Source organism: Ovis aries, chromosome 26 (assembly GCF_016772045.2).
Source record: "Ovis aries strain OAR_USU_Benz2616 breed Rambouillet chromosome 26, ARS-UI_Ramb_v3.0, whole genome shotgun sequence".
Taxonomy (NCBI): Eukaryota; Metazoa; Chordata; class Mammalia; order Artiodactyla; family Bovidae; genus Ovis; species Ovis aries.
Window position 1 is genome coordinate 5,242,171 of NC_056079.1, and position 144,179 is coordinate 5,386,349.

Genomic DNA, 144,179 nt, shown 5'->3' on the forward strand with positions numbered 1-144,179 from the left:
CAATGCCAACATCCATTGCATCATAAAAAAAAAAAGCAAGAGAATTCCATAAAAACTTCTGCTTTGTTGACTATGCTAAAGCCTTTGACTGTGTGGATCACGGCAAACTGTAGAAAATTCTTAGAGAGATGGGAGTACCAGACCATTGTACCTGCCTCTTGAGAAATCTGTATGCCAGTCAAGGAGCAACAGTTAGAACCAGACATGAAACAACAGACTGGTTCAAAATTGGGAAAGGAGTATGTCAAGGCTGGATACTGTCAGTTCTGTTCACTTAACTTATATGCCAGTTCAGTTCAGTTCAGTCACTCAGCCGTGTCTGACTCTTTGCGATCCCATGGACTGCAGTACGCCAGGCCTCCCTGTCCATTACCAACTCCCAGAGATTACTCAAAATCATGTACATTGAGTCAGTGATGCCATCCAGCCATCTCATCCTGTCATCCCCTTCTCTTCCCACCTTCAATCTTTCCCAGAATCAGGGTCTTTTCAAATGAGTCGGCTCTTCACATCAGGTGGCCAAACTGGGAGTTTCAGCTTCAGCACCAGTCCTTCCAATGAACATTCAGGACTAATTACCTTTAGGATGGACTGGTTGGATCTCCTTGCAGTCCAAGGGACTCTCAAGAGTCTCCTCCAACACCACAGTTCAAAGCATCAATTCTTCAGCTCTCAGCTTTCTTTATAGTCCAACTCTCACGTCCATACATGACCACTGGAAAAACCATAGCCTTGACTAGATGGACCTTTGTTAGCAAAGTAATGTCTCTGCTTTTTAATATGCTGTCTAGGTTGGTCATAATTTTTCTTCCAACAAGCAAGTGTCTTTTAACTTCATGGCCACAGTCACCACCTGCAGTGATTTTGGAGCCCCCCAAAATAGTCTGTCACTATTTCTATTGTTTCCCCATCTATCTGCCATGAAGTGATGGGACTGGACACCATAATCTTAGTTTTCTGAATGTTGAGTTTTAAACCAACTTTTTCACTCTCCTCTTTCACTTTCACCAAGAGGCTCTTTAGTTCTTCTTCACTTTCTGCCATAAGGGTGGTATCATCATTATATCTGAGGTTATTGATATGTCTCCTGACAATCTCCATTCCAGCTTGTGCTTCTTCCAGCCCAGCATATCTCATCATGTACTCTGCATATAAGTTAAATAGGCAGGGTGATAATATACAGCCTTGATGTACTCCTTTCCATACTCCTTCCTGATTTGGAACCAGTCTGTTGTTCCATACCCAGTTCTAACTGTTGCTTCCTGACTTGCATACAGATTTCTCAGGAGGCAGGTCAGGTGGTCTGGTATTCCTATCTCTTTAAGATTTATCCAGAGTACATCATTGAACGGCTGGGCTGAATGAAGCACAAGCTGGAATCAAGTTTGCTAGGAGAAATATCAATAACCTCAGAGATGCAGATAATACCACCCTTATGGCAGAAAATGAGAGGAACTAAAGAAACTCTTGATGAAGGTAAAAGGTGAGAGTGAAAAAGCTGACTTAAAACTCAACATTCAGAAAACTAAGATTTGGGCATTCAGTCCCATTACTTCATGTCAAATAGATGGGGAAACAATGAAAACAATGACAGACTTTATTTTCTCCAAAATCACTGCAAAATGGTAACTGTAGCCGTGAAATTAAAAGACACTTGCTTCTTAGAAGGAAAGCTACAACAAACATAGACAGCATATTAAAAAGTAGAGACATTACTTAGCCAACAAAGGTACATAGAATCAAACCTGTGGTTTTTCCAGTAGTCATGTATGGATGTGAGAGTTGAACCATAAAGAAGGCTGAGTGCCAAAGAATTGATGTTTTTGAGCTGTGGTTTTGGAGAAGACTCTTGAGAGTCCCTTGGGCTGCAAGGAGATCAAACCAGTTAGTCTTAAAGGAAATCAATCCTGAATATTAATTTGAAGGACTGATGCTGAAGCTGAAACTCCAATTTTTTGGCCACCTCAATGCAAAGAACCAACTAATTGGAAAAGACCCTGATAGTAGGAAAGATTAAAGGAGGAGGAAGAGAAGGGGGTGATAGAGGATGAGATGGTTGGATGGCATCACCAACTCAATGGACATGAGTTTCAGCAAGCTCCAGGAGATGGTGAAGGACAGGGAAGCCTGGCATGCTGCAGTCCATGGGTTGCAAAGAGTCAAACACAGCTGAACTACTGAACAATAGTCCATGTTGACATTGAAGAATCAGCACTCAGGTACTTATCTGGAAAGGTACCACCCACTCATTTTCACTAACCATAAATTTTCTCTTGCTTCCTCATGTTGACATCAGTTTCAGTTTTGTGAATCACACCTCCAGTCTTGCTGCCTCAGAGGTGGAATATAGCTCTCCAGCTTTTGGCATGCAATTTGTTAAAGGAAAATGTTTTCTTCCTGCTAGAAGCTAAGTTACTCATTGAGGGATCTCCATCTCAACAGCACTGTGATTTAACCAACTGGGCTGACTGCCTTGACCTTATATACCTAGACTGCATACAAAAAGGAAAGAAATTGCTGGAATTCTTTTGCTGTCCTAAATTGCTTTCCATCTGGATTTACTTAAACCACTCAAAAGTCTGGTTTCATCCAATATTTAAACCACTCAGAAAAGAGACAATCAGATGTTAAAGGTGTCAGAGAGCTTCCAAATACACAGGACCAAAGGGACCCAAAGTCCAGGGAAGGAAGAAATATTAGAAAGTCAGGCGAACACCTGCAGATGCCTTTCCCTGGGGGCATTTGCCAAGCCACTGAGAAATAAGGTTTGGTTTAAGCAGAAGCCACAGCTGGGGGCAGAAAAAATGGTAGAGAGTTTGGTGTCCATAAGGAGCTGGAATATAAAAACTGGAGGCTTGTGTGTATCAATACAGCTAGTCTCAAGATGTTTGCCAGTTTCTGAAGCAATGCAAAGCAGGAGGCTAAGGAATTAGCTTTAAAAAAAAAAATCTGTGAAGTAGTAGAAGAAAAGTATCCAAAGTCTCTGCCTTAAGGAGACAAAGACCCACCAGGTTCTCAATAAAGATGTCGTCAAATGAGGTTATGAGCCAAGAAAAAGGATTCAGGAAACGAGAGCAAGAATACACCCTACAGGGAGAGAAGTGATGGGAAGCTTGAGCCTAGGGTGAGGGTGGTGTGATGTGCTAGAGCGTACCTGGCCCAGGAGAAACAGGAAATCTCTAGAAAGAGGTTTCCTGGAGGAAAATGGTTAAACATTTGGCACACTGGAATAGTTGGAAAATATCTGGACAGACATTTGGCAGATATGTTGAACCATTCCAAGATATGTGTGTGTGTTTGTGTGTGTATATAATTGATGGGAACATAAAAATCCTGTCCAAAAATTGAGGCAAATATTTCCTTGAGGAAAAATTAATAGTGAGCATGAGCTCACTACTTCATTTGACCAGGAACATTAATAAAAGTCTGTCTATTGCTTCCAAAAATGCAATGCAGGCATTAAAAGCATGTAAAGAGAAAAACTGTGATGGAGGGGGCTGTGTAAATGAGCTAAATCTTCACCCGTCAGAAAAGGAAACCAATAAATAATATCTAAAATGGAAATCTGTGAAAGCAATAAAGCACAGTACTTAGCGATAAAGACCTAACAAACACAACAACAAAAATAATTGAAATATATTGTCTAGTTGGGGCTGAGGGAAGAAAAGTGAATGACTGCTGGTTTTACTATAAGGCTTTTAACATTCTTGACTTTTAAACTAAATGTACAAGCTAAACTTTAAAAATAAGAATTATCATAGTTTATATGTCATGAAATAATTGTATAAATATTTCCATTGAAAATTAACAAAATAAATTTTCATTCCCAAGAAGTCAACTTTTTTTATGTAAAACTTTGAGCTGCATAGAAGAGCTAAAAGGGATTTTTAATATATGTTGTACAGAATATGTGCATTAATACAGCATCTGAGAATTGAGAAAGTTCTATATCTTGGCTCTCAGTTGTAACAATTGTACACCTTGGGATTTCTGGAAAATAATTGCTTGCAAAACCAATAAACCACCCAAGACACAAATTATGCTTAACAAAGCTCAGCTTTCTAAATTGCACCATATAATCATCACGTTTGAAGTTTTCAATGTAATGATACAATTATCTTTCTGTGAATTTTTGTACATTTTTCCTACAAATATATATTGACACTCCACTAATTGCCATGCACTCGCTAACTAGAGTACAAAGATAGAGCTGAAAAATAAGCCTGCTGTCAGAAAGTCCATAGGAACTCACATGATCTCTCATCATTGCCATTGTATCAAAGAACAAAGATTCTAAATCTCCATTTTCTGGATTATCTCACAATTTAACCCCGAACCAAGTCAATATTGAGATAGATGTTCTTAACAGAAAACCTCTTCAGGGATTTTTGTGCGGTGGTTCTAATAGTGTCAATCTAATTCCCAAATAATTCTAACCGCCATTTAGAAATCCAAAAGAGACTAGCGAATTCACCTGCCAGTGCAGGAGACTCGGGTTCACTCCCTGGGTCAGGAAGATCCCCTGCAGGAGGTAACAGCAACCCACTCCTGTATTCCTGCCTGAGAAATCGCGTGGACAGGGGCGCCTGGCACACTACAGTCGATGGAGTCATGAAGAGTTGGACACAAGTGAGCTTCGAGCACAGGGAGCCTAGGACTTTAGGAACAGGGAGTAAATACCCACTTCAGTAATTTCTTGCTTATTGTATTTACCACAACAATTCATGTACATGCAATGATGAAGAAATAAGTATTTTCTTTATGCCACATGTGAAAGTCAGTGGAATATCTCATAGTTACGCATGTATTTAAGATCGTGTCTTATTTTAAAGGGCTTCCCTGGTGGCTCAGATGGTAAAGAATCCACCTGCAATGCAGGAGATGTAGGTTTGATCCCTGGGTCAGGAAGATCCCCTGGAGAAGCTAATGCCTACCCACTCCAATATTCTTGCCTGGGAAATGCCCTTTTTTTCATTTTGACACAGGAAGAAAAAACTGTAAACTCATTTCATCTAATTTAATATAGTTCTGACTTTCTGTGCTTTTCTGTATAAAGATGAAACACTAGTCACCATTCACTTCGATACATGGATTACTAAGGAAAGGAAAAAAAAGGGTCAATAATATTTCATTTGAGGCAATCTCTCTCTCTTTCTCCTTTGGGAAAACAAACCTCAATCTCATATTCAATATTACCTTGCACTTTTAACTTAGACAGAGAAACAACCAATTAAATCTTCCCCTAATACTAACAAGAGTTTATAGAAACAACACAGAGTGATGCCCCCAAGGAAATCTGTAATGAACACAAATCAATCTGTATCAGGACCTATTGACTTGGTTTTCAGGCACTTAGGATCACAGAATGGTGAATCTCTTCAGTAAAAGGAGTCAGTTTGACCAGAAAAAGCGCCATTTTTTCCTTATCAGTTAACCATTTATTTCTTTTAAAAGACACTATTGCAAAGTGGTACTGGAATTTGACAGCCTGAGTTTGATTCGTGATTTTGCTATATTGTCAATGACAGTAGGTCACTTAACCTCTCTAAGACTTAATTTTAAAGGGATAATAATAACCAGTCTTAGATCTATGCTGATAATCATATGTAATATATATATAGCAAATAATAATTATAAATGACCAGTAATTATGTAATTAGCATAATATGAAAAAACACAATATATTGTCATAAAATGTTCCTATAACGTTTTAAATCCCCAAATCTGCAGTTACATTTTCTTTACATTTGTAACATTGTGTTTTCTCTTTTTGGAACAGACTTGGAAAAAAGATATTTATTTTGTTGTTCTTTTCCAGATAATAAATAAAAATCATAAAAATAAAAGTAAGCATACAGAGGTAAATATCAATTAATGTCTAATATATTCTTCTTGAACCCTAATGAATTACTTTGAGCATTCCCTCTTTAGTAATTATTAGATGAATAGATAAAGTTGTAATATTTCTCTGGGTTCTTCATTTAAACCAAAAGAGCCCAAAAGGCTGAAAATATTTACAATCACTTGTATTGTAAGCTATTGTACACATTTACAACTGCACCTCAAAAAAAAAAAAAAAAACAGCTTGCCAGTCTTTGTTATGTCTTAATAATAGCAGTTCACAACTTCAAAATATATGGATGATTCCGCTAATAAACTGATGAGCAAAAACATCAGGCACACACTGAGCTGTCGGTTTATGTAAGTTCTAATATCTACAAAGCTCATCTACGTTGTTGGAATTTGGGGTGAAAATCACCTGAGTGGCCGGGCAGTGACCAGAAGATGGGGTCAGATAGTGCACTGGCGATCTTCCAATTCTTGATCTGAACTCTGGTCAAATGACACATTTATTACTTGTTCACTTACATGTCTACATTTTTGTCAATAAAAAGTATTTATTTTATATATTAAAATAATTATAATAATTCATTTATATATTTTAAAAATTTACGAAGTATGGTCATGTGGTACAGTATTGTTACCATGAGATAAAGTGGTATCATTATAAGCAAAATAGGAACATAACCCTGGGACGTAAAAGCTGGACTGTAACAAAGCATCAGACAAGTCGGACATGACTTAGCGATTGAATAAGGTCAACAACATAAACACATTGATTTCCAATCTTTTTTTCCTTAAGCTAAAGAAAATAAAGCCAACAGAAGGCATTCGATTTGGTCAAATTAATACACTTTGTCGTTGTGTTGCAGTCCCTCAGTCATGTCCCGCCCTCTGTGACCCCAGGGACTGCAGCCCACCCGGCTACTCTGTCCATGAGATTTTCTAGGCAAGAATCCCGCAGTAGGTTGCCATTTCCTCTTCCAGGGGATCTTCTCAACCCAGGGATCAAACCCACATTTCCTTCATTGGCAGGAGGATTTTTTCACCTCTGAACCACCTGGAAAGCCCTACTTACTTTGTATAAGAGGACAAACAAGATCCAGTTTTCTGGCTTAAAAATCCAGTACTTTTCTGACCACACAACATGCTTTAATACTCTTCTCCTCATCAAAACAAAAGAAAGTAAAATAGCCAAAAAATGTAAGTCTTATAACTTAATACCAGTGATCATCTTCATGAAATTACTCTATCATAATTTACTATTTAAAGTAGCAAATATTTCAATCATTTGTATAGTTTAATATATCTTTTCAAAGAGAAGAAAGAAACAAATATAAAAATGTGATGATTAAAAAGTTTGTCCACAAGAAGTTTGAAAACAGAATTTATGGCCTCTCCAAGCCCTGTGATCATTCCTCTCACCACACTATGATAAACACAAAAATTCTTTTTTTAAATTTTTAAACATTTTATAAGATATATCAACCGTCCAGAAAATATGCAAAATAATAGACACCATCTTAGAGTCTTAGAATCTTAGATCTAGTTATTAACATTTTGATCTATATGATTGATATCTTTATTAGGTTTTAACTTAAAGTGTAGCTAGAGCCAGTCACTGCCATATACCTAGCTCCCTGCATTTTCTCGCTCCCAAGAAGCAACCCCTAACCTCAATTTGGTATTTTTGCATGCTTTCAAGTATTATTTTACTTAAAGATACAAATTCTTTACGTACTTATATTACTATAAAATACTGTTTTGTATATTTTAAATTATGTAAATAAATGTTCTGAATATATCCTTATTTTAGATGGAAAGTTCTTAAGGGTTTGCTCCCAAATAATTTTTCAAACCCTCCTCGGACAGAAATCACTTGACTTTCATCCTCAAAGTGCTTTGAAAGGTAGATTATAATTGCAGTGTCCTATTCTGCCTGTCATATTTTATTTCTTAAGCTGCCTACATGTGAGTTCAATCTGGTATCTATGTTTATAATTAATTAGATCCCAAAATAGAAATGGCAGCAGAGAATAGAATTTTGTTGTTGAAAGTATCAGAATTGACTGCAGTGTCTTGATATTTCCTTATAGTCTGTGCAACCTTTTTCCACTTACATGAAATCTCAATAAGAAAAAGAATTGCTTTCTATTTCCCAACTTCAACAAGAAGGTCATTACTCTTTTACTGGGCAACTTTGCAGTAAATAGCATTCATTCGTAAAGCTTTGATTTTTAGCTTCATTTTAACTCTGCTTCACTGTCAAGCATTTCTTCTCTGAGTCACCCTCTCCCACCTCCCCTCCCAGATCTGTCCATTAATACCTGTCTATCTTCTCTATGGTCATTGCCACCTTCTGGAGTCATGTCACATCCAACCCCTTCATGCGACTTCAGTTTAACCAAACCTGCCACTGTGTCCCCTAATCTGATCTCATTACAGCTGCTCTAAAGGAGAAACAGGAATCTCAGGTTTCTAACATTCTCTAAATCTCTGCATCTTAAAATTCTTATTACATCTCTTACCTCACTGGGCACCAGTTCCCACGCAGTCTCTACCCTAAAACTATGGTGGGCTCTCTCAGTTTCTAGAATGTTCCATGCTCCTCATCCCTCCTGACAGCCCTGGTGGAACCCACACCCTTTGCTCAGGGCTCTGTCCTCCACTCCAGACACAGTCGTTTTCCTAAGAAGGTCACCTCTGCCCCCACCGCTTCATCTACTGTACCTTGCTGTTTTCCTTCACAACCTTATCAGTGTATCTGTGTGTGTGTGTGTGTGTGTGTGTGTGTGTGTGTGTGTGACTGGTTCCCTCCCTCATTAAACTTTAAGCTCCATCAGAGCAGAGACCATATCTACACTGCTTAACATTCAACACTGAATCCCAGCACTTTGCATAACTTGGCTTATAGTAGGTACTTCCTGAATAGTTGTTCAATTATTTTAAAATGTACATTTGTATCAACTAATGAATATGTAAGCAAGTGGAGGGTGGCGTACCCAGTATCCAGCAGTGTTTGCTTACAGAAAGTGAGGTGAGATATATCAAAGCAGCACAACCTTACCAACTAGAGAATCAGCCGCAGCCTCCACCGCTCACAAAAACTGCCCTGTAGGCTCGCCTGTGTGTGGAACCTCCCTCACTTTCGGTGGTCAATCTGTCCGCCTGTCTTCATGGCTTCAATTGCCAGCGAGCTAAACAAAGTTCTAAAGGCAGGACCCTTTGGGAGGTGACGGAGCACGTGGATTGTAACCAGGCAGGAAAGCGCAACCTGCGGAAGCTTAAGGAAGTGAGAAGCTTAGGATGCAGTCAAAGGGAGAGTTAAAAACATACGTGTGGTGTGGGAACTCAGTCCTTATTCTTCACTTTAGCTCCTGACGCTTCTGGTGGGAATGCAAGGAGAGAGAACACCAGATGGGGAAAGATGTGGGCAGCGCAGGACATTCAGCCCTCTGTAGCCGCCTACCAGTCACCTTCCTTCTTTTCCACGCCCATGAGCCATTATCCCATCAAAACAGAAAGTCTCAAGGCTTCCCTGATGGTCCAGTGGTTAAGACTTTGCCTTCCAGTGCTGGGGTTATGGGTTTGATCCCCGGTGGGCAAACTAAGATCTCACATGCCATGGGGTATGGCCAGAAAGTGGGGAGAAAAAAACAAACAGTAAAACAAAAGTTTGGAAACACCATCCCATCTTCTCCTGATGCTGAGAACATCTGCTCTTTTCCACATTCAGTGTATCTTAAACCACTTGTAAACAAAAAACTCTTCTTTAGGAGAGTGTTTTCCTTATCTATTCTCACATGCAAAGGAAATAAATTAGGAAAGATTAAGATTTTTGTATTTAAATGCCTTACTGCAAATCCCTGTGAATGTATCTGTAATCATGTCTATTTCAAGACATGGCATAATCTTTGTTTTGCCCTTGCTGTTAATCTACTTATTATTAAGGAGTCTAAGAAGCCGGGGCCTCTGAACTGTCTAAAAGTGATGCCTTCCTAGGGTTTTAAGATGTTCCATTTACTTGTAAAGATAATAACAAAGCGTTACTAGAGGTGACTTTGACACCTTTTGAAACTGAACAAATAGTAGTCTAGTTGTTGGCTATCAGATTCAGAGGAAATTCATCCTACAGGTGAAACACTTCCAGCCTGGGGGAGACTCTGAAACAACTGTCAAAGACGTGTGAAACAGATGGTGCAAAAAAAAAAACAAAATGTACACAGATCATGCAAAGACTCAAAAAAAAACAACCCACAAAGACAAGTATATTATTACCACTTTGGAATTCACATTTTTGTAATTCTCTAGGTATGCAACACATGCACTCTGAATAAAAGTAAACTGAGAGTTATTCTTTTAGCTGTCAAAACTAATCATAAACTTTTATTAATAAAAACAGACTTCCCCGGTGGCTCAGACGGTAAAGCGTCTGTCTACAATGCGGGAGACCAGGGTTCGAACCCTGGGTTGGGAAGATCCCCTGGAGAAGGAAAATGGCAATCCACTCCAGGACTATTGCCTGGAAAATCCCATGGACAGAAGAGCCTGGTAGGCTACAGCCCATTGGGTAGCAAAGTGTCGGACATGACTAAGTGACTTCACTTCAAAGTTTAAGAACAGGCAAACAGATAAATGAACCAAAAGTCAAAAAGTAACCCCACATACAGATAGGAATGTCATATATAATAGAGGTGCTATTATAATTAAGTGAGGTTATTTTAAAAAGTGGTGGTACACGTGCCTATCATTGCAGGGGGGAGGGATTTCTCTTCTTCATGGGCACATGGCTATGACCTTGTACCTGAGCTCTGGCTGATGGAAGGTGGACAGGATCAACACACCCCGAGGCCTGATCCACAGAAGATTTCTGGGCTATCACTGTGGCTTCCCCACTCCTCTGGCAGCCTTGAAGCCCACTGTCAAATAGCAGAGCCACTGTATTCTTGCCTGGAGAATTCCATGGACAGAGGAGCCTGGCAGGCTACAGTTTTCATGGGGTCTCAAAGAGCTGGACACAAATGAGTGACTTTCACTCACTTCACAGTGTGGAAGAAGCCCAGGTTTCTGAGGCAAGTTTTAGAGGAGGGACTCCTGACAATCAGAAACACCCATTTTGGACTCAGCTGAAAGAGAGTTAGTCGCACAATCATGTCTGGCTCTTTGTGACCCCATGGATTGTAGCCCTCCAGGCTCTATGGAATTTTCAAGGCAAGAATACTTGAGTGGGTAGCCATTCCCTCCTCCATATCTTCCCAACCGAGGGATTGAACCCAGGCCTCCAATATTGCACGTGGATTCTTTACCACTGAGCCACCAGCAAAGCCCTAGCTGAAAGAAGTAAACTTTTATTGGGTTAGACCACTGAGATTTGGGAGTTTATTTGTTAAAGTAGCTACCACTGTATTTTCTAATACAGATTTTCTTTTATACCATACACATGACACCTATATTATTAAGACCTAAATACCTATGACACCCTCCAAAACAGAATATAAGAAAATATATATTTATGACATTTAGGTAGAACTGGAACACTTAAACAAGACACAAATGCAAAACAGCAAATCATAAAGGAAGAATCTACCTACATTAAAAGGAAAAAGGAATCTGTTATAAAATATACGTAAACATATCAACGTCATAGTCAAAACAATGTAAAGCAGAGAGAAGAGATTTATAATGCACATGGCTGACAAAAAAGATTAGTATGGAGAACATTAAAATTCCTGTAAGTATTTTTAAATAAAGAACACAATTTAAAAAATGAACAAAGGATGAAATCTAAATAGTCAATAGAAACATGGTCAAATTACTATCAAATTATGAGTAACTAAGGAAACGCACAGTAAACCACAGTGAAACGTTTGACACACATTTCAAAACTGAGTAAATTTAAGGGAGTGTAAACACACGGCCTGCCCGCAGGGCTGGGAGTTGCTGCAGGCATTTTAACGCGGAGGTGGAAATAGCTAGTTCATGTGCACATGTAATCCCACTACAGCCCAGCTAATTCCACTGCAAGGCACATAATCCAAAGAAGCTAGCTCACATACATACATACAAGAGAAATTCCTATAGATACATTAAGAGTTACAGAAACTTACAAAGAAACCTTACAAAGTCCATCAATTACTAATAGATAAATTCTGGAATGTTCATAATATTAAATGATATGTGATAGTAAATACTAGCAAACTAGATGCAAATGTTTTAACAAGTCCAACATTGGTAAAGAAAAAGCAAATTGGAGAATGGTAAACACAGCATGAGGACTTCCCAGATGGAGCTAGTGGTAAAGAACCCACCTGCCAGTGCAGGACATGAGAGATGCAGGGTCGATCCCTGTGTTGGGAAGATCCCCTGGAGAAGGGCACGGCAACCCACTCCAATATCTTTTTTTTAGGTAATGTATTTATTTCAATTGGAGGCTAATTACTTTACGGTATTGTGGTGGTTTTTGCAATACATAGACATGAATCAGCCAGCAGTGCACATGTGTCCCTCCCATCCTGAACACCCCTTCCCACCCCATCCCTCTGGGTTGTCCCAGAGCACCAGCTTTGAGTGTCCTGCTTCATGAGTTGAACTTGTACCGGTCATCTATTTTACATCTGGTAATATACAGGTTTCAATGCTATTCTCCCAAATCATCCTACCCTCACCTTCTCCCATATAGTCCAAAAGTCTGCTCTTTATATCTGTGTCTCTTTTGCTGTCTTGCATATAGCATCATTATTACTTTCTTTCTAAATTCTATATATATGTATTAATATACTGTATTGGTGTTTCTCTTTCTGACTTACTTCACTCTGTATCATAGGCTCCAGTTTCATCCACCTCATTAGAACTGACTCAAATGTGTTATTTTTTATTGCTGAGTAATACTCTATTGTTTAGAAGGAAAGTTACGACCAACCTAGATAGCATATTCAAAAGCAGAGACAGTACTTTGCCAACAAAGGTCCATCTAGTCAAAGCTATGGTTTTTCCAGTGGTCATGTATGGATGTGAGAATTGGACTGAAGAAAGCTGAGCACCGAAGAATTGATGCTTTTGAACTGTGGTGTTGGAGAAGACTCTTGAGAGTCCCTTGGATTGCAAGGAGATCCAACCAGTCCATTCTAAAGGAGATCAGTCCTGGGTGTTCTTTGGAAGGAATGATGCTAAAGCTGAAACTCCAGTACTTTGGCCACCTCATGCGAAGAGTTGACTCACTGGAAAAGACTCTGATGCTGGGAGGGATTGGGGGCAGGAGGAGAAGGGGACAACAGAGGATGAGATGGCTGGATGGCATCACTGACTCGATGGACGTGAGTTTGAGTGAACTCCAGGAGATGGTGATGGACAGGGAGGCCTGGCGTGCTGTGCTTCATGGGGTTGCACTGAACTGAATACTCCATTGTGTATATGTACCCCAGCTTTCTTATCCATTCATCTGCCGATGGACATCTAGGTTGCTTCCATGACCTGGCTATTGTAAACAGTGCTGCGATGAACATTGGGGTACACGTGTCTCTTTAAATTCTGGTCTCCTCCATGTGTAAGCCCAGAAGTGGGTTTTCTGGGTCCTATGGCAGTTCTATTTCCAGTTTTTTAAGGAATCTCCACACTGTTCTCCATAGTGGCTGTACTAGTTTGCATTCCCACCAACAGCGTAAGAGGGTTTCCTTTTCTCCACACCCTCTCCAGCATTCACTGTTTGCACACTTTTTGATAGCAGCCCTGGGTCAGAAAAATCCCCTGGAGAAGGAAATGGCAATCCACTCCAGTATTCTTGCCTGGAGAACCCCATGGACAGAGGAGCCTGGCAGGCTACAGTCTATGGGGTCACAAAGAGTCGGAGCAACTGAGCAAATTCACTTTCACTTTCATTCTGATTGGTATGAGATGGTACCTCACTGTGGTTTTGATTTGCATTTCTCTGATAATGAGTGATGTTGAGCATCTTTCCATGTGTTTATTAGCCATCTGTATGTCTTCTTAGGAGAAATGTCTGTTTAATTCTTTGGCCCACTTTTTGATTGGGTCATTTATTTTTCTGGTATTGAACTGCATGAACTGCTTGTATATTCTGGAGATTAATTATTTGTCAGTTGTTTCATTTGCTATTATTTTCTTCCATTCTGAAGGTTGCCTTTTCACCTTGCTTATAGTTTTCTTCATTGTGCAAAGCTTTTAAGTTTAATTAGGTCTCATTTGTGTATTTTTGTTTTCATTCCTATTACTCTGGGAGGTGGATCATAGAGGATCTTGCTGTGATTCATATCACAGAGTGTTCTGCCTATGCTTTCCTCTAAGAGGTCTATAGTTTCTGGTCTTATATTTAGATCTTTAATCGATTTTGAGTTTATTTTTGTGTATGGTGTTAGAAAGTGTTCCCCACTTGTTAAAGAGCTTGTCTTTCTTCCATTGTATATTTTTGCCTCCTTTGTCAAAGACAAGGTGTCCATAGCTATATGGATTTATCTCTGTGCTTTCTATTTTCTTCCATTAATCTACATTTCTGTCTTTGAGCCAGTACCACACTGTCTTGATGACTATAGCTTTGTAGTATAGTCTGAAGTCAGGAAGGTTGATTCCTTCAGTTCCATTCTTTTTTCTCAAGAGTGCTTTGGCTATTCAAGGCTTTTTTGTTTTTCCAAACAAATTGTGAAATTATTTATTCTAGTTCTGTGAAAAATACTGTTGGTAGCTTGATAGTGATTGTGTTGAATCCATAGATTGCTTTGGGTAGTATCAGTGAATATAGTAAAGTTGCAGGATATAAAATTAATACACAGAAATCCCTTGCATTCCTATACACTAACATGAAAAAGAGAAAGAGATGTTTGGGAAACAATCCCATTCATAACTGCATCGAAAAGAATAAAATACTTAGGAATAAATTTACCTAAAGAAACAAAAGATCTATATATAGAAAACTATAAAACACTGTTGAAAGAAATCAAAGATGACACAAATAGATAGAGAAATATACCATGTTCGTGGATTGGAAGAATCAATATAGTGAAAATGAGTATATTCCAGTATTCTTGCCTGGAGAATTCTACGGATAGAGGAGCCTGGCAGGCTACAGTCCATTGTGTCAAGAGTTGGACATGACTGAAGCGACTTAGCACACAAACACAGAGTGAATGAATGTGTATGCTGCTGCTGCTGCTGCTGCTGAGTCGCTTCGGTCGTGTCCGACCCTGTGTGACCCCATAGACGGCAGCCCACCAGGCTCCCTGAGATTCTCCAGGCAAGAACACTATTTCAAAATAGAGAAAAATAGTTTATTTTGGATACAGAGACATTCCTTTGTTACTAAAGTCCAGAACCTTGCATAGAAAGAATGCAGAATCCCTTTAACAGAGAAGGTCCACAGGAAAAACAGGAAGAGATGTGGGTCTGTGATGTCGACTATCTCTCGAATATTTTACATCTTTCAATAAAGGCAGCTAAAGCAAACATACTCCAAAAAGTGTGTTAAAAATATAGATCAGACATTTGTTGTACTATTGTCCATATAATTTAAAATATGTTAATATTAAAAATTAAGTGAAATGAAATGAAGTCATAAATAAGATAATCAAAATGTAAGAATAATTTATCCCATATCCTTTAGAATTAATGTCTTCTTATGAGGACAGAAATGGTTTCACATACACTGCTCACCAAAAAAAAATTAAAAAGAGAAAGAAGGAAGGAGCATTAAAAGAAAGAGGAGAAAGGAAGACAATATTTAGTTTTACAAGATGTGCTTTTTAATCCAAATGAAAAGATGACAATCTACCAAGTAGGAAAGGAAAATTTTCATACATTAATACGTTAAGAAACTAGAACTTCGCTGTAAATGTTCTTGCCTTTGGCTTTCTCAGCTCTTGATGCCTTGAACATTTAAGACACTCCAATCTTCTTAATCATCTAATTTAATCTTTGCAACAAGCCTATGGGTAGTAAAAATGATCCAAAGGACTAAGTTGCTCCTAGTTAAACAGCTGAACACAAAAGCCCAGGTCTTCTGACTCCTGACACACCTCCTGTGCCCTTAGATTACCAGTGCATAGAAAACAGTCAAGCTCCAGGAACTCAAAGCCACCAACTCCATCCGATAAGTGGAGGTCTGTCGTTTTGTGACCCAATGACTCATTTTTAAAATGATAATTCCAAATAGAACACACATCAGTCTCATTTGTTATTCTGAGCAGTTCAGGAACCCATACCCATTTTCTCCACACGGCCGCACTAAACGTTGAAAAGGTAGCTCTCACAAACCCCTGAAACCTGTTCTTTGATTCATCTGAAAGAAAAAAAAAATCTACACTTGAGAAGCTTTCAAGTATTCCCACAGAACCCACAGTGATCCTTGACCAGCACCCTGCCAACACCCCCACCACATGCATAAGAAATCGCCTTTCCGAGTAGGACCTGTCAGCTTCTGCATTCCACTTCTGTGTCGATCCATATACGATGCTTCTGACACTGGCTGGGATCCAGGCCTGGAGAACCGCCTGGCGAGAAGAGCTCCTGAGCAGGCACACGGCTATATACAGCGCATCTGTCATGCCAATGGATGCAAAATGAATTGCTGTTGAGGACCATTTCTTCAATCAAAAAAAAAAAGTAAAAGCCTATTTTTAAGGTACAGGGAAGAAAACTGTAAACTCAAAGAAGAGACTGGTGGGAAGGAGTCATGTGTGGGATCATCAGTTCAAACTGTGAGAAGAGTCTTCTCCTTTTCTGCACATCAAACCTCAAAAGGAGGACAAGTCAGAGTCAGTGACCTGAGTCCCCATAAAGTGAATCAGCAGCTCTATAATTCTCGTTAATCCAGTAGTCTCCCACTGGAAATGGAAGGTGACTTCATTGCCTTAAAACTTAAAACTTAAGAAGCCTTAGCTTCTGTTTCTGTTCATGTCAGGGGAAGGGAATTTTAGGAAAAGCTGAAGACAGTATAATTAGGAACTGAAATATGATTTGCTAAAAAGGCAGCCTGATATTGCCTTTCAGTTTTGTGACCCACAGAAAGGAAACTCTACCTCTAACTCTTTCCTTTTATATAAAAACTGTTCTTTACTGTGTCTCACAGGAGAACCCAATTATCCCTAATTTCTGGCCACTTAAAACTGTTCAGGAGAAACACATGTTATTTCTAAAATAACATACAAATATATAGGACACAAGGAAAAGAAGCTGATTCATTTAAAAAATATATATTAGGAGTTGACAAATTTTCAGTTTTCATTTTTCCTTTGAATAATTATAACTCATAGTTATTTGTTTTGCAGAAATCATTAATCCCACGATCAACTTTAGGCCAAGCCCCCAAAATAACATTTATATTCTCAAGAATATAAATTCCTCTAAAAAATACAACAGTGAATGTAACAAAAAAGCTGCAGACTCACAGACATAGAGAACAAACCAGGGGTTTCCAGTGGGAAGAGGGAAGGAGGGGTGATGGGGAAGATGAGGTAGGGGAGTTAGAGGTACAAATGATTAGGCATAAAATAAGCTACAAGGATATATTTACAACACAGGAAATACAGCCAATACTTTATAATAACTATAAATGGAGTACACCTTTAAAAATTGTGAATCACTATACTGAATATCTGTTGCATATATATTATAGAGCAACTATACTTCAATAAAAATAAAAATTTTTTAAATTATAAAGAACATAAATTTCCTCTTTGATTATTATTTCTCTATATGTATATATTGTTGCTGTTGTTAATCACTAAGTCATGTCTGACTCTTTCATAAGCCCTATGGACTGTAGCCCTCCAGGCTCCTCTGTCCATGGGATTTCCCAGGCAAGAATACTGGAGTGAGTTGCCATTTCCTTCTCCAGAGGAATCTTCCTGACCCACGGATCAAACCTGCGTCTCCTGCATTGGCAGGTGGGTTCACCGAGGAAACCCTATATGTATATATTACCAAAGATTTATTTGATATTCAGCAAAATGCAATACTTTTCATTTAAAAATTATAATATTTCCAAGCCTAAGGCTCACTGCATTTTTAAAATTTATATCTCACGTAAAGCTCATTCACTGCATCTTCACCAAATGAAAAAGTGAAGCTGTGTCTGGAAATTCTGCAAGTATTGCAATCGCCATGAATCTCAGAACTCAGCTATCACTCCTAGATAGTTCATCACTCGAAGCTGTGAGGCTCTCTTGCAGATAAGATAACAGGCAGTTCATCCTGATGTCCTAAAAGTCCTGCGGTGGGCAAGAAAACTGAACTTCAGCTGTGACCCTTCAATCCTTAAAGGTCACCAGGAGTTTGGAGTCTGTACTTGCTGTGTGACAGGGTCCTTGGCATCAGTACCATAGCAAGAGAGAACTGCAGAGAGCAGATTGTGTTTTGTGGATCAGGACCAATCTTGCAACAAGATGGCTTTGAAGGACAGAACAGTTCTAGACAGGTGGGCGTATCCAGAGGACAAAGGGGATGCAGCCAACAGCATGATTTGCACAGGAAAGAGAGCTCAGACCCAGCACAGAGAGGGGCGGACGTGGGGGCACAACGTTTGCAACAGGGGTTGCCATGGTGAATGAGAATAAATCTGAGGAATGCTAAGGATTACATTAGATGGATGGGGTGGAACTGGATTGTGGAGCATAAAAATGTGTTGCTGTTGTTGCTTAGTTGCTCAGTCGTATCTGACTCTTCTGCGACCCCATGGATTATAGCCCCCCAGTCTCCTCTGTCCATGGGATTTCCCAGGCAAGAATACTGGAATAGGTTGCTATTTCCTACTCCAGGGGATCTTCCCAACCCAGGGATCAAACCCTTGTCTCCTGAGTTGGCAAGTGGGTTCTTCACGCTGAGCCACCAGGGAAGCCCATAAAAACGTGGAGAAACAATTAATTACTGGATAAGACAGAACCAAAAATGGGGAGCAATAGAAGATTCCAGAGGAAGAATGTGACATAAGCAATGCTGGAAAACAGTAGCCCAGCAAAACTGGTATAAGAGTAAATGTTTTATGTTCTCCCCAAATTTGCATGTCAAACCTAATCCCCTATGTGATGCTACTGGGGAGGCCATGGTGGGAAGATGATTAGGTCATAAGAATGGAGCTCTCCTCCTTCAGCTCCCTTCTGTTCTGTGAGAAAACACTGTCTGTGAAGCTGGTGGGGGGTGGGGGGGGTGGGGGAGTGGGTGCTTGCTAGACACCACATACACCTGCACCTTGACCTTGGACTTTCAGCCTCCAGAAATGGGGAAAATGAACAGTTATTGATTATAAGACAGCAGTCTATAGTATTTTTGTTACAGAAGTTTGAACTAGGTCAAGAATTTCCTAGAACACACTGGAAATGGAAGAACTTGGAGGAGGCTACTAAAACCAAGCTTTTAAAGCAATGGTGAAACTTTCACCATTGCAGCACAGCTTAAATAGTGAAAATAAGTATGGAGAGAAAAGGATACATTCAAGAGGAATTTTGAAAGAACATTTCCAACTAATATCTTAATGAAATAAATATGAGATAGAAAATACTATCAACCATTTAAATTTGGGGGAAATTGCAAAGAACAGTTTTGAGTTCATACTACCATTAATAGGAGAAAGTACTATATTTTTTTCTGTCAAGTTTTTACAGTAAAATTTTCTTTTACTGGCCAGATGTGAGAACAAGACAGTTCTTAAAATTCTTAATATGTCCACCATTTTAACATTCTGGGCATTATAATATTGCATCAGAAATTTTCCAAGTTACATGTTACCTAGAAAAACAAGCTTATTTTTCTTTAATTTATCCACTGACAATGAGACTATTATGTTTCGATCTTCACTTCTGCTTCATTTTCAAGAGGTTGCACCTGAACATTCAGGACTATTCAATCAACAAAGGCTGTTGGGTGGGAAAGTTAATGTCATCTCATGACACATTCGAGAATTGTACTTTCTCCCTTAAAATATGAGTAAACAGCCTACAAGGACATCTAGCACTGATTTTACATTCAAATTATAAACCTGCTATAATGTGGATATTATAAAATAATGCATCCTACTCTTCAACTAATTCTTTTTCTTCTTTTCACACCATTCTTCCAACTCACATAGCGACAATAACCTTCGTATGACAACTTAGTACAGAATCTTCAATTCCAAGGTCAATGAAAATGATTGAATAAAATATCTCTGGCTGTAAAACTGCTCTAAAATAATCTTACATTTACACTTGGCCATACACTCACTTGAGGACTGGAATATCAGGGTATTCCACTACTAAAACACTTAATATCTGATCTAGCTCTCCATGGTTGATTATTAAGAAACATTTATTTTGTAATTCTGAGGTTCAAACCATGTGGTAACAAATGGATTTGATTCCATCCTTGATCTTGTCATGGAACACAGAGGTGATATAAAAATAATGGAAGAATTATGGATTTATCTTCCAGTTTTCTTGAGATATAATTGACATATAACACATGTGCATTTAAGAGATACAAAGTGATGAATTGATACTTGTCTATATTTTGAAGTGATTATCACATCAGTGTGAGTCAGCACCTCCATCTCCTCACATAATTACCATTTCTTTTTTGTGGTGGGAACACTTAAGATCTACCCTCTTAGCAACTTTCAAGTGTATAATACAGTGTTGTTAACTGTAGTCGCCATGCTGCCCGTTAGATCTCTAAAACTTATGCAATCTCATACCTGGAAGCTTATACTCTTGGACCAAGCATCTCTCCATGGCCCCTGCTCAGCCCATGGCAGCCACTATTCTGCTCCCTGTTTCTATCACTTTGACTCTTCAGCGTCTGTGTGTAAGTGATGCCACGTGGTATTTGCCTTTCTCTGTCTGAACCACTTCAGTGAGCATAACGCCCTCAAGGTCTATACGTACAGGGACAAACGGCAGGATGTCCTTCTTTCTTGTGATTGCACAGTATGCCGCTGTGTGTGTAGACCACATGTTCCTCATCTGTCCATCCACAGTCAGGCTCTCAGGTGGTCAGATGCTGCTGCTGCTGTGAATTCGCTTCCGTCGTGTCTGACTCTGTGTGACCCCATAGACGGCAGCCCACCAGGCTCCTGCACCCATGGGATTCACCAGGCAAGAACACCAGAGTGGGTTGCCATTTCCTTCTCCAATGCATGAACGTGAAAAGTGAAAGTGAAGTTGCTCAGTCATGTCCGACTTAGCGACCCCATGGACTGCAGCCTACCAGGCTCCTTCCATGGGATTTTCCAGGCAAGAGTACTGGAGTGGGGTGCCATTGCCTTCAGCAGTCTTCACTATTGAGAATAATGCTGCTGTGAACATCGGAGTGTAGATGACAGTGACTCCATTTCCTTTGAATGCATACCTAGAAGTGGAATTGGATCATATGATAGTTCTATTTTTAGCTTCTGGAGCGCTCTCCGTACTCTTTTTCCATGGCAGCTGCATCAATTTACATTCCCACCAACAGTGCCCAACAGTTTCCTTTTCTCTGTTTCCTTGCCAACACTTGTGATTTGTGGTCTTTTTGATGACAGCCATTCCGACAGGTGTGAGGCCATGTCTCACGGTTTTGACTTGCACTTCCCTAATGCTGAGTGACACTGAGCATCTTACCATGTACCTGAAGGCCATCTGTGTGTCTTAGAACAACTAAGGCTATTTCTGCCCCACGCAGTTCGCGCTCTCTTTCGGCAGAATTCTGTGCTCTCCCAGGATTCTGCCATTTGTTCCCTCAAGGGTGGAGGTGAAGCTGAAGTCTGTGGCCTCTCCCTGGCCTGCTGGCTTTCTGTACATACTCAGCAGTCACCTGTCAGAGCTCATGGTTTCTGTCACTATCAAGAGCACACACAGAGAGCTGGCCACAGGATCAGGAGTGGGCCAGGTCCATGTAGTGTTGGGGGTGTACGTGGACCAGTTGGGGAAAATCCATGGGCAAGGCATCCCAGAGGCATCTCAGGGCTTCCTGTTGGAGTTTGAAACAGAATAACAGTATCCAAGTCCCTTTAACATCCTCTGAGAGTCCCATCTGCTGCTCTCTCAGACTCTTCCCTCCCACCCCTGAGTCAGGGCTCTGCACGGGGTGAGAGAAACAGGGCATCTCAATCAGCACCCCGCCCACCTGCGCAAGCTGGCCATCCACTCCCATGCTCTCCCTTTCCCTTGAGGGAGAAACCACAGGTGAGAAGCTACGACTCTCTGAGCAGTGATGCTGGGGTTAGAAGTGATGTGGGTAAAGTCAAACTGTCCCTCTGACTGTCTTCATATGTCCAAACTCAGATATTTGGGTTTTAGTGGAGTGGTGGAGCCTCTGCATCAGAAACCTGGACTTTCACAAAGGTTTGTGCAATCTAGGTACCTATTTGAACATGCCCAATGTTCCTGCCTCCATCATTCAACCCAGCTCCTTTCTCCCAGAATGTCATCAGGAGGTTTGCCTGCATAAACCCACCATTGCTCAAAGCCCTGTGCAGATTCGTCCTCCTCTATAAACTCTGCTCTTAAGATAATCCCTTTTCCAAAGGGATTTTTGTCCTTGTCTTCATGATGAACCTTGCATTTTGAGTTGCACTCCTGGTGGTACAAGTGGTAAAGAACTTGCCTGCCAATGCAGGAGACATAAGAGATGCATGTTCCAACTCTGGGTTGGGAAGATCCCCTGGAGGAAGGCATGGCAACCCATTTCAGTATTCTTTCCTGGAGAGCCCCATCAACAGAGGAGCCTGGTGGTCTACAGCCCATGGGGTCACAAAGAGTCACATGTGACTGAAGCAGTTTAGCACACACACATGCATAGTTACTTGCACATATGTCTGTAAAACATTAAGAGCTTGAAAACATACCACACACCATGCCTAACCCTCAGCATGCACTCAGGTAACATTTGTAGAATTTAATTTTTTCCAGTGGTTGAACTTCAAACTTTTATTTTGGATAGCCTCGGGCATTTGTTGACCAACTGCGCTTCTCTAGTAAATGAAGAAGGCAATGGCAACCCACTCCAGTACTCTTGCCTGGCAAATCCCATGGATGGAGGAGCCTGGTGGGCTGCAGTCCATGGGGTTGCTAGGAGTCGGAGATGACTGAGCGACTTCACTTTCACTTTTCACTTTCATGCATTGGAGAAGGAAATGGCAACCCACTCCAGTGTTCTTGCCTGGAGAATCCCAGGGACGGGGGAGCCTGGTGGGCTGCCGTCTATGGGGTCACACAGAGTCGGACACGACTGAAGTGACTTAGCAGCAGCAGCAGCAGTAAATGAAAATAGAGCCATGGGGGCAGAGCGCATCTACAGCCACTCTCTGTATCCACAAGGTCTGCATCTATGGATTCAGCCAACCAGGGATTGAAGATACTCCAAAACAACAACAAAAAAAAAAAAATGCTAGAAATTTCCAAAAAGCAAAACTTGAATTTGATGTGCACCAGCAATTATTTATGTAGCATTTACAACCATCTGCATAGAATTTACATTGCATTAGATAGTGTAAGTAATCTAGAGATGATTTAAAGTCTACTGGAGGATGTGAATAGGTTACATGCAAACACCACATACACCACTGTATATAAGGGACTTGAGCTTTCAGGGATTTTGGTATTCACAGGGGTCCTGGAACCAATCCCCTGTGGATACCAAGACCAACTGCATTGTCTTGTTGGCAGGCTACATATCCAGCCCATCTGTGCCCAATGCCATGGGCAGCTTGAGGAACATCTGTTAGCCACATACATTAATGAGACTCTATACTCATCTATCCATCAAATCAGCAAGGCAATGAAACTAATTTACACTACATTCTCTGTCCAAAGGCCCACTCACATGAAACCCAAAGATATATTATGCCCTCAGTTAATTCCTTTCAGTTATTTTGAAACTTTCAAGCAACCCACTCAAATTGTCTCATAAAACTAAGCAATCCAAGCTTCATCTGGAGAACACTCATTCAATCTTATCAGTGAACAGTCTTCCAAATCTAAATACTTTGGCTGTCATCTGTTCCTCCTCTTCTAGGAACCTGTCATCTCTGCCTCTGGGAAGAGTAATTTAGTCCAAGAATCTGAGATTATTTTACCCTACAGTTCTCAGGAGGATGATTTCATCTCAATTATACTTTAGAAGACTTTAATTTTTTATCTTCATCTATATTTTGAACTACCACTTAGGTCATCTTCATTGATATGTTTACTTGGTTTTTTTTTTTAGTACCACTCTCGAGAGAAGAATGCTGCTGGAGAAAACAATTTTATAATATAGTTTGATTAACTAACAAATAATTTCTCACCACTAGCAGTATTCTCATTATAGATGGAATAATACTGCAGCAAGCGGCATAGTGCGTCTATCAATATATGAAATGGACATCTAAACACTGGTCTATTATCTGAGACTGGAGATCATTCGATGAGTTCATACATATATGTATCACTTCAGAATGAGGAATTAGTAGGTAGATTCTTCTTGTATTACATAATCTCATAAAGCAACTCAAGCAGAAATATGAGTAGTGATTTCATGAACTTTAATCAGTTTTTAACGTCATTCATTGTTATATAACTGTTCTGCTGTCTATTTTGCAGATATATGTAATTTGATGAAGATATAGTACAGTAAGCAAAATTTAGCTGGAGTGTAATAGAGTATAAAATAACCCAAATTCAGGATAGAAGTTTAGCTTCAGTTTAATGAACGAACCATGTATAAAGGCCATCCAAAGTCATTTAATATTTAAGCATCAATTAATTGAATGACTGGAAATTATAAATATTTAGAAAGGTCTAGAGGTTGATTCATGCTGAAGAATTAGAAAGTCGAGACTAATATATGCTAGCTTATTAAGCTCTGAGAAATTGACCATTTCCACAAATTCAAAACAAATTCACTGAGATAGTATCAAAGTCAAAACTAAATATGATAGTCTACCAAAAGTGAAATTTAAATAATTTTTAATACAACTACATTCAGTTATTCCATTGGGATATGATGGTAGGATATAATTTTTCCCCACGTGGTCAGTGATGAGTCACTTATAAGAAAGAAATGTGAACTGCAGGTATGGCTACCGATGTACATTTTTCCAATGTGGCTTCACTTGGTTCGCTTGTTAATAAAAGCATTATGTTATCATCCGTGAACACTCATCATCCCAAATGTTCTCAATGGGGCCTTTAAAATCTTCTAGGAGCAAATATGAAATCATTATTAAAAGGCAATATCATACTTATTTTTGTAAGACCTAAAAATACATCCCCAATAAAACAGCAATCAGGCTGGGTACACTGAAACTATGTAATACGTACACAACTCAATCCACAAGTCAAGAATACTTGTAAGAAACTGACACTTAGCCAACTTTAAATTGTATCTTGTGTAACATACAAGTTCCATAAGGACTATTTCCATATTGTTTATTGCTAATATATATGTTCTGTACCTGTCCACCTAGAGATCTCCAAGTGGCTCCTGGGGGCCCCTTCTACCCCCATCAGCATTAATAAAACCCCTCAAAAAATCTACCTACATTTTTGAAAATTGTTATCACTTCTTTTATTGTCAACCATAGAGTTATAAAAATATAATGATTCTGTCTTATTGGAATAGAAGTTGATTTTATAGCCTTTCTAGAAGTTTTATGTCAGACAGTAGTGGGGAATCATGGTAGAATTTAAAGTTCTAAAAGATTTGCTATGACAATCCAGCTCTTTCATTGTGTACTATACTTCATCTTAAGTAAGAAACACAAGTTCCTTGAGGGTATTTATTCCTGTATGTCCTACTTCTTTTTTTTTTTTTCAGTTTTTAGCATTTTCCATATTTTTCTTTCCTACCTTTGCAAGAAATCAAAATTGCTTTTGGACACTAAAACTCATATTGCAATTTTAGGCTATGAGAAAGGTGGGCGTCATCATGCATGTAGAGGGTACATCTCTAAAATCAGTGTCGACAAAACCCCAAAAGCATATTTGTCCTATGCCTTCGTAAGAATCATCAGAGCAATCCCCTGGAGTAATTTAATTCTAATGGTCATATTTCCAGCTTCCTGTGGATTGTACAGTCTTTCACAGAGCTAAAATACTGTGTACAGGAATATGGAACCAGCAAGTGAGCATGATGTCAGAAAAATAATATAACATTTTTAAAGCTGAAATGTACTCAGGGGAACATTTAGTAATAGAACAAATGCCCTCTTTTGCCCAGAAAAAAAAAAATCTGACTATAACAAAGGTAAGGAAATTTCTTTAGCTTTTCTGAATCTGAACTTTCTCACCTGAAAAATAGATTAGAGATAGAAAATGAGCTCGGCATTAATAGCAGAGCTGAAAATGAAGCCCAAATTCTATCATATGAACTTGCAACAGTTTCAAGATTTCAGATACTAAACCGGTTGCATAGGATCCTAGCTGTGATCCTTTCCTGTAGCAGCTGTCACAAGCTCCCACAAATGAAGTGACACAGAACAACAGAAATGTATTCTCTCAGAGTTCTGGAGGTCAGAAGTCCTAAATCAGGGCCACTGAGCCACAGGCAAGGTGTCAGAAGAGCTGAACTCTGCAGGGGCTCGAGGGCAGAATTCATCTCTTGCTCTGCAGCCGCCTGCCCCGCCCCAGTTTCCCCTGCTGCCTAGTGCAGCCACACCCTTCCAGGGCCCAGGGTCATGGTGCCTTATTCTCTCTTCCACCCTCGCATCACCTTCCCCTCTGTACCTTTAAATCTCTGCTTCTCTCTTATGGGATCTCGTAATTGCATTCAGGGACCATCTGGTTAATCTCCAGACCAGATCTGGTTAATCTCTCTGGTTAATCAAGGACCATCTAGCCTAGTCTCATCTCAAAGTTACTAATTTAATCACACCTGAAGAAATGCTTTTTCCAAATAATATAATACTTACAGCTTGAAGGAATTAGGATTTGATATCTTTTTTTTTTTTTTTTGCAAGGGGTAGGGGGGTGGGTTGCTGGAAGGGGTATTATTCTGCTGCCATGCTAATTAAGTAAATCAGATATTTAGCCATCTGTCAAAACAGTCAGTTCAGTTCAGCCACTCAGTTGTATTGACTCTTTACGACCCCATCAACCTCAGCACGCCAGTCTTCCTGTCCATCACCAAATCCCGTAGTTTACCCAAACTCTTTTCCATCAAGTCGGTGACGCCATCCAACCATCTCATCCTCCTGCCTTCACTCTTTCCCAGCATCAGGGTCTTTTCAAATGAGTCAGCTCTTCGCATCAGTCCTTCCAGTGAACACCCAGGACTGATCTCCTTTAGAATGGACTGGTTGGATCTCCTTGCAGTAAAACAAGTCAAAACGAGTCAACTGGATATTGACTTGTCAACTTTTTACCCTGGCATCATAGAACAAGTCTAAAATAACACAAAATGTATGAGACAAACATAGCAAATAGCTTTGTCTTTGCCTGCCTGACATCTACTCACCTTTTATTGTGTGATGCCAAAAGGTAGTTACCCGAAAGCAGAGTCTCAGCCTGACTTGTCCTACACAGCAAAACTGATATAGTCTCTACAGCCTTCATGGGGCTGCTATCCTAGCAGTGAGGGACTCTGCATCTATCGAAGAGCCTTCTCAAGGCATATAAATAACATAATATAGTCCCAGTCCTCTGCTTTGAAGGTTGTGCTCTTGTGCTATAAGTAAGTTTAAAAAGTAAAAGCAAATCCACACTTGTTGATTTCTCCTATAATTGCACTTTCCAAAAGTCTAAATATGTGTGATACCCCCACTCTCATCAGCATGGTGAACTTGGCAGTGTATTTTTGTCTAAATATCTCAGACAGAAAATCAATAAGGTTGCTTTAAGGGTTATCAATTTTATGATGCTTCCCAATCCTGGAAAAAAAAAAAGTATTCCAAAGTGCTTTTACATGAGATTAAAAGATGAAGGAATATTCTTTTATCAGTAGCTACATGAAATATTGAAGGTTATTACTCTATCAGTTCTAAAAGAACATAGGTTTGATTCCTTGGACATTTATTCCATCTGTGTCTCTTCTACTTTAAGAAGTTATTTGTTTGCAAATGGTTTGATACCTGCTAGAAAATTTATATCCAATGAACTTCAGCCCAAATTAAATAATATCAGAGCCTCTATTTCTCCATCACCATTTGCCAAGTAAAGTTGTAAATAGCAAGTCATAAAAACACAGTGTCTTTCCAACAGCATGTATTCAACCAACAATTGTTAGTAATTGTTAATAAGTTACTTAGAATACAGATAAAAATCAGAAGCACAAGGTAAGTTCAGCCTCCTAAAGCTGGTGGAAATCACCTCACATCAGACTAGACCAGGTATCTTCAGAAATCACAGAAGGCGCTGTGACTCCAAGGTCAAAAGCAGAAAGGACGGTCTCGCTCGCACGCTTGGTGTTGAACATGAATGCTTAGTACCTGTTGAATCACAGTGTCCTTTTTAGGTTTTTTTAATTTTTTTGAGGAAACACAACACTCATTATTAGGCCATAGTTAACATGGAGTCTAGAAAAAGAATCAACCATGAGAAGAATAACTCCTCAGTTTGTTTCCCACCCTGTTAAAGGGAAGAGGGACCCACTGATCTGTCTAATTACCGTGAACCCTGCAGCTCCAGTGGCCACGGTGGGCCCTTCCTGGAGACACATACTCTAAACTGTGCAGTCCTGTTTTCTGGTACTTTCTCAAGATCCATGCGGGGTCCTAGTGTTCCTCTATGCTGACTGATGCCTAACAAGGACATGCATTGAGTGGGCTGACCTATGCCTTCTGACAACCTTCTCCCCTATGAGGCTGGGTGAGTCCATAAATCACCAAAGGCTGACAGACAAACTCCTCAGGCTCAGGGACCTACAACACTGAGAATCAGACCTTAGGGTACGATGACCCCCACAATGCCCCACCATCTGTGTGTGATTCCACCAGCTCAGCTAGTCCCCAGGTCTCTGTTCCTGTCTAGATATTGATGCTCCCATTCATTCATTCACTCAAGAGTGTGTATTGTACCTACTGTGTGCCAGGCGCTGAGGTGGAAGTTACAGGACCTAAAGTGATTCAAGTAATCCCTGCCCTCCTGGAGCTTACGGTCTAGTGAGGAAAGCAACCCTTTCAAAAGCATATTAACTTTATTTATAAGTGCTTCAGGGTTAAAGAGTAGGGTTCTCACCATCTCTAGACCTGCAGAGCCATAAAACTGTCACCTGAGGAAGTTACCTGGAAGCTGAAACCTAGAAGATGTACAAGAATTAGCCAGGAATGTAAGTACAGGCATTTACCAGGTGGAGGAAAGAATGTAAACACACACTCCGCTGTGCAAAAAAAAAAAAAAAAAAAACCAACAGTGGCTCTTAGGGAGAAAAAGTAAATCTAAAACTTAGCAAAAGACAAGAATGATCATCCTGAGTAAGCCAGAAAGTGAAAGTGAAAGTGAAGTCGCTCAGTCGTGTCCGACTCTTTGCGACCCTGTGGACTATAGCCTACGAGGCTCCTCTGTCCATGGGATTCTCCAGGCAATAGTGCTGGAGTAGATTGCCATTCCCTTCTCCAGGGGATCTTCCCAACCCAGGGATTGAACCCGGGTCTCCTGCATTGTAGACAGATGCTTTACTGTCTGAGCCACCAGGGAAGTCCAGAGATGTAGGTATAGACCAGCTAAGAGGTCACATTAAGAGTTCTCTCCTCCCATTCAGAAGGCTGTCTTTTCACCTTACTTATAGTTTCCTTTGTTGTGCAGAAGCTTTGAATTTTAATTAGATCCCATTTGGTTTTTTTTTGCTTTTATTTCCAGTATTCTGGGAGGTGGATCATAGAGGATCCTGCTGTGATTTATGTCGGAGAGTGTTTTGCCTACGTTCTCTTCAAGGAGTTTTATAGTTTCTGGTCTTACATTTAGATCTTTAATCCATTTTGAGTTTATTTTTGTGTGTGGTGTTAGAAAGTGATCTAGTTTCATTCTTTTACAAGTGGTTGACCAGTTTTCCCAGCACCACTTGTTAAAGAGATTGTCTTTACTCCATTGTATATTCTTGCCTCCTTTGTCGAAGATAAGGTGTCCATAGGTGTGTGGATTTATCTCTGGGCTTTCTATTTTGTTCCATTGATCTATATTTCTGTCTTTGTGCCAGTGCCATACTGTCTTGATGACTGTGGCTTTGTAGTAGAGCCTGAAGTCAGGCAAGTTGATTCCTCCAGTTTCATTCTTCTTTCTCAAGATTGCTTTGGCTATTCGAGGTTTTTTGTATTTCCATACAAATCTTGAAATTATTTGTTCTAGTTCTGTGAAAAATACCGCTGGTAGCTTGATAGGGATTGCATTGAATCTGTAGATTGCTTTGGGTAGTATACTCATTTTCACTATATTGATTCTTCCAATCCATGAACATGGAATCAGTTCTAATGAGATGGATGAAACTCGAGCCAATTATACAGAGTGAAGTAAGCCAGAAAGAAAAACACCAATACAGTATACTGACACATATATACAGAATTTAGAAAGATGGTAATGATGACTCTGTATGCGAGACAGCAAAAGAGACACAGATGTATAGAACGGACTTCTGGACTCTGAGGGAGAGGGAGAGGGTGGGATGATTTGGGAGAATAGCATGGAAACATGTATACTATCATGTAAGAAATGAAGTACCAGTCTATGTTCGATACAAGATACAGGATGCTGGGGCTGGTGCATGGGGATGATCCAGAGAAATGATATGGGGTGGGAAATGAGGAGGGGGATTCAGGATTGGGAGCTTGTATACACCCGTGGTGGATTCATGTCAATGTATGGCAAAACAAATACAGTATTGTAAAGTAAAATAAAGTAAAAATTAAAAAAAAAAGAGTTCTCTCCTGCATTCTAGATTTAATGATACACTTTGAGGGGATTTAATCCTTGTTGGTTATGTCAAGACAGGCTTCCCAGGTGGCTCAGTGGGTAAAGAATTTGCCTGTGACACAGGAGACATGGGTTTGATTCTTGGGTCAGGAAGATCCCCTGGAGAAGAAAATGGCAACTCTCTGCAGTATTCTTGCCTGGAGAATCCCATGGACAGAGGAGCCTGGAGGGCTAGTCCACAGGGTGGCAAAGAGGCAGACACAAGTGAAGCAACTAAGCACACATGCACAAGCCATGTCGAGACAGCATTTGATGGGATCTGCCATCACCAAATCCTCGCCAGCCCACCTGCCCTGGCACCCTATTCCTACCAGATAAACAAAAACATGGATGAAAAAAGGCAACCTTCCTCTCTTGCCCTCAATAAGCAGAAGGGTTCACCACGGCAACACAGGGGGCTGAGTTGTATTTACTGAACAGAATGTAAGGTTTTAACCTGAATTAGGGAGTGGGAGAATTGGCCACCTGTCTCCAAACTGACCACAGACCTCACCACTCCCTACTGCCTTGTGCATCACTGACCACGGCCTCTTACTTTACCCACCTGGCCGCTGCAGCATTTTGCGTTGACAACCCATCCTCAAGTTACTAGGCTGTATGAAGCATTAGTCTAAACTCACTGGCAGGAACCAGTTCGACAGGTTTAAGAAGAGGTCATGATTACCTTCCTTAGTTCTGAGAATCCTCAAGGATGATGAAACATGATGAAAACTTTTGAGCCTCTCCCCCAGAAAGCTGTGTGCATGTACACATACAGACACACACGAATTTTTGTCCTGCAATTTCAGACAAGCACACAAGCCTCTAAACACTGTTTAAAAGACCCAGCCAGGAAATTCCAGGGACCTCCCTGGTGACCTGGTGGCTAAGGCTCTGCACTCCCAACGCAAGGGGGACTGGGTTCAATCTGTGATCAGGGAACCAGATGCCACATGACATAACTAAAGATCCCAAGAGCCACAACTCAGACCCAGCCAGCGAAATGAATTAATAAGTATTTTAAAAACAGAAACTCCAGAAATTGCAAGTGAAGCTAGCTGCAGATGGAGCAAGAAGAAAGGAATCAGGATTTCCCCTGGGAAGAGAGGAGGGTGGGAAGTTGTGGCCATGATGGATACCAGTGCCCTCCCTCAAGGCCACTCCTCCTTTTACACATGGCCTGATGGTTCCCAGAAGCCATTCTGAAAACTCTGTTAAGAAAAGAGAATAGTTATGCAATTTGTATCCATCCTCATAGAAAGGCTATGTATCCTGGGTAAGAAAGAAAGGCTTATCCCTCAGGAAAGGCTGTGTATGCTGGATATATTTACATGGCTCTGCAGTCTCAGACGATCAGAGTTTATAAGCTACTGATGATGATGGAAAGGTTTCCAGATGGAAGAAAAAAGCAGCAGCAAATCTGAGAATAAGAATATTGCTCTCTTTTGCACACTGGCTTCTGTCCACTTTCGGCCATGCTGCCGTGATTGAGGGTTTGACCTTCTCAAGATAAGTACATTTATTTCTTTCCCTACTCCTTCTCACCATCTCCAGCCTTTGTTTCTTTCAGAAACAAAATGTAAAGAATGTTTTCAGTTTATCAACAGATTGGGCAAATGAATTTGTAGCTGTCCTATTACTGCCAAAATACTGATGAAAATCAAGTGTTAGCTACTCTCAACAGGGCAGAACTGTAAGTAAGAGGATTCTCTCCTGAAAACCACCCTTCTGAAATTTCCAACACAATTTGGGCCAAAGTTTAAAGAAAATATGTGTGCATGAATGCATGCTCACTCAATCGCTTCAGTCAGTCCAACTCTTTGCGACCTTATGGACTGTAGCCCGCCAGGGCTCCTCTATCCATGGGATTCTCCAAGCAAGAATACTGGAGTGGGTTGCCATTTCCTTCTCCAAAGGATCTTCCCAACCCAGGGATCGAACCCACGTCTCCTGCAATGCAGGCAGATTCTTTACCCACTGAGCCACATGGGAAGCCCAAAGAAGGAAGTATGTGTAATTCTATCTAAATCACAAAATTCATCCTAAGTTAAAAGGTCACTCATCTTAGAACATTGAAAGTCACACACATACAACACACACACACACACACACACACACACACAAGTACTTAAATTAGACAGCTAAGCACACATGACTGACTCCGCACTAAGTTATCTGGAACTTTAAATACCTTTACTTCATGATCACATTTTAGCTCATACCTGCTGACAGTGGATGAAACACTGAGCAAACCCAGCTCTACAGGACACAGCCATCGCCTAAAGGGCTTCCAGCAAGTGAAGGAGACAGGCAAAGAAGCTAAACCCAAAGTCCACCAAGGGAGCGTTCCTTACATTTCTTGTCCGTCATTACAGGGATTTTTCTGTGGGCAGGAGAAAATTGAAATGGACCATCTGTCACTGGAGACTTCACTAAAGAAACACACTTTCGGCAAAATGGTAAGTTTTCAGAAATTATTTTGAAGCAGCTTGGCACTATGCGTTGGAACCAGAAGCATCTTAGAGAGCAAACTTTGGAGCGAAGGGCAGAAAGAGGATGTCAGCAGAGATGCAGCCCAGGAAAGATGGATGGGCTGCCTCCAAGATACAGAACTTAAGGGAAAATTAATAAGGAAAGTTGGAGGAGCCAGGAAAGTTATGTTAAAAGCAGCACTTCCAGGTGAAATAATTAGGAAGGAAGGGGAGATGTATCAGTGATCAAGAACATTAGGCTGCAAAGGAAATGGAGAAGAGAGTTCCTTGAGTGAGAGTTCATTTAATGAGGTGCTGGAGGACTGATATTTATCTAGGATTCTCAGGCTCTTGGTCTCCCAAGACAAAATGATTTAGGAATTATTCATATGTTTTGCTAAATCCTGTTGCATAAGACTTAGACAACATTCCCCCAACCTTTTTAAGGAAATGGCTGTGGATATTGAAAGAAGTGATCAATTCAGCAGAATGCGGCAAACCTAGGTGGCTCAGATGGTAAAGAACCCGCCTGCAATGCAGGAGACCTGGGTCTGATCTCTGGGTCGGAAAGATTCCCTGGTGAAGGGAATGGCAATAGACTCAAGTATTCTTGCTGAAGAATCCCATGGACTTAGAAGGCTGGCGGGAAACGGTCCCTGGGGTCCCAAAGGTCCCAGTCTTTGGGTTGGACAAGGCTGAGCAACTCACACTTTCACACTTAGGAGCAAGCTCAAGCCTTTCTGTAGAGATTGGGAAGATGTCAGACAGTGTATTACCATGCTCCAGCCAGTTTCAGGAGATGCGGAGTAAGACAGAAGCTTTAAGGAGAACATAGGATGTTCACAGTCACGCATCAGACCCTTATCCTGACGAATAAATTTTCCATTACAGACAATGACTGAGAAAGCCCCGTCACGTGAATGCGCTTGGGTGACATGGGCAGAAAAGACCTGTCCCTGTGAAGTCACTCGTCTGCTGCAGGAAACCCTACCTGTCCCTCACTCACCTGTGCCCAGCGGTACAGTCACAGACACTGGGGACAGGACCTGGGGAGGGAGAGTGACGCGGCCGCTCACACCGTCCCCTGGAGCAGCCCTGCTGGAAATCCCCCGACCTCTGTTCCTGCTCTCCCTTCCCACGTCGGGTCCACAGAGCCCTGCTTGTCCACAGCCTCCCGGATCCAGCCAGACAGGACCACTAGGCGCTGCCCACTGAGGGGCTTCCTGCCCCCATAGAATTCTGTGGCTGTGATGTTCAAAGATGTCTTCCCTCCTACTTGTTCTCGTGAATACTTTTTCTGTTCATAAAATACTAACAAAATCGTGTGTTGGAAAGTAACCATGGTCATGTACAGCCCCTGTACTTTGAATGACCAAATGCTCATAGGTCACCAAGCCAGCCGTGGGTGGGTCAGAATCCAATACATCATCTGTCTTCTCTCAAAGCACCCAGGATGGCATGGAAACCAGCCTGAGTGTCTAGGTAACAAAAAAGTGGACTCAGACCAATGGCAGAAGGAAACGCATCATCTATATGTTATACATATCCTCATCAGTATCCATCCATCCACCCATCTACTTTATCTATCTACCTATTACAGCCCTTTTAAATCAATTACACACAAGAAGATAACCTGAAACCTCTAGAACACTTTTCTTTACTCCCCATGTTCAGAAAAACGGTTGAAACAACTCAGTTTCAAAGAGTGGAGAGACTTCTTTCCCAAGGTTAAAAGAGAAAGTGAAAATAAAATGATAAAGTTTTGCCACTTAAACATGCTCTAAAGGTCAGTCGTATATTTTCAAATACCACCAGAAAATTTAGCATGAAGCTTTAAATTACCACTAAGCTACAGCAGAGGATTACATTCCTGAGGCTGGATGGGGCAGCGCATAACCCAAAATAGCAGTGCAACCTTTCTGTGTTTTGTTTCACGTGGACTTTTGCTCAAACCTTCTTCTTCCTTCATGGAGTGGGATCTCAGCTCTCCAAAGAGTTGCCAGTGTTATTTTCAAACATTCATAGTAAATAAGAACACACTCAACAGAAGAGTTCTTCACTCTACTTTATGTAAGTTATAAAAATAAAATAAAGAAGTATTTTCTTAGGAAGTTTGCTGAGAAGTTTCATCATGCTCCTTTAATTTCTAATGGTAGTGTTTTAATAACCTTTTAAAGTCAAATGCATTATAAATTTCAGCATCTTCATCTGCCCCCCAGGTCTTCCCTCACAATTAATACTTTGAAGCCAAAGAAAAGTATCCTCCATGAAAACCACATTTTCTGCTTTGAAAGAGCCAACAGCACAGGTGTGTGAGGACTTAAGATCTCCAGTTGGGAAAACGTGTTTCTGTGTCTTATCAGAGCCTGAAAGGGGTTCAGGAAAAAAAAAATGATCCTGGGCGGAGAGAAATTAACCGCACGAGCCCTCTGACCAGGTGCCTCTGCCGGCTTTGGTGGTCAAGCCTTGACCAGGCAGCAGCTCGGCAGGGAACAGATGGCAAGTTCCAGATTTTGTAAAGTGAGGAAGTCGGTGCCAAGACTGTTTGTGGGGTGGGGCAGCAGGCAGGGTGCTCCTCCCCATCCCTGAGTGCGAGGGAAGCAGAAAGGGAGAGACCAGGACATAGGGGACAACCCGGAGGGGACGGGGCAGGACATGCCAGTCCATAAAGCTATCCAGGGAGGCAGCTTGGGGTACCAGGGGGAGAAGCACCTAACCTCAGTTTTCTAGTTCCCTCCATATTAGTCCCCTACTGCTGTTGTAGGCTTCCCTGCCCCGGTGGCTTAGACAGCAAAGAATCCGCCTGCAATGCAGGAAGCCTGGATTTGATCCCTGGGTTGGGAAGATCCCCTGGAGGAGGGCATGGCACCCCACTCCAGTATTCTTGCCTGCTACATCCCCACGGACAGAGGAGCCTGGGAGGCTACAGTCTATGGGGTCACAAAGAGTCAGACACGACTGAGTGACTAAGCGCACAGCACAGCCCTGCTGCTGTAACAAATTACAAAAGCAAAGCAAAAGCTTAGTAGCTTCAAACAACACAAACTTACTTGTTTAAAGTTCTGAATGTAAGAAGTTCACACTGAGTCCCACGGGGCTACAATCAAGGCGGCGGGAGGACTGGACTGGCCCTGCCACATACCCTGGGGAAGCTGCTTCTAGCTCCCACAGCTCCTGGAGGGGCCCTGTCTTGCCTGACTCGAGGCCACGCCCTCCAACCTGCTTCACCAGCGGGGCAGGTGAGATCACCTCCTCCAGCCGTGATCATCCGGCCTCTCTCCTATAGGACCCATGTGACTGCGCTGGATACACCTGGATAACCCATCCTAAAATCCTTCGCTCGATCTTTACAGAGTCCCTACTGCCATATACAGGGAGGTGCGTGAGGGTCCCAGGATTAGGATGTGGTCACCGTGGACACCTCGCCCCCTCCCCACCCTTCTCTGATCTCTCACCAGCGCTCCCATCATCTGCACCCAACTGAGGCCAGAGGAAGCTCCTGAGGCGGCCTGTGGGGTTCGGCAGCCCAGGGCATGGACCAGGGTCGAGAGGTAACAGTAGAGGACGCTACAGCTTCAATAAGAGAGATGTATTTTCTGAAGAGTCCTGGAAGTCCAGGATTACAGTGTCCCCAAGGCTGGCGTCTGGCGAAGCCGCCTCCCTGGTCTGAGATGTGCCGCCACGTGGCCTCTCGTCTGCATGAGAAGGTGGAGAGGGGGGCTTGGTGTCGCTCCCTATTTTTATAAAGACAGCAGGCCTACGAGATCAGGGCCTCACCCTTATGACTTCAATGACCTCAGGAACCTCTTCGAAGGCCTCACTTCCATATACTACCACACTGGGGTTAGGTCTTTAATATATGAATTTGTGGGGGTGGGGGAAAAATTCACCCCATAACAAATGGGAACAGTACTGTTGTGAGCACACAGAATTTGAAATTGTATGTGTTGGGACCATTTCATCCAAAAGTATGATTGTGTGCATGCTAAGTAGCTTCAGTTCTGTCTGACTCTGCAACTCTATGGTCTGTAGCCTGCCAGGCTCCTCTGTCCATGGGATTTCCCAGGCAAGAATACTGGAGTAGGCTGCTGTTTCCTCCTCCAGGGGATCTTTACAACCCAGGGAACAAACCCATGTCTCCTGCATTGGCAGGTGGGTTCTTTACCACTTGTACCACCTGGGAAGCCCCAAAGTGTGATTTCATATTTACAATTGACAAAGAGAGCACCAGAGAATTAAAAAATACTCACTCATGATTATCTGAAAATTGGACTTGCACACATGAATGATCCATGTGCCCTATTTGCTCCCGGTGGATTAGATGCTGTGAATTTTTCTGAAGGGTGGCATAAAGCCGTCAAAGCCCTCCCATCAATCTCAAAGAAACTCTCTGATAAACCAGTGAATCTTTTTTCCAGGAAGATGCATAAAATAATGCCCTCCCTTCAACATTCGTTTTCCATCTGAAAAAAGAAAAAGAAAAAAGAGAGACCAAAGTCTAAATACACTCACAGGATTAAAAAGACACAATCCAGTGGCAGAGGAAGCCAGCTAGGACTCTAGTCCTGTTTACTGAGCACCTGCTATATCCTAGGCCCTGAGATCAGGGCTGTACAGTCCAGTCCACACACCTGTGGATTTCACGTTCTGGTGAGAAAACGCGATCGACAAGTAAGCAGAGTCGCTGCAGACTCTGAAGGGAACGCACTCTATGATGGGAACGCCCTGTATGAGGAGACTGGGCAGTCTCCAGAAGCGGCTGGTCAGTGATGGCCCTGCTGACCCTTGGAGCAAGAACCAAAGGTGAAAAAGAGCTGGTCCTGCCAGAAGTGAGGAAGGAAAGCCCAAACATTCAGGTGAGAGCAGAACCTGGGTGTCCAAAAAGGACACCTCGGAGGCTCCAGGCCAACCCAGGAGGAGCTTTTCTTCCCTGTTTTCTCACTGGAGCGAACATGGTACACATCCAGGAGCCTCCCTGGAATCTCACTCCACGGGGATAACACGCAGACTCCCTTCCTAGGCCCAACCGCGGTGGAAAGTGAACTGGGGCCTCACCCCCTGCCGCCCCATACACGGAAATGTTCAGGGAGCCTGGAGCATGACACATGCTCATCAATTTAGTTCCTCACAGTTTCTGGGGTAAGAGGATGCTCTGTAAATCCTGGGGGCCAAATCCGACAAACTATCCGAGACTACATCACAGAGCAACCAAACCACCCCTGCCATCCTGACCATCTATGAATATAAACGTTCATTCTGGGGGAATTAAGAAAAGAAACTAGGTATTTCTGGAATCTTACCTATGACCCCTAGACTGTCTGTAGTTTTAAGATATTGTAGGATTAAAGACATTGCAGAGGGGCAGGAAAATCCATGTTGTTCTTTTCGATGATATAAGTAAGAAGTACTACCACTGTCATTTAAATTATTATTTTACTTTTGACTGGTTAATGGCAATTTTTTAGAATAAATTTACTTTAGATCACCAATTCTGATAGTTTTAAAAACACTATTCTAAATATAAACATGATTTTCAGTTAATTAGCAAATCCCCTCTTATTTTTTCCCTGTCTCATACGTACTAATTTGAGTCTCTTCAAGTTATAAAAAAGTATGCATTTCATATTATGTTTTTATCACTTGTCAAAGATCAAATAGTGCTAATGAGGGGAAGGAAGGAAATCAATATGATATACGGTGTCTAAGACATGTTTTGTCCAAAAATAAAAGGTTAGAGGAAAAAAGGCCAAGCCCCTTCAGGAAGAGACTTGATGAGTGTTGAATTCAGATAACACCTTCCAAACCACACACTTTCACGCTTGCACAAAGTTTCAAAGGAGAGACAGTAGCTACTTGTGCTAACATAGACAGGAAAACCCTTTTTGAAATTTCTCATGAACCAAAGGGATGGAAGCCTAAGGAGAGGAAAGCACCTATTTGCTTACAAATAAAAGTAGACAATTCAAGCTAGAGGAAGCAGAAAGGGCCCAGAGGATTCAGGGATGTCGCAGAGAAGCCAAGGGGAAAGATGCAGCAAGAACCCAGGAGGAACGAGAACCAACTGGACTGTTACATGCAGCTGTGGAGGCTGTGCACAGATGCACCTGGCCGCCACTCGCAGCGAAGCTGGGCAGTAGTCCCCAGGATCCGCACTTCAGTTCAGTTCAGTTCAGCTCAACTCAGCTCTGTCGCTCAGTCGCGTCCGACTCTTTGCGACTCCACGGACTGCAGCACACCAGGCCTCCCTGTCCATCACCAACTCCCGAAGTTCATTCAAACTCAAGTCCATCGAGTCGGTGATGCCATCCAGCCATCTCATCCTCTGTCATCCCCTTCTCCTCAGTCGTCCCCTTCTCCTCCTGCCCGCAATCCCTCCCAGCATCAAAGTCTTTTCCAATGAGTCAACTCTTCACATGAGATGGCCAAAGTACTGGAGCTTCAGCTTTAGCATCATTCCTTCCAAAGAACACCCAGGGCTGATCTCCTTTAGGATGGACTGGCTGGATCTCCTTGCAGTCCAAGGGATTCTCAAGAGTCTTCTCCAACACCACAGTTCAAAAGCATCAATGCTTGAACGCTCAGCTTTCTTTATAGTCCAACCCTCACATCCATACATGACCACTGGAAGAACCATCTGCACTTCGGCTTTCTTTAATTTCAGTAACCAGAGGTCATCCTTGGTGGGGGAACATGACATTAAAAATTTACAAAAATAAACAGTTCAGAAGTTTTCAATTGTGAATGATTCTGAGTCCCATGATGAAATCTCAAGATGTCAGGTTTTTTCCACAAAAATAGGAGTTGTCCCCTTGCCTAGCGAGTTCCAACTGTTAGTCATGAAAATAGAAGTCATCCCCTTGTCCAGCAAGTCCCAACTGTTAGTCACAAAAATATGAATCATCCCCTTGTCCAGCGAGTCCCAACTGTTAGTCACTTAGCAGCCACTTGTTTTCCCGACTGACTCACACAGTAACACAGTGCTTGTGTTCAAGTGACTTTTTTTTTACTTAATAGTGACTCCAAAACTCAGGAGAATCGATGCTGACAATTCAGATATGCCCAAGAGAAGCCGGAAAGTGCTTCCTCTAAGTGAAAAGGTGAAAGTTCTTGACTAAGATCTATGGTAAGAATGAATCTTCTAGCCACGAAACTGTGAAGAAGGAAAAAGGAATCTGTGTGAGTTTTGTTGTCACACCTCAAAATGCCAAAGTTACAGCCACAGTGTCATAGTAGTTAAGATGGAAAAGGCATTAAATTTGTACCATAAGATATTTTGAGAGAAAAAGAGAAAGGCCACACTCACATAAATTTTATTATAGTATATTAGTATAATTGTCCTATTTCATAATTAGCTAAGGTTGTTAACCTCTTACTGTGCCCAATTTAGAAATTAAACTTGAACACAGATACGTATGAATAGGAGAAAACATAGTGTATATATAGGATCAGTAATGTCTGCAGTTTCCGGCAGCCACTGGGGGTCCCAGAACATACCCCCTACACATAAGAGGGGACTGCTATGGCAGGATGGTAACAGGCATGCCTCTAGTTCACAGGACTGCAGGGACACAGGAGTTGAACATAATTATCCCAGAATATGGAGCCTACAGAATGCATTTACTATTATTCATCAAGTATCAAAGGACCAGGGTTCTGCACAATAAAAGACCCTTTTCAATTCCAGTCTAACCTAAAACACTCTTTTGAACTGGACTGAGGCACGGCCATGCCCCTGCATCGAACTGTGAGCAGGAAGTCGAAGCAGCAGAGCAAACACAACAGCCCTCGAAGAGGGAAGCAGAGCAGGACCCAGGACCAGCCCTGGACAGAATCGGGCGTCCTCCCTACAGGGCACTGAGCGCAGAGTAGGCGGTGAACCCTTGAGCCCGGGGCCCCCAGGGACCGTTCCAGCTGACAGCCTGGGTGCACGTCAGGCTCCAGGCTTTGCAGGACTGAGCTGGGAACCCACACGATGAGTGAGAGTTCAGTTCAGTTCAGTCGCTCAGTTGTATCCAACTCTTTGCGACCCCATGGACTGCAGCACACCAGGCTTCCCTGTCCATCACCAACTCCCGGAGTTTCCTCAAACTCAAGTCCACTGAGTCAGTGGTGCTAGTCTCAAATACAAAATCTTTTGAGTAAACACCAAGTGCTCCCCAAACTGCCTTCCAAGTTCATGTCTAAGAAAGGAAACAGTTACTAATACAACAAAAGACTCAGAAGAACATCCAGGAGAATCAAACTGTTAAGAGAACAAATTAGTACTCAAAAAAAAAAGTAACAGTTTTACACCCCAACTCTGGTCCTGGAGGTGAATGCTAATAATGTGAAGAAATTAGGTGTGAGTATGACATTTCATGCAGCATGTTCATCCTTTCAAAAGGGGCTTCCCTGGTGGCTGAGATGGTAAAGAATCTGCCTGCCAATGCAAGAGACCCAGGTTCGATCCCTGGCTTGGGAAGACCCCCTGGAGAAGGAATGGCAACCGAGTCTATTATTCTTGCCTGGAGAATTCCATGGACAGAAGAGCCTGGTCGCAAAGAGTCAGATACAACTGAGCGACTAACACACACACACATCCTCTCAAAGGGACGTCAGTTCTCACCCAGGTTTCTTTGAATATTTGTCTGCCATGGAGTAGCCCCAAAGAGTTTAGAGATTTCAAGTAAAATTTCCATTACAAAAGTCCAGGTTTCACTGTGCTCAAATCCTGATCTTGAAGACAGCTCATTAGATATTTCAATCACATTCAACAGTCCCCTGAATTGTCTTCTTTTCAGTACACCAAATTTTTTTCTCTAATTATATTGATTTTAGCAAATTGCAATATCCATCTGAGCTGCCTTTCAAATATGAACAGCAAAAACTTTCACTGAAAGGGAAAAACAAGAGTTCTCTGCTTCAGCAATATGCATGCTTCCGCCCCCTGCCCCCGCCAAAACTTTCTGCAAGAGAAAAACAGGCATTACTAGGAAAGTAAAAACTGCCTGATGAAATGATGGGATTCTGAAAAGCAAACAGCCACTTCAATTCCAGGAAATCAAAGTTATCGTCTTAAGTGTTCATTATTCTCCTTGCCTGAAAACTAGGTAAAAATCAAGGGTTGGACCTATATTTACAATTTCACATTAATGCCTCCAAGGGCGATCAGGTTACAAATCAATAGCCAAGTGATGTTTTACAATCAAGCCACGGAGTATCGTCATCAGCCACACAGAAGAGCAGCCTGTCACTCGACTCGGAATTCCCTTCCTTTTAGAAACGGGATACATTTCTGTACAAGCGACACGGCCACCCTCAAATGGATACCCGTTTCCAGCACTTAACTCCACACCACGACTTCTTCTGTCTCCAGCCAGGACCTGGCTCTGGCTCTGGGACTGCAGACCCATCATTCCAAGAGTCAGCATGATATAAGCACCTTAATGTCATTCATGCATGTACGCATGCATGCATAGACTTTTGATAATAGTGAACAAAAATTGTAAAACAAAAATCTTGGCCACAGCTCCCAGCAGGTGGGATCTTAGTTCCCTGACTAGGGATTGAACCTGTGCCCCCGGCATTGGAAGAAAGAGTCTTAACCAGTGGACTGCTGAGGAAGCCTCTTCAATAAAAACATACTGAGCACCAAATCTTTGCCAGGCACTGTGCTAGAAACTTCTTATAATGGAAAGAGTAAACATAATCCCAGGCTTCACGGATCTCATGGCTTCCTGAACCGAACCTTTTAAACTGATGTGCCCACAGAGGTCTGATTTTCCTCCCTGACCTGTTTCAGTCTGTGATCTCTCCACTCTCTCAGACACACAGACAGGAGGCCTGGATGGACATGGACCTCCTCTCTCCTGCCAAAGTCTGCTCCACGTGGCCTGGTCCCCAGCTGCCTTCCTGTCAGTGAAGGCAGCATATCCCAAGCTGGTTCCCACTTCTGATCATCCTCCGCTGCCTCACCATCAGATTAACAGCTGCAAAATGGAGACGTCATCGTGAGGTCTGAGCTGCACACTTTCCCTGGCTCCCTCATCCACTGTCACGCGCACACAGTTCTGCTCACCCTCCTCACTCCTCCCCTCCACGCTGGGTGAACGTGGTGGACCTCTGACCCCTGGGGAAGGGGCAATAAAATTCGAACCTTCCTCTGAATGAGCCTTATTTGTCCAGTTCAGAGGGCTTCCCTGGTGGCTCAGACAGTAAAAAATCTGCCTGCAATATGGGAGACCTGGGCTTGGTTCTGCTCAGAACAACGCAAGGCAGGCCTCGACTACAGCCACTCGTTACACCTGCATCTAGCGGTTCACTTGCCGCTGTATATGTCTGATGCAGGATGCAGCATGCTTGGGGCTGGTGCATGGGGATGACCCAGAAAGATGTTATGGGGAGGGAGGTGGGAGGGAGGTTCATGTTTGGGAATGCATGTAAGAATTAAAGATTTTAAAATTTAAAAAATAAAAAAAAAGAAAAAAAAAGTCATCTTTTATAAGCAGACTCGCAGATATAGAGAACAAACTAGTGTTTACCAGAGGGGGGCGGGGAGGGGTGACATAGGAGTGGAGAGTGGGGAGATACAGATTACTGGGCGTAAGACAGGCTCGAGGACGTATAGTGCAACACGGGCAGAGCAGCCAACATTCTGTAACAATTGTAACCTTTAGACATTATTTCAAACATATTTTTTTAAATTTTAAATGTCACCTTTGAAAAAGTTCATCTTTTTTAAAAGTGGCCAGGTATGACAGCATGGAATGGAGCTCTTTTTTAATTTTAGGCAGTAGGTAACCCCTAGGGTGGACTCTCATGTGACACTTTTCCAGCCTCCGGCATTTTCTGGATGATGTGCTCAGCGTGTTCAGTTGCTTCAGGCCTGTCCACCTCTTTACAACCCCATGGACTGTAGCCTGCCAGGCTCCTCTGTGCATGGGATTTCCAGGCAAGAACACTGGAATGGGTTGCCATTTCCCTCTCCAATCTGGATGATGAGGCCTGCCCAATACCCACCAGACACACACACACACACACACACACTGATACACACATACACACACTCACCTACACACTCATCCGTTCTTGCTTCCCATATTTTTCCTTTGGCAAGTCTTCCCCCAATCCTGAAACAACTCCCACAGTGACGTCCTCCAGCTTCCAGCAGGGCAGCACCCACGATGGGGGACATAGCCTTCCTGAGCCCCCTCCCACTGCAGGCTCAGCATCCGCGGCAGCCGGTGCCCGCTGATGCCGCTGAAGCCAAAGAGCGCAGAGCTCACCGCTGGCCCGGGAAGGTCCACCGACCCCTTCTCCCTCCCGCCGGGCGCTCACTGACCACCAGCCAGGCTCACCCCCTTCTCAGGTGACCCCTCATACCGGACCCCCTCTTCTCACCTACCTAAGAGGGGCTCCAGCAGCTTCCTCCTCTCTCAACACTGACTTTTCCACCAGATTGTGGGCATTACTCTACAGTCCTGCTGTGCTTTCCCCTCTCTTAAAAATTGGACACAATGAAACCCACCACATTTTCCCTCTTCCGTTTATAAGCCCCCCTGCTCTGTCCTTTACAGTGAAACACCTGAGGAGGGCCCAGTTCCCTGAAGTTCCTCCTGGCTTTTCTTCAACTCACTCCCATCAAGCCTCCTCTTCCACCAACTCCCTGAAACTCTTCTCACCGGGACTCCTAACATGCCTGCCTAGGGGCAGTGATGAAGGTCAGCCTCCTGACAACTGTCAGTGGTTTCGACTCCAAAGATCACATCATCTTCCCGGAAACACCTTCCAGTTTTAGCTTCCAGGACACGCTGCCTGTTCAGTAAATGAGAATTCCATCAACTGGAGTTGCTCGAACCAACCAACCAAACAAAACCCACAAAAACCGGAGCCATGGCCAAGCCCCTTTCTCCTCTGCCCAGACAGTCCATCCACTAGGACAGCCCACTGGCTCCACCCTCGAAACACATCCAGAACATTCCCACCCCCCAGCCGCCCGCTCCCTGGCGCTGGCTCAGTATCCACAGGCACAGACCCGTGTGCTCCGCCCAGTCCCTGCCGCCAGCGGGAACCCAGCGGTCTAGTCCAGACCCAGCACACTGGGGGACGTGGCCCCTGCGAGGTGCCTCCGACCCCACCAGCACCCCGTTCTCACCTCCTCCGCTTCAGCACGGTGCCTGGGAGCAGTAGTCTCTGTCCAAACCGGGAGCACATCCAGGGAGCACTTCCGGGGGCTCCATGCCCTGACCGCAGAGCAGCACCGTGAGGGGCCTGGTCTTCCTCGGGCAGTGACAGTGGTGATGGTCCTCACCATCAGTCACCCGCAACCAGGCAAGAATGCCACCTCCAACAGCTGCATCCATGGCTGGTAACTAAGCACCTGTCCCCCATACCTGCCCCACTTTTCATCTGCCTCTTCATCAGCTGGAAAGCAAAACTTCATAATAGAGAATGTGACCCTTGTTTGTGGTTTGGTGTTTTGGTTTGTGTTTTTTTTTTTGTTTTTGTTTTTTTTTTTTTTTTGCAGAAAAACTGTCACACAAAAGATATGAGTGATCAGCTTGGTGCTCTATGACACCTAGAGGGGAGAGATGGGTCCAGGGTGGGAGGGAGGCTGAAGAGGGAGGGAATATATGTACTTATGGCTGATTCATGATATTGGACAGCAGAAACCAGCACACCATTATAAAGAATTATCCACCAATTTAAAAAATGACTTTAAAAGATATGAGTAATAGCCAAACGTAAGTTTATATTCAAGCATGTGTGAAGTAAAATGAGTCAGAGGGAACATAAGGCTGGGAAGAAATTAGCCCTTGATTTCCTCATAGACATGTCTTTACCCATCTCTCAGGATGATTATATCAGTAATCATTATATGGTAATATAGTGATAACACAGGACCATAGGATTGATTTGATTCCTCCTAAAGAGCTTCCCTGGTGTCTCAGATGGTAAAGCATCTGCCTGCAATGTGGGAGACCTGGGTTCAATCCCTGGGTCGGGAAGAGCCCCTGGAGAAGGAAATGGCAACCCACTCCAGTATTCTTGCTGGAAAATTCTATGGACTGAGGAGACTGGTAGGCTACATTCCATGGGGTCACAAAGAGTCAGACACAACTGGGCGATTTCACTTTCTTTCTCTCTTTCTTTATTAAAGATTACTCTCTTAAAGAAAAGTGATTTTCTTTAAAAATCTTTCTTAAAGATTTAAGATCACTGATGATTTATAACAATTCTTGGCAAACACAGGTACCTAATCAAAACTATACCTAAATGATACTAGCAAAAACAGGAAGAATCAGCTGGTTGGGACAATATTACCACACTTGGATTGCTTTCTGAGAGCTATCCCTGGTCTTAAATCAGTTAAGTATATGTTTATGAACACGTCATGAGCTGAAACCGAAGCTGTGGCTTGCCTCATCAGTAACACTCTGGGAGAACTCCAGAGGCACCTGACCCCCGCCCCCCACCCAATGAGCAAGGAAAAATCAAAGTGTGCATCCTCCTGGTCGTGGCAGGTTTATGGACTTGGTCTGAGCTCTTCATCTTCAGCAAACTCCTTTGACCTCAAGGTCCTCTGCCAATTATGAAATTGCAGTAATACGGCACATCTTTGAAAAGGACATTCCTCTTTCATGGAGGCCAATTTGTGCCAAGAAGTCATGTTGGCTGGCAAGTTGTGGGAGAATGACAATGATCCTCTTGCAAGCACTACGAGAATCCACACATCTCCCTGGACGAGGGAGGAAACAGTGTCTAAAGCACTCACGTCACTGGGCAACGAAGACCAGGTAGCAAAGACTTCTCACATGATTTGAAGATGAGAATTGCCTTAGGGGCAGGAAGAGACATCACCTTGTGGACAAAAGTCTGTCTGTATAGCCAAAGCTGTGGTTTTTCCTGTAGCCATGTATGGATGTGAGAGTTTGGCCATAAAGAAGGCTGAGCACCAAAGAACTGATGCTTTCACACTGTGGTGCTGGAGAAGACTCTTGAGAGTCCCTTGAACTTGCAAGGAGATCCAACCAGTCAATCAACCCTGAATATTTATTGGAGGGACTGATGCTGAAGCTGAAGCTCCAATACTATGACCTGATATGGAGAGCCGGCTCACTGGAAAAGACCCTGATACAGGAGGAGAAGGGGGCAACGGAGGATGAGATGGTTGCATGGCATCACCAAGTCAGAGGAAACACAGGGAGACAGTGAAGGACAGGGGAGCCTGGCATCCTGCAGTCCCTGGGGTCACAAAGAGTCAGACACAACTTAGCAACTGAACAAAAGCAACAACGATTAAAATCCACTGAGGTAAAACTATTCGTCACCGAAGATCATATAAAGTCAGCCAGGGGGTAAAGCCAGGAAGTAAACGCTGGAAGGAGAGTAAGCTTTGCCCTGTCCCTGAGTCCCTGATGCTGGGGCAACTAATTAACTGTGCTCTTTAAAGAAGCAAGAAGATAATAAAAGAGAAGTGACAAGGAATCCTCAGAGTGACTCTTGTCACACTGGTGAAAGGTGTTGAGATGGTTCTCTTCTTGCCTGTCACTCCACAGGTCAAAGAGGATTCCTAATTGTGTCTGTGGTCAACACATTAAGAGCATCGTATCACTGTGATAACAACCCAGGAGTGTCGTTCAAAGGGCATCTTGTGTCCTCCAAAACCGAGTACATCTTTACCTTCATATCCTGTAGGCTTTCTAGAAATTAAAGGACTTATACAGAATGTCTCTTAAGATACCTGCTACATTTCACATGGAACATTAACAATGGCGATCATTATGTATTGAGTGTCTACAACCGTCTTCTCAACAATGACAGGTTCTTTTTGATGTCCATTTGTATAAGAGACTCTGAAGGTGGCTGGCATGACACAGTCAAAGGACCAGTATCTGAACCCATGACCTTCCAACAATGTGGTAATGCCTCTCAATCTCCCGTAAAGAATTAGTGGGGGAAATAAGAGAAACAAATAGATTAAATTACCAGATTAGGTGGGTTAAGGGCTTCCCAGGTGGTGCTAGTGGGTTTGATCCCTAGGTCAGGAAGATCCCCTGGAGGAGGGCATGGCAACCCACACCAGTATCCTTGCCTGGAGAATTCCCACGGACAGAGGAGCCTGGCGGGCTACAGTCCATAGGGTCACAAAGAGTCAGACACAAGTAGAGCGACTTCACAGCACAGCACAGACGGGTTACAGCTCACAATGCTAAAGTAAATAAACTCTACCATGGGAACTTGGTGTCATTTTTGGTTGTGCTTTCCAGCCATAGGCCCACTCTTGAGATTTCCCACGACACTGCTGTGTTCTGTTTATTTCTGTTTTAATGCCTCTCAATTTGACTGCAGCCAAAGTTGTTTCTCTTGGCCAAGGATTGTCTAGTCCTGACATTGTACGCCAGAACCCAGTGATAAATGACATAGCTTTGCAGGAGATCACCTATTCCCATCCATCAGGCTTTGGTCTGCATCACTCAGCTTCATCTAGAACGCTCTCCTGCACCCCTCAACTTGACGAAACTTCACACACGCATCATCCTGACTCTCCTCTCTGACTTCCCATTTCTTGGAGCATTTACTTTAGAAAACTTTCAGTGGTGAATTCTTCCTCTGCCCCTGGAGATGTAAATCTTCTACCACTCAGAACTGTCTTTCTCAGGGACCTAGGAGCCATCCCTTTGAAGTATAATCCCCGGGGAATTAGGTCCTGGCTCCCAGACTCTGTGGGAAGATCGGGGACCAGATTCTACGAGCACAGTAAGCGGACGTGGATGGGCTCCCCACAACGACCACCTCGCCCTCTCACGCCCTTCGGTGCTTTTCCAGTCTTTCATTCGCTTAAAAACATACCGACTTCTTGTTTCAGTGCAGTTGAATTTAATCTCTCTCTCTCCCTGTTGCAAATGACTTGAACAAAGTCTTCCTTTCCTGTTTAACTCTGCCAGAGCACTTTTCCTCCTGACCAGCTAAGAGAATCTAAATGCCATGGTGTCCATAAAGAACTGGAGGGGGACAAGCGATGAAGCCACAGAAACTGCTGGAGCTCAAATATCCGCTGACTGCCAATACTTAAACTTGTTCGGTCTACTGTCCCGTCCTGTACTAAGTCAGTGTTAGTAATAACAAGCTTCTGAGAGTCTCATCATCATGAATGTCGCTTCCTTTGAGAAACAGACAAGCTCATTTTAAATCTCCATCTAGTTTGTTTTCAAGTCAGTAAACAGGCCGGAGTCGCTTTGTGAGTAAATCTGCACCACACGCAGCAAGAGAGGGAAACCATTCGTACAGTCACATCAGCAGCACAGACTAAGAAAGAAAAAGAAAGTAGACAAAGTATAACTAGAGAACAGGACAAACGATTATAAAGTCACAAGTCCCAGGGAAAATAATCATAGAAAGGGATATGATGACGTGTAAAAACTTGTATCTCCCCTCCCCCCTCAAATTATCCCTTTACAGACAAAACAGAACATGCCAAAGAAGGAGTGGATTTCTTGGTCTGCGCTGGAGATAAATAAGTGATTCCTTCCCTCAAGGATCTGACAGCTCCAAAACACAGGCAGCAAAAGGTAAAAGGAAAAACAGGCGAGGAAGGAGAAATGATAGTCCCCCCCACCCTCGCCACCCCAGGGCCCAGACAACTAGGGATGAAGCCAGAACAAGAAGTCAGGACTCCTGATTCACCCTCAATATTTCCCTCTGTGATCCACAGCCTCTTTATGCCAACAGAGCTAATTACCAAGCGTGGTAATTATACATTCTTCCTCCCTAAATTTTCAATTATATGAGATGCCTTTCCTTCAAGTCAAGTTCTTGCTGATCATAAATAAAGCTCTTGCAGATGATAAATAAAACTCTCAATAACCTAGACCTGAAGTGAGATGCAATCGCATCCTCTTGTGACTCCGAGAGAGCCCTGGAGGGTCTGGTGGTTTCTCGTGGGTCTCCATGGCCAGGCTGCGTCTGTGAACTTCGAGGACCAGGGCTTTCCCACTGGGGAACCCTTCCCTGGGGTGCCTTCTGAATAAATCTACAACTTAGTTTTTTTTTTGGTTTTTTTTTTTTTTGATTGGTTTAGTTTTGGTTGCCATCATTTAGGGGATTCCCAGTGGTAAAGAAGCCACCTGCCAATACAGGAGACTTAAAAGATGAGGGTTCGAGCCCTGGGTTGGGAAGATCCCCTGGAGAAGGAAATGGCAACCCACTCCAGTAACCTTGCCTGGAAAATTCCATGGACAGAGGAACCTGGCGGGCTACAGTCCATGGCTACAGTCCATTCATTTAAAAATATATCTATTTCAGACCCTTGAGTCAAAGTCTAACCACAAACTCAATTCAAGAGGAAAAGAATAAAACTTCCCCTAAACATGAGATGGAAAACTAGAGAGATTGAAAAAGTCCTAAGAGGGAGTAAAGAATTCAAAATAAGGAGTTTAGCTTGAAGAGGTCTACAAATCCCACACAGCACTTTGGGAGAGAACTTCCCTGGACACCTGATCTCTTCCAGCCAGTGGCACCAGGACCCAGGCTCCTTCTGACCTGAGCTGTCCCTCAAGTAACCTTCCCTCTCAGCTCTACTTCTCACTTCCTTCTTCTCATCTTCTGTGAGTTGCTTCTCTGTCCTCTTTATCAAGTTAACTAGCTCTTCCTCAATTATTTTTCAAAATTTGAGTTAAAATCCCAGCTGTATTGTTAGGGGTTCTGTACACATTAGTAAAATAAAATCACTTCCTGTCACAAACCACTAGCTCACTGTGATGAGCCTTATTTAAATAGTTACCATCCAACGCTCATTTTAATGATCAGTTAACATCCCCAAGGAGACTGTGCATGTGTGTGTGAGAGAGAGAGAGAGAGAAAGAGAGAGGGGGATAAGCTGGGGAGAGGAGAATTCCAGTTGAAAGGCTCATTTATTTGAATACACTTGCCCTCCACAGATCCACTCAATGAGCCTGAATTCAAGAGTTTCCACAAGTCCTTCCTTTTCGCATTTATCTCCTCATGGATTTAAGGTGAAAGGAGGATAAAAGAAGTCACAGATCAGGACTGGGAGGCCCATCTCCCCCAGTGAGCCACAGGATCTTGAGTGAATCTCTCCACTCTGCTGGGCCTCAGTTTTTCCCACTTGCTGAAGTGCAGAGGGTGATACCTATGGATCAAGGTCTCAGGGATGCTGGGAGTGTTAAAAAAAACTCTGCCTGTAAGAAGCATTTATCTGATGTAGGCTATTATTATTTAATTTAGATGTATTTTACACCTATCAGGACTCATTTCAGAGTATGGTAGGCGGCTCCTCAGTGGAGCTTTAGGAAGGATAATTGGACAGAGTTACCCCGCGACCAGGATTAGTGAGTTTCTGTTTATGAAGAAGTTCCCAATGTTTAGATTGGTTTTTTCCTGCATACTTGCTAATTGGCCTGAAATGCTAGTAAAGAAAACGCTGCTATTGACAGTAAACAAGAATTGCCTAAATTTCATTCCTTTCGAAGTCTTGTTTATTCTAGGACAGGATTTATTTTTTTTCCACACTGAAAATTTTGTTTTATGATGTTACATGGTAGAAGTATAAAGAAAAACAGTTCAATGCTAAAGCTCTTTGGTTCACTAAACGGTTCACTTTTCATAAAAGGGTATGTGAGCATGTGTGTGTTTATATGTACATGTGTGGATGTGTGTGTTTATGTGCACATGTGTGGATGTGTATATATGTATATGTGCATATATTTGTATGTGTTTGCAAGTGTACCTGTGGGAAGTTTTCACAACATTTTGATGGCTTTAAGGTCTTTTAAATAGACATAAAGGGAAGATTTGGGATTTATTAAGAACTTTACCAACTTGAGCCACATATGCTTATTTGCAGTATGTGGTCCCAAAGTCAGATCTTACATGTATACTGTATTTTCTCCAGGATTTTATACTGGAGAATTTGGGGCATAACTGGTCTCTGCCATTGATGACCTTTGAAGAAAAATTTGCAGCCTCTCTAAGGCTTGGTTGCATGTCTCTGCAAATGAAAACAGCCGCTCCAGACTGCAGGGCCGGTGGTATCAGAGCCCGTGCAGAATGAGTGCCTGTCTCTGGCAGGTTCCCAGTAAACCCATCCCTGGGGGTGGAGCTATATCACTGGGGTGGAGCCATAGTCCTGAGGTTGGCGCCAAGTCATTGGCAGTTGGGCCACATCCCTGGGGGGATGGGGCCATGCCACTGGGGTGGGGGTCACATCATTAGGGGTGGAGCCACATCAGTGGGGTAGAACCACATCAGTGGGGTGGGCCCATGTCACCATGAGTGGGGCCACATCCTTGGGGGTGGAGTCATGTCATTGGGCTGGAGCCACATCACTGGGGGTGGAGCCTCATCACTGGGATAGAGCCATGTCACTGCGGGTGAAGCCACTTCCCGGGGGTGGGGCCTCATCTCTAGGGGTGGAGCCTCATCACTAGGGGTGAGACCTTATCGCTGTGGGTAGAGCCATGTCGCTGTAGGTGAAGCCAATTCATGGGGGTGGGGCCTCATCTCTAGGGGTGAAGCCACATCACCAGTGGTGGGGCCATGCCATTGTCGGGGGGGAGGCCACATCATTGGGGTGGGGCTACCTCCCTGGGCTGGGGCCCCGTCACTGGGGGTAGGGCCCACCTCACTGGGGGTGGGGCCCTGTCACTGCGGGTAGGGCCCACCTCACTGGGGGTAGGGCCCCGTCACTGGGGGCGGGCCCACCTCACTGGGATGGAGCCACCTCACTGGGATGGAGCCACCTCACTGGGATGGAGCCACCTCACTGGGGGCGCATCCTCATCTCTGGAGACGCCCGCAGAGGGGAAGCGAGGAGCTGCCACTCTGCAGTGTGTGTCAGAGACCAGCTCAGCGCTGCCTCATCGCTGCCTCATCTTAGTGCCAACCTGCCCTTGCTCGTGGGATCATACTTCTCAGTTGCAGACCTCGAGGGGAAGTGCAACAGCATGCTCTCTCAGACGTGCAAATGTGTGCGCACGTGCGTATACAGGCCAGTCCTGCTCCAGCGCTTCCAACCCCAGACTTGCAGGCATGGAAACCCTCTTACTTACCCTTATTTAGGACCAGAGAACTGGAGACAAAAGGTTTGACATCATGAGAACATTAACTGAAAAGCAATTATCTGAATCAGTGGCTGTGGAGAAAGACGCAGGGAATTAATTATAATCTCCTCAAATTAAAGTGAGAGAGAAAGAAAGAGAGCTTGCTGCAGAGGTGCTGCGGGAGGTGGGGGCCTGGTCTCTCATAAAGGCCCCCGGTCACTCCCTCGTTTTCCCCAGAATGGGGTGAAAACAGGTGGGAAGAAAATGAAGCAATACATATCATGCTTAGAACATTGCACAGAGAGTCCCAGGCACCCAGGGAGTGTCATCAGGGTTATTGGAGCTCAAGGACGCAAGTGATGGAGACGGGCTTGGACGGCAGGAGATTGTGCTCCTGGGGCGCACCTGGAGGGTGGATAACCAGTGCAGACACGTTATCTGAACTAACAGCACTACCCACCTGGCAGACAAGTGGTCTCATCCCATTACTGCCTATCAAACTGTCAAGTTATTTACCCAAGACCCCATAGACAGTATACATGAAGCAGGGTCCAATCCTAAGTCTCCACTGAAGTTCAGTAGGAAGACTTAAGACAACTAGACCATGTGAGAATTAAAGACTTGCTCCAGGGAACCAGCACCCTTGACCCTCCCAAATGGCATGGCCTCGCCCTCTCTGAGCCTCTGTTTCCGAATAGCTTGTCATGGCTTCGTGGCCCAGGGCACCAACCAGAGTCGGTGGCTCTGTGCCTGCACGCCTGGTTCTGGCTGTCTACCTTCGCTCCTCTCCCCCTCCGTTCTTATCTTCCTCCCTTCCTTCCTCCTCCTCTCCCTTTCTTTCCTTCTCTCTTTCCTCCTTATTTTGCTCATTTGAATTCCCTGTTTCCTCCTGTATGAAGGGGGAATGAGCCACCCCCTGGCTCTGTACACTAGTGTGGACTGAATCAACTCTTTGATAAGATTTCTTTGTTTTGGCGGTGGTGGTGCTGGGTTTTGGGTTTTTGTGTGTTTTGTTTTTCCTGTAAACCTCTCAAGAACCTCATCTTCCAACTTTTCAAGCTCCTGGTGGCAAAGGCCTTCCATGGGAAGTGCTCTAATGCCATCGTCATTGGAGAGGTTGGACATCCACAGGCTATCTGTTCACCAAATGCCCTACTCAGGATGGAAGCGCAAGCTGCATGTCCCAGCCTGTGTCTCACCCCCAAGATAAGACAAAAGGCACAGGTCTGGCCACATTGGCTATGTTATAAACTAGTTTGAAGGTGGTTTACAAGGAAAAAGAAGACATGCCCTCGGCTAGCATCTCCTCACGTCTCCCGGGCCATTCGGCTGCAAAGGAGAAAATCAAACCATTAAAAACTGAATACAGATGCTTGGGTGCAAAGTCCTCGAACAAATTATTCACTGAAGCATTTATCACTTGGAAAAGTTTATCCCCAGGCTTGTGTCAGTATCCCTGCTGGTGAGAAGCTCTGCAGGTGAGAATGCAGAGCCGGTCAAGAGATCGGTTCTGCCCAGTACCTGAGACCTTCCTTGCACTCAAATCATCTGAGACCGTCTGGTCGGCTTTTCGCATCTAAACTTCTCATCAGAAAATGCTGAAGGGACGGAGTGAGAGAGAGTTTTGGCCGTTCTGATTTTGTTTCATGGCCAGCAGGTCTGGACTCCATCACTGGTGGAATTTTTTTTCAGGATTTGCATAGCCATTTTAGATGACACCCTCCTGCTGGTTTTTGCTTCATATTGATCGTTTGTCTTCTATTGCTTCCCAGGCGGCACTAATGGTAAAGAACCCACCTGCCAATGCAGCAAGACATAGGAGACATAGGTTCAATTCCTGAGTCAGGAAAGTCCCCTGGAGAAGGGCATGGCAACCCACTCCAGGTTCTTGCCTGGAGAATCCGACAGACAGAGGAGCCTGGCAGGCTGCAGTCCATAGCGTCACAAAGAGTGGGGCACGACTGAAGCAGCTGAGCATGCACGCATGCCAGGGACGCCAGACAGACTCGGGGTGGGGGTTTGCCTTGAACAACAGAAATGGATGTTGACATAGTTCTAGAGACTGGACGGCCAAGATCGAGTGTGGGTGAGCTTGGTTTCTCCTGGGGACTTCACTTCTTGGCTTTAAAATAGTCACCTTCTCTGTCCTCAAGTGGCCTTTTATGTGTCTAAGTACCCCAGTCGTATCAATGAGGGATGACACGTGTGACCTCACTGACCCTTCATCACCCCTTTAAAGGCCCATCTCTAAATATAGTCACACTGGGGGTTAGAGGTTTAATATAGAGGTTGGGGGTTACATAACTCAATCTCTAAGTTCAGCAGCTTGTTTTATTTTCACATCATTAGGACAAAGCTTTGCAGCCCCTTTGTTCTTCTGCTCTTCCTTTCCAGGATGGAGAGCTGGAGTAGGGGTGGTGCTGACAGGTGCCCTGTGAGCCTGCAGAGGTCACCTGTGTTCAGAACATGCCCCTGGATATTTAGTCTTGTTGCCTGGAGCAGATGCGTTGTGGAGCCATTTCTGTGACTGAGATTTTTTTGCATGCTGTCATGAAAGTCACATAAGATGCGCTAAACACTATCAATTTGGAAGTTCCAAGTGAATAGCTCAAATGCTTAATGGAGGGAAATGAGATGATCATTAAAAATAAAGTCAGATTCAGGAGTACATTTAACTAAGCTCTTGTAACTAGAGGCAAGGAACCTTGGATAATTATCATGTAAACTCATATGAAATACAGTTTGTCTTCAGAAAAGTTTAATATCTACAAGCAAGTGAATGTGATGAATTTATCATCTATCATAAGTATGTTAATCAATGGAAGTGAAACTCACTCCTCCATAACTTTTAGCATCTCTGTACATTGCTTGAAAACTATTGATGCTTTCTTTTTTTTTTTTTACTAATTTTATTCTTTTATTGGCATGTAGTTGATTTAAAATGTTGCACCAATCTCTGCTGTACAGCAAAGTGGTTCAGTTATATATATATATACATTCTTTTTTATGTTCTTTTCCACTGTGGTTTATCACAGGATATTGAATATAGTCCCCTGTGCTGTAAGTAGAACTGTGTTGTTTATCCACCCTACATATAATAGCTTATATCCATTAACCCCAAACTCCCAGTCTTCCCCTTCCCCTTTCAGCCCCACTTGGCAACCACAAGTCTGCTCTCTATGTCTGTGAGTTTGTTTCTGTTTTGTAATAGGTTCATTTGCGCCATATTTTAGATTCCACATATAAGTGGCATCATATGGTATTGTCTTTCTCTTTCTGACATACTTCACTTAGTATGATGATCTGCAGCAAGTGGCATTATTTCATTCTTTTTTACGGCTGAGTGGTATTCCACTACAGGAAACAGTTAGAACTGGACATGGAACAACAGACTGGTTCCAAATAGGAAAAGGAGTACGTCAAGGCTGTATATTGTCACCTGCTTATTTAACTTATATGCAGAGTGCATCATGAGAAATGCTGGACTGGAAGAAACACAAGCTGGAATCAAGACTGCCAGGAGAAATATCAATAACCTCAGATATGCAGATGACACCACCCTTATGGTAGAAAGTGAAGAGGAACTCAAAAGCCTCTTGATGAACATGAAAGAGGAGAGTGAAAAAGTTGGCTTAAAGCTCAACATTCAGAAAACAAAGATCATGGCATCTGGTCCCATCACTTCATGGCAAATAGATGGGGAAACAGTGGAAACAGTGTCAGGCTTTATTTTGGGGGGTTCCAAAATCACTGCAGATGGTGACTGCAGCCATGAAATTAAAAGACACTTACTCCTTGGAAGAAAAGTTATGACCAACCTAGACAGCATATTTAAAAGCAGAGACATTACTTTGCCGACTAAGGTCCATCTAGTCAAGGCTATGGTTTTCCAGTAGTCATGTGTGGATGTGAGAGTTGGACTGTGAAGAAAGCTGAGTACCGAAGAATTGATGCTTTTGAACTGTGGTGTTGGAGAAGACTCTTGAGAGTCCTTGGACTGCAAGGAGATCCAACCAGTCCATTCTGAAGGAGATCAGCCCTGGGATTTCTTTGGAAGGAATGATGCTAAAGCTGAAGCTCCAGTACTTTGGACACCTCATGCGAAGTGTTGACTCATTGGAAAAGACTCTGATGCTGGGAGGGATTGGGGGCAGGAGGAAAAAGGGACGACAGAGGATGAGATGGCTAGATGGCATCACGGACTCGATGGACATGAATCTGAGCGAACTCCAGGAGTTGGTAATGGAGAGGGAGGCCTGGCGTGCTGTGATTCATGGGGTCACAAAGAGTCAGACATGACTGAGCGACTGAACTGAACTGAACTGAGTATTCCAATGCATAGATATACCATGTCTTCTTTCTGCATTCATCTGTCAATGTCCATTTAGATTGCTTCCATGCTTGGCTATTGTAAATGGTGCTGCCATGAACATAGAAGTACATGTATTTTTTTTTGAATCACAATTTTCTCTCTGTATATGCCTGGGAGTAGAATTGCTAGATCATATGGTAACTCCATTTTTACTTTTCTGAGAAACCTTCATACTCTTTTCCACTGTGGCTGCACCAACTTGCATTCCCAGCAATAGTGTAGGCGGGTTCCCTGTTCTCCACACCCTCTCCAGCATTTGTTGTTTGCAGACTTTCACATGGCCATCCTAACCCATGGGAGGTGTTACCTCATTGTAAGATTTGATCTGCATTTCTCTAATAATTAGTGATGCTGAGCATCTTTTCATGTGTTTTTTGGCCATCTGTATGTCTTCTTTGGAAAAATTTCTATTAAGGCCTTCTGTCCACTTTTTTTTTTTTCTGTTAAGCTTGTATATCTTGGAGATTAAGCCCTTGTCTGCTGCATAATTTCTAAGTATTTTCACCCATTCTGTAGGTTGTCTTTTCAGGGTTTTTTTATGGTTTCCTTTGCTGTGCAACAGATTGTAAGTTTGATTAGGTCCCATTTGTTTATTTTGTGTGTTTATTTATATTGTCTTGGGAGACTGACCTGAGAAACCATTGCTTTTCATAAAGGTTCTGGAGCTACATACTAAAACTGGTCGCAGTTTATCCTGAAAACTCAGAGATAAAGATGAGGATATAGGAAACACCTTCTCCCCTAAAAGGACAGAGACCTTCTCACTCCCAATGAAGTGCTGCAGGCTTCTCAAGGCCTTTCCTCTGAATGTTCTCTCCAACTGACTGTAGGAGGTTTTCTTTCCAAAGACTCGGGCTCTGAGCTCCTTTAGAGGGTGACTGATGCCAAATTCTTCCTGAGATTCTGGTCGACAATCACCATCTTCTCCCCAAACTCCTGCCCACTACTTGGACTTCTGACTTTGGTTCTCAATTGGACTCTTTTGTCCTGTAAACTATCAGATTTATCTCTGGGAAGGGGCAAGAGTGTAGGATGTCACAGTAGAGAGGAACCAGTGAGATCCTGAGACGCCAAGAAACTGGCTCAAGGTCACACAGCTGGATGGCAGTGTAGTGGATTGAGCATCCAGGTTCTGGAACCCAAGGCCACGCTGCTTCCCATACACAAGCTGTGAAGGCAGGGTCTCCTTCGCACTGTGTGGCATCACATACAGCCTCCCACACACAGCCTGCACTGGGCCCTCCAATCCCCAAGACAAGTTAACCCATGATAGAAGAAGAAATGCAAAAAGGCACAACAGCTGTCTGAGGAGGCCTTACAAATAGCTGAGAAAAGAAGAGAAGCAAAAGGCAAAGCAGAAGAGGAAAGACATAGGCATCCAAATGCAGAGTTCCAGGAGTTCTTACCTGTCTGCAGAGTTCTTATCTCTCTGCAAGGAGAGATAAGAAAGCCTTCCTCAGTGATCAATACAAAGAAATAGAGGAAAATAATAGAATGGGAAAGACTAGCGATCTCATCAAGAAAATTAGATATACCAAGGGAATATTTCATGCAAAGATGGGCTCAATAAAGGATGGAAATGGTATGGACCCATCAGAAGCAGAAGATATTAAGAAGAGGTGGCAAGAATACACAGAAAAACTGCACAAAAAAGATCTTCATGACCCAGATAATCACGATGGTGTGATCACTCACCTAGAGCCAGACTTCTTGGAGTGTGAAGTCAAGTGGGCCTTAGGAAGCATCACTACGAACAAAGCTAGTGTAGGTGATGGAATTACAGATAAGCTACTTCAAATTCTAAAAGATGATGCTGTTAAAGTGCTGTACTCAACATGGCAGCAAATTTGGAAAACTCAGCAGTGGCCACAGGACTGGAAAAGGTCAGTTTTAATTCCAATCCCAAAGAAAGGCAATGCCAAAGAATGCTCACATTACTGTACCATTGCACTCATCTCACACACTAGCAAAGTAATGCTCAACATTCTCCAAACTAGGCTTAACAGTACGTGAACCAAGAACTTCCAGATGTTCAAACTGGATTTAGAAAAGGCAGAGGAACCAAAAGAGATCAAATTGCCAACATCCGTGGAGCATAGAAAAAGCTAGAGAGTTACAGAAAAATATCTACTTCTGCTTCATTGACTATGTTAAAGCCTCTGACTGTTTGAATCACAAAACACTGTGGAAAATTCTTAAAAAGATGGGAATATCAAGCCACCATACCACCTGCCCCCTGAGAAATCTGTACACAGGTCAAGAAGCAACAGTTAGAACCAGAAATGGAACAACAAACTGGTTCTAAATTGGTAAAGGAGTACGTCAAGGCTGTATATTGTCACCTTGCTTATTTAACTTCTTTGAAGAGTACATCATGCCAAATGCCAGATTAGATAAAGCACAAACTGTAATTCAAGATTGCTGGGAGAAGTATCAATAACCTCAGATATGAAGATGACACCACCCTTATGGGAGAAAGAGAAGAGGAACTAAAGAGCCTCTTAATGAAGGTGAAAGACCAGAGTGAAAAAGCTGGCTTAAAACTCAGCTTTGAAAAAACGAAGATCATGGCATCAGTCTCATCACTTCATGGCAACTAGATGGAGAAACAATGGAAATAATAACAAACTTAGTTTTCTTAGGCTCCAAAATCACTGCAGATGGTGATTGCAGCTATGAAATTAAAAGATGCTTACTCCTTGGAAGGAAAGTTATGACCAACCTAGACAGCATATTCAAAAGCAGAGACATTACTTTACTGACAAAGGTCCATATAGTAAGCTATGGTTTTTCCAGTAGTCATGTATGGATATGAAAGCTGGAACACAAAGAAAGCTGAGTGTCAAAAAAGTGGTGCTTTCGAACTGTGGTATCGGAGAAGACTCTTGAGAGTCCCTTGGACTGCAAGGAGATCCAACCAGCCCATCCTAAAGGAGATCAGTCCTGGGTGTTCATTGGAAGGGCTGATGCTGAACCTGAAACTACAATAGTTTGGCCACCTCATGTGAAGAACTGACTCATTGGAAAAGACTTTGATGCTGGGAAAAATTGAAGGCAGGAGAAGGGGACGACAGAGGATGAGATGGTCGGATGGCATCACGGACTCGATGGACATGAGTCTGAGCAAGCTCCAGGCATTGGTGATGGACAGGGAGGCCTGGCATGCTGCAGTTCATGGGGTCAAAAGTGTCGGACACAACTGGGCGACTGACCTGAACTGAGGGAGTACTCAGTCCCCTTCCTGGTCCACTTCTGAAAGAACTGTAATCTGTACCCTCTGTACAGTGATCTGGTAAAAATTGCTTCATATCTTGCTAAAACATCCTCCACTTACTTACAAAACTACATTGCATCCAAGAGGTTGGTGACCAGAGGGACGTTATTAAGAAGTGAAAGTTACTATCTGGACATGCACACAGAAATGAGTCATTATCCCCCGTGTTTTTCTGCCAGTGTCATCAAGACACAAGATGGGCTGGTGGCAAGTTTCAGTTCATCCTCAGCACACACTGTGTCCCATGGGGTTTGGACAGAGACACCTGGTAGCCAGGATATGTCACTGCACTGGAGAGGTGAGTCAAGTGTGTGAGGGGTGTGTGTGTGAGAGAGAGAGAGGGAGAGAGGGTGAGTGAAGGGGCAAAGAAGGCTGACTAAGAGAACTGTGGGAGACTCAAGCAGGTAAAAGTCCTGTAAACAATCTCCAGCCATTTTACCAACTTGGTTCTTGGTGTCTATTACCTTTTATTCCCTGTGGCCCCCAAACTGGGACCTCAGTTAGTGATCAGTAAATGGGGTTGGTTAACTTGCTAGTTTCCCTTCCCATTATGCTTGCAAGGGACCTGTTGCAAGAGAATTTGTGAAGTACCACAATTATTAGACTAAAATTTCATCAGAATATCTTCTACACATGTACAACAGTAGTTCATACCTTCTTGAGCAGGTTCACAGCAAAATTGAGAAGAAGGTATCAAGCTGTCTCACGCACGCCCTGCCCACATCACAAATGGCCTCCCCCATTGCAAACACCCTCCACCAGATGGTACATGTGTTACAACCAATAAACCTCCATTGACACAGCATCACCCTGAGTCTGCAGTTTACCGTAGGGTTCTCTCTTGGTGTTGAACATCCTCTGGGTTTGGACAAATGTTTAATGACATGTATCTATCATCATGGTATCATAGAGTACTTCCACTACTCTAAAAATCCTCTGTGTTTTACCCAGTCATCAAAAAAAAAAATGCTCTTTTCTCCACGAGTAAAATGAAAAAATGACCCTCTGTATAATGGCTCAAGCTATTAAAGAGAGAAAATAAAAGTTTCCCTTAACTTCAGTGACGGAATTCTTTGGTTTTTAGTCAATCACATCTTAGCCCCAAACTGCATCTTAGCCCCTCACTAGGAATCAACCAATCAAATCCCATTAATTTAGACATGTGCTGTGCTCAGCACTGGGCTTCATTACAAATCAGAATAAGAGGCAGCTGACATTTCCTTGGTGCCAGTTACATGAAGAGTTTTATTTCTCTTTTGCATCTCAGAGATACATTAACTCTACTTGTTAGGTAGGAAGATTAGGATTAAGCCCAACACATGTGAGCCCACACTGAATACCACTGGACCAGAAAGAACCAAGAGATAAATGGTAAGACATGTGAGGGGCCCAGAGAACAGAGAGGTGGTGAGGACTAGAGCAGTGAGGAGGACAGGAGACACAGGCTGGCAGCCGTAGGTGAAGGCAGAGGGTGAGGAGTGTCCCCAGCAAAAGACAAAGAAGCATCTGAGGAGGAAGAAAAACGAGTGGGAATTTAGCATAAGACCTAAGTGCAACTTGTGCATTAGGAAATAGTGAGAAATAAGTGCAAATAGAGGGAGATGTCAATTTTAGAGAACCTTAAGTAGTGATGGGGGAAACTCAACCTAGATAGAATAGGAAATAGCTACTGAAGTTTATTTTCCAGGCTCTGAAATGTGAAGAAACATTTTTGTAGCGATTTCATTTTCAAGAAAAAAGTATTAGGACCCCCTATACCTTAAGCTTGGAGAAGACAATGGCACCCCACTCCAGTATTCTTGCCTGGAAAATCCAATGGATGGAGGAGCCTGGTGGGCTGCAGTCCATGGGGTCGCTAAGAGTTGGACACGACTGAGCAACTTCATTTTCACTTTTCACTTTCATGCATTGGAAAAGGAAATGGCAACCCACTCCAGTGTTCTTGCCTGGAGAATCCCAGGGACAGCGGAGCCTGGTGGGCTACCGTCTATGGGGTCACACAGAGTCAGACACGACTGAAGCGACTGAGCAGCAGCATACCTTAAGCTATCGGTATGACTCCTCAACACCATATGTAAAGTTACGAGGGTATGTTTCAGTGCATCTTACAAGGAATTATATTCATCACTGACCATTTGGAATAAATAAATCATCTGATGTCATCTCTACATCAACAGAGGAGTTAGAAGCTAAATTCCAGCTTTTCTTTATGCCTGCAAGAAAAGCTACATCCACCCGACACTTCAACAGTGTTTAACAAACACCAACTTTTTTGTAGCATTAGAAATTTCTCCTGAATTCTCAGCGGTACAGCAAAAGTAGACATGATTCTTCCCCCATAAGAAGCTAACTGTCCAGTGGGGAAGAAGCTCAAAAACCATCCCTGGAATGGTCCATTCTATGCCGTGATGCAGGCTGAGATGGAGACTCACAGCCTGCTGTGGGGCGTGGGGAGGGTGCAGAAATGGGGTGGTTCAGAGAAAGGTCTGGTGACCTTGCAGAGGAGATTCCCATTGAGACCTGGAGGATGAGAAGGAGCCAGCCAAGGAAAGAGCAGGAGAATGAACGGTCCAGAGAGAGGTGATATTTGGCAAGACTTGCTCCTGACTTCCTAAAAGCAAGGAACAGAGAATTCTTATCGCCATCTTCCAAAACCTGACCCTGACATCCAACCTTCTAGCACCCGACTCACTCACAGAGACAGAGCTAGTCCTCATGGCTCCCTCTACCAGCCTGTTATCCATCCAAGTGCTTGCCCTGCTGTGCATATCTATTCACCGACCTGTCTCTCTGCAAGACTGTGAGCCCCATTAGAGCACGACCTCATAATCTTTTAAGTCAGAGCCTGAGCTCTGTGTGTGATGTGTTGATTTGGAATCCAAAATCCCAGTGTAGGGTAGTCACTGTCCCACTTCAGCTTCATCCCAAAGTCACAAATGCATAAGCACTGCCTATTCTGTTAAGATATAAGCCTCTATGAATAATAAAATCTATTTCTTTTTTAACCTTGTTAAACTCCCTGGCTAAGGCTCTAAAAAAGATTCGTATTATGCCATGCTGAGAAGGTTATTTGGAGATGCTATAGAGGCAGACCAGGTGAGGCAGTCAAATATATACCCAAAGAATGGCAAATAGACGGGGAAACAGTGGAAACAGTGGCTGACTTTATTTTTCTGGGCTCCAAAATCACTGCAGATGGTGATTGCAGCCATGAAATTAAAAGATGCTTACTCCTTGGAAGGAAAGTTATGACCAACCTAGACAGCATATTAAAAAGCAGAGACATTACTTTGTCAACAAAGGTCCATCTAGTCAAGGTTATGGTTTTCCAGTGGTCATGTATGGATGTGAGAGTTGGACTATAAAGAAAGCTGAGCACAGAAGAATTGATGTTTTTGAACTGTGGTGTTGGAGAAGACTCTTGAGAGTCCCTTGGAGTGCAAGGAGATCCAACCAGTCCATCCTAAAGGAGATCAGTCCTGGGTGTTCATTGGAAGGACTGATATTGAAGCTGAAACTTACTTTGGCCACCTGATGCTAAGAGCTGACTCATTTGAAAAGATCCTGATACTGGGAAAGATTGAGGGCAGGAGGAGAAGGGGATGACAGAGGATGAGATGGTTGGATGGCATCACCAACTCAATGGACATGGGTTTGGGTGGACTCCGGGAGTTGGTGATGGACAGAGAGGCCTGGTGTGCTGTGGTTCATGGGGTCACAAAGAGTCGGACATGACTGAGCGACTGAACTGAACTGAATTGAAAGAAATGCAGAGGGTAGAGCAAAGTCTATCGATTTGTGCTTTTCCAGTTTTGGGTTAATTTTTAGGGAGCACCATAGAGAAGCATCTCCTGAGTGTGTAGAGAAGCCCTCTGGGAGGCAGGATTAATGTGCTATGCAAACTGCAGGGTGGAGCTTGCCCTCTTCCTCCCTGGGGGCCCCAGAAGAAAATAGCCAAGAATTCTCCAAATTCACTCATCTGATTTCTCTGTGAATGAAGAAACCGGGACCTTTTCAAAGGTACACAGCAGAAGTCATCCCTACGGCCAACACTCCTCAAACAGAGCAGAGAAGCCATCATAGCCAAAGGAAACTACACTGCCTCGGGGTCCTGAGACCAGTGGGGAAGAAGTGAAAAGCAACCGAGATTAACTCTTGACTCAAGCTAATTATTGATAGGCATCCACAACAACTTTCCAAATAGAACCACCACGAGGATTTCTTTTAAAACTTAAATTTAAGGTAGTCTTTGCTATTTAATATGCTTGGCTGGGTAAATTAAGAGATAAGTTCTTGAAAATGAAAATGATGGCTGTAGAGGTAGACTGCCCCACATAGCCCTCAGACTGGATTATAGCTGAAGGCTGTTTTCTTACTGTAGAGCAGGTTCTGATATTCACGGGCACTCAATAAAGACAGAGCAAATGAATAAATGAGTGACTGCAGGACCAAATGACTGAGGTATTGCTGAGATTCTGGTGGAGCACAGCTTCGGTGCAAATTACTTAAGAACACATAGATCTTACCTTGACTTCAGAGCCTGAAAACTCTGCAGGTAAAGAACTAACCATTAAACCTTCATAACAAAGAGCCCAGAAAGACGGCAGCCTAGCCTAGCCAATTATCAATTTTCCTGGGGCACTCATCTGCCCCACAGTTTATCTGCAGAAAGTCTCACTTTCAACTTCTTACAAATCTAATTATACAGAAGAGAAAAGAAAGAACTTTGCTGAAATCACCTACAAGCCTGGATTTGCAGTTCCTATTCCATATAGCCTTTGGTCCAACAAATGATCTTTGAAACCCACACATTTAATTACCTAATTATCTCCTCCAAACAAGGAGAAGTATATTCAGAAATCCAGTGGAAAGAGAAAAGACAAGCCAGAAGGAGAGAAGAGACTGTGCAGAGCCTGCCGTTTTGCCTCAATCTGAAGGCTGATACTGTTTCCCGGATCTTAGATGCCAGGAAAAGTTTAAGGTGATGACTACATTAGACAACTCACACCTTCCTTGAGCCAGATTTTCAGAATGTAGTTTCATTATTTTTTTAAGATTGTGTGCCCTCCTGTAGTATCAATATTACTCCCAGAGCAATAAAAACCCAAAGAAGTGCATTCACAGAGTATTTTAAATCCTCTGGGCATTTGCTTATCCTAATTAGGTAGGTGGTGGTTTTATAACACTGACAAATATAGTTCATTCACTTGATGACAATCTATATATCTTCTTTCATGAACAACTATTGTGTAAAAACACTAAGGCAAACAGAATGCGCTCCAATGAATCTTCTTCATTTATTTATTTTTAATTGAAAGGTAATTGTTTTAGAATATTGGTTTGATTTCTGCCATACATCAACATGAATTAGCCATAGGTGTACATATGTCCCCTCACTCTTGAACGTCCCTCCCACTTCCCACCCTTTCCCACCCCTCTAGGTTGTTACAGAGCCCCAGTGTGAGTTCCCTGAGTCATACAGCGAGTGCCAGTGACTCTTTGCTTTACATATGGTACTGCGTCCATGCAACTCTCTCCATTCATCTCACTCTCTTCTTCCTCCCCCATCTAATGAACCTTTAAGTATAGATTGAGAGAGATTTATATCTCTAACACAAGGGGAAATGAACTCTTCATATAACCTTAAGGAAAGCATGGACCTCCCTCTTGGAAACTAGCCTTCTTAGACCTGCAACTTTGTGAAGTATGGCCATGATGACCTAAGAGGAAAAAGAGAGCTCACGCTCTGTAAGTCCTAATACCTGAATAAGCCCTGATAATCAACAGCAGGACAGATGTTTCACGAGAGTTCTCTCATGCTCCTACTCGGACACTGAGCTCCTGACAATGACCAGCTATATATGTCCCCAGTATTCCTAGAATTCCAAAGAGGCTGTGTTTCCTCTGAGCCTTACTATAAGCCAGAAATGGCTGGATGAGGTCTGAACACAATCTGGGGATCTGGGCCCCAGGAGAATGTTCAGTCTCTTAGGCCATGAAAGTAAATGGGCTTGAGAGTCAGACAGATATGGTTCAGCCTTTTACATGGGGTGTGTGTGTGTGTGTGTGTGTGTGTGTGTTATTTAACCAAACTTTATGGCCCATAACCATGAGGGATTTATATCTGAGCCCTGTCACTTTCAATATGTATGTATTGTTCAATTCTAAGGAGGCCAGATGAAGAGAGCTAGGGTGAGAGAACCTGGGCTAACAGTGCAAATATGCATGAGAGCATGCCCGGCCGGGGGAGCCTGGGTCCCTAACCCCCACTCAAGGACCACAGTGCGCTGGCTGTCCACTCAGTCTGCTGCGGGGAGGGCAGCCCCGCAGGAGGTCTGCCAGCTAAACCTTTGTAATTGCTTGTGGTCAGGCCTAAAAAATCACACATAGGTTTTTAAATAGAAGCCAGACTCCTCAAGTCTCCAGTCTCCATTTCCTTTTCTATAACATTTCTTTCAAGAAGTACATACTTGTATATTTAAAATGGATAATCAACAAGGACCTACGGTATAGCACAGGGAACCCTGCTCAATGTTATGTGGCAGCCTGGATGGGAGGAGATTTTGGGGGAGAAAGCTGTTGCCATTCAGCCGCTCATATATGTCTGACTCTCTGCAACCCCATGGACTGCAGCACACCAGGCTTTCCCATCCTTCACCATCTCCCGGATTTTGCTCAATCTCATGTCCAGTGAGTCGGTGATGCCATCAACTATCTCATCCTCTGTCGCCCTTTTCTCCTCTTGCCCTCAAGCTTTCCCAGCAAAACGGTCTTTTTTAATGATTTGGCTCTTCATATTAGGTGGTCAAAGTATTGGAGTTTCAGCTTCAGCATCAGTCCTTCCAATGAGTATTCAGGGTTGGTTTCCTTTAGGATGAACTGGTTTGATCTACTTGCTGTTCAAAGGGCTTTCAAGAGTCTTCTCCAACACCACAATTCAAAAGCATCAGTTCTTCAGTGCTCAGCCTTTTTTATTTTCCAGCTCTCACATCCATACATGACTACTGGAAAAACCATAGCTTTAACTACACAGACCTCTGTAGGCAAAGCAATGTCTCTGCTTTTTAATACACTGTCTAGGTTTGTCATTGCTTTTCTTTCAAGAAGCTGATGTCTTTTAATTTCATGGCTGCAGTCACCTTCTGCTGTGATTTTGGAGCCCAAGAAAATAAACTCTGTTCACTGTTTCCATTGTTTCCCCATCTATATGCCATGAAGTGATAGGACCAGATGCTATGATCTTCATTTTTTGAATATTGAATTTTAAGCCAGCTTTTTCACTCTTCTCTCACCTTCATCAAAAGACTCTTTAGTTCCTCTTCACTTTCAGCCATAAGGGTGGTGTCATCTGCATATCTGAGGTTATTGATATTTCTCCCAGCAATCTTGATTCCAGCTTGTGCTTCATCCAGCCCAGCATTTTGCATGATACACCCTTCATAGCAGTTAAATAAGCAAGGTGACAACATATGGCCTTGACATACTCCTTTCCCAATTTGGAATCAGTCCATTGTTCCATGTCTCGATCTAACAACTGCTTCTTGACCTGCATACAGGTTTTGCAGGAGGCAGGTAAGGTGGTATGATATTCCCATCTATTTCAGAATATTTCACAGTTGGTTACGATCCACACAGTCAAAGGTTTCAGCGTAGTCAGTGAAGCAGAAGTAGAGGTTTTTCTGGAGTTCTCTAGCTTTTCTATAATCCAATAGATGTTGGCAATTTTATCTCTGGCTCTTTTGCCTTTTCTAAATCCAATTTGAACATCTGGGAGTTCTTGGTTCACATACTTTTGAAGCCTAGCTTGAAGGATTTTGAGCATTACTTTGCTATCATGTGAAATGAATGCAAATTGTGCAGTAGTTTGAACATTCTTTGACATTGCCCTTCTTTGGGATTGGAATGAAAACTGACCTTTTCCAGTCCTGTGGCCACTGCTGAATTTTCCAAATTTGCTGGCATATTGAGGGCAGCACTTTAATAGCATCATGGTGGCAGTGGGTGGGCAGCATGAGGGATGGATACATGTATATGTATGGCTGAATGCCTTCGCAGCTCAACTGAAACAATCACAACATTGTTAATCGGTTATCCCTCAACACAAAATAAAAATTTGTTTTCTTAAAAAACGAAGTTAGAATCAGCTCTTCTTGCCAACCACACAAAACTGTCACCGTGTTGCTGAGAGTTCAACAACACAGTGCTTCACACCAGAGTAACTCATCCATGAGTCAGCATCCTGGACACATCCACCCCACGTGCGTGCCTGTCCTTCCCAGGCCTGACCCCTGCAGCTGCATCACCCAAAGCCCATCCTCGGCAGGCTTCTGGCTGGTTCCCCTGGAAACACCCTGCTCTGGTCAGCAGCAGCAGTTCTGCCACAGCTCGGCCCCCACTGTCAGGCCAGCCATGGTCTAGCCTTCACTCTGAGACCCCACTGGGCCAACACCTACCACCTGTCCCTCCAGCCATGGTCCAGCCTCCACTCTGAGACCCCATCGGGCCAACACCCCCACCCACCCACTTGTCCCTCTAGCTGCAGTCCTGCTGGTGCTCATCCTGAGGTCACCTCATGGCCCTATTTGGGTTTGTTTTTTTTTTTAGCTTTTCAGTATCTGCATTAAAAACTCCCTACTTTCAACTTCATTTCAAACATAGTGGTTTCTGTCTTCCTAGTTAGATTCTGACTTTTACTATGTAAATTACTATTGATAATAAAACCCATATTTCATCCTCATATGTGATCACTAATCAATCAACATATTTCCTAACATAGTACCATTTGTAGTGAACCAGGAAAAGAACTAGTATTTCCTGCAAGAAGAAATGGATAGGAAGTAAAATGAAGTTAACGTAAGGTTATCTAATTGAATCGGAGCATAGACACTTTCAACAAGATCTACTAGGGCACCCTGAAGAAGGTTAGCTGCCTGCTTTGCTGTGTCCTCAAGAGTCATCAGAGTCACTGGCCTCTTTTGTAAACTGGAAAGTTTCTTTCTCAAAAGGAAAATGTTGATAATAATGATTCTGGAGTCACTGCAGATGGTATGTTGATAGTAAAATAAGAAGAGACCAAAAAGAGCAAGGTTTGATCATAAGACTTTCAGGAAAGTAATTCCAACCCAGTTGTGTCTTGGATTGATAGCTGCTGCTGCTGCTGCTGCTAAATTGTTTCAGTCGTGTCCGACTCTGTGTGACCTCAGAGAGGGCAGCCCACCAGGCTCTGCCATCCCTGGGACTCTCCAGGCAAGAACACTGGAGTGGGTTGCTATGTCCTTCTCCAATGCACGAAAGTGAAAAGTGAAAGTGAAGTCGCTCAGTCGTGCCCAACTCTTCACGACCACATGGACTGCAGCTTACGAGGCTCCTCCACCCATGGGATTTTCCAGGCAAGAGTACTGGAATGGGTTGCCATTGCCCTCCCTGGATTGACAGCTATCGGGATTGTAAAGAGTAGTGAAATCATCTATATCTAAATAAGTGGTTAAGAAATACACAGAAGAGAAAGATGCAAAATATGAGGTCAAAACCTTTAAACACTGGTAGGGGAGTTAAGTGAAAATACTGGAATGTTAGAATGTATTTGAACTTAAGAAACCATGAGTTAAAATAATCATACATATATCATGGTAAACACACATCAAAAATCTATAGGAAATATATCCAAGCATAATAACAACATTATTATTATTATATTACAGTGGTCATCAAATCACAAAAGAAGAAAGTAAAAGGAGAAAAAAGGAACAAAAAAGAACTACAAAAACAACCAGAAAACAAAAACAAAATGGCAATGGGTACATAAATATTAAAAATATTTTAAATATAAATGGGTTAAGTGTTCCAATCAAAAGACATAGAGAGGTTGAATGCATAAAAATAATAAGACAGACATGTTGCCTATAAGAAACACACTTTAGTTTTAAGACTCATGTAGACTGAAAGTTAGAAGATGGAAAAACATCTTCCATGCAAACAGAAATAAAAATAAAGCAGAGGTAGCAATACTTACATCAGATTAAATAGACTGTAAAACAAAAACTGTAACAAGAGACAAAGAAGAACTTTACATGATGAAAAGGGATCAATCTAACAAGAAGGTATAAAAATTGTAAATACATACATACACCCAACATAGGAGCAAATATTAACCTAAAGCAAGTAACATAAAGAAAACATTAACAAACATAAAGAGAGAAATTCATAGTAATGCAATAATAATTGGAGACTTTAACATCATCAGTTCAGTTCAGTGCAGTCGCTCAGTCATGTCCGACTCTTTGTGACCCCATGAACCACAGCACACCAGGCTACCCTGTCCATCACCAACTCCCGGAGTTTACTCAAATTCATGTCCACTGAGTCACTCATGCCACCCAACCATCTCATCCTCTGTCATCCCCTTCTCCTCCTCCCTTCAATCTTTCCCAGCATCAGGGTCTTTTCAAATGAGTCAGATCTTCCCATCAGGTGGCCAGAGTATTGGAGTTTCAGCTTCAATATCAGTCCTTCCAATGAACACCCAGGATTAACCTCCTTTAGGATGAACTGGTTGGATCTCCTTGCAGTCCAAGGGACTCTCAAGAGTCTTCTCCAATATCACAGTTCAAAAGTATCAATTCTTCGGTGCTCAGTTTTCTTTATAGTCCAACTCTCACATCCATACGTGACCACTGGTAAACCACAGCCTTGACTAGATGGATGTTTGTTAGCAAAGTAATGTCTCTGCTTTTTAATATGCTGTCTAGGTTGGTTGGTCATAACTTTCCTTCCAAGGAGTAAGCATCTTTTAATTTCATGGCTGCAATCACCATCTGCAGTGATTTTGGAGCCCAGAAAAATAAAGTCTGACACTGTTTCCGATGTTTCCCCATCTATTTCCCATGAAGTGATGGGACCAGATGCCATGATCTTCGTTTTCTGAATGTTGAGCTTTAAGCCAACTTTTTCACTCTCTTCTTTTACTTTCATCAAGAGGCTTTTTAGTTCCTCTTCACTTTCTGCCATAAGGGTGGTGTCATCTGCATATCTGAGGTTATTGATATTTCTCCTGGCAATCTTGATTCCAGCTTGTGCTTCCTCCAGCCCAGCGTTTCTCATGATGTACTCTGCATATAAACTAAATAAGTAGGGTGACAATATACAGCCTTGGCGTACTCCTTTTCCTATTTGGAACCAGTCTCTTGTTCCATGTCCAGTTCTAACTGTTGCTTCCTGACCTGCATACAGGTTTCTCAAGAGGCAGGTCAGGTGGTCTGGGATTCCTATCTCTTTCAGAATTTTCCACAGTTTATTGTGATCCACACAGTCAAAGGCTTTGGCATAGTCAATAAAGCAGAAATAGATGTTTTTCTGGAGCTGTCTTGCTTTTTCAATGATCTAACAAATGTTGGCAATTTGATCTCTGGTTCCTCTGCCTTTTCTAAAACCAGCTTGAACATCTGGAAGTTCACGGTTCATGTATTGTTGAAGCCAGGTTTGGAGAATTTTAAGCTTTACTTTACTAGCATGTGAGATGAGGGCAATTGTGTGGTAGTTTGAGCATTCTTTGGCATTGCCTTTCTTTGGGATTGGAATGAAAACTGACATATTCCAGTCCAGTGGCCACTGCTGAGTTTTCCAAATTTGCTGGCATATTGAGGGCAGCACTTTCATAGCATCATCTTCCAGGATTTGAAATAGCTCAACTGGAACTCCATTACCTCCACTAGCTTTGTTTGTAGTGATGCTTTCTAAGGCCCACTTGACTTCACATTCCAGGATGTCTGGCTCTAGGTGAGTGATCACACCATCTTGATTATCTGGGTCATGATATCTTTTTTGTACAGTTCTTCTGTGTATTCTTGCCACCTCTTCTTAATATCTTCTGCTTCTGTTATGTCAATACCATTTCTGTCCCTTATTGAGCCCATCTTTACATGAAACATTCCCTTGGTATCTCTAATTTTCTTGAAGAGATCTCTAGTCTTTCCCATTCTGTTGTTTTCCTCTATTTCTTTGCATTGATCACTGAGGAAGGCTTTCTTATCTCTCCTTGCTATTCTTTGGAACTCTGCATTCAAATGGGTATATATTTCCTTTTCTCCTTTGCTTTTCACTTCCCTTCTTTTCACAGCTATTTGTAAGGCCTCCTCAGACAACCATTTTGCTTCCCAGACAAACATTTTGCTTTTTTGCATTTCTTTTTCTTGGGGATGGTCTTGATTCCTGTCTCCTGTACAATGTCACAAACCTCCATCCATAGTTCATCAGGCACTTTGTCTATCAGATCTAGTCCCTTAAATCTATTTCTCACATCCACTGTATAGTCATAAGGGCCTAATACTTAGCACTATACTTGTATCAATAGACAGATCATCCAGACAGAATATCAATAAGGAAACACTGTCCTGAGTTACTTTTACACACCATATAGAAAAAGGAACACAAAAATGGATTAAATACTTAAATATATGTCCTGAGACTATAAAACTCCTAGAAGAAAACATAGGTAATGTGGTCTTTGACATTGGTATGAACATTTTTTTTTTCTTGGATATTTCTCCTCAGTGAAGGGAAACAAAGGTAAAAACAAATAAATGGGCTATATCTAACTAAAAGTCTTCAGCCCATCAAGGAAACTATTGACAAAATGAAAAGACAGCCTACTGAATGGGAGAAATATATCATTTGCAAATGCTATATCTGATGAGGGGTTAATATCCAAAATACACAAATAATTCATACAAGTCAACATAAAAATCAACAAATAACTGGATTCAAAAAATTGACAGAGGACGTAAATAGACATTTTTTCCAAAGAAGATATACAGGTGACCCACAGACACATGAAAAGTTGCTCAACATCACTAATCATCAGAGAAATGCAGGTCAGAACCACATGAGATGCCCCTCACACCTGTCAGAATAGCTGCCACCATCAAATGGACCACAAATCACAAGCGTTGGCAAGGATGTAGAGAAAAGGGAACCCTTGCTCACTGCTGGTGGTATGTAAATTGATACAGCCACTATGGAGAAAAGTATGGAGTTTCTTCAGAAGATTATAAATAGAACTACCATACAATCCAGCAGTTCCACTTCTGAGTATTTTCCAAAAGAAAACCAAAATGTGACTCAGCCATATAGAAAGAATGAAATCTTGCATTTGTGAAAACATTGGTGGGGATTATGCTAAGTGAAATAAGTCATACAGAGAAAGATAAATACCATATGATTTCACTAATACATGGAATTTTTAAAAAAAAAACCATTAAAAAAAAAAAAAAAAAAAACAGAAACAGACTCACAGAGAACAAACTAGTAATTGCCAGAGGGGAGGTGTTGGCAGGGGGGCTGATGAGTGAAATAGGTGAGGCAGACCAGAAGGTACAAACTTCCAGTTATAAAGCATAGAAGTCATGGGGCTGTAATCTATAGCATAGGGATTATAGTCAACAACACTCACTGCAATAACTTTGTTTGGTGACAGATGGTAACTATACTCATGGTGCTGATCATTATGTAATATATAAAAATATCAAATCACTATGTTGTACACTCTGAAACTAATACAATGCTGAAAGTCAATTATACTTAATTTTTAAAACTAAATAAATGTGAACACCTCAACTTGTGGGAGCATTCATATGTTAATTGATTACCACCTTGTAACAGATTTCTAAAGTGAGTCACTATACTATTAAGAAATGTTTGCTTGTTATATTCTAAAGGTCCATATTTTTACTCTTTTGAATGTACAGTAACTTAGCGCCACATTAAACTGTAACCTTTTCAAGTCATTTAAAGCAACAACCTGAAATCATAACTTAAATTTCATGTGGTGCTACCAATGGGAATAAGTCAACCAAGGTGACAATCAGATGAACAGATTTGTTTTACACTTGGTTAGGTTCCATATACAGACTCAGGGACAATTTCATCAAAGTTTATTCCTGTTTGGGGGTTGGTACAAATCTTCTGAAACTTTAATGTTTTATTAAAAGCAAAAGCATGATCGTTTCTTTGGGCAAGCTTCCTCTCTGTTTTTATATCTGCATGACCTCATAATATCACAACTAACTTAACTAATTCATACTCAAAACTAAATTTGCAGGACCTTTGCTTCTGGTTTACGTTTCATGGGCCCTAAGGCAAGGGTGGCCTGATTTGATAGTAAATAAAGCCACTCTGCCATAAAGTTTTTCCAAAAAATTTCACTAATGCTAAATTCCTATTCAAACCCATCTCTGTGCAGATATATTTTCCTAGCATTACATATTACAAAGTCAAAAAGTCCCTTCAATCTGCATAGAATATTACCTTTGAACAATAAAAATGTCATACTTTCCTCAGCCCCATAAATATCACAAGGCATTCTATTTTAAAATTCAACCCCAAGATCTAAAGCTTAGACTAAGATATTTCAAGTTACATAGGAAAACTGTTTCTATACATATTACTGGAACTATTCTGTGATCCCAAGGAGTGTTTTTCATGATGATGGGTCTTCTATTCATCCATTTATTCACACATTCATTTTTCATTTAACAAACATTTCAATAAGCACCTATTCCAAGCTAGGTCCTAGGGAAATGAGAGTTAAGCATTCCAGATAAATAATAAATGAATTCTCAGGGAACTGAGGTGGACGAACCTAGAGCGTGTTACATAGAGTAAGTCAAAAAGAGTAAAACAAATATATGTTACTCCAGGAGTTGGTGATGGACAGGGAGGCCTGGCGTGCTGCAGTCCATGGGGTCACAAAGAGTCGGACACGACTGAGTGACTGAACTGAAATGAACTGAACTGAACTGAACTGAACTGAACTGAATGCATCTGTATGGAATCTAGAAAAATGGTACCAATGAACCTATTTGCAGGTGGGAACCGAGACACCCAGACATAGAGAATGGACCTGTGGGCACAGCAGGGGAAGGAGCGGGGTGGGGAAAGGAGAAGGTGGCACTGAAATATATACACCATGCTGTGCAGCGCTCAGTCGCTTCAGTCGTGTCCGACTCTTTGCCACCCGCATGGACTATAAACCACCAGGCTCCTCTGTCCATGGGATTCTCCAGGCAAGAATACTGGAGTGGGCTGCCATGTCCTTCTCCAGGGGACCTTCCTGACCCAGGGATCTAACCCACATCTCCTGAGGCTCCGACACTACAGGCAGATTCTTTACTGTTGAGCCACCAGGGAAGCCCTGAAATACACACACCACCATGTGTAAACAGAAGATAGAGGGAGGCTCCTCTGTAGCACAGGGGGCTCAGCCTGCTGCTCTGTGACGACTAGAGGGGCTGGGGGCGGGGAGTGAGGTGGGAGGCAGGTTCAAGAGGGAAGGGATATATGTATACTTACAGCTGATTCACGACGCTATACGGCAGAAACCAACACGATGTTGTAAAGCAATTATCCTCCAATTAAAAATAAACTAGTTTTTTAATGGAAATAAAAGAAATGAATTCTCAGTCTAGTTGAGAAGAACATGCAGTTACATGTTACCATTAAGACATACTCAAAGTCCACAGCTAGCAAAAATTTCAGGGAAGAAACACTTAATCCTGGTATCATAACATTAAGGCAGAGCTATCACATGGACCAGAGACACTGAAATGCCTGGGTGTGGGTGTGTGCTGTTTCTACTCACAAGAGCTCACATCGTGGTGCGAGGCAGCCTGGACCAGAAACCAGGTGACCAGCGTCTCAGCTCTCGCTCTGCCATGATCCGGGCTGTCCCTCCCTGGAACTGTGTGCCGCAACAGTCTATCAGGTGTGCCTCATGCCTAAAACTGCATGAATCACACGCTCCCACCAGGCATTCCCACCCCAACACCCGGGGGATCACACACAGGAAGGATGGTAGCATGAAAGGCACCACTCACTGCCCCCCACCCTCCACTGAGCACACGGATTGCCATCCTGGGAATCACATGGTCTACGACCATCACTGCCCACCTCCAGGGAGCACTTTCAGCAGAAGAAGGAAGGCCACACAGTCACCACCTGAGGTCCGCCCTCCACTTGCAGGCACTTCAGGTGGGCTCCCAACAGGCCAGTCTCATCAATCAAAACACTGAAATCTACAGGAGCAGGGGGTGGAGTCCATGGGGTTGTACCACTCACACCCCGCAGACAGGACATCTTCACTTGTTTATGCCATCTTTTGCCTTCACTCCATACTCTCCCACTGTGTAACAATTTCCAGATTTAAATTTTTATCTGCTTTCAGACTGAAAAATACCCTCACCCACCATACATAGTGCTCCAGCCATATTACTCCTGTAGAATGGGAGAAAATATTTGCAAATCATGCAGCTGACAAGAGATAAATCTCCTAAATATAAAAATAGCTCATATAGCTCACCTGTTTCCCAGGTGGCTCAGTGATAAAGAATCCACCCACAGTGCAGGAAACCTGGGTCCAATCCCTGGGTCAGAAAAAATTCTCTGGAGAAGGAAATAGAAACCCACTCCAGTATTCCTGCCTGGGAAATACCATGGACAGAGGAGCCTGGTGGGCTACAGTCCATGGGTCATGAAGAATCAGACATGACTTAGTGGCTGACAAACACAACTTAGTATCAAAAAAACAAATAATCCATACAAAAAAAGGGGCAGAAAATCTAAAAAGACATTTCTCCAAAGAAGACATACAGAGCCAAAAGGTACATGAAAATAAGCTCAACATCTCTAATTATTTAGAGAAATGATAATCAAACTACAATGAGATATCATCACACACCAGTCAGAATGGGCCAACATCAAAAATTCTACAAATAATAAATGCTGGAGAAGATGTAGAGAACATGAAATCCTCCTACTCTCCTTTAAGTTTCGATGGTTTATCTTATGCTCCTTCTCTGTCATTCTGTAGAAACTCTGTTCATACTTCAAGGGAAAAATGAAGCCTCTCTCTGACCTAACCACTATCTCCATCAGATCTCATATCTACTTGCCAGTGTCTGCTAATGTATCAGACTCTTACATATGCAATGTTATTTTTTCTCTACAACAATCCTATGGCAGATTTCACTAGGAGCAAAAAAATATCTGAAATATTCAGGATCTCACCCAAATTCTTACCAATAGTAAACAGCAAATTCAGAAATTGAACTACATCCATATATTCTGACATCAACAGATTTTGCACTATGAAATTTTGATACTTTTTAAAAGTCTCTGAAGAAAATTACCTTACTCTTTCTTTGTATTTCAATAACATGTGTTCCCTTTTTAGTCCCATTACTGTAAATTGCTTGAGGCTAGAACCTAGATAGCATATTGAAAAGCAGAGACATTACTTTGCCAACAAAGGTCCGTCTAGTCAAGGCTATGGTTTTTCCAGTGGTCATGTATGGATGTGAGAGTTGGACTGTGAAGAAAGCTGAGCACCGAAGAATTGATGCTTTTGAACTGTGGTGTTGGAGAAGACTCTTGAGAGTCCCTTGGACTGCAAGGAGATCCAACCAGTCCATTCTAAAGGAGATCAGTCCTGGGTATTCTTTGGAAGGAATGATGCTAAAGCTGAAACTCCAATACTTTGGCCAACCTCATGTGAAGAGTTGGCTCACTGGAAAAGACTCTGATGCTGGGAGGGATTGGGAGCAGGAGGAGAAGGGGACAACAGAGGATGAGATGGCTGGATGGCATCACTGACTTGATGGACATGAGTTTGAGTGAACTCCGGGAGTTGGTGATGCACAGGGAGGCCTGGCGTGCTGTGATTCATGAGGTTGCAAAGAGTCGACTGAATGACTGAACTGAACTGAACTGAACTGAGAGACATGGCTGCACTCATTCCTACCCTATACAGGGAGGGGTTCACACAGTGCTGGACATACAGTGAATGCTTAATGTTTGTCAAATTGAAACTATCGGAAGTATGTTCCAACATCTAGTTCCAAAAGAGCCTGAGGTTTTCCACGCAGGAGGTTAATGGCTCTTGTGTTGTTTGCACTGAAAAGGGGACCTCAGCCTCTGAGCGTGTGCAGGCTGAGTCCAGGAGGCGGGTGATCAACCCTGGTGCATAACCCACCATCAATGCACCTCTCCCTCTTCCAGAGGCTATTGGTATCCTCCTGAATCTACTGTTCACACTTACTGTAAATAATCTGAATCACTATCCAGCCCAATCTAATTCAGAACTTGCAAGTGGCAACAAAGGGACAGCCCATGCAGGCATCTGACATAAGCCCAGTGTTGGAATTGAATAGGTCTGATTGGTTCTGCTCCAAATAGGAGCTACGTTTCTAACTATACGCTATGGACTGAATGTTTGTGCCTCCCTCCAAAACTCAGCCCTAAACCCCAACACGCTGGTATTTGTAGGTGAGGCTTTGAGAGTTGAGTGTGTCATGAGCCTGAACGAGATTACTGCCCTTATGGGAAGAGTTGCGAGGGAGATAATCTCTCAGGAAGCAGGAAGGCAGCCATGCCTAAAGCAAGTAAAGAGCCCTCACTGAGAATCCGCCTATGCTGGCACCTGACCTTGGACTTCCAGCATCTCGATGCACGAGAAATAGATGTGACTGTGTAAGCCACTCAGTCTAAGATATGTCTTACAGCAACCCCAACCAACTAAGACAATATGAAACAATGTAGGAGCGTGGGGTGCAAGACGTGAGTGACCAAGTGCAGGGAAGACAGTGCACGCCAAAGCTCAAACACGACGCGTGCCCACCTCTGCAGGAGTTCCACCATTTCCAGGTACGCCGGAGCCCGAGAATTCTAAGGCATAAATGGAATGTCAAAGACAAGCAAGAAAAATGGGACTCTATAATGAGACTCCAAAGGCAAGCATTCTGAGATGGGATCCGGTGTTAACTAGCTAAAGAGAAGGCAGTCCTGGGCAAGCTCTCTCTTCTTCCCCTTCAAATGTCAAGGGAAAAAAAACCGAATCACTTGTTTTGATGCTCCCTCTAGCTTTTATAGTTTGTAACTCTCATCTCTGGCCAGACCATATTGAGTGCTTTTAATAAATGAGGTGAGCCTTTCAGATCACCAAGAGGCAAAAATTGTTTGAAGTTTTTACACACCCTTGTATTCCCTATGAAATGTTACACTCAAACAATACTTAGCTATATAACCAGAAATACTTTCATCTCTGTGTCCAAAAGTGGAAAATGCAATTGCCTGTGCTCACGTTGGAGATGAATGGCTAAGTGTGTCCAAGTCTCAGGGCAGCCTCTGCAACGAATATGTGGGTGCGTTTCCAGCACTGACTCTTTCTTGCGTTTCCCAGGACAAAGATGAAAGCCATTGATTACATTTACCCAAGCCTCCCGGGGCATATTTCTTTAAATTCTGCCCAAGAACAGTCCACTAGGAGAATAATCCTATTAGACTTTAAACAAAGGAACACACCTCCCTATATAGGTTAAGAACACATATATCCAATAAGTCAACTCTCGGGCTCTGATAACTGGATGAACTTCAAACATGGAGATAAGTTATAAGAATGTGTGCAGACTACTTTGGAATTTCTTAAGAATCATGGAGTATACATTACATTTTCTATTCCTAAGAGAAGAAAACAATGTTTTAATACTGGTTCTAAGTGAATTTTAGGAGCACCTAACATCCACCTAAGAGGTTTTTTTTAAAGCATCCTCACAATAGTCTATGATTTTACTGGTATGGCAAAACCAATACAGTATTGTGAAGTAAAATAAAGTAAAAATAAAAATTTAAAAAAAAGAATGCATATGAAGTTCACTGATGAAAATTTTTTCCATTTAACATATCTACAGAAAGATACTTAAAAGTTGTGATCCTGAGAAATGGAACATCTCCATCAGTCAGGCATCGATAAGAGTTTTAAAAAAACATAGCACCAAACTGCCCTCTTCTGTAGGTATCTAAAAGATGACCTTCAGCTCAAGCAGAGAATTTAAGACAGCTTGAATCCTTCCTGTCTTTCTCAGTAAGAATCTAATGCTTGTCTGTGGTTATAGGTGAGTGGACAGCAATTAGAGGTAATGTCATCTACCATTCATCTCTTAGGGAAGGATAAGAAAGAAGAACTTGAAATGCTACTTGGCCAGTGCATTTTTGCATTCTGAAACGTTCATGCTACAATTTTTAGCTGAGGCTACTTCAGCTGTAAAGATTACATTTTCTCGTTTGGAAACATCACCTATTGAACAATGCCTGAAGGAAAAAACCAGCTGTGTGGAAACTGATTGTTCTGCAGCAACACGTGTCAGGTTTAATTAACACAGGTTTGGCCTGAGAGCACACATTCTGTTTAAAACATTGCAATATACCCACCTACAACCTAAAGAAAACCATGTTTGTTCCAGGAGGGGGAAGTTAATATTATCTTCACCAACAGTGGATCTCAGATTTTATTGACCTCAGGATCCCCCAGAGGACTGGTGAAAACACAGATTGCTGGAGCCCTCTCACAAAGTTTCTGATTCAGTAGCAAATGGGGTGGAGCCTGAGAACTTGCATTTCTGACACATTCCCAGGTGATGTTCCTGGGGCCTGCCAGGGACCACACTTTGAGAAGCCCTGATGGAAAGGATTCAACTCTGACTTAAGATTTGGGAAGTCGAGGGTCTAGAGCTTAGTCATGCCTCTGACATGTAGTTCAAGTTACATAACCTTTCTCAGCTGGGCAACTGTCCGCCTGCCGTAGACAGGACTCTTAAAGTCTCTTCACACCAAAGATTTATGCTTCTTCAGCTAACTCACCTTCTAACAAGTGGAACTTCTTGAGTATATTGCAAATATCCCCATGTACAAGTCATCTGCTTCTCAACTCCAAATGGTGACTGTTAGTGTGATGAATAGTTAACCAACTTTTACTTCTATGCTTCCCAAAACTATCCAAAAGTACATCTTTTCCTCCATGTGCTTGCTCTTGTATTTAAATGTTTCTATAACTTTATATGGAGAAGGAAATGGCAGCCCACTCCAGTATTCTTGCCTAGAGAATCCCAGGGACAGAGGAGCCTGGTGGGCTGCTGTCTGTGGGGTCGCACAGAGTCAGACACAACTGAAGCGACTTAGCAGCAGCAGCAGCAGTATAACTTTATATAGTGCCTCCCTGGTGGCTCAGTGGTAAAGAATTTGCCTGCCCAAGCAGGAGACACTGGAGATGCAGGTTTGATCCATGGGTCGGGAAGACTCCCCTGGAGAAGGAAGTGGCAACCCACTCCAGTATTCTTGCTTGGGAAATCCCACGGGCAGAGGAGCCTGGTGGGCTACAGATGATGGGGTTGCAAAGAGTTGGGCACGACTGAGCAACTGAGCTTGCATGCACACATAACTGCATATGGGGAATTTTAAAACATGCTTCAGTTCTTATATCAAAAACACTTTAGAAGTTTCCCACTCTGCCCCCGACCCTCAACTCCTTAATGGTTACTGGATTCCAAATGGATTAAAGTCCAGTATTGATTTACTCAAGTTGTTTCCTCTTGGCATCTGGAACATAACCAAGTAGTTTCAATGGCTAATTCATATCTTACCACCTAAGAATGATTTACCAAATCAAAACATATTTGTGCATCCAAATTCCTCCTTGGCAGAGACCATCTTGGACCTTCTCTATCAATTGGGTTTCTACTATTATTGATTAAAAAAAAAACACAAACCAGGGTGCCACATCCTTTGGGAGGTTAGGAAGAAGAGTGTCCTGACTCAGCATTCTAAATCAGGTCAGGGAAAGTTTCCAACGAAGCAGATGCAGAATCCACACTATGTCAAATTCAGTTTGCAGACTGTTTTGTCAGAGTTCCCTACGACCCAAACTTCAGAGCAAATAGAAAGACAAATTCACCCACAACGTGGTGACAGAGGACAATCAGCCCAGCAGCCACGGGGCCACGCTGCTGCAATTTGCCTCTGCGAGCTGCTTCATCATCAGATTGAGCACAAGCGGGACAAACTGCTGACATACAACAGACGCACTGGGAGCTGACTGCTAGGATGAAAGAAACTGTCGTTGGACCGCTCTGAAAATCAAGAAACAAGAGATGGCTCACTTTGCAAAAGAGCTTCATGCAGCTAGACCATATATGCTTTCATTACAGTTCAGAGAACCATTGAGTTTTAGAGCTGCCAAGAACCTTAGCAATCATGACTGCCATTTCTCAGCCCCGTTTTCCCCCTACCATTTCCTTTTGTGCACCAATCCCTTAAAATATTCCTTTCCTTAGTCTCTGTCCTTGGCTTCTTATTCACTGGACTCTCTCTCTCTAGATGACTTTATCACTTGTATATGAAGGACACAAATGCTTATCTCCAATCCTGACCCTGTCTCTAAGCCCCAGTATGCATGTATGCTCCGTCGCTCAGTCATGTCTGATGCTGCGAAACCATGGACGGCAGCCCACCAGGCTCCTCTGTCCATGGGATCCTCCAGGCAAGAATACTGGAGTGGGTTGCCATACCCTCCTCCAGGGGATCTTCCCAAACCAGGAATCAAACAGTGTTTCCTGCATCTCCTGCATTGGCAGGTGGATTTTTAACCACTGAGCCACCTGGGAAGGCCTCCAGGCTCCAGACTCTGACATTAAATGGCCCACAGACACCTCCGTACAGATGTCGCAATAGTGAATTTAACTCAGCGTGGACAAGCGTGAGCTCACCATCCTCCCCGCTAAACCACTCACTTTACTGCATCCCACGGTCTGGTTAATGAGAGCTCGCACTGTGCTTGCAGTCATCTGGCACGGACCCCCCGAGCCCACCTCTGCCCATCCTCTGTCACCCACTCCACCCCGGCAGTACCCTCTCTTGTCCACACCTACCATCTGGATCTGGGCCACAGTCACGCTAGGATACCTTTCATTGCCAAACTCCCCTCACACCCTGGACAGAGCTACTTTCCTAGGACACGGCTCAGCTCTAATGTCACCTCTCCTCTGGCTTCCTGTTGGGCCACACCCCACAGGCCTCCAAATCTTATAACTGCCCAGCTGTGAGAGGGGAGAAAGAGCCCAGAGACCTAACCATTCCCATATGAGTAAATCCAAGCCAGCATGAGTCTTCCTAGTGGCTCAGACAGTAAAGAATCTGCCTGCAATGCAGGAGACCCAAGTTTGATCACTCGGTCAGGAAGATACCCTGGAGAATGGAATGGCAACCCACTTCAGTATTCTTGCCTAGAGAATCCCAGAGACAGAGGAGCTTGGGGCCTAGTGGGCTATAGTCCATAGGGTTGCAAAGGGTCGGACACACGTGAGCAACTAACACACACAAGCCAGCATGCTAACGATGGTAAGTACACAGATTACTGTCTCTCCAGCTAACAGCCATCCTACAACCAGAGATGAAACCACCATAGATACATCCTAGACTCACTAGACCTAACCCAGCCCATCTACTGACTGCACGTAGTGACCAAGCCCACCTGATCTCAGTGAAGCCTTGCCCACAGGTACAGAGCCACCCAGCCAACCCACAGGCTTGTGGTTAATAACAAATGCTAAACGCTTATGATTTTAAGCCACCAAGTTTGGAGATGGTTGCTTATGCATCAATAGCTAACGGATACACACCCACAAAGGGAGAAATTCGGCTTCTAGAAATTTATTGTGCAGAAAATCTTGCCCAGCTACCCGTGACTACTGCAGCTTGTTTGTAACTTTGAGACAAAGGTTGTTTGGAATCATCAGAGAAGCTTATTCATTAAATTGTGGTATAGCCATGCAGTGGATGACAACAACACTGTAGAACAGAGCAAGAAAGCTCTGGGTGCACTTAGATGGGAGGTATAAAAAAGATATACTTGCACATAAAAAAGCAAGTTTCAGAACAATGTTTATAATATGCTATCATGTGGGAAAAAAAAGATAAAAGTTTCACTCTATATGTACAAAATAAGTTATTTGGAAAGATACACAAAACAGAAATTGTTGGTTGCCTCCTGGAAAATAAACTGAATAACTAGGATCAAGAGTTATACAGATGATTTTTACTAGATTCTTTCTATCTTTTGAACATTGCCCCAGTTTAACATATTACTTGTTTGAAAGCTAGGTCATTTTTCGAAGTGGCCCCAAAGACGTTGTACTTGCCCACACCTGGGCTTTTGGAAACATAAATATCTCTACCTGGATAAGACTCAAGATTTTGTAAACAGAGTGTGTGTGTGTTAGTCGCTCACTCGTGTCTGCCTATTTGTGACCCCATGGACGGTAGCCTGTCGATGGGACGGAGGACAGGCTCCTCTGTCCATGGGATTCTCGAGGCAAGAATACTGGATGGAGTGGGTTGCCATTCCTTCACCAGGGGGTCTTCCCAACAGGCAGATTCTATACCGTCTGAGCCATAACCATAGAAACAGGGACCTTTGGAGTCATCTGTCTCAACTTTGACTCAATACACGTCAAGCTAGATGGTCATGAGGCCCTGCTTGACCCTCTGTTGTGACAGGGAGCTCACTCCAGCACTCTATGCATGGACTGATAGAAACACAGGCCTGCCTCTAAGAACCGGCACTTTGGTGAGGCCAAAGTGATTTCCTTACAGAAACAGCATTGAGAGGTGAAGATCCTGTTACTGCATTATTTCTTTATTGTGAATAAACAGAAATAATTTAAATCATCAACAATAAGAGGAATGTTAAATAAGCCAGGGCCCACCCAGAAGATGGAATGGTGTGCAGCTATTATGAAGAATTTTTTACACCCTTGGATTATGCCATTATGAAAAACAGAAAAACGTTAAGATGCAAGAGTGTCCTAAGATACCAACTATGATAAAGAAAAAAGTCCTTAAAGAAGCAAAAGAGAAGGACCTGAAAGGAGACACGCCAACCCACTCTATGGGAGTAGTTGTTTGCATTCGTTTTCCTTCGTGTACTTTACATTAACTCCTAAATATTTAATAAGGCTCACATATAATGTTTAAAGTCAATATATACTAATATATAAAGGAAAATGTTAAAGATGCATTCTTTGCCAACTGATTATGAATAGAGGATATAGAGTGAAGAATAGGAATAATATTAATCCTATAATCAAGATTTGTTAAGTGCTTTAACAAATAACCTCAATAGCTCAGCAAAATGGGTTTCCCAGGTGGTGCTAGTGATAAACAATTCACCTGTCAATGCAGGAGACTCCGTCCTGAAGACTCAATGCAGGTTCGATCCCTGGGTCAGGAAGATCCCCTGGAGCAGGAAATGGCGACCCACTCCAGTATTCTTGCATGAAAAACCCCATGGACAGAGGAGCCTGGCAGGCTACAGTCCAAGGGGTCATAAAGAGTCAGACATGGCTGAGCACACACATACACACGCTCAACATAAAAAAGGCTTTCCCTTGTCCATTTAAAACCCAGCACAGTGGGTGGGGGTCTCCGTCCCATGTGGTCACTGAGGACCCAGCCTCCAGCCAGCTGCTGGCTCAGCCTTCCTCCACGTCCTCAAGCGGAGATACTAGGGTCCAGGCTTGGCCCTGACTCTCCCCGGCCGGCCCTCAGCACATGGCCCACATCGAGGAAGCAGCAAAGCATGCAGCCGGGGGGCTGGGAGAAGGCGGCTGTGGGCTCCTAGACCTCTGGCTGACGCCGACTGCTATCAGAAAGGCTCGCAGAGGCAGAGGATTCTGGACCATTTCTTAAGAACTGAGAAAGATGCCAACTGGAAAAATTAGCAAAGGGGCTAGTCTAGCAGGATAACTTGTCATGACACCTACAGAAAAAGGTAACTGTGTAATTCATTTTTCAAGGGCAAAAAAAAAAAAAAAAAAAAGAGCCAATCTCTACATTTTGTACTTTAAATCAAAAGTTAGGAAAATGTGCTTTAGAATCTAAAAACCTAACAGGGCCACGTCCTACTTTCCGCTTCGCGTCTCTGTCTCTAGAGTGATCTTGAGCAAATTAGGGATCAAAACTTAGCAATCGCATGTGTAAAATGAACATAATTGTGTCTGACTCACAATACTATTTACTGTTTCGTGTCAGTAAAATACAGAGGGTGCATTCAACAAAGGAGAGCTATTATAATCATGTACTGTCACAATACAGAATCAAGTCTGATTCAAATTTTCTAAGTGATTAAGATGTATAACTATCTTAAATTTATAATTCACTCATCACCCTCTATTCCCAGCCCTTAAGAAATATAGGACAGAGAAAATGAAATAATTATTTTCCACTTCAATAATCAAAAAGGTGAATTACTGAGCATGTAAAGGAAACATGTTTGACTTACCATTGAAAGAATGGCTTAATGAGACAATAATTACAAACTTACTGACTGTAGTTATATTGTGTAGTTTTATCAAAATATATTATCATTTGTGTAAGAAATTTTAGTATTTCTAAGTTTCAATCATTTATATGCATAGTATTGATGCTTTTGAACTGTGGTATTGGAGAAGATTCTTGAGAGTCCTTTGGACTGCAAGGAGATCCAACCAGTCCATTCTAAAGGAGATCAGCCCTGGGTGTTCTCTGGAAGGAATGATGCTAAAGCTGAAACTCCAGTACTTTGGCCACCTCATGCAAAGAGTTGACTCACTGGAAAAGACTCTGATGCTGGGAGGGATTGGGGGCAAGAGGAAAAGGGGACAACAGAGGATGAGATGGCTGGATGGCATCACAGACTCGATGGATGTGAGTTTGAGTGAACTCTGGGAGATGGTGATGCTTCAATTCATGGGGTCACAGAGAGTTGGACACGACTGAGCAACTGAACTGAACTGAACTGAACTGAACTGATAGGGCCAACATTACAGTAAAAGAAAATTCTGCAGTTCTTAAGAGCTTTCACATTGTCAAAGGCATTGGAAACAGCAGAAAAAGAGAAGAAAATAAAAATTCTTTTTTGATCACAGATTTTGCCATTTAAACCTGCATCATCAATTTTATCTTGTGCCTTTTTGTTAGCAAACATTCTGTTTTTGCTGATGTTTCATTTTGCCCTTTCTTGGAGACTTTTGAAACCTGACATCAAAGCTCCAGCATCACTTCCTGAATAACTTCTTCATTTGTTGTGCTTTCTGCCCCTGGAGCTGTGGTACCCCCGGGCAGTAAGATGATAGCACACCTCCCCTTCCTTCAGAGGCCTCAGCAGGACACAGGGACTCGTCACCTGTCATGTAATGGGTGTGAGCTTGTCAAAGACCCCCCCGACCCAACCTGCAGGACTCGGGGGCCCCGTCTTTAATTGTAGGTAACACAGTATTCACAGACACACACCACTGTCATGTTTGTGCCACAGAGAGTGGAGAAACCTCAAATCAGGGGAAAACACAAGACAACAGGAGCTGTGCTGTGCGTCGCCTTGCCTCTATCTTGTGACAGCGCTCTGTTGAGCGGAAAGGCCCCCAGAACTGCCCACTGTCTGAAACACTTGGAAACTCCTTTCCAAACCCCAGGATTTAGTGTAATCTACTACCGTGTTTATCCTCTAGGTACAAGGAAACAATCATGTTAGCAGACAAAGCCGCGCACAAGACAATCCTTTTTTCACAGGATTCAGTGGAATGCAAGCCCACGGCAGGTTGAGGTGCCTGCCTCCGTGGCAGCAGTGGGAAGACATGGCTCCCAAAGGCTGTGGGCAGCTCACCCTCGGGGAAACCACAGGAAAGGGACGGGGCAGCAGAGGCTTCTCTGGGAACCGCAGGCTTTAGACTCCCGGTGATCTTTTTCTCGTCTTTCTCATTGTGACGTTCAAACTTTCACACCTGTGGCAATGTGAAAAGCCATGCTAAGCCTTCACTCCGCGTCAGGACTTGAACATCAAGTTTTAAGACTGAGCAAGTAAAGTTAAGTCCTTAAATATCTCAAGTCTATTTCCACATCTAGAAGTTCCCAGAAACATCTAGAAGTTCCCAGAAAGCAGGACCCACTGCTGCAGTGACCTGTGAGGGTGTTGGAGGCCCAGGGCACAGAGACCACCAGCCAGAGAGGGGAAGAGGGTTCAGGAAGGAAAGGATTAAGAAAGACGTGGAGATTATATCCCGAGGTGAGGCACAGTGACAGGTAAACAAGGAATCGCATCTCTGGTCTGAAACGATGCCCAGCTTCACTGGAATTCTGCACCGTGTGTCAAGCATTGCTCTGGGTGGTGGAGATGCATTAATTCCATTTAGTCTTACCTGCTGAGTGATGTGTCTCATTGCCAGCCCAAAATATGTCTCTGTGACATGGAGATGCCTTTAGGTTGATTATTTCTAAAAGCAGAAGACTTAGGGCAGGGGTTTATTTTTAGCTCCCCTTTGTGGCTCAGAGGTTAAAGCATCTGCCTGCAATGCGGAAGACCTGGGTTCGATCCTTGGGTCGGGAAGATCCCCTGGAGAAGGAAATGGCAATCCACTCCAGTATTCTTGCCTGGAGAATCCCATGGACGGAGGAGCCTGGTGGGCTACAGTCCACGGGGTCGCAAAGAGTCGGACACAACTGAGCGACTTCACTTCACTTCACTTTAACCACTTAAAGGCCTTCCAAGGCGGCGCTAGTGGTAAGAACCTGCCTGCCAGTGCAAGAGATGTCCGTTCAGTTAGTTCATTTCAGTCGCTCAGTTGTGTCCGACTCTTTGAAACACCGTGGATTGCAGCATGCCAGGCTTCCTGTCCATCACCTACTCCCAGAGCTTGCTCAAACTCATGGCTATCGAGTCAGTGTCCATCAAGTCCAACTTTATAGTTGGATTATAAAAGAAAGCTGAGCGCTGAAGAATTGATGCTTTTGAACTGTGGTCCTAGAGAAGACTCTTGAGAGTCCCTTGGACCTCATGGAGATCAAACCAGTCAATCAAACCAGGAGATGCCAGAGATTATGACAAACCTAGATAGCATATTAAAGAGCAGAGACATTACTTTGCCAACAAAGGTCCATATCATCAAAGCTATGGTTTTCCCAGTAGTCGTGCATGGATGTGAGAGTTGGACCATAAAATAAGGCTGAGTGCTCAAGAATTGATGCTTCTGAACTGTGATGGGGAAAATACTCTTGAGACAGCAAGGAGACCAAATCAGTCAATCCTAAAGGAATCAACCCCGAAGGACTGGTGCTGCACGAAAGCGCCAATATTTTGGCCACCTGATGTGAAGAGACAACTCATTGGAAAAGACCCTGATGCTGGAAAAGATTGAGGGCAGGAGGAGAAGGGAGGGACAGAGGATGAGATGGCATCATTGATTCAATGAAAATGAGTTTCAGCAAGCTCCAGGAGATGGTGAAGGACAAGGGAGCCTGGTATGCCACAGTCCATGGGGGTCACAAAGAGTTAGACACATCTTAGCAACTGAACAACAACAACCTAAAGAACCCAGAAGACTAGAGAAAAATGTTTTCTTCCCTACAAGCAGAAACCACTGTTATCTCCTTCTAGAATCTGAAGCAGAGAACTGGCTGGTGATTCAACACTGAATCACACAGCTTCTGCAGCCTGAAGAAGGTCCAAGCATCGAGGACCAGGCCGCCTGGTCCTAGAGTCTACACCTATAATACCTGTCATCCTTCCCTTACCCTTCACCTTTCCACCTAGAGTAGTCATGCCCTGACCCAACGTGTTAGTTAACACTCATAGCTGTGTGGTATTTGGCTTCTTCAGAATTGACTAAGGAAAGACCAATCCTAGTAGGAAACTTGAAGTAACAGGTAAAACAGAGATCTATTAATGAGGTGCATTGGGCACATTTAACATTTGGTTTAATCAACTACAGTCATCTATTAGGATGAAAAACCCTACCTCTCTAACAATGAAATAAGAGCAAATATCTCCTAGGTGTTTACATATTAGATAAGCTCTCCTCCAAACACTGTACATATATTAACTTGTAAGATGAGTTTCAAGGTTGTCAGACATCCCAACAGGAGGGGTGTCCTCCATTCTTGTGGGCACAGGCACTGTGTCTGCTGACCTTCCCATCAGTCAGTTGTGTCCAACTCTGTGGCACCGTGGACTGTAGCCCGCCAGGCTCCTCTGTGCATGGGATTCTCCAGGCAAGAATACTGGAGCAGGTTGTCATTACCTTCTCCAGGGGATCCTCCTGACCTAGGGACTGAACCCATGTCTCCTGCATTGGCAGACGAATTCTATACCACTGAGCAACCTGGGAAGACCTTCCATTTTCTAGGTGAGGAAACAAAATTAGAGAATCCAACCTTACTGGGTTCTAATCCTGGACCCACCACTTATGACCTGATACCTCACTCCCACTAGAAAATATGCATATTATATAATGAAAATTTGATACACACATAATGGAATATTATTCAGTTTTAAGATATTAAAAGAGAAGGAACTGTTGCCATTATGCTAAGTGAAATAAGCCAGAGACAGAAAGAGAAATATTTCAAGATCTCACTTATATGTGGAATCTCAAGGAGTGAAATTCACAGAAGCACAGAGTACAGAGGTGCTTGCCTGGAGGGATAAGGGGATGTAGAGATGGTGTCAAAGGGTACAGAGTTTCAATTATACAAGAATGAGTCTGGAAGGTCTCATACACAGCAAGGTGACTATAGCTAAGCAATAGTGTGTTGTATACATGAAACTTGCTAAGAGGATAGATCTTAAAACTTCTCAACAGACACATACACACATGCACACACAATAGTCACTATGTAGAGATGATGGAGAAGTTATTTGGCTTGATGGTGGTGCTCTTTTATTAATGCAATGTAAACATCTATCCAAACATTAAGTTGTGTATCTTCAATCTATATAATTTTTATTTGCAAAAGATAACTAAATTTTTAACTTATTTTTAAATTTTAATTGGAAGATAACTACCTTACAGTATTGTGATGGTTTTTCCCATACATGAGTTGGCCATAGGCATACATGTCCCCTGCCTCCTGAACCCACCTCCCTCCCCAAGCCAGAGCACCAGCTTTGGGTTCCCTAATCAGAGAGCAAACTCCCACTGGCTATCTATTTTACAGATGCTAATGTATGTGTTTAAATGCTATTCTCTCAAATTATCCCACCCTCTCCTTCTCCCACTGAGTCCAAAAGTCTGTTCTTTATGTCTGCGTCTCCTTTGCTGCCCTGCACGCAGGATCACTGGTACCATCTTTCTAGACTCCATATCTGCATTAATATATGATATTTGTCTTTGTCTTTCTTACTTGCTTCTCTCTAATATCCCCATTCCACTGCTGGGTCTGCCCAGCAGTGAACTCCAAAATACCCATGCTTCCTAAGTTAAGAGCTGATACAACACAGCTATGGCTTTCCTGTACTTTCCAGTACTGCCCAGGCTCTTAAAAATGTGAACCGTGGGAGTGGATTCTCCTCCACACGCCAGCCTGGGTGATGACAAGCCTGGAGGCTGAAACCATGCACGTCACCTTGCTGGAAGTCTGTCCGGCTTATGGTTACATTCAACTGGTTAAGTTAAGTGCTCCCACTAGAGGGGACAAGCCCTCCCTGCTTCCCTCCTTGTGTCTGTTAACAGGCTCATCTGCTAGTGAAAGAATTTCTTATTTAAATATCATCTTGCCTCTGCCTGCAATATTTTATTTCCACCAGAGCGCTGGGAATTCTGAACCACAAGTCGAGAGCCGTCTCGAGGATCATTCCTTTCCAACCAGCAGTGCTCCCCCTGGGAAGAACATACCCTCCAGGACTCATCAAAGTAATCACCCTGGAGAGGGAACACGGCTTAGGAAAGTAAGACCATTTCTCCTATTGCTTTCCTGTATTAAATAATAAATATTTAACACGGCAAAGAAGGCATACAAAATGACAAGGAAAAAAAAAAAAAAAGAGGAGCCAAGAAAAGAAAAACTACCTGCTCCCCAGAGAGCTGTTTCTAATCAAAACAAACACGGAAATAATTCCACAGTCCCTTCGGTGATTTCTTTCAGCTTTAGTTGAGAATTAAATTCTCCCAGTGAGTTTGACCTGAGACCTTGTCTAACATGGAATCTTAGCGGTTGGCTTCACACAGACCACAAACTCGCTGAGGGAAGCCAAGGTTTTAGGAAAGAACGTGTGTGACCCGCAAGTGTTTACAAGCCCTGATGAGCAAGTCCAGAATTTAACTCTTCTTAACACCCCAATTTTCTCTACCATAAAAGGAATTTATATTGTGGTGAGGAGGTGTTCACCGCAAGAAGTTATAACCAAAACAATAACAGTTCCTAGCAGACAAAATCAGGGGAAATGATGCTAGCCCAGTAAGAAATGCAGAGGCTGACTTTTTTCAATGATTTTCCTGAAACTTCTAAAATACGTCAGTGATTGTTGTAATGAAGTTAATGCCAATTCTTAGCTATGTCCAGGAGAACAAGATGAATTGGGACCTTAAATTGCTACTAACATCCGCTTTCTGAACAGGTGGGTGGCCTGCTGTCTATTAGGTAGGATTTGAATAGCCTAAGTTTTGTTTCCCCAAATGAATCTTCCAACTTTGCTGCTTGAAACCCAATTGTGACAGCCCTTTCGGTCTAAGAGGGGAATGGCCTGAAGATTGTAAGTCGCTTAGAGGGGCAAGCAACCAAGGGTTTCATATTTTGAACACTGATCTTATCTCAGCATTATAGTGAAAGTGTTAGTCATTCAGGCATGTCCAACTCTTTGTGACCCCATGGACGATAGCCCACCAGGCTCCTCTGTCTATGGGATTCTCCAGGCAAGAATACTGGAGTGGGTATTTCCATTCCTTTCTCCAGGGGATCTTCCCAACCCAGGGATTGAACCCTGGTCTCCGTCATTGCAGGCGGATTCTTTGCCATCTGAGCCACCAGGGAAGCTCCAGCATTATACATGGTGATTACTTGTGTCCTTTAATCTCCCCAACAGTCCAGTGAGGAATACTGAACTAACCTCATTTCCAAATGCAGAACTAGTCTCACAGAAAGGTAAGTACATTACCCAGGGCTCCATGGTTAAAGAGTGAAGGAGTGAATATTGGGATGTCTGGTCTCCGCCAGAGTCAGCATTGCCTTCTGCCACACTATGCAACTCAGAAGGAGCACCCTCGGAAGACGCTTCCACCAAACCTCACCACCGATCGGCTTCCATTTTGTCAGGTGGCCGAGGAGGGGTCCAACTGTTGCAACCTTACGCTTTTGAGTTAAACCTAGAACCTGAAAGGGAGACCCAGGGTTGAAACCTAGAGGCAACCCCACTCATCTCCATCAGGCGTGTTCAGTGTCAGAATGAGAGTGTGCCAGGCGGTACCATCTGTACCCACAGCCTCCCCGGTTGCGGGAGAAGTGATTTGAATGCCCTCTGCTCCTGCTGCTCAGTCATCCAACGCATCCGGCTCTGTGCGACCCCATGGACTGTAGCCCACCAGGCTCCACTGTCCACGGGACTCTCCAGGCAAAATACTGCAGTGGGTGGCCATTTCCTCCTCCTTTAATGCCCTCACAGCATCCTAGAAAAGCATACCCCCTATATCGGAAAAGGAGTACAAAAACGGAGGAAAACAGGCTGCTCCTATTTACAACCAGCTTCTGGATAAATGCCCAGGATGGCTCAGGGCTGAGCAGCTGCCTGAGTTCCTTGGATGCCCTGGGAATTCTGGGCCAAGCCCCCGACCCTTCACTAACTGAGCTTTTATCTAGGCCCCTAGGATAAAGGGGCCGTAGGCATGTTTTAAGCGGGTAAGAAGATACTTTAAGTATAGGTTTTGGTGGAATCTTAAGGGTCTTCATTAAACATCTGCCAAATTAATGAAAAGTTGATGTCTAGTGCCATCAGGGAAAACCAAAGGCTTCCAGTTGCGAGGATGCTGCTGCTGCTGCTAAGTCGCTTCAGTCATGTCCAACTCTGTGCGACCTCATAGACGGCAGCCCACCAGGCTCCCCCATCCCTGGGATTCTCCAGGCAAAAACACTGGAGTGGGTTGCCATTTCCTTCTCCAATGCAGGAAAGTGAAAAGTGAAAGTGAAGTTGCTCAGTCATGTCCGACTCTTCACGACCCCATGGACTGCAGCCTACCAGGCTCCTCCATCCATGGGATTTTCCAGGCAAGAGTACTGGAGTGGGGTGCCATTGCCTTCTCTGAGTTGTGAGAATAAATGCCTGTAAATGGGTAAGGGTTAAGGAGAAAAGAAACCAATGCCTCCATGGGCATTCAAATTATTCCAAGTTTCTGGAGAAAGTGACTGCTGAGGGGCCATATATTGCTTCACTGTGCCACTAATTGCTCTGGGGGCGAGCTTCTCACACAGGCTGGGAAAGTTTGAGGGGGTAAGATGATTCTCTCTCGAATTCTCCAAAAGCTGGGTTGTTGATGAGTTCCAAAGGGGTCTGTGTACCAGTAAACAGACCCCTTTGGGCCATCTGGTACTAAACATCCATAATTAAAAATCTGAATTTGCAAGATTCTTCCATTCATCAGATAGCACCTATCAAAGTGAGGCTATAGAACTTTAAACTTTCAGATGACAGGTTAGTGAGAAAGGGAAATTATTTTTATTACCCACTCCGCATCAAGGTTCAGGGCCTCTTATTTAAGGCATCAATTTCCATGGAAACAGCCTGTGAGGCAGGCTATGCTTATTAGAATGATTTCTTGTAACAACCCTCAGTCCTCTCAAGGCACTTGCAACCAGCGGAAGTGTTTAAAATCTTAATCTCTACAATTAGATTAACATTTGTTAAAAGCACCATGCCCAGAACAGATACATGGGGAAAATTCACAAGGAGACAATGAACACATCTTGTTCATTCATTGGATGCTGACTGAGTGTCCCTCAGCTTCCAGGCACTGAACCCAACTCTGGAAGCAAAAAGAAAAATAAGACGCAGATTCCGCCCACCAGCCCCTCATATATAATATTCTAACAAACACTGACAAATAAAGTGCACCAGGACTAAAACAACAAGAAATATGCAAGACAACAGAACATGATTCTTGATGCTTCCATCTCGGGGAAATGACAGAACCAGTGAGTCAGCGGGAACACTGCTGGCGACATCGTTTTGGAATCGATATTAAGAATCCCATGAAATCACCATATCCTTTGATCTAGTCACTCTACTTCTGAAAATAATTCTAAATGGGCAAGTATTTTATGCACAGATATGTATCTAGTAACATTATTTTTATTCATGGAATGTCAGGGGAAAAATGAATACTCAGCAGTAAAGAAATGGTTAAGTCCACTTAGTTAAGATTTCCAGGATAAAGCTGTGCATGGTGACTAAGACTGTCTCCTTGACCAGACTCTCACCAATCTCCTCTAGGCACTTTTTCTGACTCAGACTCATCCTTGAACATGTCCTCAAGAGCCCAATTTTAGCAAGAATCCTTTAGGCAGGATCCTCCACCTTCAAGAGTTGATCGTTTCCCCATTCCTCTCCATTCCCCAGGTGAGAGCTCATTACCCTGGCCTGCCTTCAGCAAGACTCATGTAAGTCAGTTTAGCAAGAATAACCATGACCTTTTAGTAACTGCCTACCCACCATCGCCCCTACCCTCCTCCTTGACTGTAAATTCCCACTTTTCCTGACTGTACTCAGGGTTAAGCCCAATCTCTCTCCCCCTACGGCAAAATCACACTGCAGTAATTTCTGTATTTACTACCATAAACCCAGATAAAGTCTGCCTTACGATTTTAGCAAGCATCATGAACAATTTTTTCCTTAACAATAGCGTTCATGAAGGCTATGAGAATAAATGGAAAATTCCTACTTAGGTCAAACCAAAGGAGAAGAAACTCCGCACCCAGGGTGGCAATTACTGTAAAATTGTTTGCAGTTAGATAAAGACTGCAAAGTACCATTCTAAGATATTAACAACAGTTTTGTTTTCACAGTAAAATCATGACATATTTCTACTTCCTTTTCAAATTTAATAAATCTGTTTTCACTTTTAATTGACCCACAAACAAGACTATGGAAGACATCTCCGTTTCCCCCTTTCTTTTCCTTCAGTGCCAAATGGCCAAAGAAAACATTAGATTTGTAAAACAAGAAGTCTTGCTTCTGGAAGAAGAAACGAGAGAAGGAACATAATTAAAGGCAAACAGAACAGTCATAGCTGTTTGCAGAAAGGAAAGGTAGCATGAACTTTTAAGATGAAATAGCTGAGGAGGGCCCTCACGGTGATCCCTGCAGCCCTGAAGCAAGTCAGGATAGATTCAGTAATAAGACACCTTTGGATCGGAGGCACATGCGAGGTTATAACAGGCGCGGTCCACTACCTAAGGTCAGTCACCAAAGCAAGAGCTAGGAGACCTGCTTTTCCGACGACCATAAGTGACCAGCCAGGCGGAGTACTTACTCTTTCAGTGCCTCATTCCTTCATTTTTGAGAAGGGTCTCCACCTTACTACATTACTTACAGATTGACTTAGCTGCCGATAGAAGTCTTCTCGGAATGGTCCATTTTTAATCCTATTTTGGCCACCCAGATTTTGAACTCTTCTGCTAGGCTTGGAGGATGAACTGCCTAATGAATCCTGGTGAGATGAAGAAACATTTGTCTCTTTAGATGCACAAAATGACACATACCAGTGGTCCTCATTTTATTGTACTTTGCTTTATAGGGCTTCACAGATACCGCAGTTTTCACAGACTGAAGGTTTGTGGCATGTCTGTTGACACTATTTTTCCAGCAGTATCTGCTCAATTTATGTCTCTGGGTCACAATTTGCTAATTCCTATATTTCGAGTTTTTTCTTTATTTCTATATTGTCATGGTGATCTGTGATCAGCAATCTTTGATGTCACTATTATAATCGGGCATTTTTTTAGCAATAAAGTATTTTTTAATTAAACATACGTATATGGGTTTTTTTTAGACAGAAGGCTACCACACACTTAATGTAGTGCAAATATAACTTGTATACACACTAAACCAACACGTGTGTGTGACTCGCTTTATTGTGATATTTGACTTATGGCAGAGGTCTGGAGATGAACCCCAAATGTCTCTGAGGTGCCTGGGCTGGCTCTTCCTGCCTGCCTTGCTGCTAGGATGCGGGCGCTGATGTGGGCTAAGCCATTCACATTTAGTCCAGACTCTGAATCAGGGGCAAGACAAGCAGATGTAGGTGTGGAGAGCAGCGCCTCCCTGGGCGCGCAGAGGCTGAGCACAAGCAACCCACTGCCGGCAACCTCTCACGTACTGGTGACGCTGGGGGTTAGAAAAAAACAAAGCTGGTCTGAAGCCTCCTGGAAGCAGCAGTGCTCCGTCCTTCAGAGCAATTCTATGGCTTAATTTAGGGTGTGTATTCCCCTGCCTGACTCTTCCGCCCTTCTGGTACTCATGTGACCTATCCAGTATTCATATTAAAAATTTCCTCTTTTTTCTATTAAAAATGCCAGAGCTAAGTGCTCTGCGCTTGACCAAACATGATGACTCAAGCAAACAATAAACAGAATTTTCCCTCTAAAATGCAATATTAGTAGATTAACCTCTAAAGAAAAACTTGCTTTCAGCATCTCATAGGTTCAAACACTTGCTTCTATAAGAGATTAGCTATAAAATATTAATTCAAGAGCTACTGTCACCCTAGTTTCAACCTAAATTTATTTCTAAGCTTCTTTATGAAACTAATTTAAATATTTTGCTACTACTACAAAATTAGTCATAAATACAACTAAGACTAGAGTTAAAATAACTTGATTTTCATTCTAATTGAGGAAATTTTGAATCCTGTAAAATTTTTAACAGCTTTGACTTTTTAAATTATAAAAGACAATTCCACTGACTAGATACTAAACGTCTGGAATATTAATATATATAGTTAAGTTCATGAGCTAATGTCCTAATTATTCCTGACATTCAACAAAATTCTAATATCAATGTTTTGGCAGGAAAGAAAGGTTCTTCAGTCTCTGAAGAACAAATGACTGTTCATATAATCTCTCTCATCACCTAAGTCAGAAAATTGCCTAAACCATGTAAATTAAACACTGTTAAATTTTCCGCTCAAACATGTCTTCTGGACTCACATTTCTAGGTTTTTAATAATGAGTCAGAGGTTATCACTTGAAAAACATAAGTAACTCTACTAGGAATATAAGATGCACATTACCATATGGTAAAGGTACTTGAAATATGAAACACTGCTTTCTTAAAAAACAGGTCAAACCACAGTCGCCTGAGAAAAGTACACAGTAATGAGGCTGAGTGGCAATGAACAGAAAGGTTTTCACGATGCAGTTTCAGGGTCCAGTGAAAGCAGTTTTTTTTCCCCTCCTAGTGCTGACTGAATCAGAGTTACAATAACCTGAACATATAAACACATACTGCGATTTATAATAAGAAATATTTATTTCATCTTCATTCCCGTTCCTAGCACAGGAGTGTTTGTGTTTTATATATATATATAAATTCTCAAGATCCACCCCCAAAGTTAACTAAATCAGAAATTCTGGAGGTGTGGGCCAGCAATGTGTGATTGAACAAGTCTGAACAAGGACAAACTACCAATTCATGGAACAACATGAGTGAATACCCAGAGCATAATGTTGAAAGAAAGAAGCCAGGATCATAGAATCCAAACTGTATATTCCATTTATACAATGATTTTAAAAAGAGATGAAACTTGACTAAATTTGGGTGGGGGGGGGGTAGGAAATTGAATTGAGAATAAAAATATAATGATAAGAAAGAAGTCTTTAACATAAAAGTTGGAAGAGTAATTATCTCTTGGGGAAGGAATCAATTGTTTAGATTAGGAAAGAATACTTCGGCAAATTTGGAGTGTTGACATTATTCTGTCTCTAGGCTTGAGTGGTGATTACTTAGCTGCTCACTTATAAATGTATATAATAAATATTATATGGCTTTCCCAGATGGCTCAGAGGATAAAAAATCCGCCTGCAACACAAGAGACACAGGAGACTCAGGTTTGACCACTGGGTTGAGAAGATCACCTTGGAGAATGAAATGGCAACCCACTCCAGTATTCTTGCCTGGGAAATCCCAAAGACAGAAGAGTCTGGCGGGCTAGAGCCCAGTGGGTCACAAAGAGTTGGTCACAACTGAGCGACTAAACACATACACACACATATACTTCTCTATCCATGTTTCCTTCACAATGAAAAGAGCTTTTGGAAAGAAAAAAATATATATCTAAGAGGAATGTTGATAAAAACTAGGATCAAATCCAGGGAAATCTGTCTGAAAAGAGATGATCCACTGGAGATAATAATATCTCCAGATAATCCAGAGATAATCCACAGCTCTGAGGAGTGGAGGGAAAGGATTAAATAAGGCATTAAAATGTAAACTGCATTTCAGAGACTGTGTAGTTCATGCCATATCCCCAGTGCCTCCATTACTGTTTGGCACATAGCAGGCACTCAGGAAATCTTTGTTAAATGAAGAGCATTGGTCAGGAAATGAAGCAGAAGTCCCCTCTACTAAAAAAAAAAAAAAAAAAAAAAAAAAAAAGTGCAAGGCGTTTGAAGCAGAGAAAACCCAGATACTCAACAGGCCTTTGAGTGAAGCTCACACATCTCTTGTATATATGCCCTGTGATCCACCAGAATTAGCAAGGACTTTGAGGACACAAAGAATTTTATTTAAAGTGCCTCTGTGACCTCGGTCAAAAACAGATCTATCTGACTACTTCGCAGTGTTTCATTTATGAGAAAATAATAAGACTCTCAGTTCAAAAGCTCTCCTACTGTGGAGGATCCAACAGGCATTTAGATGTATAGCTCATCTTCTCTGGGGATTTAGTTGAGGCCACCTCCCCAGACAGGGGGACGTGTTCCTATATTAGCTGATAAATGGCGCTTTGGGGTGTTTTGTAAATGGAGCTCATGAGGGTGTTTTCATCAAGAGAGAGAGGGGTGTCGGTCCCAGATATTCCCATGACAAGCACTGCAGCGGGGCCTGCCGAGCTTCAAGCCCCACTGGGGGAGCTGGTTTAGCATCTGCACTGCGCTCGCCTCCGTCACAAAGTCAAATGTTTATCTCCAGCATGCATGGCCCAGATTGCTAACCCACACAGAGTCCAAGTGCGAAATGTTTCGTGATTCCATTTGCTCCATGGCCAAGAGCTGAGCCACATGAAAGAAAATGCTTCTGAGAAGAATGGAGGAACATAAAGAAGGAGCCGAAAGGGAGAGGGGATGAGCCATATGCCACCTTTGTCCGCAGAGGTCCTCTCCCCATCCCCAGTCCTCAGCTGCTGTCTCTGCCTCCCTCTGGTCACCTCTCTTCCTCTTCCCGCATTCACACATTTCTTCTGAGTTCCACAAAACTCTTAAAAAGGCCCACTGTGGGGTCCACCTTCCGTGACACAGGGGCTGTATCTCTCAGCCTTGGGAGCCCGGGCCACAGGCAATAAAGGAAGAAACAGAAGCACTCATTAGAGAAACACTAAGTGATGGGAACATAAACCGGTACAGCCACTATGGAGGACAGTATGGCGGTTCCCTAAAAAACTAAACACAGAGCTACCGTATGTCCTAGCAGCCCCACTCCTGGGCATATGCCCACAGAAAGCCATACTTCCAAGAGATACACGCACCCCAAGGGCTATGGCAGCACGATTTACAGTAGGCAGGACAGGGAAGCAAGCTAAATGTCCATCAGAAGAGAAGTGGATGAAGCAGGGGCACGTTTACACAACGGGATGTTACTCAGCAACAAAAAAGAACAAAATAATACTATTCTCAGCAACACTGGGGGACCTAGAGATTGCCATGCTGAGAGAAGTGAAGTCAGACACAGAGAGACAAGTGTCATATGGTATCGCTTATACGCAGAGTCTAAAAAAAAGGGCTGTTGTTGGGTCGCTAAGTCACGTCTGACTCTTTGTGCCCCCATGGACCGTCGCCCTCCAGGCTCCTCCGTCCATGGGATTTCCCAGGCAAGGACACTGGAATGGGTTGTCACTTCCTTCTCCAGGGGGTCTTCCCCACCCAGGGATCAAACACGCATCTCCTGCATTGGCAGGTGGATTCTTTACTGCTGAGCCAGCAAGGAAGTACCCCCAAAAGAGTGCATTTGAACTTATTTACAAAACAGAAGTAGAAGCACAGATGTAGAAAACACGGAAAGGGATAAATTGGAAGGTTGGGACTGACATATACCTATACTATATATATATACTATACTATATATACAACGGAGAAGGCAATGGCACCCCACTCCAGTACTCTTGCCTGGAAAATCCCATGGACGGAGGAGCCTGGTGCGCTGCAGTCCATGGGGTTGCTAAGAGTTGGACACGACTGAGCGATTTCACTTTCACTTTTCACTTTCATGCATTGGAGAAGGAAATGGCAGCCCTCTCCAGTGTTCTTGCCTAGAGAATCCCAGGGACAGCGGAGCCTGGTGGGCTGCCATCTATGGGGTCACACAGAGTCAGACACGACTGAAGCAACTTAGCATACATACAACAGATAACCAAGAAGGACCCAGGTACAGCCCAGGGAACTATACACGGTGCTCTGTAGTGGCCTATCTGAGAAAAGAATCTGAAAAAAACAAAACAGGATATATGACAAAACATGCTTAGGAAGACGTCCCGTTCCAGTCCACAAGCCCATTACCAGGTACGCATCAGACACCTAATGGCTTCGTCTTTTCCCCAAGGGTTCACTTTGGTCATTTTGGAGGAGCCGCCTAAATATGCTCCTGTTTTAACTTACCTGAATCCATCCTGGAAGCACGCACAAAACAGAACAAGCTCACAGTTGCTCTTCCATCACTTCACTTCTCACATCGGTCCACACCCAGAACCATCCTACAGGTAACAAAGGCCTTCAAAGACGAAAGGAAACTGAAATTGACTGAACGTTTCTATCTTGACTTGCCCAAGCCAAAAACATCTTTGACTTTTCCATGCTAATAATCTTCAGTGGCATTACACACCCAACCCATGACACTTGGCGACCATACCCCAGGCATCTGGAATCTGGAAGTCCCGCGGAGGACCTAACCATCACTCAGTGAGCAGAACAGATGCAAATGGGAAGAGGACCAGCCTGACAGCAGGAGGCTGACACCAGGCAGCCCAGGCCAGCTCAGATCTCTTGGAGAATTCCCCTCACTGTCAAGTGTTATCCTTAGCCTGCCCAGTTCACAGCATCTCAGCCTATGGGCAGCCCTGCTGAAAAATAACAGCGTTTTTGTGTGTTTTACTGGGCTATGGAATTTCCCCATGGATCAGTTACCGGTGTTTCTTGTTTTATATTGTAACCGTCTTTCTACAAATTGGGAATCAGAATCGGGAATTCATCCTGTGGTAATTTGCTTATCGCCCATGAATGGCACTTAAACAAAAGCAACAATGCACGTTTCATTGAAAAGCTTTTGGTTTAGGCAGGTTGGCAGGCGCTTCGGAAAGCCCTCAGGCTTCATTCCCAAAACATAAATCTCAATCCTGCAGTGAGGAGCTTCAGGCAAAGGCGGAGGGAGAAGAGCTGTTTCCTTAACGTGTGTTTGGAAGCGTGATTCAGGGCACCTCTCATCCCTCCTTTTCTCATCCAATTCATGGGGGGTGGGGGGATTGCTCTAAAATGCAAATAAGAGTGTCAGGCAGGAGGGACTTCTGTGGGGAACATCTCGGTGAGAAACAGTGCTTTTGCAAAAACAGTCAAGTATTTGTAGTTTTTCAGAAAAGCCTCAGTGTTATGTTGTTCCTTTGAAAGATTCAGGACACACAGAACCAGTAAATCTTTGTTAGAATAACAGCTTGTTCAATGAAACCGTTTGGCATTAAATCAAGAGAGGCTCTAATGCAAGACTGGATGGTCTCAATCGGACAAGAAGATGAGTTATAAGCGAGGGCCTGCAACGAGTCACCAGGCAGTGTCCCTACCAGCTGGACACTGGGTTTCTTTGGGAGGGCATTCCTTGGAAGTTAAGATTCCCGTAAAGCACATCAAGGTGCCCACCAGTTCCTCCACAGTCATTTTAATATTCCACTGGAGTCGTCTGGAGGCAGGCTGAAGCTCAGGAACCATCCATTTGGACCAAGAGCATCGTCCATGATTTGATGGCATGTAATTCTCCGGAGTGTCTTCTCTCCCTTCCTTCTCTTCTCCCTTCTTTTCCTCCTTCGGATCAGGGTATCCACCACAGGTAACAGAAAGTCCATCACAAACGTGGGCACATGGCTGCTTTCTTTTCTCTTTCTGTCTCCTCCAGCTCACACTTCAGGCTGCCCTCCACAAGCAGTCTTTCCCAGTCTCCCCACTCAGTGTTAATGACTCCCTAAACCAGGAATCCAAAGCTGGGATGCAGGCTCAGTCTGGGCTAGGGTGCTAGTTATCAGCAGGTGAGCAGGAAGCTCCCACCATACACACCTAAGATTCAAATTTCAGTTCATTCATCTCTCCAGTGACTCCTGACCCTCAGGCAGGTGATTCCTTGACAAAGAGAATAATCTGTGCAGAAATTTCCAAGGGAAATAGCAAGAAAGAGAAACCAGATGATGTCAGGTGGAAAGAGAAGAGGGGTGGACTTGGAGATCCGCAAAGGGGCAACCACCAGGAGGAGGAAGCCTGGAATGAGTATTCGGGGGCATGGAATGGAGGAGAGGGGAGGGCCCCCGGTTTCTGGTGTGGCAAAGGGTATGTGGCACTACGGCTCTTTGAGGAAAGGAACACAGCTGAGGAGATTTGTGGGGGAGATGATGAGTTCTACTATATTCAAATTTCTTTGCTCCAGTGGGATTTGACTTTCAATTCTCAGAAGAATGAGGCTATTAATCATTTCAAAAATTAAAAATAACAATAAAGAGCTGGCACCGCTGAGTATGAAGCAGCTGTCACCTCTGACAGGCTGGAGACCTTGTTCTTTAAGAAGAGGCACCTCCTCTGACTACAGGACAAGGTCTATCCTCCTCCGAGAACAAGGGGTTATTAGCACTGGCCCCATTTTTGTTGGGAAGTGAAAGAAACGATGAGCGGAAAGTGCTTACACAGAGATAAGCACATGATAATAGGTGGTTCATGACCAGCGGTTGTTAACCCAAATTCACGTACCATCAGGGACGACAAAATGAGCTTCTAGAAAATCACAATGGAAAGCCCACTTCTACAGGAAAAAGCACATCCACTGATCGTCAGAATGCTAAGAGTATATGTTTCACTTCAGTGATTGAATTGTGTCCTGTTTGGGAAAACTCAGACCCCAGTCTGAAACTGCTACTGCGGCAGTAATGGTAAAGAACCCCTGCCAACACAAAAACTGTGAGACATGGGTTCGATCCCCGGCAAGATCCCCTGGAGAAGGAAACGGCAACTCATTCCAGTATTTTTGCCATGGACAGAAGAGCCTGGCAGACTACAATCGATAAAGTCGCAAAGACTTGGAGCACCTTGGCACACTCGCAAGAGAAATTTACGTTATTAGTCGTTGAGCATTTGGAGCTGGTAGAATCATCACAAACTACACGCGCATCTACAGAGCGTTCTCGGTGAAACCAAGCCAGCACCCCTGCCTCTATGAATTCTGCGGTTCTGAGACCATATAGACTGCGGACGATGGGAAAACAAAGCAGCAATGTGTGCAGCTGGCCTGGCAGCAGCCGCTCCAGAGCTCCGCGCACCCACCTCCCTGTACTGTGGCTGCAACACCATCTCTAAGTCTTCCCCCCGTTTCACACGCCACCACTCCAAGAAGACAGGTTTAGACTGCAAGAACCAGACAGTAGTTTGAAAATTGTATGGGAAAATTCATCCGAGGTGTTTATTTAAATGCAAATTCCTGAACCCCACCGTCAGAAATACCTCATTAGTTTGAAAACCAGTGTGGACTCTGTGAAGGATTTGTTCTTCTGTCTACGGTTCTTGGCATCTGAAATGCACTCTCCCAAGTGCCCTCTGCCCACCTAACACCTTGTAAGCCGCATGCTGCTGCCTTCTACTCTGCAGCTTTCCTAAATATAGCTCTACTTTTCCTTCTTTCTTTCTTTCTTTTTTTTTTTTTTATTGCAGTTGGCTAAAATAACAAGCTACAGAATTAGAAATAGGTGCGTTACTTCAACAAGTAATTCTTTTCCTGAAAATGAAAGTTAGTGGGTCTATTTTAAGAGTTAATTAGCTGACAGGGGAACTAAATTCACCCTACAGTGCATCTCAACTTGTATTTCGAAAAACTATTTGGTAATAAATAGCATGTAAGGTGCAGAGAACTGGGAAAACAGGAGTGAGATGGGCTGCCTTCTCCCACGGGCTATCAGCATTCACTAGAGATTTGAGCAGCTCTTTCTCATGGAGTGTAGTAATAATTATTTTAAAGATCTCCTTTTATTAAATGGGGGCTAGCCAGGTGGCACTAGCGTGGAGAATCCACCCGCCAGTGCAGGAGATGCAAGAGAAGTGAGTTTGATCCCTGGGTCAGGAAGATCCCCTGGAGGAGGGCATGGCAGCCCACTCCAGTATTCTTCCCTGGAGAATCCCATGGACAGAGGAACCTGGAGCGCTACAGTCCACGGGGTCGAAGAGTCAGACATGACTGAGTGAGCACATTTATCGAAAGACTGTGCCAAATTATTTTTCTCCCATTGCCCTAGTGCAAGGGGATAGTTAAGTGCTAAGAAGGCCAAGTTCAAGGCCATCAAAGCTGCTGAACTCACAGAGGTTAACAAGGGAGCTTGAAATGATCCTTTCCAGTGAGGAGTCTGGGGAGGTGATCTCTGAGCAGCAGAAGCTGGGATGCTAACTGATTAAAAGCCCTCTCTCAGGTCTGGACCTTCCTCGGTGACATTCCAATGATCATCTTGCTCCAAGGCCAAAGTCTTCATTATTCACCTCCACTAAGGGGAACTGAGGAACTGGAGAGCACTCAACCCCCCGACCTCGTATTTTTGGATAAAGAGAATTTCTCACAGGGTTGAGGCCAGCATCTCTACCAGGTGTCTCCAGGCAAGGGGCTGCACCAGCAATTCCTAGCCCCACAGCCAGCACCACCACATGTACAAAGCTGCAGTAGAACAGGCTTCTGGAAGGATTCATCCACAAGGACTGCCCTGTCCCCTGCCCTACTACAGTGGTTTAGTTCATGGGGTAAAAATACAGAAATTCACCATCATTTACATCCTGAGAGCTTCCCTAATCCAGGTCACACACTGATCATCTGGTGACCTTTAGTGAACGTTCAATCCTGGATGCTGCTCCAGTTTACTATTTTTTTTTTAATTAGAAGAATCTCTTTGGGCACTTTATTAAATGATTTCTCATTGAAATGTCAACATCTCTAAAGCGAATCTTGCACATATCCCTGATGGAAAGGAAGGCACCAGGTGGGCAGGTGGTTGCACAACCAACTACTTGGTCCTCAGAGAGGGCTGGGCAGAGCTGACCTCGAACGAAACCCCAAGGAACCGCCCCAGCCTGGACTTGCTCTTCCCCAGTCAAACGTGGCCAGCACTCTAGATTCACCAGCCAAGCACTGTGGACCTGGAGGGACCAGCCACTCCCTCTCTGGGTCCCGGATTCCTCGTGTGTGAAATCACAGGCGTGCTACCAGAAGTGAGATCCGTGGGCTTGCAGCACCGCCATCCATAGACTACATTCCATTCGTGCTCCACCCCTCAGAGGAGACGATCGTTCCTTCTGAGCTTCCGCTTTCTCATCCGTAAAAAGGGCACAATGCTGTGTCTTAGCTTGGGGTGAAAACTACTGAGATGACATTGGTTATGTGCCTGGTATACAGTCAAACGTGGCCAGCACTCTAGATTCACCAGCCAAGCACTGCAGACCTGGAGGGACCAGCCACTCCCTCTCTGGGTCCCGGATTCCTCGTGTGTGAAATCACAGGCGTGCTACCAGAAGTGAGATCCGTGGGCTTGCAGCACCGCCATCCATAGACTACATTCCATTCGTGCTCCACCCCTCAGAGGAGACGATGGTTCCTTCTGAGCTTCCACTTTCTCATCCTTAAAAAGTGCACAACGCCGTGTCTTAGCTTGGGGTGAAAACTACTGAGATGACATTGGTTAGGTGCCTGGTATAGTGAGCTTTAAATGCTCAGCAACAGGACCACATCTGCAAATCTCACAGCATAGAGAGCACTTCATCAACCATGTCAGGGAGGGGACAAGGGCTCACACACGTATGGAAACTTCCTTCTGCCCTTTATACACCCAGTCAAGAGTGTGGTGAGAGTAGGGGTCTCCCGAGTCCACAGAAGACCCCATTCAAGTTTTGGGAAACTTTAACATAATGAAACTGTTTCCTTTTCCAGAGACTTGTACTTTTCAAAGCCAGATGGTCTTCACCTTTCCCTGGGATGCTGTTATTCACCCAGGGGATGATCCAACGGCTGTTGTTCAGTCGCCAAGTTGTATCCGACTCTTCACAACCCCATGGACTGGAGCACTCCAGCTGCCTTGTCCCTCACCACCTCCCAAGTTCACGTCCGTTGAATCGGTGATGCCTTCTAACCATCTCATCCTGTCACCCTCTTCTCCTCCTGCCCTCAATCTCTCCCACCATCAGGGTCTTTTCCAATGAGTCAACTGTTTGCATCAGGTGGCTAAAGTACTGGAGCTTCAGCATCAGTCCTTCCAGGGAGTTTTCAGGGTTGATTTCCTCTAGGATTGCCTGGTTTGATCTCCTTACTGTCCACGAAACTCTCAAGAGTCTTCTCCGGCGCCACAATGGGTGTCCCTGCAGAACAGCAGCATGCCACCCTCCACTTCGCCTGGCGCACGGTCTCCTTGGAGAAGCGCCCCCGTGGTAGCCATGTCCAGAAGCAGCCCCAAGTCCCTTGGGACACCCAGCCTCTGTCACCCCCTTTTACAGCTCCTTGTTCCTGAAAGCCTCAGACCGTCCTCCCAGCACTGACTAATGAGAGCAGCTCCGAACCGTGGCCTGCCTGAGCCCCCTGGTGGCAGCTATGAGGCTGCACTGCTGTCCACGCCCTTCATGCACAGCCCTGGGAGTGGTTTGAGCAAAGCCAGCCCAGGAATGTCAAGTGGTCGCACTCCTCAACTACCTTCCAAAACGGTGACCACCCAAGGCCCCCTAACGTCTCTTCCCCAAGTTAGGACCAGGTGCCTGCCTGCAGGAGCTGCACCCTGGGCTCGCTGCACAGCTGGCGAAGCCCCTGACTTGCTCACTTCTGCACCTGAGTATCACTGGTGTCCCAGGAGGGGTACATGACGTGGAAAAGGCAGGAAAAGGCTCAGGAGTCAGAAATACTCAGCTTCAGGTCCAGACTGGACTCACTAGCTGACTATTTGCAGGCCAGTTATTCAATCAGTCTGAGCTGCCATTTTCTCAGTCCTGAAACAGAGACGGTGGGACCAACCACACGAGGCAACTCTAATTATTAAGTGAGAATTACATACGGATATAAAATTATACAGCTGGACACTAGAATAAAAGCCTCTCTCTCAACTAATATATTCTACATAGGTACATTTGCTATCTTACACACACACACACACACATAGAGAAAGTCAGAGAAGGCACTAGCCCTTGGAAAGCACATGATCAATGGTAATAATGACTATAATTACCCAGAAGGGCACCCACCAACACAATTTTCCAATAGCAACTTGGGAACACACTAACTTTTAAAAAAAATTGTAGCTTTTATTTGTATATCCATAATAACCTATTAGTGACATGAGGACTTGACAGAAAGAGGTAGTTCTGGGTTTCAGAATGTCTGGGGAAGCCAAGGTTTCCCAGCTCTCCCGAGTGAACTCTGCTCAAGGGAATTTGAAGAACCACTGGGAAGAGAAAGAAAATCACAAGGAGCCGCTGCAAGGATCTGCGTGACAGGATCAAGGATCCCGTGACACTGACTTTGCTGCCATGACCCAGTTCTGCTTGGGGAGGGGGGAGCATGGGGGCAGGGACCTCCGGGCATGTTCCTCATAAGCTGGTGGGCCCATCTCTCCTCTCCTCTCTGGAACCCTGGGCACCGCCCAGGTGAAGCTCAGAGCCAACGCACAGCACAGGGGGCTCCTTGACCACCATGGATAAGACGCCTGTGTTTATAGATCCTCTGAAAGTCAAGCATTCTGGTTTTTCTAGGCAGCTCTAGCCCAGCCAACATGATTCAACCACAGTTTACATCTGAAGGAATTAACACGCGAAACGACCCAAACTGAAATAGTAATATTTCTAAAATCTTTAGAATACTAAAGCTATTAATTTAATCCCTTAAAAGCAGCATTGAGCCTGTACCCAGCTGGGGGAGGGTGGGGACTAATCTAATGCTCAAGAAGACCGTAATTCAGAGGGGGAGAGAAATACATTTCCTTGCTATCTCCATCAATGTTGTCGGCGGTATTCAGTCTCTCAGTCGTGTCTGACTCCTTTGCAACCCCGTGGACTGTAGCCCACCAGACTCCTCTGTCCATGGGATTTTCCAGGTAAGAATCCTGGTGTGTGTTGCCATTTCCTCCTCCAGGGGATCTTCCTGGACCAGGGACCAAACCCGCATCTAGAGTAAAATAAATGCCTCTTTAGAGAAGCAAAGTTGTACTTCTGGGAACACGGAGAAGAAAAGGTCCTTTCCAGTCACATGTCCTTTCCTGCTCTGTGCCATGTTCTGTGCTATACAACAGGGAAGGAAACACTCATCAGATTCGATCTTTGCCTCTGATGCGTTTTTAATCTCTCTTGGAAGACGGATGTTTCATAAATTAGAATCCAGTATGATTATAGGAAAGGCATGTTCCAAGACTATGGGAAAGCAAATCCACAGCATCCGTGGTTGTCAGGGACAGGCCTGGAGAAAGTGGCCTCCGACGTGGAAGACAAACTGACAGCCGAGCTCCTAATCTGCGGGCACCACCTGAAACCCCAGTGGAGTGTACAGATCCCAGGACTTTGGCTTCCGGGAAGGGCTTCCACACTTCCGGGTTTAACTTTATTGAGGCCTTTCTTTGTTTAATACCCCTGGTAACTGGCTTGGCTCTCACAACCAATCCTATCCTCTGTTGGCAAATAAATGTGCAGACTGATGTTATTCCCTCTCACTCACTCTCACTCACTCCCCGTTATCAGAAGAAACACCCAGTACCTACTTTCTTACAAATCACGTCCACACAGCTGATGCAGATGCCATCATTTCATGGACCGTTACAAGGCCCTCATCCTTGGAACGCACATCTCATGAAGACGAAAAGTGTAAATGGACAATGCCAGCACCCAACTCTCGTCTTGCCAAAACGAGCAGATTGGAGTTGAATAAACTGGATTTAAATATCCTTTGTCCCATGGCTAAGCGGTGGGAGCTGCCAGAATATGACAGCTATAATGAGGAATACTCTGAATCAGCAGATTTGAAAAAGGCAGAAACTGTTCTCTGCACTAGGGCTTTCTTAGTGCTATTGAACACTGCTATTGAATCTGAAGGCAGTTTTTTTAACAGTCTGTTTATAAGTAGAATGTATCTTCCTGTATTGAAGTTACTAGGCCTGTGTAGCGTATAAAACAAAGCTCTGCAAGCAAAAAAAATCTGCAAGCAATAAATGCTGGAGAGGGTGTGGAGAAAAGGGAACCCTCCTACACTGTTGGTGGGAATGCAAACTAGTACAGCCACTATGGAAAACAGTGTGGAGATTCCTTAAAAAATTGCAAATAGAACTACCTTATGACCCAGCAATCCCACTTCTGGGCATACACACCGAGGAAACCAGAATTGAAAGAGACACATGTACCCCAATGTTCATCGCAGCACTGTTTATAATAGCCAGGACATGGAAACAACCTAGATGTCCATCAGCAGATGAATGGATAAGAAAGCTGTGGTACATATACACAATGGAGTATTACTCAGCCGTTAAAAAGAATTCATTTGAATCAGTTCTGATGAGATGGATGAAACTGGAGCCGATTATACAGAGTGAAGTAAGCCAGAAAGAAAAACACCAATACAGTATACTAACACATATATATGGAATTTAGGAAGATGGCAATGACGACCCTGTATGCAAGACAGGGAAAGAGACACAGATGTGTATAACGGACTTTTGGACTCAGAGGGAGAGGGAGAGGGTGGGATGATTTGGGAGAATGACATTCTAACATGTATACTATCATGTGAATTGAATCGCCAGTCTATGTCTGACGCAGGATGCAGCATGCTTGGGGCTGGTGCATGGGGATGACCCAGAAAGATGTTATAGGGAGGGAGGTGGGAGGGGGGTTCATGTTTGGGAATGCATGTAAGAATTAAAGATTTTAAAATTTAAAAAATAAAAAACTAAAAAAAAAAAAAACAAAAAACAAAGCTCTAGTCTTTCATTATCTTATTTGGACAATTTTCATTTTTGCTTCAACAAACGCTCAGAACTGCTGATCAATTCCCATACAAAATGCTTTGCTTTTAAAAGCTTATATTGATATTGTTTTTTAAAATTTGACACAGAAAGTAATGTCGGAAAACATCACACACTAACTAGCATGTAAATGTAAAGAGAATTTATTTGTTTTGAGTTTTATTCTCAACTTACTGTTGTCCCAGTTTGCAATACTAATCCTTTTTACTTCTAAATAGAGTCATATATATATATATATATATATATATATATATATATATATATTTAAAATCACAAAAGTATTACATGTTTGTTGTCCAATATAATTTCCTACAAAAGAAAAAGAAAGAAATCAGACCCCATGGAGAAATGGCAGTTGTCAGAGTGGGGCCAGAGAAGGCACGAGATGAGCCTGAGACACCTTGTTGACCCAGAAGGCATATATGCTGCGGAGTATCACTCAGCCATGAAAGAGAATGAGATAATGCCATCTGCAACCACATGGATGCACCAGAGATTATCACATTAAGTGAAGTCAGTCAGTCAGAGAAAGGCTAATATCATGATACTGCTGATATGTGGAATCTGAAAAAAAAAAAAAAAAGATACAAATGAGCTTATTCACCACAGAAAGAGACTTACAGACACAGAAAATAAACTTATGGTTACCAAAGGGGACAGCAAGGGGTAGGGGTAGAGATTAATATATACACACTGCTGCTGCTGCTGCTGTTGCTGCTAAGTCGCTTCAGTCGTGTCCGACTCTGTGCGACCCCATAGACGAGAGCCCACCAGGCTCCCCCGTCTCTGGGATTCTCCAGGCAAGAACACTGGAGTGGGTTGCCATTTCCTTCTCCAATGCATGAAAGTGAAAAGGGAAAGTGAAGTTGCTCAGTCATGTCTGAATCTTCGCGACCCTATGGACTGCAGCCTACCAGGCTCCTTCATCCATGGGATTTTCCAGGTAAGAGTACTGGAGTGGGGTGCCACTACAATATATCAAATAGATAAACAACAAGGACCTTTTGTATAGCACAGGGAACTGTATTCAATATCTTACAATAAACCATAATGGAAAATTATCTGAAAAAGAATATATTTATGAATAACTGAATCACTTTGCTGTATACCTGAAATTAACATAACTGTAAATTAACTACACTTCAGTTTTAAAAATTGGTTAAAAACATTGTTCCAGAAAAGAGAAAAAAAAGAGGGTGCTCAAAACAGTGATGAAAACACACCAAAATGATACTGAAAACATCATGAAGAGGCTCCCACTAACCAAATATGACAAGGTGAGCAAGAACATAATGATACTAGTGTATAAAATATGAGTTCATGAGCCTGTGCTGATATCTGCAAAGAAAAAAATAATAATTGGAGAGAGGAGAACACTTCTCTTATTCCACCTGTAGATTCCAACTGAGGAAAGTGGAAGTCCCCATCCTTGTAACAATTCAGCCAGGAAATGTCAAGTGATGCTAAAACTCATGGGCGAAAGTTATAGAGAAATGCAATATTTCATGCTCTTCAATTACCTCCCCACGTAACTTCCAGGATAGAAACCTGGCAGATATCTTCTTAATCAAATGATCAGAGTTAACTTCCCCGGTAAGGAGACCAACTGCAATCACCTGTCTTGTGATGAGATGCATAGGAACACTGTCACATCTGTCATCTTCCTGTTCACATTATGCGACCAGAATCCAACCATCAGATGATCACAAGCGAAGGAACATTCCATATTGTAAACCGGGGGTCCCCAACCTCCAGAATCTAACGCCTGATGACCTGAGGTGGAGCTGATATAATAGAAATAAAGTACACAATAAAGGCGTGCCTTGAATCATCCTGAAACCCTCCCCCTTGCCCTGGTCCACGGAAAAATTGTCTTCCACAAAACTGATCCCTGAGGGTAAAAAGGTTGCGCACTACTGGTAAGTAACCTTTAATCAACAAAATTTCCAAGACCGTGAAAGTCAAGAAAAAATAAAAGGCTTCCATGCAGAAGCATACTAAAGACAAAGGATGAGTAAATTCAATATTTGCGCCTGGATGAAACCACTGTACTCGAGAGGATATGACAGCAACAACTGATGAAACTTGAATGAATCTGTAGGTTATACTGTAGTACAATACCAACTTTAATTCCATGAGTGTGATGGTTGTATTGGATTAGGCAGGAGAACAGCATGGTTTGTAGGAAACACACACTCAAGTATTATGGTTGATGGGCACCCTATCTCAGCTTACTCCCAAATTATTCAGAAATAAAACTCTCTGCACTAGTCCAGCATCATTTCTGTAAACAGGAGATTATTTCAAAACAAAAGCAAAAAAAGACAGTTGATAGACCTCAGAACAAAACAAAAAGTAAGCTGGCAAAGTTGAGGAAGGAAATTAAAGAGAAAATAAAATTTGGTGCAAATTTAAAAAGCCATACCTGACATAGACTTAAAAATTGATGCTGTTCAAAATTAATTCAATGACAATAAGACTTGAGAAAAGTCAGACTTTAAGCAGTCAAAAATCAAATGATGAAATAAATAAACACCCTCAAAATTACATGGTGGACAAATAACACAGACCTAATATGTTCAAAATTGTTCCTGAAGAAGGAAACGAAAACAAAGGTAACAAAAACAACAAAATATTTAGAATTGTAAGAAAGGTTTCCAGAAACAAAGGACACATGAATCTGTAATTAAAAAGTCATCCCATATTCCCAATGCAACTGAGAGACAATTCATTGCTTAATTCAAGGAGTAAAGCATAAATCACCAGCTACTTACGGAGAATCTTGGCCACATGTATCTCAACAGGAATGGATTTCACAAGAGAATGAAGTTACACTAAGATAATTTTTAAAATAGTTTGCAAGCATTCTATATCAGTTTTATAAATTGTCACTTATTTGTAAAAAGAAGTCCTGTGTTTTCAAGACTACAACTCTCCTAGGTTTCATAGGGAATATGTATTTGAAGACTGTGCCAGAGTCTGCTTGCTTCTGCCCCAATATAAACTTCCCCCTTCTTAATGAAAGTGAAAGTGAAGTCCCTCAGTCGTGTTCGACTCTTTGCCACCCCATGGACTGTATGGAAGCCTACCAGGCTTCTCAGTCCATGGTGTTTTTCCAGGCAAGAGTACTAGAGTGGGTTGCCATTGCCTTCTCCAGGGGATCTTCCCCACCCAGGGATCGAACCCAGGTCTCCCACATTATAGACAGACGCTTTACCCTCTGAGCCACCAGGGAAGTGGGCTTCCCTGGTGGCTCAGCTGGTAAAGAATCTGCCTGGAGTGGGAAGATCCCCTGGAGAAGGGAAAGGCTACCCACTCCAGTGTTCTGGCCTGGAGAATTTCATGGACTATACAGTCGCAGAGTTGTACATGACTGAGAACTTTCACTTTCTTAATGGGATCCCTAATTCTAACTGGGCACACAGCTGCCCAGATTAAAAATTATGCTCTCCAACTTCCCTTTCATCCAGCTGCAGCCACTTTGACCACAGAAGTCCACAGTGACAGCATCCTGGAGCTCCAAAGGCTTCACGAAACCACAGTCTCGGTCCTGTCCTGACTACTTCCAGACGTCTTTTGGGAGACAGATAAGCTCCTATCTTGGTTAAGTCTTTATCTTCTGATTTTAAACACCAACATCATATCTTATCCTGCTGCTGCTGCTGCTGCTAAGTCGCTTCAGTCATGCCCACTCTGTGCGCGCGACCCCATAGACGGCAGCCCACCAGGCTCCCCCGTCCCTGGGATTCTCCAGGCAAGAACACTGGAGTGGGTTGCCATTTCCTTCTCCAATGCATGAAAGTGAAAAGTGAAAGTGAAGTCGTGTCCGACTCTTCGTGACCCCATGGACTGCAGCCCACCAGGCTCCTCTGTCCATGGGATTTTCCAGGCAAGAGGACTGGAGTGGGTTACTGTTGGCTTCTCCGATATCTTATCCTAAATGGCATCAAACACACTAACACCAAGAAAAGATTAAATCAAAAATGAGGAAACTGTACAAGAAGTTGTTGCAAACGTTAATTAGAGAATAAGCCAAAATGCTTGGGGTAAATAGAGCTAAAATGCCTCTGTGTTATATTGCACTTAGTTGCTCAGTCATGTCCGACTCTTTGCAACCCCATGGAATGGAGCCCACCAGGCTCCTCTGTCCATGGAATTCTCCAGGCAAGAATACTGGACTGAATAGCTTATCCTTTCTCCAGGGGATCTTCCTGCCCTAGGAACTGAACCAGGGCCTCCTGCATTGCAGGAAGATTCTTTAATCAGCTGAGCTATCAGGGAAGCCCCTAAAATGCCATTGTGCTGTGCTTAGTCACTCAGTCGTGTCTGACTCTTTGCAACCCCATGGACTACGGCCCACCAGGCTCCTCTGTCCATAGGATTCTCCAGGCAAGGATGCTGGAGTGGGTTGCCATTCCCTTCTCCAGGGGATCTTTCTGGAAGTTCAATCTGGATCTTCTTCCAGGTTCAATCCCTGGGTCTCCCACATTGTAGGCAGATGCTTTACCATCTGAGCCACCAGGACTCACACATAAATTAAAGATGGAAAACATAGCCAAGTGTATTTTTGCCCGTCAGTAAAAAGAGGGTTCTGTTCATAAGCTGGAAGAAGAAAAGTACTAGGTAACTGGCAGTCTCTGCCTTAGAAGTAGTATAACAACTCATGTAAAGACTGTATATTCACACATTAATAAAAGAAAAAAATCTCAGAAGATTCTTTTAGCAAACTGCTCATATGTATTATGTTACACAATGTTAAGAAAAAACATGAATTTCTGGATGTTTGGGGGTTGAATTGCCCCAGAAAAATTCATATGCTGCAGTCCTGGGTCTCAGGACCTCAGAATACAACTTTGTTGAGAAATAGGGTCATCATATAGGTTAAGATGAAGTTGTACTGGATTAGTGTTGGCCCTCATCCAACATGACAGGTGTCTTCATAAAAGGGAAATGTGGACACGGGCAAACACTGAGAGAGAATACCATTCAATGACAAAGGCAAGGAAGGACTGAAGCTTCTAGAAGACAAGAAGGGACAAAGATTGCAGGCCAACCACTGAAAACTAAGGTGAAAGAGCATGGATAGATTCATTCTCATAGCCTCAGAAGGGGGCCAGCCCACTGGATGCCTTGATCTCAGACTTCTGGCCTCTGGGACTGTGAGGCAATACATTCCTGTGATTTAAGACCGCAACTTGCTGGCAGCCCAAGCAAACTGACACATGGGGGGTAGTGGCTTCTTCTTTTGCAACTGTCTGCATGGTTTGACTATTTTAAGACTGTTCATATCTTTCATTATTAAAAGAAACAATAAAGATTTTTTTATAAATAAGATAAAGGAGGTAATTTCCAGCTTTTGTTTTGTTCTGAAAGTTTATACTTCATAAGAATAATTGACCTAAAAACTCTGAACAAAATTTAGTTGTAAAGCTGTCTGGACATGAAAACTTTTAGAGAGGGCATTTTTCTAGGACTTTTGTGGTTTTATCCTAGAGGTCAGTCTTTGTTTTCAAGTTTTAGCAAATTATGATCAATTATACTTTCCTAAGAAAAACATTTTAATCAAGAGTTGACGTTAATCAACCTGCTTGACTTCAGACTATACTAGAAAGCTACAGTCATCAAGACAGTATGGTACTGGCACAAAAAAAAAACAAACAAACAGAAATATAGGCCAATGGAACAAGATAGAAAGCCCAGAGATAAACCCACACATGTATGAGCACCTTATCTTTGACAAAGGAGGCAAGAATATACAATGGAGAAAAGATAGTGGCTTCAATAAGTGGTGCTAGGAAAACTGGACAGCTACATATAAAGGAATGAAGTCAGAACATTTCCTATGATAATACACAAAAATAAACTCAAAATGGATTAAAGACCTAAATTTAAGACCAGAAACTATAAAGCTCTTAGAGGAAAGTACATATGCAGAACACTCTTTAACATAAATCACAGCAAGATCCTCTATGACACACCTCCTGGAGTAATGGAAATAAAAGTGAACAAACATGACCTAATCAAACTTAAAAGCTTTTGCACAATGAAGGAAACTAGAAATAAAATGAAAAGACAGCCCTCAGAATGGGAGAAAATAATAGCCAATGAAACAACTGACAAAGGATTAATCTCCAAAATAAACAAGTAGCTCGTTCAGCTCAATACCAGGAAAATGAACAAGCCAATCAAAAAGTGAGCAGAAGACATAAAAAGACATTTCTCCAAAGAAGACATACAGATGACTAATAAGCACATGAAAAGATGCTCAACATCGCGCATCATTAGAGGAATGCGAATCAAAATCACCTCACACTGGTCAGAACGGCCTTCATCAAAAACCTACAAACAATAAATGCTCGAGAGGGTGTGGAGAAAAGGGAACCCTCTTGCACTGTTGGTGGGAATGCAAATTGATACAGACACTATGGAGAACAGTATGGAAATTCCTTTAAAAACTAGGAATGAAACTACCATATGACCCAACTATCCCACTTCTAAGCATATATCCTCAGAAAACCATAAATGAAAAAGACACATGCGACCCAATGTTCCTTGCAGCACTATTTACAATAGCTAGGACGTGGACGCAACCTAGATGTCCATTGACAGATGAATGGATAAGAAAGTTGTGGTACACAATGGGATATTATTCAGCCATAAAAAGGAATGCATTTGAGTCCGTTCTAATAAGATGGATGAGTCCAGAGCCTATTATACAGAGTGAATTAAGTCATAAAGAGAAAGAAAAATATATATTAATACATATAGGGAATCTAGAAAAACAGTACTAATGAACCTATCTGCAAAGCAGCAGTGGAGACTCAGACAGGGAGAACAGACTTGTGGAACACAGCAGGGGGAAGGAGAGGGTAGGATGGATTGAGAGCATAGCATGGGAACATAGGCATTAGTTCAGTCAGAGTCATGTCTGACTCTTTGTGACCCCACGGACTGCAGCACACCGGGCCTCCCTGTCCGTCACCAACTCCCGGAGTTCACCCAAACTCATGTCCATTGAGTTGGTGATGCCATCCAACCATCTTATCCTCTGTCATCCCCTTCTCCTCTGCCTTCAATCTTTCCCAGCATCAGGGTCTTTTCAAATGAGTCAGTTCTTTGCATCAGGGGGCCAAAGTATTGGAGTTTCAGCTTCAGCATCAGTTCTCCCAACGAATATTCAGGACTGTTTTCCTTTAGGATGGACTGGTTGGATCTCTTTGCTGTCCAAGGGACTCTTAAGAGTCTTCTCCAACACCACAGTCCAAAAACATCAATTCTTCAGCACTCAGCTTTCTTTATAGTCCAACTCTCACATCCATACATGACTACTGGACAAACCATAGCTCTGACTAGCTGTGACAGCTTTATGAAACTTAAAAGAATGTACCCATAGGGCGGGGGGGTGACATTAACAAATGTGCTTTTTTGTTCAAATGTGCTTTTGAAACTGTCTTGTGAACAGAAACAGATTCACAGGTTTCGAGTGTGAGCTTATGGTTGCTGGAGGGGAGAAGGAAGGAAGCGATAGTTAGAGTTTGGGATGGATGTGTACACACTGTGACATTTAAAATGAATAACCAACTAGGACCTACTGTATAGCACAAGGAACTCTGCTTAATGTTATGTGGCAGCCTGGATGGGAAGGGAGTTTGGGGAAGAATGCATACATATTTACGTATGACTGAATCCCTGAAACTATCACAACATTGCTTGTCAATTGGTATACCCTAATACAAAATAAAAGTTTAAAAAAATTGTCCAGTGGAATGTGTCAATATTTGTAAGACCCATAACTCAGCATAGCAATATTTATTTTCTCAGTGGCCAGTGCACAAAGTTATAAAATAGTGCATGGGTAAAAGGCCCACTCAAAGTGCTGCTGCTGCTAAGTCACTTCAGTCGTGTCCGACTCTGTACAACCCCATAAGAGGGCAGCCCACCAGGCTCCCCCGTCCCTGGGATTCTCCAGGCAAGAACACTGGAGAGGGTTGCCATTGCCTTCTCCAATGCATGAAAGTGAAAAGTAAAAGTGAAGTCACTCAGTCATGTCCGACTCTTAGTGGCCCCATGGACTATAGCCTACCAGGCTCCTCTGTCCATGGGATTCTCCAGGCAAAAGTTCTGGAGTGGGCTGCCATTGCCTTCTCCACTCAAAGTGCAGTAACAACGAATAGGCTTTAATGCAACAAAGGATAAAAAGCTTATTGTGGTTTTGGATTCCAGATTGCAACTAACCTTTAAGCAACTACCAATTGCTGAGTTTTGGTGTCCATAATTATTCGAAAAGGCTATTAAAATATCCTTCCATTTTCCAACCATATATCTATGTGAGATTCATTTTTTTTTTCATATACTTCAGGCTTAACATGCAAAAGATTGCACACAGGAGCAATAGAGGAATTCATCTGGCTTCTGTTATACCAGACCTTAGGGAGATTTGTGAAAATGTTAAACAATGACAGTCTTCTCACTAAAGATGTGTTGCTTTGGAAAATATATTTATGAACATGTATTAATTACGGTAATATATAATGAGCCTATCATTTATTATTAAATACATTTAAGATAAATATTTTAAAATTTTGTTTTAAACAGAAATATCATTTCTATGGAAAATACGATCATATGTACAAAAGGAATTCTGAGATTTTAAAGTGTGAGCAATTCTTCACTACACACACAAAACACACACACAGAATGATAGAAATAAAATGAAAAACTTAAAGTTTTCAGGGACCTCAGTAATTTTTAAGACTGTCCAGATAAAGGATGATTCTGGGTGGGGGGAAGACATCAGTTATCTGAATATAAAAGTTACCTAGGAGATCTTTTATAAGTTGAAGTCAAGAGAATAGAATGTCAGCAACCAGTATTATACACGGGGCCTTGGACATCCAAAAAGGATATGAATCCTACTACAGATTGTTGTGGAGCAGTCCTTTTTTTACTGAATACCTTATTGTTCAGTGCCATTTCTCATAAAGAAAAATTCTTTCTTGCCTTATCAGATGCAGTAAAGAAATAGAGGGACTTCTCTAGCGGTCCAGTGGTTGAAAATCCACCTTGCAATGCAGGGGACATAGGTTCAATCCCTGGTCAGGGAACTAAGACCCCACCTGCCACGGGGCAACTAAGGCCTCGCACCACAACTAGAGAGACTCCCATGGGCTACAGCTAAGATCCAATGTAGCCAAATAAATAAATTAAAAAATAAAAAGAAACAGAGAAACACTGAGATGATAGATGTTTGACCTGGCTCCTTCATGAGTCTGAGATTTCATACTGAAGATCAATGAAATGCTGTGCTTTCAATTTAAATTTAAATCTTAGAAAAATCATATATGACTATGTTTCATGTTTCATGGGGCTTCCCAGATGGCTCAGTGGTAAAGAATCCGTCTGTCCGTTCAGGAGACATGGGATACGTGAGTTCAGTCCCTGGGTCAAGAGGATCCTCTGGAGGAGGAAATGGCAACACACTCCAGTATCCTTGTGTGGAGAATCCCGTGAACAGAGGAGCCTGGAAGATCAGAGTCCATAGGGTTGCAAAGAGCCAGACATGACTCGGCAACTAAACACAACAACAAACATGTTTCGTGTCTTATGGATGTTATAGTCCCACGCAGGGATCACAACTACAAATGTCATATCCGCAAACAACAGATATTACAGATATTTCTTTCTTATGAAAGACAGTAGAAGATATGATCACTGCCCTCAGAAATGTTTACCAGAGTCTCATATATGAAATTAGGAAAACATAGTAAACAGAATCATGGGCTTTAAAGTCCATGGGTGTCAAGTGTGGCCAAAAAATGAGAAAAATGAAAGCAGAGACAAACTTGGACTAGCCAGCAGGACCCAATAAGCAGACTCAAGGCAGGACCAGGTGCCAGACAATGAGGGCAAAGGCTTGAGATAAGAAGAAAGCTTCATCAACTAGAGTAGAATGGCAAACGGCCCTAAAATACCACAAAATTTGAAAACCCTCTGACTCAACCTCACTAAGCACAAATCTTACAGTTTTTGTTGGCTTGCATTTAAATGATTGAATTGATCATATTTATTACTGTTTTAAGACTGCAATTCACTTGAAAGTATATGCAAGGATATTTGTAAACATTTCTTTCATTTTTCTTTAAAAGAATTAAAAAAAAAAAACCTTCCAGGAGTTATTTTTGATAGCTTTTAATTGTGGGGAATAACTAATTTAAGTGAAAGATCATGGCTATATGTCTTTTTCTTTCTTCCTAGAAGAAAACCAAGATGTGTGAGTTAATATATTAGGGATAAATGGGTAATTTTAATATTGATTTTCAGTGCCTGTAATGACACTGCAGCTTTTAAAGCATTTCTATTTAGTCCATATTTCACAGCAGAGTTTCTCTCCTTGGCTGTCTAAAACACAATTCAGCTGCATCCTTGGGCTTACTTATTTATTCACCAATGCCTTCTCTAATGGAAGAAGTTTTAAATAAAAGTTCTAGAATTCAAAGAGTAATGGAACCCATGGTGGAAAAGAATCTGAAAAAAAAAAATATATATATATATATATACACATATGTATAACTGAATCACTTTACTGAGTGCTAGAAACTAACACAACATTGGAAATAAAATATACTTCATTAAAAAAAATAAAGACCAAAAAATAACCAAAGTGGTCAGAGAACATCTGGTTTCATCCTTGACATGCCAGCTTGCACAGGGGTGCCCAGCTAGCCAGTGGCAGAGGCAGAAAGAGGGTTCAGCTGTGCTGGAGCCTTGTCCTGCCAACTCTCTCAGAACAGTGCAAATAGATTCCATGTCTATTATTTGATTTTTCTATTTAATTCTGCAGATAAATGTGTGTTTTCTACTCTCATAATGCAACACTAGTTGGTGTGCCATCTTCAATTATGCCTTTATTACCAATATTCTCTTTGTCTTGGCTTTCCCTCTTTTTTAATTGACAAACTTTAAAAAACACTGGACATACAGAGAGTGCCCATACATCCCCTGTTCCCTCCAACACAGCCTCTCCCATTGTCAACCTTCCCCTCCAAATGACCCACTTGTTACAATTGATGACTCTAAACTGACACACCATAATCGCCCGAAGTCCATAGTTTATACCGGGGTTCACCCTTGGGTACACTCTACGGGTTTGGACAAATGGATAATGCCATGTGTCCACCACCACAGCACCGTCCAGAGTAGTCTCACTGCCCTAAAATCCTCTGTGCTCTGTCTGGTCATCCTTCCCCCTTGATGTGCCACTGCTGGCAACCGCTGAACTTTATCCTGTCTCCATAGGTTTGCCTTTTACAGCACCTCGTAGAGTTGGAACCATATAGCATACAGTCTTTTCAGACTGGCTTCTTTCACTTAGTAATATGCATTTAAGGTTCTTTTCATGGCTTGATAGCTCATTTTTTTTAGTACTGAATAACACTGCATTGTCTGGATGGAGTACAGTTTATCCATTCAACTACTGCTCCATATCCTCACCAGCATTCAGTGTTGCCAGTGTTTCGGATTCTGGCCATTCTAAAAGGTGTGCGGCAGGATCTAACTCTTTCACTTTGCATCTCTCTGATGACATATGATGTGGACATCTTTTTATGTGCTTATTTGCCCCATACCTCTTCTTTGGTCATGTATCTGTACAGATCATCGTCCCCCTTTTTCAAAGCTGGTTATTCATTTTATTATTGTTGAGTTTTAAGTGCTCTTTGTATGTTCTGAATAATAGTCCTTTATCGAAGGTGTTTTTTGAAAACTTTTTCTCTTATTCTGTGGTCGTCTTCTCATTCTCCTTACAGTGTCTTTTGCAGAAGGTTTTAATTTTAATGAAGTCCAGTTTAGCAATTCTTTCTTTCATGGTTCCTACCTTTGATGTTGTATTTGAAAAGTCATGTTGACTCTCTTTTTAGGGACACCAGTAATCCAAAAATTGGATTACCTTTCTGGTTGTCCATATCGTAATTATTCATTGTCTTAGTCTCAGCTTTATTTGCTTTTGAGGGGAAATTGCAAAGCCTCCAAAGTTCTCAGAATGATGTCCTTTTCCTGTTATTTTTCATTCTGGGCCTTCAGTGTACATAACTCAGTTGGAGACTTTGACTGATAACACACTCTCATCTTAGTCAATGTATGGTTCCCTTTTGTGTATGGATGTACGTATTCATGCATTATGTAATTTATTGTTATTTTTAATATCAATCATTTCTAATTCCACTACTAAAAGTTAGGACACTGGTAGAAAGCCTTCATCTTGCTGTTTATTTCCCTCCCCTACTTATTTATCCCACCACCACTGTTTATTTCCCACCACTATTCCCTGTAGCTTCACCCAGCTGAAGTAATCCTAAATCCTGTGTTCATCATTCTCTTATTTCCCTGTTATACATTTTATTGCATCTATATGTACTTGGCTTTTTATGAGCTTTTCACCCCCTGTATTATCATTTTCAAGTAAAAAAAGGCCACATGTGCTAATAGCTCCTGATTCTAAAGCATCACAGAACACACACATCTGTAGCAGCACTCACTGAAAAAGACAGGATAAGTATATTTCAATTACTGAGCTGACATGGAATTACTGAGACTCAGGCTATATACACACCACACATACACCAGTGCCTGGTTCACTGTGAGGCACGTAGGAAATGTTGACATTATAAATCACTGAGGAGTTTGACACAGGTGCCCCAGCTTGGAAGGCTCTAACTATACCAAAATCAACTGCAAGGTCATACAAGTCTGCAAAAACATGCAAGTATTTTTTTCCCAATAACCTAGTAAATCTTAATACCTAATCTTTATACAGAATGTTAAGCGTTATGCAGAGCATTAATACAGAAATGTTACAAATAGGAGCCCTGAATCATGAATTTTTCAGGGTGGGTATTTTGGGTAACTTTAGTATTTTTGATAACGATAAGCCTCAAGGTCATTAAGATTTATCTGATAGATCTTTATGACAGATCACTCTAAAAAATTAACAAACCGGGGGAGGAAAGTGTTAGTCCATGGTTCCAGCTGTGGTTCAGAGATGACTTGCATGTCATGTACCCCTCCAGGTCTGCTCAGCACCTCACGCTCTGTAGTGATGGATGAAGAGTGATGGCTTGGTGCATGGACGGTGCGGGAGAGCAGGAGCTCAGGTAGGTTCAGAGGGTCCTAGCTATTTCATTTGGCTTGGTTTAGACTCGCTGAATTTTGTTCATTGGATATCATTTCTGTTTTTGCAATCTTCTGCAAAGAGAACTTTCATCATGCATTTTATTCCTCGTGATTTCAGAGGATGCCTCTGTTGAAAGCATCTTTGGTGAATCAGGGCACATGGGCTGCCCTCCGCCTGGGCACAAGGACCATCTATGAATACAGCTCTACCAGATTCTCCCACAGATTAGCTCTACTGATCTCACATTCTATGGTATAGTAGATGGCTTGGATGGTCACTACCTAACCAAAAAGAACTAATTTCTGGAGCCTGGCCATTTTGCCTCTCCATGAAAAAGCTTGAATCTAAAACAAAAGTCTGCTGGGTACACACATCATTGCAGAAATTGGGATAAGAAGAAAGATCTGAAGTTCATCTTTACCAAAGAATACAAATTCCTTCCCGACGTGGTAGCTGCAGGCTCCACATCTGAAATATCTGAAGTAGATTAAGTGGTTACATTTAAAACATGGCTTCAGATTTCATTTTAAAGTGCTGATTACTTGCAGAAGAGTTGCCCTGTTTAAAAAATTTGATGTTATTCACTGCTTTGCAGTCTTGTTCCATTTAGCTCATCCTAATACTGTCTTTCACTTTACCCCCACCATGGTAACAGTCATAGGAACACATTTCTTTGCTTAGTTCAGAACCTAGCAGGCTGGGCTCTAACTGGAGCTCAGTGGATACGTGCCCCCACCGTATTATCGAAAGCACACGAGAGACCCCTCATTACACCCAAAGATCCCTCATCTTCAGTCTCCGTGCCCATCTGGGGACCAGAAATGGTTATCATTTCAGTAGGATCCTCTCAGAATCGTGAGATGGTTTTAAGCAGCAAAGTCTGCTTTAAAACTGCACACAACTGCCAGCTGTTTCCGCACCACATGCCACATACTTTTCATTCTGTCCCTGTTTCTAGACTGCCCTCCTCTGGGTTCTGATGGCAAGTCCCCTGTATCTTTCCAGGGCCAGCTCACGTGTCACTACTCTGCAAGGTTCTTCCCACAGCCCCAGCTGAAGCAGTCACCACCCTCTCTCTCTCACTGACACAGAGGACTATTACTGCCTCTAGGGTATCGCACTAGGTGATGATGGGGCAGGATACAATCATGGATGTGCATGCATTACTCACAGTACTTGGCATCTTTCTCAAGGTCCAGTATCTAACGCCTGACTCTTCTGTTTGCATCTCAACATTCTGCATATGCCATGCCATCTCTTACTGGGAGACATGTGAGCATGGGATGCCTACCCTCATTCAAACACCCTCCTCCACACCTCCACCTGGAAATATACAACTCATCCTTCATCACTGCAATGAAGTGTTACCTCCCCCTAGATTCTTTGCCTTCCACCACCCACTCTGGCCTCCAGAGGCTAATTTAAGTTTGAAGTACATGAGTTCCCCTCCTGTAACCCCCATCATTGATAACGATGAGTTTTTATTTCTGTTTCTCCTTCTAGGCTGAGTCCACCTACATCCACTCTCTTGGACACAGTGGTCCACTCATACTTGTGAGTTTTCTTCCTGCCTCAAAAGAGATTTGATCAAGGAGGCTGTTGGTCAGACATGACTAGAGATTAATGAGCAGCCTCCAGAAAGCAAAGTCACATGTCATGAGGGAGATGCATGGGCTGAGGCCGTGGGCTCTTGTGGTGGATAAAATAAGTGAAAAAAAAAATTTGAAAGGGGGTTTGCAACCCATCTACATGATATCATAGCAGTTCTGTTTAAACTACTCATTCCCAGGAATAATACCTTCACTTCTTTATGCAGACATGAATCACAGTATTGTAACTTGCTTTGTTTTATTGTTCTTAGTAAGTGATGTGTGAACGATGTAATGGATGCTTTGTTTTGCTTTGGCAAAAAAAAAAAAAAGTGACTTTTTTCTTTATCTTGCTTGGCTAGAAGTGTTTGGCTCAATATGGTGAAAACAGTCCTATGCCTAAAAAGCTTCAACTAAAAAATGTAAACCCAACAATCTCGAAGTATATTTATCTCCAATGATTTCTCTAACAGCAAAGCAAATGCTACTTTGCTTTCAGTAATTAAGAGGAGCTTTAGAAGATGGAAATTATTTGGTAATGATCCTTTTACTTGTTTTAGGAACCAGACTCAAACAAGTAAGTTACTTAGTGTGGATAAAGCATGAGACTGAGTACGAATTTTGTCCTAGAAAACAGCAAGATTAAACTAGCAAAATTCTTAAAGTAGCTATATTTGGACAACTCCAACCATTATTCAGGATTCATGTATAATGAGCAGGCATGAAGTGTCTCTGAGCCATTGAGAAGGAAAGAAGGGCTCAGATTACTTTGATGAATTAAATATCGATCACACGAGGAGGAGGCACTAAGGGGACATCAGATTACAAAATACTCTGCTTCAAGGCAACATCAAACTAGATCCATTGAAGCTATACTAGCCACATGGAACCCCTTTTCTCATTCCAACTGCCATTGCATTCATCTACCACACCTCAAGATCGCCGGGAGAAATATCAACAACCTCAGACATGCAGATGATACCCCCCTAATGGCAGAAAGCAAAGAGGAACTAAAGACACTCTTGATAAAGTTGAAAGAGAAGAGTGAAAAAGATGGCTTAAAACTCAACATTCAAAAAACTAAGATCATGGGATCCAGTCCCATCACTTCATGGCAAATAGACGGGGGAAAACGGAAACAGTAACAGACTTTATTTTCTTGGGCTCCAAAATCACGGTGGATAGTGACTGCAGCCATGAAATTAAAAGATGCCTGCTACTTGGAAGAAAAGCTATGATAAACCTAGAGATCATATTAAAAATACGAGACATCACTTTGCTAACAAAGGTCTGTATAGTCAAAGCTATGGTTTGTCCAGTAGTCATGTATGAATGTGAGAGTTGGACCATAGAGAAGGCAGAGTGCTGAAGAATAGATACTTTCTAAGTGTGGTGCTAGAAAAGACTCTTGAGAGTCTCTTGGACAGAAAGGAGATCAAACCAATCAGTCCTAAAGGAAATCAACCCTGAATATGCTTTGGAAGGACTGATGCTAAAGCTCCAATACTTTGGCCACCTGATGCAAAGAGCCAACTCATTGGAAAGACCCTGATGCTGGGAAAATTTGAGGGCAGGAGGAGAAGGGGATGACAGAGGATGAGATGGTTCATGGTATTTCCAACTCAATGGACATGACTTTGAGCAAACTCCAGGAGATGGTGAAGGAAGGAGGCTTGACATGCTGCAATCCACGTGGTAGAAAAGAGTCAGACACGACTTTGCAACTAAACAACAAACAACTTAACTATTAATATTTATTTAAACTGCTCCTTGTGTTAAATATAATTCAAGGTGACTACAGGCTTCCCTGGTGGCTCAGATAGTAAAGAATCTGCATGCAATGCCAGAGACCCGAGTTCAGTCCCTCACTTGGGAATATCTCCTGCAGAAGGAAACGGCAACCCACTTCAGTATTCTTGCCTGGAAAATGCCATGAACAGAGGAGCCGGAGGGCTACAGTGCATGGGGTCACAAAGACTTAGGCACAACTTGGTCACTAAACAACAACAATAGAGCTATAGGCAGTATAAGATGAACTTAGGCTCAAGATAAATAAGCAAGAAGTCTGAATAAGAAAAATGACATAAACCAGGACTAGGGTTAAGATTCAGAATATGCCTTATCGGTTTGCTGGAGGCCTGCAGAAGCTGAGTTATCAATTTTCTAGCAGTTGACATAAAGTGAGAAGCATGGTTAATTATAAGAGTTAGATAAATCGTTTAATAAATAAAAGCACAAATGGCAGGACACCCCTCCCCCTGGGAGTTTACACAATGAAGGGAGCCTTGTCTTCACCATTTCCTATGGGCAGGCCTCTGTAGAGGCCCTGGCATCACAGCAAAGGCCAGCTACTAAAGGTACATTTGCGGGAAGGCAGCCATCAGATCCAGGTACTCTGCTGCTAGGGTCTCACTTAATCCACAGTCTGGTCTTAACCGCAGAGCCCTCCTGAAACACCACTTCCCTCTAGCAGTCTTATTTATAAAGCAGTGGACAGCAGCAAGTGTGAGGCTGTGCTCCAACCCAATCAGCTGAACACTGTTCTGAGTCTATAGAGAGAACTCACGTCTACTTTTGAAAATTAAGTAGCCCCAGGAGGTTAAACACCTGAATCAAAGACCAAGACCACCTCAGATGTCAATAACTTAACCCCAAGTACTGCTAGGCTTCTGCTAATATTCAGAAGAAATAATTATCCTACTTAGTACTTTCATCCAATTTTCACACATTTCTGAGAGTTCAGTTCAGTCACTCAGTCATGTCTGACTCTTTGTGACCCCATAGACTGCAGCACGCCAGGCCTCCCTGTCCATCACCAACTCCCGGTGTTTACTCAAACTCATGTCCATCGCGTTGGTGATGCCATCCAACCATCTCATACTCTGATGTCCTCTTTTCCTCCTGCCTTCAATCTTTCCCAGCATCAGGGTCTTTTCCAGTGAGTAAGTTCTTTGCATCAGGTGGCCAAAGTATTGGAGTTTCAGCTTCAGCATCAGTCTCTCCAATGAATATTCAGGACTGACTTCCTTTAGGATGGACTGGTTGGATCTCCTTGCAGTCCAAGGGACTCTCAAGAGTCTTCTCCAACACCACAGTCCAAAAGCATCAATTCTTCAGCACTCAGCTTTCTTTATAGTCCAATTCTCACATCCATACATGACTATTGGACAAACCATAGCTTTGACTAGACAGACTTTTGTTGACATAGTAATGTCTCTCCTTTTTAATATGCTGCCTAGGTTGGTCATAGCTTTCCGTCCAAGGAGTAAGTGTCTTCTAATTTCATGGCTGCAGTCACCATCTGCAGTGATTTTGGAGCCCCAAAAAATAAAGTCTGACACTGTTTCCACTGCTTCCCCATCTATTTGCCATGAAGTGATGGGACCAGATGCCTTTATCTTAGTTTTCTGAATGTTGAGCTTTAAGCCAACTTTTTCACACTCCTCTTTCACTTTCATCAAGAAACTCTTTAGTTCTTTGCTTTCTACCATAAGGGTGGTGTCATCTACATATCTGAGGTTATTGATATTTCTGGCAATCTTTATTCCAGCCTGTGCTTTATCCAGACCAGCATTTCTCATGATGTACTCTGCATAGAAGTTAAATAAGCAGGGTGACAATATGCAGCCTTGATGTACTCCTTTCCCCATTTGGAACCAGTCTCTTTTCCCATGTCCAGTTCTACCTGTTTCTTTTTGACCTGCATACATATTTATCAGAATGCAGGTCAGGTGGTTGGTATTCCCATCTCTTTAAGACTTTTCCACAGTTTGTTGTGATCCACACAGTCAGAGGATTTGGTATAGTCAATAAAGCAGAAGTGGGAGTTTTTCTGTAACTCTCTTGCTTTTTGGATGATCCAGTGGATGTTGACAATTTGATCTCTGGTTCCTCTGCCTTTTCTAAATCCAGCTTGAATATCTGGAAGTTCACATTGTTGTCACAGGAGAAGTTCAAGCACTGTTGAAGCCTCATTTGGAGAATTTTGAGCATTAATTTGCTAGTGTGTGAGATGAGTACAATTGTGCAGCAGTTTGAACATTCTTTGGCATTGCCTTTCTTTGGGATTAGAAAGAAAATGGACCTTTTCCAGTCCTGTGGCCACTGCTGAGTTTTCCACATTTGCTGGCATATTGAGGGCAGCACTTTTACAGCATCATCTTCCAGGATTTGAAATAGCTCAACTGGAATGCCATCACCTCCACTAGCTTTGTTCGTACTGATGCTTCCTAAGGCCCACTTGACTTCACATTCCAGGATGTCCGGCTCTAGGTGAGTGATCACACCCTTGTGATTATCTGGGTCATGAAGATCTTCTTTGTACAGTTCTTCTGTGTATTCTTGCCACCTCTTCTTAATATCTTCTGGTTCTGTTAGGTCCATACTATTTCTGTCCTTTTTCGAGCCCATCTTTGCATGAAATGTTCCCTTGGTATATCTAATTCTCTTGAAGAGATCTCTAGTCTTTCTGATTCTATTGTTTTCCTGTTTCTTTGCATTAATCACTGAGGAATGCTTTCTTATCTCTCCTTGCTATTCTTTGGAACTCTTCATTAAATGGGTGTATCTTTCCTCTTCTCCTTTGCCTTTTGCCTTTCTGAGACTTGACTATTTATTATCTCATCAAACTTTACATTTTTGCAGGAATTTTCAATACCTTTGACCTGCATGAAATTAACCTGGGCTGAAATCGAAAACAGTGGTCTTCAAACTTTCTCGTTCATTGACGCCTCAAAATAATTCTGAAAGCTCAGTAGCCCCTCACCTCACATACTTTACAATTGGCCTGTAAGATTTATTGGCTGAAGTTAAGTAGTTGTAATACAGTAACACACTAATCCAAATTATGGTGCATTATTATAAATCCTTACATTAAAAAATGAAGTGTACAGCATGTTAGCCTATCCCTTCTCCAGCGGACCTTCCCAAACCAGGAATCAAAGCAGAGTCTCCTGCATTGCAGGTGGATTCCTTTTTTTTTTTTTTTTTCATCTTTTCATGTGTTTATTAGCCACCTGTATTTTCTTCTTCTTCTTTTTTTTTTTTTACTTTACAATACTATATTGGTTTTGCCATACATTGACATGAATCCACCACGGGTGTACATGCGTTCCCAAACATGAACCCCCCCTCCCACCTCCCTCCCCATAACATCTCTCTGGATCATCCCCGTGCACCAGCCCGAAGCATGCTGTATCCTGCATCGGACACAGACTGGCAATTCGTGCAGGTGGATTCTTCACCAACTGAGCTATCAGGGAAGCCCCATTCATACATACCCAATGGAATTTAAGAAGAAAATCAATTTAATATGAATAATTACTTAGTTAATAGTGGGAAATTTTATATAGCTTTTTTGCTTTGAACTTGTATTTCATTTTATATCTGCCACAGAATTGTTTCTTACTGTAGTACATTGTTATGCATAAAAGTATTTACAGCTCACCCTCCTATACTTCTTTGATGTGTTTGTATCTGCATTTATGTATGCATATCCATATCTATCTATTCATATACATCTAGAGAGAGAAATCAACTTCTTAAATGTCCTGAACCTCTTCTGTTTCCCTGAAATGACCCCTGAACCCATGATTCTCTAGAATGAAGACTCCATCTTCTGAAAGGCCCTTCCTCTCTAAAGAAATGTAGCTGTGTTTGCGGCTGGGTAGCTTTCTCAGTGGGCCTCCTCCCCATTGAAAGCTGGAAGATGAGAGGCCTCTTGTCACCTTGAATTATCTCAGGCCCTTTCAGTCCAAGCTGGTGGCACTTTCACCAAACCATCTCTTTGTGAGCTGTCCATGGAATTTTTTGAGGTTTACATCTTCTAAAATCTACATCCATAATTCTTTCTGAAGATGGCATCTTTCTACCTTACATGTATTAGGTTGCTGGGGAGAGAGTTCGTGCAATTCTTAGAGGCCTTTTCATCTAGAGGAGAGGTTCAATCTGGGCTGCCTTAAATCTTTTCCCAAGAGCATAACGAAGTTTTCTCAGAGTCACCCCAGATTTAATCTTGACTGGGAGGCCATTTCTGACTTTGGGAATCTTGCCAGCTTCAGCGTCTGGAAATGTGAAACACCCTTACTTTCCCAGCAGCAAGTCTGGCCTTTCCGGAGTTCCTCTTCATCCTGCTTGGAAACCAAGCAGGCTTCCCTGAAGCCCGAGTCCCTCTTCCTGCACCTGATCCTGCCGTCAGCTCCAGGAAGGCAAGCGGCACTTTGTGTATTCTGCCTGGACATACTCACTGTCACTTTTTCATGGCACACGTTTCCCTTTTTTGAGGAGACAGAGGAGAAAAGACAGGCTTCCTCTGCTTTCTGGTTTTGCCTAAACCACGAGTTGGAGAACAAAGTTCCCAGGTCTCAAAAGCAAGGGGCAGGTCGGCCTGTGCACACATTTAGCCTTCAAATCACACTTTGATACTGGAGCACCAATGCCGTCAGAATCATGAAGTCCAACTTGAAAAGGTAGCGGCCAGAAGAAGCTGTCACCAGTGGTGATGTTAGCCAGGGACACACACAATTTAACTGAAGCAAAGTCATCACCATGACCAGCTCCCTGGCCTCCATGGGGCAGGGAGCAGCAGCAGGGAATTACTGTCACTTTATGCAAAGCTAAGAATGTAATGGCTCAGACGGTAAAGAATCCACCTGCAATGCAGGAGACCCAGGTTCTATCCTTGGGTCAGGAAGATCCCCTGGAGAAGGAAATGGCAATCACCTCCAGTATTCCTGCCTGAAAAGCTACAGCCCCAGGGTCTCAAAGAGTCCCCTGCAGTAGGACACCACTGAGCAACTATCACAAGACAGTGAAGCCAGGTGGTTTCTTTTCCTTTTTCTTTTTAAAGTGCTAAGCTACTTGGTTCCTCAAGCAAATCTTCTCTGCATTCTTTTATTTAATTAGATGTTTTGCAAAAGCTCATATCCCTGGGAACTCCTCTCTCCTGTAGTTACTGAACTTCATACTGAATGATGGTAATTTGTGCCCAACAACCTAAACGACCTGAGTCTGTTGTGTAGTGGGGACCATGGTGACTTGTTGCTGCCTGCCTTTGTCACCTAGCGGTGACACTGATACCGTGTGGGGAGGAACACACTAAGCTGCCATGTCTGCAGAATGCTCAGGAACATGTAAGTGGGACAGGAAATTCAGATTTGGAAGGCTTGGGAAAGTTCTCAGAGGCCTGGGCTCTTACCCTGAGTGTTGAAGGTGGGTGTGCCAGTGTGTTTCAGGCGGTGTTCAGCTTAAGCTCTTTCCTTAGTAGTGAGAATCCACACCCACATGCACATAGATGTCAGACACGTGGAGGCCCGCGAGGGCACTGCCACAAAATGCAAGCACAAAAGCATACGAGCCAGGGAGGGTCACAGGCAGAAGCTGGACGAGAGGGTTGCAAACGCCACAGACTTAAGAATTGCCACTGGGAAGCGGGTTTAAGCCAGGAGTGCAATGATCAGATACAGACTCTGGAACAATCTAACCAGGACTTAGTTGAGAGGAGGGTGGGAGTGGTCGGAGAGGGAGTAGAACCAGTAGACATGTCAGGTTCTTAGTCTGGGCCCGCTGATGCCACGAGCCTCAGATGCAATCCTGGGGCTCGGTGATGATGCGGGAAAAACGTTTCATGTGCAAATGTGCACTTGATCTGTATCTTCTCCAGGGCCTTCCCTGGTGGTTAAGATGGTAAAGAATCTTGCCCGCAATGCAAGAGAAACCAGGTTCAACCCCTGGGTCAAGAAGATCTCCTGGAGTAGGAAATGGAAACCCATGCCAGTATCCTTGCCTGGAGAGTTCTGTGGACAGAGGAGCCTGGCAGGCTACAGTCCATGGGGTCGCAAAGAGTCGGACACAACTGAGCAGCTAACACTTTCTCCGGTTTTTAAAGGATCCAAGATCCAACAGGCATTACAACCCATCTTCTTACCCACCTCCTAGTTTGCACTTTTAAAGGGCCCAAGATCCACCAGGGATTTCCCTGGTGGCTCATATGGTAAAGAATCCACCTGCAATCCAGGAGACCCAGGTTCAATCCCTGGGTCAGGAAGATCCCCTAGAGAAGGGCATGGCAACTCACTTCAACATCCTTGCCTGGAGAATTCCATGGGCAGAGGAGCCTGGAGGGCTACACGCAATGGGGTCGCAAAGAGTCAGACGCAACTAACACAAGATCCAACAGTCTTTACAACACATCTCCTTACACACCTCCGAGCTTGTACCCTACCTGCTCACTGCCTCCATCTCTAGCTCCATCTAGCTCACTATCTTGTGAGCATCTAGTCCTTGAGATCTACTCCCTGACATGCTTCTTTCCTGTGAACCAACAGGCAGCAGGGACCGATTTTCCATCTCCACACAGGAGGGTGTGCCCCTTCTCCCAGTTGGCCAGGATACCGTTTTCCTTTTGGTTTCCTAAGGAGAAGGGGCTGCCCTCCCCAAAATTCCCATTTTAAATCCCAACCATGAGAAAAACTTCGGTTCCTCTGGCAAATCCAGTGTGTGGGATGAAGATACTTGCTGTAAGACCACCTTGCAAGGAGGCCAGGCTGGTGGCTTCCCTGCCGAGGAGGATGTCTGTGAAGGGCATTGCTGGCACCAGGCTCTTTGTAAACACTCCCTCCAACAACTTGTAACATCTCTATCAGAAAGAGGGCTGCACTACAATCGCAACACCCAGCAGGAAGTACAAAAAGAGGAGGCAGGATAGGTTGGTGGATGCTAGGACTACAGCAAGGAGAATAAATCATTCAATACTGAAGAAACTGTGGTCAGTTCTTAATTAGTCTTAGTTAGGGTCATGTGTGTAATTGGTTGGGGAGTGTGTATAAGCTGAAACTACAATTAAAAAGAAATAAATCTACCATCCAAATGGTTGGTTTTACAGACAGTTTCAGTTCAGCTCAGTTCAGTTGCTCAGTCGTGTCTGACTCTTTGCGACCCCATGAACCGCAGCACGCCAGGCCCCCCTGTCCATCACCAACTCCCGGAGTTCACTCAGACTCACGTCCATTGAGTCCGTGATGCCATCCAGCCATCTCATCCTCTGTCGTCCCCTTCTCCTCCTGCCCCTAATCCCTCCCAGCATCAGAGTCTTTTCCAATGAGCAACTCTTCGCATGAAGTGGCCAAAGTACTGGAGTTTCAGCTTCAGCATCATTCCTTCCAAAGAAATCTCAGGGCTGATCTCTTTCAGAATGGACTGGTTGGATCTCCTTGCAGTCCAAGGGACTCTCAAGAGTCTTCTCCAACACCACAGTTCAAAAGCATCGATTCTTTGGCACTCAGCTTTCTTCACAGTCCAACTCTCACATCCATACATGACCCCTGGAAAAACCATAGCCTTGACTAAATGGGCTTTTGTTGGCAAAGTAATATCTCTGCTTTTGAATATGCTACCTAGGTTGGTCATAACTTTTCTTCCAAGGAGTAAGCGTCTTTCACTTTCATCACTGCAGTCACCATCTGCAGTGATTTTAGAAAAGGAAGAGGAACCAGAGATCAAATTGCCAACATCTGCTCAATCATGGAAAAAGCAAGAGAGTTCCAGAAAAACATCTATTTCTGCTTTATTGACTATGCCAAAGCCTTTGGCTGTGTGGATCACAATAAACTGGAAAATTCTGAAAGACATGGGCATACCAGACAACCTGACCTGCCTCTTGAGAAACCTATATGCAGGTCAGGAAGCAAAAGTTAGAACTGGACATGGAACAACAGACTGGTTCCAAATAGGAAGAGGAGGACGTCAAGGCTGTATATTGTCAGCCTACTTATTTAACTTATGTGCAGACTACATCATGAGAAACGCTAGGCTGGAAGAAGCACAAGCTGGAATCAAGATTGCCGGGAGAAATATCAATAACCTCAGTTATGCAGATGACACCACCCTTATGGCAGAAAGTGAAGAAAAACTAAAAAGCCTCTTGATAAAAGTGAAAGAGGAGAGTGAAAAAGTTGGCTTAAAACTCAACATTCAGAAAATGAAGATCATGGTATCTGGTCCCATCACTTCATGGGAAATAGATGGGGAAACAGTGGAAACAGTGTCAGACTTTATTTTTTGTGCTCCCAAATCACTGCAGATGGTGATTGCAGCCATGAAATTGAAAGACGCTTACTCCTTGGAAGAAAAGTTACGACCAACCGACGGACAGCTTAGGTGAAGTCGTTCAGTCGTGTCCGACTCTTTGCGACCCCATGGACTGTAACCTACTAGGCTTCTCTGTCCATGGGATTCTCCAGGCAAGAATACTGAAGTAGATTGCCATTAGCTCTAGTTAAATTAGCAAAGACCAGAAACTCTGTAAGATCCGAGAACCCAAAAGTTTTCAAGAATAACAGAGTATATGGAGAGCAAGTGGCCCAGGGGCGCCGGGTCCATGGTAATGCCGGGACCTCCTCTGCAGGCATGAAGGCAGTGCTCCCATTCCATCCCTGGTCTCTATGGAGGTCAAGCCCTAAGCCTTTGGAGTGGGAGCACTTACTCCCAGATCCTAAACTACCAGAGGACTAACCTTAGGCAGTATGAAACAGTGAAAACTCACACAAAGGAAACCACTTGAATACAAGACCATCACCCAACCACCAGTAGCACCCTGTGCAGGACACCTCATCTAAACAACAAACAAAACAAAAATACAAACCCAATCATCAGCAGACAGGATTACCACCTCATGCAGCCTTGCCCATCAGAGGAAAAACAAACAAACAAACAAACAAAAACTCAGCACAAACCTCACCCTACACGAAGCTTACACAAACCACTGTACCAACCTCAGAAGGGCAGAAACCAAAAGGAAGAAAGAATTCAACCTTGAAGCCTGAGAAAAGGAGACCTCAAACACAGTAAGTTAAAAAAAATATAATGAAAAGGCAGAGAAATACTACAAAAATGAAGGAATAAACTAGAAACACAGAAGTCCAAATAAATAAAGAGGAAATAGGCAAACTACCAGAAAAAATAATTCAGAATAATGATAGTAAAGATGATTAAAAACCTTGAAAACAAAATGGACAAAATGCAAGAATCAAGTCCTAGAAGAATTAAGGAATAAACATACAGAGACAACACAATTACTGAAATTAAAAATATTCTAGAAAGAATAACAGCAGAATATCTGAAGCAGAAGAATGAATCAGTGAGCTGGAAGATAAAATGGTGGAAACAACTTCTAAAGAGCAAAATAGAGTAAAAAGAATGAAAAGAACTGAGGATATCTCAAGAGACCTCTGGGATAATATCGAACACACCAACATGTGGATTATAGGGCTCTCAGAAGAAGAAGAGAAAAAGAAAGGGCATGAGAAGATTTTTGGAGAGATTATAACTGAAAATTTTCCCAACATGGAAAAGGAAATAGTCAGTCAAGTACAAGAGGCACAAAGAGTCCCATACAGGATAGACCCAAGGAGAAGCATGCCTAGGCACGTACTAATCAAACTAACAAAGACTAAAGACAAAGAAAGAATATTAAAAGCAGCAAGGGAGAAGCAAGTAACACACAAGGGAAAACTTCTGAAAGAGATCAACCCTGGGATTTCTTTGGAAGGAATGATGCTAAAGCTGAAGCTCCAGTACTTTGGCCACCTCATGAGAAGAGTTGACTCACTGGAAAAGACTCTGATGCTGGGAGGGATTGGGGGCAGGAGGAGAAGGGGACGACAGAGGATGAGATGGCTAGATGGCATCAGGGATTCGATGGACGTGAGTCTGAGTGAACTCCAGGAGATGGTAATGGACAGGGAGTCCTGGTGTGCTGCGATTCATGGGGTCGCAAAGAGTCGGACACGACTGAGTGACTGAACTGAACTCAGCAGAAACTCTGCAGGCCTGCAGGCCAGAAGGGAATGGCAGGATATAGTTAAAGTACTAAAGGGGAAAATCTACAACCAAGATTACTGTATCTGGCAAGGATCTCATTCAAAATTGATAGAGAAATCAAAAGCTTTTCAGACAAGCAAAAGTTAAGAGAATTCAGTACCACCAAACCAGCTTTACAACAAATGTTAAAGGGACTTATATAGTCAAAAAACACAAAAGAAAAAAAAATCTACAAAATCAACCCCAAACAATCAAGAAAATGGTAATAGGAACATATATGCCAATAATTACTTTAAATGTAAATGGATTAAAGCTCCAACCAAAAGACACAGACTGGTTGAATGGATACAAAACAAGATCCATATATATGCTGTCTACAAGAAACCCACTTCAGACCTAAAGACATATAGACTGAAAGTGAGAGGATGGAAAAATACATTCCATGCAAATGGGAAGCAAAAGAAAGCTGGAGTAGCAATCCTCATATCAGACAAAATAGCCCTTAAAATAAAGAAGATTACAAGAGATAAGGAAGGACACTACATAATGATCAAGGGATCAATCCAGGAGGAAGACATAACAATTGTAAAAATCTAGTCACCCAACATAGGAGCACCTCAATACATAAAACAAACACTAACAGACATAAAAAGAAATTGACAGTAACACAATAATCATAGGAGACTTTAACACCCCGCTCACTCCAATGGACAGATCATCAAAACTGAAAATTAATAAGGAAATGCAAGTCTTAAATGACACATTAGATGAGATGGGTCTCATGGTTATCTTCAGGACATTCCACCCAAATGCAGAAAATACTCCTTCTTCTCAAATGCACATGGAACATTCTCCAGGATAGACCACATGTTGAGTTACAAATCAAACCTCAGTAAATTTAAGAAAACAAATCATACCAAGCATCTTCTGTGACCACAATGCTATGAGACTAGATATCAATTACAAGAAAACAACTGTAAGAAACACAAACACATAGAGATTAAACAACACATTTCTAAATAACCAACAGGTTACTGAAGAAATCAAAAGGGAAATAAAAAAATTTCTAGAACCAAATGACAATGAAAACACAACTCAAAGCCTATGGGATACAGCAAAAGCAGTTCTAACAGGGAAGCTTATAGCAATGGAATCCTACCTCAAGAAACAAGAAAAGCATTGAATAGACAACCTAAATGTAAACCTGAAACAACTGGAAAAAGAAGAAAAAAAACCCACAAAATTAGTAGAAGGAAAGAAATCATAAAGATCCAAGAAGAAATAAAGGAAAAATAAATGAAAATAACAATAGCAAAGATTAATAAAATTAAAAGTTGGTTCTTTGAGAAAATAAGCAAAATTGACAAACCTTTAGCCAGACACATCAAGAAAAAAAGAGAGAAGAATCAAGTCAACAAAATTAGAAATGAAAAAGGAGATGTTGCAACTGACAATGCAGGAATACAAAGGATTACAAGAGACCATTATGAACAATTAAATGGCAATAAAATGGATAACCTGGAAGAAATGGACAGATTCTTAGAAAAGCTCAATTTTTCAAGACTGAACCAGGAAGAAGTAGAAATTATGAACAACCCCAATTACAAGCACTGAAATTGAAGCTGTGATCAAAAATCTCCCAATAAACAAAAGCCCAGGGCCAGATGGCTTCACAGGAGAATCCTATCAAACATTTTAAAAAGATATAGTGCCTATTCTTCTAAAATGCTTTCAAAAAATTGCAGAGGAAGGAACATTTCCAAACTCATTCTACAAGGCCACCCTCACCCTCATACCAAAACCAGGCAAAGACAACACACAAAAAAAGAAAACCACAGGCCAATATTACTGATGAACATAGATGTAAAAATGCTCAACCAAATTTTAGCAAACAATTCAGCAACACATCAAAAAGTTCATATACCATGATCAACTTGGGTTTATTCTAGAAAAGCAAGGATTCTTCAACATACGCAAATCAATCAATATGATACACCATATTAACAAATTGAGAGATAAAAATCATACGATCATCTCAACAGATACAGAAAAAGCCTTTGACAAAATTCAGTGCCCATTTATGATCAAAATTCTTCAAAAAATGGGCATAGAAGGAACTACCTCAACATAGTAAAGGCCATACATGATAAACCTACAGTTAACTTATTCTCATTGGCGGAAAACTGAAAGCATTTTCACTAAAATCAGGAACAAGACAAGGGTGTCCACTTTCACCACTATTATTCAACAGTTTTGGAAGTCCTAGCTACAGCAATCAGAGAAGAAAAAGAAATAAAAGGAATCCAAATCAGAAAAGAAGTAAAGCTCTCACTGTTTGCAGATAACATGATACTATGCATAGAAAACCCTAAATATAGTATCAGAAAATTACTAGAGCTAATCAGTGAATTTAGCAAAGTTGTAGGATACAAAATCAATACACAGAAATCACTTGCATATCTATATACTAACAATGAAAAATCAGAAAGAGAAATTGAGGAATCAATCCCATTCACCATTGCAACAAAAAGAATAAAATATCTAGGAACAAACTTACCTAAGAAGACAAAAGAATTGTACACAGACAATTATGACATTAATGAAAGAAATCAAAGATGACATAAACAGATAGAGAGGTATTCCAGGTAGGAAGAATCAATACTGTGAAAATGACTATATTACCAAATGCAATCTACAGATTCAATGATATCCCTATCAAATTACCAATGGCATATTTGAAAACACAAAAGACCCTGAATAGCCAAAGCAGTCTTGAGAAAGAATAGTAGAGCTGGAGGAATCAACCATCCTGACTTCAGATTTTACTACAAAGCTATATGGACAGAGGTTCGTAACACTGTACAGGAGACAGCAATCATCCCCATGGAAAAGACATGAAAAAAAGCAAAATGGCTGTCTGGGGAGGCCTTACAAATAGCTGTGAAAAGAAGAGAAGCGAAAAGGAAAGGAGAAAAGGAAAGATATACCCAATTGAATTCAGAGTTCCAAAGAATAGCAAGGAGAAATGAGAAAGCCTTCCTCAGCGATCAGTGCAAAGAAATAGAGGAAAACAACAGAAAAGGAAAGACTAGCGATCTCTTCAAGAAAATTAGATATACCAAGGGAACATTTCATGCAAAGATGGGCTCGATAAAGGACAGAAATGGTATGGACCTAACAGAAGCAGAAGATATTAAGAAGAGGTGGCAAGAATACACGGAAGAACTGTACAAAAAGAGCTTCATGACCCAGATAATCACAAGGGTGTGATCACTCACCTAGAGCCAGACATCCTGGAATGTGAAGTCAAGTGGGCCTTAGGAAGCATCAGTACAAACAAAGCTAGTGGAGATGATGGAATTCCAGTTGAGCTATTTCAAACCCTGAAAGATGATACTGTGAAAGTGCTGCACTCAATATGCCAGCAAATTTGGAAAACTCAGCAGTGGCCACTGGACTGGAAAAGGTCAGTTTTCATTCCAATCCCAAAGAAAGGCAATGCCAAAGAATGCTCAAACTACTGCACACTTGCACTCATCTCATGGTGGCTCAGAGGTTAAAGGGTCTGCCTGCAAGGCGGGAGACCTGGGTTCAATCCCTGGGTCGGGAACATCCCCTGGAGAAGGAAATGGCAACCCACTCCAGTATTCTTGCTTGGAGAATTCCATGGACAGAGGAGCCAGGTAGGTTACAGTCCACGAGGTCGCAGAGTCAGACACGACTGAGCAAGTTCACTTTCACTTCACACGCTAGTAAAGTAACGCTCAAAATTCTCCAAGCCAGGCTTCAGCAATACGTGAACCGTGAACTCCCTGATGTTCAAACTGGATTTAGAAAAGGCAGAGGAAGCAGAGATCAAATTGTTAACATCTGCTGGATCATCGAAAAAGCAAGGGAGTTCCAGAAAAACATCTATTTCTGCTTTACTGACTCTGCCAAAGCCTTTGACTGTGTGGATCATAATAAACTGTGGAAAATTCTGAAAGAGATGGGAATACAGACCACCTGACCTGCCTCTTGAGAAATCTGTATGCAGGTCAGGAAGCAACAGTTAGAACTGGACATGGAACAACAGACTGGTTCCAAATAGGAAAAGGAGTCCGTCAAGGCTGTATATTGTCACCCTGCTTATTTAACTTCTATGCAGAGTACATCATGAGAAACGCTGGGCTGGAAGAAGCACACGCTGGAATCAAGATTGCTGGGAGAAATATCAATAACCTCAAATATGCAGATGACACCACCCTTATGGCAGAAAGTGAAGAAGAACTAAAAAGCCTCTTGATGAAAGTGAAAGAGGAGAGTGAAAAAGTTGGCTTAAAGCTCAACATTCAGAAAACGAATATCATGGCATCTGGTCCCATCACTTCATGGGAAATAGATGGGAAATAGTGGAAACTGTGTCAGACTTTATTTTTCTGGGCTCCAAAATCACTGCAGATGGTGACTGCAGACATGAAATTAAAAGACGCTTACTCCTTGGAAGAAAAGTTATGACCAACCTAGATAGCATATTGAAAAGTAGGGACATTACTTTGCCAAGAAAGGTCCATCTAGTCAAGGCTATGGTTTTTCCTGTGGTCATGTATGGATGTGAGAGTTGGACTGTGAAGAAAGCTGAGCACTGAAGAATTGATGCTTTAGAACTGTGGTGTTGGAGAAGACTGTTGAGAGTCCCTTGGACTGCAAGGAGATCCAACCAGTCCATCCTAAAGGAGATCAGTCCTGGTTGTTCTTTGGAAGGAATGATGCTAAAGCTGAAACTCCAGTACTTTGGCCACCTCATGTGAAGCGTTGACTCATTGGAAGACTCTGATGCTGGGAGGGATTGGGGTCAGGAGGAGAAGGGAATGTCAGAGGATGAGATGGCTGGATGGCATCACCAGCTCAATGGACCTGAGTTTGAGTGAACTCCAGGACTTGGTGATGGCCAGGGAGGCCTGGCATGCTGCAATTCATGGGGTCGCAAAGAGTTGGATACAACTGAGTGACTGAACTGAACTGATAGTCATCCAGACAGTATGGTACTGGCACAAAAACAGAAATATAGACCAGTGGAACAAGGTAGACAGCCCAGAAATAAACCCATGCACCTATGGGTGCATTATTTTTGACAAAGGAGGCAAGACTATACAATGAGGCAAAGATAGCCTCTTCAATCAAGAGGCGCTGGAAAAACTGGAGAGCTACATATAACATGTAAAAGCTACATGTCAACTTCCCTGGTGGCTCAGATGGCAAAGCATCTGCCCACAAACCGGGAGACCTGGGTACGATCCCTGGGTCAGGAAGATCACCTGGATAAGGAAATGGCAACCCACTCCAGTACTCTTGCCTGGAATATCCCATGGACAGAGGAGCCTGGTAGGCTATGGTACATGGGGTCACAAAGAGTTGGACACGATTGAGTGACTTCACTTTCACTTTCACATGTACCAGAATAAAATTAGAACACTTCCTAACACCATTCACAAAGACAAACTCAAAATGGATTAAAGACCTAAATATAAGACCAGAAACTATTAAACTCTTGGAGGAAAACATAAGCAGAACACTTGATGACATAAATCAAAACAAGATCCTCTATGATCCACCTCCTAGAGTAATGGAAATAAAAACAAAAGTAAACAGTGGGACCTAATTAAACTTAAAAGCTTTTGCACAGCAAAGGAAACTACAAGCAAGGTGAAAAGACAACCCTCAGAATGGGAGA